Source organism: Cynocephalus volans, chromosome 1 (assembly GCF_027409185.1).
Source record: "Cynocephalus volans isolate mCynVol1 chromosome 1, mCynVol1.pri, whole genome shotgun sequence".
In the NCBI taxonomy this organism is placed as follows: domain Eukaryota; kingdom Metazoa; phylum Chordata; class Mammalia; order Dermoptera; family Cynocephalidae; genus Cynocephalus; species Cynocephalus volans.
The window spans coordinates 39773198-39897214 of record NC_084460.1 but is presented as its reverse complement, the minus strand read 5'-3'; the positions used below and the strand labels follow the sequence as shown (position 1 = coordinate 39897214).

Sequence of the window (124017 nt, the reverse complement as noted above, 5' to 3'; positions counted from 1 at the left end):
AATTAGATTCCCAATATGGCAGTCTTGGGAGGTGGGGCCTAGTGGGAGGTGTTTGGGTCAAAGGGGCAGATAGCTCATGAATAGGTTAATGCCCTCCCTGGGGAGTGAGTGAACTCTCGCAGGAATGGGTTAGTTCCTGATAGAGCAGGTGGTTACAAAGAGCCTGGAACCTTCCCTTCCTTTCTCTTCCTCCCTCACCATGTGTTCGCCTTGCATGGGCCGCTGCCCTTTTTCTTTCCATCACGAATGGAAGCAGCCTGAGGGCCCACACCAGATGCAGCTGCTCCAGAACTGTGAGCCAAGTAAACCTCTTTTCATTAGAAATTACCTGTTCTCAGTATTCTGTTATAGCTGCACAAAAACTCTAAAACAGTCCTTTTGTGAGGACTCTGCTTGATGCCTGATATATTAAGGAGTGTTTCTATTTCAACTGTTGGAATCACAAACTATTCCTGACACTGTATGATCTCTAGAAATTCTTCAGCTACTGCTTTCCAGCAGTTTCTCCCCTGGCCTTGTGTAGCTTTTTCTCACATATGTGAAGACCAGTACTCAGCTAAAGATTCAAGAGGACCCCTCGAAGATCTCTGAAGCTGAGAACTCTCAATTTCTCTCCAATACTGTTCCCTGGAAATTCTAGCCTCCTTGGCCTCCCTGGGCTCTGTTTGGGTTTCTCTTCTCTGACCTGCATTCTGAAAACTGTCTTCAGGCAGTAAGGGACAGTCGCAGGCTCATCTCATTTGTTCCCTTTCTCTTGAGAATCATAGTCCTCAATTGTATGTTGTTCAATGTATGAAAATGATTGTTTCATATAACTTTGCCTGCTTTCCTAATTGTTTAAAGGAGATAAATCCAGTCTCTATTACTCTATCATGATTTGAAGACGAAGTCTTTACCCAACACTTTTTGGGGAAAAATTACACATCTGGAAAATCTGAAAGTCTGAAAACCACTGCTGTAGACCTTTTAAGTCTTTTAATACCATTCAAGGGAAAAAAAATTATAGTGTGGGCTCTGACCAATCCAGATCAAAACTGCACAATTTCTCCTCCTTGAAATTGGAGTAAAGGGTAGGGAAAGGAGAAAGAAAAAGGAGAAAAGAGACACAAGGAAATTCTCTCCCTGCTATGGTGTGAAGGTATGTGTCCCCCTAAAATTCATATATTGTAACCTAAGACCCATCGTGATAATATTAAAAGGCAGAGCCTTTAGGAGGTGATTAAGTCATGAGGGCTCTGCTGTTGTAATGGGATTACCACCCTTATAAAAGCTCTTAAGGGAACTAGCTAGGCCCCTCTGCCCTTCCATCTCTTCTGCCATCTGAGAATGCAGTGAGTAGTGCCATCACTGGAAGCAGAGAGGAGCCCTCACCAGATACCGAATCTGCCAGTGCCTTAATCTTGAACTTCCCAGTCTCCAGAACTGTGAGAAAATAAATATATGTTCTTTATAAATTACCAGGAATTTATTCACTCCCAGGAATTTGGTTATAGAGCATGAACCAACTAAGACACTCCCCCACATGGAGAAATGCATCCTGCCTGATTTGGAGGCTGCATAGCGGCTGAGAGCCCAGGTACAGGAGCTAACTACTGGGATTCAAGTCCCAGCTCTGCCACTTACAAGCATACCTTGGGCTGATTACTTAACTATTCTGTGCCTCAGTTTCCTCATTTGTAAAGATGGGATGATGTCAATATTAGTGCCTACTTGTTAGGGTTGTTATGGGGATTAAATAAATCAATATTAGTAAAATACTAAGTACAGTGAATGGTACGTACCAAGCACAATGTAAGTGCTTGACTAGAAATATGCACAATTTTTTCTCATTAAAGAAGTAATATGTATTTAATGTAGATACAGAAGTTCACCAGTGTGGAGCGGTGAACTCCTGCTTGTCTCAAAGACACCTCATAGGTTGGACTTCTTTTATACAGAGTATTTACTTAAGCCCACCTCTCAATCTTGCAGGAGAAATAAAGTTTGCAGTTGTGGTTAGATCAGACATACCAAAGACAACCTGATCTCCATAGTACCAAGCACTGTGAGTCCCCAGCGGGACTGTATATTCAGAAATGATCTCTGCCCAGTGAAGAATTTACACATCCTTTACTGGGCAAAAATAACCACATAAAACTGGTCACTCTCTGCTTTTTACAATTTAAGTGGCCAAATAAAGTTTCCTTTAACTAACACGTTTTATAACGTAACTAGTTAAGTTGTTATGAGTCTTATGGTTTAAAGATCGTATTTACAATCTGTTTAGTCCCATGGTTGTAGCTCTCAGAAAGCCAAGTGTCTTTCCATTAAATATGATTAAACACAGGGAAAGAATCAGTAACTGTAAAAGTCAGGAAAAATTTATAAATATTTTGTTTATTACTTTTTGAAAATTGTCATAAAACACACATAACATGAAATTCACCATCTTAACCATTGCTAAGCGTACAGTTCAGCGGTATTAAGAACTTTCACAGTGCTGTGCTACCCTCACCACCATCCAGCCAAAAGCTCTTTTTTTATCTTGCAAAACTGGAGCTCTACATATTAAACAATTACCTCCCTATTCCTCCCTACCCAACCCCCTGGCAACCACCATTCTACTTTGCCTCTGTATAAATTTGACTCCTCAAGGTACCTCATGTAAGTGAAATCATGAAGTATCCGTCTTTTTGTGACTGGCTTATTTCTCTTTTCCTAAGTCAACCATGCTTCGAGATTCAACCATGTTTCATCATGCGTCAGAATTTGCTTCCTTCTTAAGGCTGAGTAGTATTCCGTTGTATGTATGTATCACACTTGGTTTATTCATTCATCTGCTGATGGACACTTGGGTAGCTTCCACCTTTGGCTATTGTGAATAATGCTGCTATGAACATTGGGGTACAAACATCTCTTTGAAACTCTGCTTTCAATTTGTTTGAGTATATACTCTCAAGTGGAATTGCTGAATTATATAGTAATTCTATTTTTAATTTTTTTTCAGGAGGCACGATTCTGTTTTCTACAATGGCTGTATCATTTTTACATTTCCAACAACAGTGCACAGGGTTCCAATTTCTCCACATCCTCTACAACACTTGTTATGTTAAGATTTTTTGATGGTGGACATCCTAATGAGTATGAGGTGATTTCTCATTGGGGTTTAATTTGAATTTTCCTAATGATTAGTCTTATGTTTCTTTAATTAAGGAATAGCTTACATGCAGGAAAGGGCCATACCTTATAAGCACAGCTGAATGAAATTATACACATGTATATACCTGTGAAACCACCACCAGATCAACATTTAGAACATCCCCAGCACCTAGGAAGGCCCCCTCATGCCCCCTCCCAGTCAGTAACCCCCAAAGGTAACCATTCTTCAGGTGCGTGTATGGTTTTAATCTAACCTGTGGCTTTTGCCCCATCTGATGAGTTTCCAGGAACACCCCTGGCCTATGGTCCTCTTGCAGTCACTGCTGTGTTAACATTCTCCTCCTCCTTATCTTGCTGAGAGGGCAACTTCAGTGCAGCCTTTAAAATTCTCTAAGTACTTATGACCTCCAGGTTACTTTCTTCTCCTTACAAATCTTATCAAATTCAATTGTGACTTACACTTCTGTAACCTAGATAGGTTTGATTCTACACACAGGCTTAGGAGCTGGTGTCTTCTCTCAAAGGTGGAATTACATTTACCAAGCTCATGGGACTGAGATGGAAAATTGGAATGTCAATGTATTCATTGATAACAAGAAATATAATTGTTAAGCTGACTGAAATATTCACATCAGCATGACCAATGCATTCGTTCCTGAAAGCAAATCTAAGTGAAAAGTCAAATTATACACAGAAGGTGGCTTGATGACCATTTGAGCATTCAACACGATTGACTAATAGACTATCATATGTCGAGCATTGTGCAGGACACTAGGAGAGAACAGTGAATAAGGGAGATGGGCTCTGTGCTTATAGCTCCTAAAGTGCAGAGAGAAGACAGGCCCTGAACAGATAATCAGACTTGTAAGTTACAAAAAAAAAAAAAAAAAAAAGACTGCACACCTTAGCATCTGCTTCCTCTCCAAACCCACTAAAATAACAGTACAGAGATTTTTAAAAGGCAATGCACTAGTACAGGGCTCAGCAAACTGTGGTCCGTGAACCAAATCCAGCCTGCTGCCTGTATAGCCTGCAAGCTAAGAATGGCTTTACATCCTTAAACGGTCAGAAAAAAATCAATAGAAGAATAATACTTTATGACATGAAAGAGGAGATGAAATTCAGATTTCAGTCTTCATAAATAAACTTTTATTAGAGTACAGCCACATGTTCCAACATGTGTTTCACATATTGTCTGTGGCTGTTTTCATGCTACAGTGACAGAGTTGAGTAGATGCAATAGAGACCATATGGTGTGAAAAGCCCAAAAGTATTTACTATCTGGCCTTTTACTGAAAAAATTTGCCAACCCCTGCTCTAGAGCAGCACTGTTCAATAGAACTTTCTGCAAGGATGGAAATGTTATGCACTGTCTGATACAGTAGCCAGCCATTAGCTACATGCGGCTATTGAACACTTGAAATGTGACTAGTGCAACCGAGGAACTGCAAGTTTATTTTATTTTAATTAAATATAAATAGGTGCATGCAGCCAGAGGCTACTGTGTTGGCTAGTACAACTGCAGAGAGTAAGAGAAAACTATCTGGATTGGGAGACAGCAATTACAGTGGAAGATAGAGGCAGTGTGTCTAAAACAGTGGGATCAAGTAAAAGTTCACATAAGGAAGGTTGAGGTTCCCTGTCCAGCCTCTTCCTCTCAGGCTTCTTTCCCAATCTAGACTCCAGGATGCTGGCCCTGAACAGGCATCCTCCCAAACCCCCCCCCCCCAAAAAAGAACAAATAATGAGGCTTCTAGGTTGAAAAAAGACTAAAAGGTATTGCTTTGCCTCCCACGGATTTGTCATCCCTTTTCCCCTGGGTGATGGAGCCACCAAAGTACTCAAAGTCCATCTATTTTGAGCAGTGAGAAGCCTCAAAAAGAGGTTAATCTCCCATCACCCTCAACAATGAGGCATTTCTTCCATTTGGGAAATTAACCACAAATTGGGGTTCTCTTCCTGCATTTATTCTTTAGCCCCAGAAGTTACAGGAAGAGACATAAGTGGGATTTTGCTAAGTACAGTTTAACAAGTTTTTACAAAAGAAGCTGGTAACATTCAGTAAAAACAAGTCAGATGACATTTTATTAGACAATTAAGTGATCCACTAACAAAGGCTTAATTTAGCAAACATTCCTTCTCCCTCCAGCAGCTTTTTAGTAACTTTACATATCAATCAGTAACCAGTCTGTCTTTGAGCCAGCAACCTGGCTATGTTATCAGTCTTTATCCAACCACAGAGACTAAATAGTCTGGGGAAAATTTCCTGTTTCTTTCACGGTTAATATTTGAAACTGCAAGGCTTTGGAAAGCCAGGCCCTGTGAAGTACATTTGCTGTATGAATCCTCCATAAAAAGGGATTATACTTTCTAAGGGATGATAATCCACTCCTAAAAAGAAGCCCAAAGTGTCTTTTCTAGAGAATTTGACCAGCACGAAAGGAAAGACCTAAAGATCCTGACACTGGGGGCTCCAGAGATGGGTGGTCACACCAAAGCCCATACCTAGTAAGCTCTCCTCACACGTACACAGCTTCCCATAAGCTCTGGTCTAAGTATCATCCTTCAGTATGAGCAGACAGCCAAGGATCATTGTACATTTGAAGGAAGCCTGTAATAAATAAGAAAAAGACTGAACAGGTAAACAGATGCAGGCAAACATCTATGGAAATATATATTTTATTAAATTAGTAGGTCCATGAACTTGGACAAGAAGTCTTTCTTTCCATAAAGTTCAACTTAAATTTAGCATTTCCTTCAATTCTGAACATAAACAACAAACCACAGTGGTATATTAGCAGTTCCTGTGACTTTATCACCAATAGAAATCAAATATTTTCCTATCACATTGCTGTTGAAGTTATTTCAAAACATCATTTATGCTCATCACAACTTTGAAAGTATTGTTATTAGACATGCTGCAAAATCTTGTAATATAGAAGTACATATGTTACTCTAAGACAGATTTTTTAAAAAGTATTTCGATAACTGTATTTCAGTATACATGGTTTCTTTTGTAACTCTATGTATGGAATTTTATTCATTTAAAACTGTTATGCTGAGAAGGCATCCATAGGCTCCACCAGACTGCAAAGGTGTCTATGGCACAAGAAGGGTTAAGAATGTCTATAATAAACTGAAAGAAAAAAAAAAGAATATCTGTAATGATGTTTTTCTTAGAGCTATATGTGGATGGGGAATGCAGATAACTATCAAGCACTATGTGGCAGATTTTAAACCTCATAATTCTAAGAAATAGGTATTATTATTATTTTGATAGCTTTCATAGAATTTTCAGATGCTTATTTTGTCATTTCAAAGGGATTATAGGAGGGAGGAGAGAATAGATGTGCTCAATCAGCCCTGTTGACCCAAAATCCAGCTTTCTTTTGTAAAGATAGTATGCACGGATCATAAATGAATTAGAGAAGTGCAAAGAGATAGCAAAAATCACCCCCAGTCTCACTACCTGTTTGGTGAACCTCATTCCAGACAGCACTCTATGCATATAAACATAAATACACATATATACCTATCAACTCACACAAATATAATTATACTATAAAGATATATAGATAAATAATTTTAAACAAAACAGTATCAAACTACATTTTTAATATTATTTTATCTTTTATTTTGTTACTAATCAATATATGTGCTTATCTTCCATATCAGTTATATGAATTGAGGCAGGTAATTATTTTCACCATAGAGGTAAGGAAAGTGAGACTCAAATAATTAAAGCTTTGTTCATGATTATATAGAGCAAGAGAAGAAGAAATCTCTTGGTCATCCCAGAACTACTTACTCTTCAAGGACACTGTCTGTAAGAGGGCAAACCCTGGAGTTTAGCCGGACTGAGCAGCCTTCACCCTCTCAGCTGCATTTACCTGAAAGCTTGTAGCCTTATATAGCTGGGAGTCTTGATGATTTCGGGGGGATTCTAGCTCAGGCACAGGTGGCCCATATGCCAAATCCCAACAGAGATATTCTACTGAAAAACTTCAATTAAACTGATACAGAGGCAAGAATCTGGTGCCTCCTGGGCTCCTTGCTTAATTTCTGTTGACTCCTTTGCAATGCAAACACAGCAACTCACCACTAGGTGTCTCCATGGGGACCGTGTGTGCAGCCATTTGAGAGGACAGAGAGCCGTTCTCAGGAAGGTTGACCACTTCATCGTGTCTGCCTCCCAGAAACTGGAGGAAGATGAGAAAATTCAAACGCAGGTCCAAAGAAAGTGGACTCCCTGAGGTCAGATCCATGGGTTAATTAATCTTCAAGCTCCCAAAGTTTGGACTGGTTACATGAGAATCACCTAAGGCGCTTATTGGAAACAGTGATGCCAAGGTTTCAATCCCAGAGCAGTGGGTATCAAAGTGGCTGCACATTAGAATCACAGGGAAGCTTTTCAAAATCTGATGCCCCCAAGGAACAAAATGGCAGAGTAGGCGCTTCAAGCTCCTCCACAGAAACACTGAAAAAAGCAAGGAGAAACTGTCAGAACCAACTTTGTCGGAGCTCTGGAAAACCATCAAAGGTTTACAGCAACCAAGTGAATACCGAATCAAGAGAAAAGCAACTCAAAAATAGCTCAGTGCAAGCAGGAACTGAAGTCTAAAGCAGAATTGTAAACAGCCTGGCTCAGTGTTGAGGGAGAGCCCCCAGCACACAGCCAATCTGCAAAGACAGAGAGGTGTGTTTTGTTGTTTATTTATTTATTTATTTGCTTCTGGGATTCAAGGAAATCTCTGTCAAAACACTAGTTGAACACAAACTAAAGGAACAGAGACCTCTATGACATGAGGCAAGGAATACGGTCTTTGCAAAATAGTTTGGAAGAGTCACTAAACCAACAAACAACTACAGCCTCCAACAACTGAAATCAGCAAACTCTGGGTAAAAGGGAGAATCTGATTTCCAGAGTTACCATATTATAATATTGAAATATCCAATTTTTAGCAATAAATAAATAAATAAATCACCAGGCATACAAAGAAATAGGAAAGCATGATCCAGTCAAAGGATCAAAATAAGTTGACAGAAACTATTGCTGAGGAAGTCCAGACTTTGTACTTACCAACCACAGACTTTAAATCAAGTATCTGAAATATGCTCAAAGAGCTAAAGGAAACTAGGGGCCAAAAACCAAAGGAAATCAGGAAAATGATGTATGATCAAAATGAGAATACAAATAAAGAGATAGGAATTATAAAATGGAACTAAATAGAAATTCTGGAACTGAAAAGTATAATAACTGAAATGAAAAATTCGATGCCCAGGCCTCATCCGTGCCCAATTATCAATCTCCAACATTAGTATTCCCCAAAGCTCTATCAAGGCCGAGAGCCTCTGTCCCACAAGTTCTCTTTTAGAAAGTCCAGGGCTGTGAATCTCAACCACACATTACAGGCACATTAACATCACCTGAAGAGCTTTAAAAAATACTCATGTCTGGACTCCTCATCAGACCAATTGAATGAGAATCTTTGAGGGTACACTCTGGGTATTGGCATTTTATTTATTTATTTTTGAGGGGATGGTTGGCTGGTAGAGGATCTGAATCCCTGACCTTGGTGTTACCAGCACCACGCTCTCCCAAGTGAGCTAACTGGCCAGCCTTAGTATTGGCATTTTAAACAAACTTCCCTCACAATTCCAATCACCAGCAGAGTCTAGAAACCATGGAGAATCCCAAATTGTCCAATATCTGTGAGGGCCTTATTTCAACCAAAATATCAAAAGCCCCAATATCTGAAGTACTTAGATAAATTAATAACATTTGATTATTCTAAAGCCCATTGATGAGGCCATTGAGATTGGATTAATTCACTATTCATTTCAGACTAAAAATATTTATTGAGGGCCTCCTATGGGCCAGGCCCTGGGAATAGAGCTGTGCACACAACAGACACAGCCCCAGCTCTCACAAAGCATTCGTTCTAGCACAGGAGCCAGAAATAAAATATTATATAATTATGACAAGTGATAAGAGAATTAAAGCGAGACAAGAAGATGTGGGGAATGAGAGCTGCTATTTTGGATAGAGTGGTCACGGTGTCCCTGGGTAGATGACATTTGAGAAGAGGCCTGAAGGAAGCGAAGGAAGGAGTCTAGTATTTAGGGATATCTGGGGGAAGAGCTGCTGGTTGAACAAAAATATTTAACATCCCGGTTTAAGCATGACAGTCTCACCCTCACATCAGCCAGTTTCTTTCTTTCTTTTGCTTTGAGTATATATCTTATCTGAGTCCGACTAAGCTGGCTCCTCTGCTTTGCACTAACTGTGTGAATTCTGACCAATCACATCATCCCTAAGAGTTGTATTAGTCTGTTTTCTGTTCATAACAGAATTCCTGAAACTGGGTAATTTATAAAGAAGTAAAATTTATTTATTTCAGTTTTGGAGTCTGGGGAGTCCAAGGTCCAGGGGCGCATCTGGTGAGGGCCTTCACCCTGGTGGAAACTCTCTGCAGAGTCACATGGCGATGCAGGGTATGACATGGTGAGACTGTCAAGAGTGAGAGTTAACGTGCTGACTTGCTCTCCTTATAAAGAAACCAGATCCAATCCCTGATAACCTGTTAAACCATCAGCCCATTAATCCTTGAATGGATTAATCCATTAGTGAAGGCACAGTCCTCATGATCAAATCACCTCTTAAAGGCCCCAGCTTTAATTACCATATTGGAAATTAAGTTTCCACATGAGCTTTGGAGGGGACAAACATTCAGACCATAGCAGTCGTAATGTGTTCAACTATAAAATGCATATAATAATCACAATGATACCTACCTCACTGTAGGGTTGGCCAGAAGGGAAAATGAGCTGTGGAAGTGTAGTGCAAAGGTTAACAGTGTGGGAGCTGGAGCCCGACTGTCTGCATTCAGAGTCAGGCCCCACCATTTTCCAACCATATAACCTTGGGCAAACTACTTAGCCTCTCTGGACCTTTGACTTGTGTGGTAGGCACAATAAAGCCCCCCACCACTCCCACCCCAATGTTCAAGACCTAATCCAAACTGTGAATATGTTTGGTTACATAGAAAAGGGGATTAAGATTGCATTGGAATTAAGATTACTAATCCCCTGATTTAAGGTAGGGAGAGTGTTTTGCATCACCCAGGTGGACCCAATGTAATCACAAGGGTCCTTAAAAGTGGAAGAGAGAGGCAGAAGAAGAGATTCAGAGGGGGGTGTGACTATGTGATGTGAGAAGGACTTGATCCTTTGTTGCTGGCTTTGTAGAAGAAGGCGGCCACTAGTCAAAGAATGAAGGTGGTCCCTGGAAAGGAATACAGGCCTGCTGACACCTTGATCTTAGCCCAGTGAGGCCTGTGTAGGACTTGTAACCTACAGGACTGTAAGATACTCAATTTGTATTGTTTAAGTCACTAAGTTGGTGGTAATTTGTTATGGCAGCAATAAGAAACTAAGGCTCCTTGTTAGGTGACAATGGACAAAATGATAGTAACTACCTCACAGGTTTGTCAGGAGGTTTATATGAATTCACAGCAGTATCAAGTACATATAGGTACTGGTGGTAATAAAATAACAGCCCCACCAAAGATGTCCGCATGCTAATCCCCAGAACCTGTGAACATGTTATCTTACATGGCAAAAGAGACTTTGCAAACCTGATTAAATTAAAGATTTTGAGATGGAGAGATTATCCTGGTGAACTCAATAATCACAAGGTCCTTGTAAGTGAAAGAGGGAGGTAGGAGGGTTAGAGTCTCAGAAAGAGATGCAACAACGGAAGCAGAGAGAGGACTGGAGAGAGGGATACATGCAGCCGGCTCTGAAGTTCGAGGAAGAGGTCATGAGCCAAGGAACGTGGGTGGCCTCTAGAAGCTGGAAAAAGCAAGGAAATGGATTCTACCCTAGAGCCTCCACAAGGACAACCCTGCTGACACCTCGATTTTAGGAATTCTGACCTCCAGAACTGTAAGAAAATTAATTTCTGTTGTTTAAAGCCACTAAGTTTGTGGTATTTTGATATAGCAGCCACAGGAATCTAGCATAATGCTCAATAAATGTTAGCCAATGCAGTTAGGTAGAGCCTACAGCAGAATCAGGCACACAGTGTGCTCAATAATTACTAATCGCAATAATAGCAACAATGACTAGATTCACCGGAAGGGGCACTCCAGGATGCCTCCACCTTTTCTGCTTAACTTTTGGCCTTCTAAGCGTCTGAAAGCATTTTATTCAGTTTTTGGTTTTGTTTTTTAAATAAAATTCTAAACCAGCTACTTTGTTCCACCATTCAGGCTCAATTTCACACTTTAGTAGAAGGTAATGATTTTGTCACAGGAAGAGGCAGTGGTGACATGAAACACACCTCAGGGTGGAAGTCAGAAAGTCTGGGCCCTGGTCCCGGCTTTGCCTCTATCGGGCTGTGTGACTTAAGTCATCTTGCTTTCCCTCTCTGGGCTTCACTTTCACCATTTAGAAAACAAGGGGCTTAAACCAATAATAACTACCATTGTTGAACGTCTACAATGTGCAGCTGTTACTGATAGTCTTGTTTGAGCCCCCCCACACCTGCGCAAGGTATGATCCCCACTTTATAGTCGAGAACTTTGAGTGGTCCAGAGAGGTTAAGCAACTTGCCTAAGGTCACAAATTTGGTATTTCATGGAGCTGGAATTTAAAACCAGGACTGTATGACTCCTTTTCGATCACCCTATCTACCTTTTACCTGTTTCTCTGAGGTCAACACCATCTTTAAAGGACATATTTATGTGGCTCCTGGTTTTCTCAGTAGGTCACAGTAAGGACGAGGGAGGGACTGTGAACAGCCCTAAGACCATCCTCCAACTCTCTTACTTTCCACAATAGGGCCCTGGAAATGGGTCAATCTTGTGTGTTCCTGAGAACCTGTAACTCATCCCCTCAGAAGATTCTCTCAACGATGACCCCATGTCACCTTCTGGGACAGACACTACTAGTTGCTTAACCAATGTCTATTCTCCCCTTCTTACTTATAATAGAATCCCAATTTTGTTTGAATAACACTGTGCCCCTTTAAAAACACCTCCCCACATTCCCCTGCAACTGGGGGCAGTCCTCTGACCCGTTCTACCAATGAGATGTGAGTGGAAATATGGGCAGGGCTTCCTGGAATCTCTTGTCTTCTTCATGCAAAGGGGAGGGAATTCATCAGGCACGTGCCTTTCCCTCTTTGTCTTTGCTTTTATTTCTGCCTGGAATGTAGGTGAGATTTCTGGAAGAGGGCAGCCATTTTGTGCCTATGAGGAAAGAGCCACCTGTTAAGGATAGCAGAGCAGGAAGACAGAAAGAGCTCTAGTCCTCAAGGATTTCATTGAGCCTCTCTACCAGCCTGGACTGCCTACCTCTGGACATTTTGTTAGGTGAGAAAAGTAAGCTTTATTTGGTCAGCTCTCTGTTATGTACAATTCAATGCAATCCTAACTGATAAGTTCACCAGGAAAAGTCTCTTCTCTGTCCTGTAGCCCTGACATGTGGCCTTAATAAGTACCTATGGTGATCCAAAAATACACCCGGGGGAGGAGGGATTGGCCATGGTTATGATTCTGAACTGGCTGAGCCATCACCTGTTCCGGCCACACTCAGGACAAGAGTACTGTTAATTACCACTCTCCCCCGCCAGCCAGAGCATGGGAGGCTGCGTCTGTGTGTTCTCAGGGAAGCTCAAATATAGCTCAGGCTCCGCCACTGCTTTTGCTGAGTGTGCAGCATCTGCAAGTCTGTCAGCCCCAGTGCAGAATGGAGAAGCTTCTCCTAGAAAGTTAGGGTCTGATGAAGGGGCTAGAAACCAGGGATGTTGGTATGACCTGGCTCAAGTAAAGGAGATCTCCTGCCTCCTGCTTCCTGTGAGGTGGGCGTTGTACCTTCTAGTTAGCAGATGGCAAAACTTGCTTGGGGGCAAACTGGGGCTCAGAGGGTGAAGTGACTATTTGCACTCAGCTGAAGTAGAATCTATATAGCTGAAGAAAAAAATCGTTTGTTGGAAGAATATGGGATGGCTTACAGAATCATAGGCGAAGTTTAAAAACCAACTTGGACACAAAAGGAGCCATAGTTCCAGGAGGTCTGAGCAGCAGAAACAAGTGTTGAATGACACAGCTTGGGTCATGAGCCCGTTTCTCAGTTGAAGGAGGGCAAGATGCCTTGACTGGCAGTCTTTCTAGATGATATTGGGAAGAGGGTTTTCTTGAAGCAACTGAGAGTTCTAGTACCTGAAGAATGGCAAGAGAATATTGGGTGGTAAAAAAAAAAAAAAAAAAAAAAAAACAATCCACTGCAGGTAGTATAGAATTGTTCATGGGTTTTGGGATCAGGCTGACCTCAATTAAAACTTAGCTCTATCCTTTACTGTCTGTCTTCAGTCAAGTCAATTAACCTCATGAAGCCTCAGTTTTCTCATCTGTGTGTGACAATAGGAGACATGTTTAAACCCACTAGAACGTAAGCTCAAGGAGGGCAGGGATTCCCCCTGCCCCCACTCCTATCCCCAGCACCTAGACTAGTGCATGGCTCATCACTGATGCTCCATTCATATTCACTGAGTGAATGAATGAACTTTACATGTGTCCCAGAACACCTCTTAGGTAGAGAGCTATTTGGTTGAAAATATAATGTGGAAGGTGCTTGGAGTGGGAGGGAGGAGGAGAGGAAAAGGAGAAGGCGACCCAGGCAGATGCTGAGACAGAGACAGATGCACGCTCTGCAGAATCTTCACCAGACACCCCCCACCAGCACGCTGACCTGCTTACTCACACGCACAGTCACCGTGCCCTCCTGCTCACAAGCAACGTCTTTTGCTGAAAACGACAGTCGGCGTTGAGTGTAGGATGGCTCCATTCCACCAATCTTCAACTTCCTGGCATGATGTTGGCATGTTAAACTCGGCTCATAGGTTTGATGTGTTGAGACGTCTGAAGTCACCACACCACTACATTTCACAGTAAACTACGACCTATAGTGGCAAATACAATAAATTACAGTCCCAGGGAATATGTGCATTGTTAAAAACAAAACAAAACAAACGAATGAACAAAAAACACACACAGCAGGAACTTCACTGGTGGAATGAATGAATGTCGACTTTCTCAGGCATGTTTTTATCCACCGGTCTTGACAAGTTGAAATTCTAAGTTGTTTCACTCCCCAGGGCCATTGTACAAATACAGAGCATAAAAGAAAAGAACAAACCTTGAGGACATAGGGATTTTGGACCCATGACCTTTGTCACCTCCAAGCAGCACCTTTGCCATATGCATCATCACCCTCACCAGCACCAGCACCACGCCACCAGTTGCCATTACCCCAGCAATCCAACCAAGCCCAATGTTGCCAGCAGCACCACCACCCACCTTTACCACTTCTAGCATCTCCAGCTCTATCACTTTCACCATAAAAAGACCATCAGCATGGTTGCCACTACATAATAAATGATACTAGGGGCCCACCAAGATGTGCTTTGCCATGCTGGTACCCCCATTCCCCAGCTGCTGCAAGGGCTGGTTGCTCACAGGTCAAAGCTGCCCCCTTCTTCTAAGAATTCCTCTCAGCTGGTGGAACTTCCTTGCCAGGAACTTTCTCCCCCTGAAATTAGCCTGCACCCATGGCTGACTATAAGCCCCCTGCCCCCTTGCCTCATGCTGGGACAAGTCTGTGGTAGTACTCAAACTCCAGAAGTTCCTGTGGGATCAGGCTGAGGCTAGACTTCAGCTGATCCCACATTTTGGCCATGCTTTCTCTCTTCCTGTTCTTCTCCCTTCATCCCCTAACAGGTTTCCCCTGAGAAGTCCCACAGTAAATCGCTTATACTAGAAATCCTACTTTAGAATTTGCTTCAAGAGAACCCAGCCTAAGACACTCCACTGCCATTATTATCACCACTCTAGTAGACACGTTGTTGAATGCTTTCCTCTCCCATATCCCCTTTGTGGGGAAATCCCACCTATACATGCAGTGGTGAGCTGGTGAGTTCCAGCTCGTGAGGGCCAACTGTGCACATTCTTCCCAACTCTGTGTTTGGTGCCTTCACATTGATAGCTTGAAATCAACCATGGTGGGAATATTTACACCATGAATATTGGCAAAAAAAAAAAAAAAAAGTTGTTGCTGTTTGTTTGTTTTGGGGATCTGGTCTTTAAATATTTACCAGCACAACAGGGGGCATAGGCCATACAATTCTAATCTTTTGACTAGATTTTTCATGTCAGGGGCTGAGATAGATTCTTACCCCTGGGGAGACTTATCCACAGGCTGCCAGTGGCATTTGAATTATAATGTCCTGGTGAGAAAAAAATGACTTAGACCAGCAGATTGTCTTATAGAATTGGGAAGTTATTAAGTTGTAATCAGTTGGCAAGGAGAGTTAGATAATGATAATAATTATAGCTATACATTGAACACTAGGCTAAATTTATGCTGTGCTAAACATTTTGCTTGCATTATCTTGTATAATTCTTGTGACACCCCTCGCAGTAACATTATTATCCCCATTTATCAGGTTGAAAAGGCTCAAGGAAGTAAAGTCCTTACCCAAGGCCACATAGCTTGTCAGTGGAGAAAATAAGATTCAATCCCCCATCTTTTTGAGTCCAGAGCCCGTGTTCATTACCACTCAGAAAGCAGATCTAGGGGCCTAGACTGGCAAAAGCCACAGGCATGGTGACATTAGGGGGGAGTGGAAACTAGAATAAATAGAAGGTGTTCATCAGAAAACTTTGGTTTCAAGTTACAGAAACCAAACTTGATCTAGCTTCAATAAAAAAGGGTTCTTTGGCCCAAATCCATCCTTAAGAGGGTGCAAAATGGGAACTGGCCTTAGGGCTAACTGGAAGACGGAATCTAAAACTAAGCATCTCTCTCTCTTTCTCTCTCCCTTTCTTCCTCTCCCTTCTCTCCCTCTCTTCTTTATTTCTCCCTGCATACCAACATCCTGCCAAGAAGGGGAGAGAGAAAGGCTGTCCCGCCTACCCCAAGCCTTTGCTGCATCTGACTGCAGAGGGCAGTTGTCCAAATCATCCAGAGGGTAGTGGGAACCTGACCGAGCAAATCATGATAGGTGACTCTGATCCATGAGGAGACAGAGAGATTATAAAGAACATGAAAAATCTTATGAATAGTGGATAGTCGCCAAAGCTCATTATCTTTCCCCGTAATTGGAATTCCTGTACCTGCTCACAGTCCTTCTTGGGAAGTAGGTGGTATGGAGTGGAAGAGAAACAGTGTAGGTTCGATGTCATAGAGATCTAGATTCAAACAGTAGCTTTCCTGTGCCTACCTGGTACATTGCCTGACAGATACCTGATGGTTAACTGGCAGTGTAACGTTGAGTAAGTCACTTCACTTTTCTTAGTCTCGATTTCCCCATAAAATGGAGATGATCGTCATACCTAGCTAGCAGAGTTGTGAAGATTAAAAGAACAAGGTGCAGCCCCTGGCACATAGATGATGCGTAGTCAACGTTAGTTCCTATGCCCACTCGCTTTCCAGCAGAATCAGCTCTACTCTGTTAGGCCGTTTCTGACTAGATGAGTGGGGTAGCCCCCACTCTCCCCCAGGACTATAGGCTAAAAGGAAATATATTATATTAGAAATATCTGTATGAGGCCCTAATTCTTTGCTCTGCTAGCAGTAACATAAATCTCAATGTCATCTCCATCTTTTCCGCTACCCTGGCTAGCCTCCAGACCAATTAAACATTGATGTTACAGCTATACATATCTTCCTTTCCTCTTCCAGCCAAGTCTTAGACATCAATTCTCTCTTTCAAATAAAATATTTAACCCTCGCATTTGCAGAGTTCTTCCATTTATGAAGAAATTTGAGATTCACTCTTTTCACATACTCATTATACGAAATTAAAGCAATATGGAAAAGTACAAAGAATGAAGTAAAACAGTCAAGTGACCAAGGTCAACATCACCAGTGATAAGTCATGTGGATATCACATGCCCCTAATATAATGGGATGAGAAGAGTACATTAGTTCTGTGGTATTCTTCCCCAAAGCCTATAACCTCAGTTGAATTATGAGAAAACATTGGATAAGCCAAAATTGAGGGACATGCTATAAACTATCTGACCACTACTCTTTGAGAGTGTCAAAGCTAAGAAAGACAAGAAAAGAATGAGAAATTGTCATAGGCCAGAGGAGACTAAGGAGACATGACATCTAAATGCAATGTGAGATCCTGGTTTGGAAACCAGAAGAGAAAAAGGACATCAGTGAAAAAAATTGGAAAATCCGAATGAAATATACAGTGCAGTTAACAGTGTCATACCAACTACCAAGTTAATTTTTTAATTTTTATAAACATAACATGAATATGTAAGATGCTAACATTAGAGCAAGTTAGGTGAAGGGTAAATGGGAAATTTCTTCCTATCTTTGCAAGTCTTCAGTAAGTCTACTATCATTTCAAAATTAAAAGTTTAAAAACAAACAAAAAAGCCTGAAATGAGCATAACTGACATGAGAAGAACAACATTCCAAACATCTTTTGATGCATGTATACAGATAGGTAATCAGAAATAATTTTATAAAAATTGTTTCATATTATAATATTCTTAATTTTTGAAGGGTATGTTATTTATTTTACTTGGAATTGATGGGGTTTATTTATTTATTTATTTTTAAATTTTATTTTACTTCTCAATATACATTGTAGTTGATTTTCATGCCCCTTGACCCATTGGAATTGACAGGATTTAAAAAATGAAAGTAAAGAAAGAGTTTGTGAACTTTAGATAGCTATTTCTCCACCCAAAGAGATATTAGCTCCTTAAAGATCCCTCTGGAAAACATGAAGAGGTTGCAGCCATCATTGTTTTTAACCACATATTTCAATTTTAGATGGTGACTACTTGCAATAAAACATTGGCATTGTTTTACTTTTTCTCATCTCTTCTCCCCACACTTCCCATTTTGGATTAGTTATATTATTATTTTTACATTGTTGGGTGAGTCAGTGAAAGATTGCTTCTAGCCATGAGTTACAGAAAGCCTGAGCAGACAGTGGCTTAAATGAACAAGTAGTGAAGAGTTAGGCAGTTGTGATCACTGGTTCAGTGTCTCAAGGATGTCAAAGTTGGGTTCTGTGCAATTCTTCCAGTGTTTTCTTCATGATTGCAAAACAGCTGCTGTAGCTCCAGCCATCACGTCCTTGTTCCACCCAGGAAAAATGAGAAAATGACTATATTGGGAATGGAAAGTTTTTCACAAATTCCCAGGTTATATCTCATTGGCCGTAACTGTGTTATATGCCATCTCTAGCTGCAACAGAGGCTAGGAAAAGTGGATTTTTTTTTTACCTAGGTACATTTGATTGCCCCAATAAAATTTGTATTTCTTAGTAAGGAAGATGGAAAGAATTGCTAATTCTCATAGGCATTTTTCCCATTTTATATTTAAATGTATTTAATATTTACCAGTAATCTTATATACCAAATTTTATTATATCTAAATTCTTTATTTTGATCCACTTCTTGGTTGGCAAAATTTTATTATCACAGGGGAGCTGAAGCTGGGATCTCAGAAAGCACCCACAGTAACCTGCTTTGCACCTCTCTGATTTCTCTACTGCCCTGGAATCAGAATGTAAATGGAAAAAATAAAAGAATCAAGGTGGCCCAATCCTGGCCTCCTTACGCAGGCAGATGCTGTCCCTTTAAAAGACAGAGGAGGCAGAGATGGCTTACTGCTGCCAAAAAGGCTTTTGATTGACAGCCAATGTGCTCCCTGAGGCCTGATATCATCACCAGTGAGCAACAAGGCATCCAACTGGCAGCTGAACAATGAGTTGTTGCTGTGACCAGGATGGCTTGTGCAGCATTCACCCAGCTGGGTTTTAAAATCAGAGGAATTTGTCTTAAGGATGTTGCTTCTAGTCCATCTAAGACTCTTGAGAGCCTCTCACTCACTTTTACCTTCCAAGCAGGGCAGGTGCTGGGCTTCTCTCCTCCATTCTCTGTAGCCTGGAACGATGGCATTCTGCCTACAAGACCAGACTCAGGTGGGCGGCCAGGACTGGAAACCTTGAACTGCTCTGTTTACCTCTAGGGTTCCAGGTCTGGATTACAGCCTGGCTTTCATGGGCTTCCCCCACACCCTGTCCCTTGATGAACTTGGCATTATTTTTTTTCTAATTATAAAGATAATACAGGCTCATTGTGAAAAACAAAATGGTAGAAGGAAAACATGGTTACATAAAGAATAAAATAAAAATTACACTAAGCAACTATCACTGCTAACATTTTTCTGTTCTTTTCCTCCAGGACTTTTTCTATGCATTTATGTATTTTCTAGTGAGACATAACTTACATAAATTTATATAAAGCATACAAATTTTAACTCTACAACTGGATTAATATTTACATATATATGCACCCAGGCAACCTGGACCCAGGTAAAGATATAGAACATTTCCAGCACCCCAGTGGGCTTCCCAATTGACAACCCTTCACCCCTTCAACCTTGATCACCACAGACCAGTCTTTCCTAATTTAGAACTTCATAAAAATAGCATATATGCATTTTTAAAATTAAAATAGGACATAACTGTTTTACATCATCTTTTTTCACTTAATGTATCATGAGTATTTCCCCATGTCATTATTCTTTCAAAACTTATTTTTAAAGACTCTGTGTCTTATCATATGATTCTACACGATTTATTTAATTATTTCTCAATTATTGCACATTTAATGCATTTCTGAATTTTGCTATTTTAAACAGTGCTATGTAGAGCACCTTTTTTACACACAGTTTTCCAGAGGATAGAATAAGAAGATGGTTCAGAGCATGAGTTTTGGAGTTAAAGAGGTCAGAGTTTGAGCCCTAGCCTCTCACTTGCCAGCTTCTTGAACTTCTTGAGCTTCTTCAAGTCTCAGATTCCCTACCTAAAAATGGACCCAACAATACACACCAAGTCGTATTTGCTGCAAGGGCTAAATGAGTTAAGTGTAAAGTGCTTAGCATATCGCTTGGCACAGAGTGAACACTCAGTAAATGTTAAGCTGCTATTATTCATCTTTGTGTTCACTTCTAATTATTTCCTTAGGAAAAATTCCTGGAAGTAGGATTCTGGATCAAAAAGAATGCTTGTTTTTAGGATTTTTTTAATACAGTCTGCCAGATTGCCCTTCACAAAAGCTGTGCCAATTCACAGAACTACCAGCTGTACTTGAAAGTGCCCTTTACCACTTTCTCAACAATGAGTGTCTATAGAAAGAAATAAGGAAAGGAAGGGAGGATGGAAAGAAGGAAAGAAAAAAGGAAACCTTGCCAATGAGACAGGGGAAAAAATCCCTTATTGTTATTTTGCTTTCTAGTGAGGTTGAACATTTTCTTTTTCATATTGGTTGTTTGTTTTTCTTCATTTGGAAATTTGCCTGGTCAGGTCTTTTGTCATTTTTTCTGTTGGGACATGGGCTGGTGTTTCAATAACTGAAATACTGCCTAATTTAAGAAACCTCTTCCATCCTGCATGGGCCACAGTTCCTGTTCCCAAGTTTCCACCTTGGTGGTCAGCCTGATTTCATGGTTCTTCTAGGTTTGAGCTTCTGCATCATTCTTGCCGGGGTTCCTCGCTATCTGACTAGGCCTTTTTCCCCACACTTTGCCAGACTGAGTGTATTAGTCCATTTATGTTGCTTATAACAAAATACCTGAAACTGGGTGATTTATAAAGAAAATGAAATGTACTGCTTTTCGTTTCTGAGGCTGGGAAGCCCAAAGTCCATCTGGTGGTGGCGACAGTGACTCAGGGATCTCACATTGCAAGATTATGGAAGCAGAGAAAGCAAAGAGAGAGAGAGAGAGAGAGAGAGAGACTCTCCTCTTCTCTTAAAACTCTCAGAAACATGCCTCTGACCACCTTTTTAATCCACGCACTACGGTGTGATCCTATAATCTAATCACCTCTTCAAGGCTCCACCTTTTAATAACCATAATAAGATTTCCCACCTTCTTAACAGTCACAGTGGGGGCTAAGTTTCTTATACATAAAACTTGGGGACACAATTCAATCTTCAGTGAGTTTTGGGGGACATAATTCAATCTGCATTTGGATCTGCATTTCTGAGATCTTTGGTGTCATCTCTGGCTGAAGAGGTGATCCAGGAGGCAGGGTCATGAAGGGAAGTATATTAAAAACCTGATTGTCCTGCAACAAATACCACTTCTACCTATTAAATTAGAGATTGAAAAACAGAAAGAAAAGTAATTACCTAGAAATTAAGTTAAGTATATCAGAGAAAACCTATTAAAGGAGATAAAAGAAGACCTGGATAAATAAATACACTATGTCTGTATATGGATAAATAAATACACTATGTCTGTATATGGTAAAAAAAAAAAAAAATTGTAATAGTGTCAACTCATGTAATTCTTACTAAATATTTGGGGGAGAGGAATTAGGTTAAAAAATTATAAAATATTTCTGAAAGAATAAGGTTACATGAGTAGCTAAGACAACTATTCTCAAAAATAAGAGCAAAATCCTACCTGCTATCTCTAAGGAAAAAAATAAATAAATAAGAGCAAAGGTAGGAGATCTCCCTACCACTTATGAAAATATATTATAAAGTCATTTGATTTTTCAACATGTGCTATTAATGCAAGAACATATGGACTAATGGAACGGAAGAGAAGAATCCAGAAACAGACCCATGTGTGGATAATTGGTATGTGATGCAGGTGGCAACAGAAATCAGTAGGCAAATGATGGCTTATTTAATGGTGTTGGAGAAAATGGCTTGCTGTATGGAAAAAAATAAAAGTAGATCCTACCTCACACCATATGAAAATAAACTTCAGATAGTTTAAGAAGCTATAAAAAAATTAAAGGCATCTTTATGATACTGGGTTAGAGAAACATTTCTCAAATAAGATACAGAAAGTCCAAACCATAAAGAAAATGATTGATGGTTTTCTGCTCAGTAAATGACATCACAAAGTAAACAAATGATTAACAGACTGGGAAAAGGTATTTTCACTATATTTTCAACAACAACAATCAAAGGATTAAAATTTAAGCTATATAAGAAACTCAGCAATATATCAGCAAGAAAAAAATCCAGCAACCCAATATGAAAAATAGGCAAACACACCCTCTGAGGAACTCAAATAGTGAATATACATATGAAGAGAAGCTCAACTTATTAGTAATTAGAGAAAAAAAAATTAAAATAACAATGACACACTGATCATCAGACTGGCAAAAAGAAAAAAAAGATAAAATCAAGTGCTGGCTAAGATATAGGGAAATGAGAACCTAATAATGCCTTGTAAATTAGTGTATCCACTCTGAACAGTAATTTCAAAGTATTTAGTGAAGCCAAATATATTTTAATCTACTGTTTTTCAAATTGTGGGCCATGATCCATTAATATGTTGTAAAAGTAGTTTAGTGAGTTGTGATTAACATTTTAAAAAGGAAGTGGAATTAGGTAGAATAAAACATATTGGAATTGTGCTTGCTTCAGCAGCACATATACTAAAATAGGAACAATACAGAGAAATTAGCACAGCTCCTGCACAAATATGACATGCAAATTCGTGAAATGTTCCATATTTTTAAAAAGGAAAACACATCAGAATGCTTTTCTAGTAATAAAGATAAGGATTATTTCATAAAACATTTGTTTTACTTGTGTATGTGGAGATTATGGTGTAAAATGTATTTCTTATTGCCAGTCACAGTCAAAAAAGTTTGAGCAACACTGCCGATGCTACTAACTAGCAATCCCACTTTTGCATGGAAACTCTAGTAAAAATAATATGGATACGAAGATGTTCATCACAGCATTGTTTATAATAGCAAAATGAGGGCAACAAGTTATGTTAGTCTGAAAATGAACGTAAAAAATGAAGAGGGCTGTACAGTTGGCTCAGCTGGTTAGAGCACAGCCTTGTAACACCAAGGTCAAGGGTGTGGTTCCCTGCACCAGCCACCCAAAACAAACAAACAAACAAAAATGAAGACAAAAATTAAACAGTATTTAAAATGAATAAATTAGAGTTATATAAATTAACACAGATCTCAAAAACAGAATTGACTGAAGAAAAGGGGCAACAGAATAAAATAAATAGCATTTACAGAGGGTTTAAACATGGCCCTTCCAAACATATTGCTTGTGGACACACATATATGTAAATAAAGATTTTGAGGTTGGATTTTCTAAGTTCACGCATTTAATACATCAGAGTAGGTGACTGTTGGCGATGGGGAATGGAAGGTGTGAAATTATGGGATTGCTGATGGCAAACAAACAAACAAAAGAATCTCAAAGAAACTACTGTAGCTAGTTTTAGAGAATGAGGTTGGGGAGTGATGTCCTATGCTCCTAGAGAGAGTGAACATTGGTACAACATTGTTAGGGGAAATTTGTCAATATTTATTAAAAGCCTTGAAAACATGCATCCTTTTGACCCAGCAGTAGCACTTCTAGCGAAGTCATCATGAATGTGTTCAGCATCTAATTGCAAGAATATGTCTTTAAACTTTAACATGAGAGCAAAAAACTGGAATAATATACATATCCAACAGTACGGGTTAGTTAAATAATATAGACTATGATTTAGTAAGGTAAAATAATGACATGGAGATATATTTATTGCTGTGGGAAAATGTTTATGACAGAAAGCAAAGTGAAAAAAACCAGAAACCAAAAAAACTCCACAGGCCATGAAACCAGTTGCAGTGTGATACCATTAAAAACGCGTTTATATGATATATGGTTAAAGAAATAAGGAAGAAAACACATCAAGTTTAAAAGTAGCTATCTCTGGGTGGTATGATTAAGGTGATATTCAATTTTTTTCTTTGTGCTTATTTTTAGTTTTTCCCTAACTTTCTTAAAATGTGCAAGAATTATTTTTGTAATAAAATTAATTGATTTTGATTTGCAAACTAGGCAGGCTGTCTAGATGATTTGTCAAATGGAAGGAACTAGGCCAAGAAGAGAGAACCAAGCACAAAACCATCAGGATGGGACTCTAGGAAATGGGCAAGAAGGTCAGAAGCAGGGAGGGTGAAAAACAAGGCGTAGAAAATAGAAGGCCTTGCAGATTTACAGGGACTCAGCAGTTTGGGGCATGGCTGGGAGGGAGCAGTTAAAGGTGCAGAGTCTTGTCTCTGCCTCGAGCCCAGTGGCCAGAGCCCTGTGTCCTGCAAGCAGCTTGCCAGTCTCTGGGCCTCCCATGGCCTGGACTCCAACATCTCCAGGCCTTATATTCCCACCGCTCTCCTGCTCATCAGGCTGGGAGTAAAGATCCCCTAACATATGGATGGATACTGAGTTCTGTCCACCAAGAGGAACCTCGGCCACTGTCTCCTTCAACTGGACGCAGCCAGTATGAATAGGGCAGGGCTCCTTGAGAGTCAGATGTGGGAAGCTGAGCAACAGCCTCAAGTCATCAGGGTCCATAAATGAGCCATGCAAATGGTTAGGACCTAGAGAAGCACTAGACAGAAAAGGTGTATTAGTTGTGAAGTGCTGAGTGTCAAATGACCACGGACTTAATTGCTTAAAAAGATACATGAATTATTTCAGTTTCTGTGGGTCAGGAGTCTGGGCACAGCTTAGCTGGGTCCTCTGCTTCAGGGTCTCTCACAAGGCTGCAATCCATATGTCAGCCAACGTGTCATCTGAAGGCTCGATGAGAGAAGAATCTGCTTCCAAGCTCACATGGTTGTTGGCAACATTCAGATCCTCAAGGGCTTTTGGACTGAGGGGCTTGATTCCCAGGTGGCTGTTGGCCAGAGATTGCCCTTGGGTTTCCCCAACATGGCTACTTCCATCATCAAAGCATGCAAGCTGAGCAGCAACGGAGAGAGTTATGTCAGCAACGTGGAGGTCACCATCCTCTGTGGAACCTAATCGTGGAAGTGACATCCTATCACTTCTGCCATATTTTATTGGTTGGAAGCAAGTCACAGGTTCTACCCATGCTTGAGGGGAGGGGATTACACAAGGGTATGAACACCAGCAGGCCAGGATCATCTTAGAGAGGGTCTACCACGGAGACAACCTAGAGAAGGGCGAGCTGAAGCCAGATGGTCTTAGGCTACAGCGTGGGCTGTGGTAGGATGACCAACTGTCCTGGTGTGTCTGGTCCCGATTATAGCACTGCAAGTTCATCCTGGGAAACCAGAACAGTTGGTCATGCTACCTAGTGGGATGCAAGATGATTCTAGGTAGTATAACACTAAATAGCATCACAGAGAAAGTCTCCATTTGGTGCTAGTATGTCTTATCACTTCTCTAAAACTGTCAATCAGACTCAAGTTTTCTGTAAGCCACAGTATCTCTCTATAACCTAATAATGTTTCAGTTTTGTTGTATTTATTTATTTGGTTATCTTCTATTTGTGGCAAGTGATATTGGTTCTTCATTTATTGTAGTGATATATAAAATTTTCATCTCAAATGTATCTAAACAAAAAGTAAGCCAATTTAAGGAGTGATACTACTTATGGCATAGGAATATTGTGCAAATCCACAAGGACTCTACTGTCTTCCCACTCCTCCCCTCATTACCTTTCCGACTCCATGTATTACCACCTCCGCTTCATTCATCTATACCCACTGCACTGGCCTCCGTTCCATTTCCCCAACACACCGGGTGTGCTCCAACCTCAGGGCCTTTGTACATGCTGTTCCCTCTGCCTGTAACACTCTTTCTCCAGATATATGCATGAGTCATTCCTTTCAGGTCTTTTTACTCCAGTGTCACCTTCTCATGATGCCTTCCCAGACCATCTGTATAACATTATAAAGCCCTCTCTAGACACTACCATTTCTCTTCCTTTTCTGCTTTATATACCCTTTCCAATAGCACTTACGTGTAAAACACTATGGTTTTTTTACTTATTTATCTTCTTTATTGTCTGTTTCTCTCCCAGTAGAACATTAGTTCCATGAGGACAGAAATTTTTGTCTGTTTGAGCATTGTCTTCTGCACTCCCTAGGACCTAGAACAGTGTCTGGCTCAAAGGAGGTGCTCCATAAATATTTACTATCCAAGTGTGACTGAATCAGCCTGGTTTAGAGACACAAGGCTGGGGAGATGCTACAATTACCTCACTCTCCCTCCACCTGTTTTCCCGTGGAGAAACATTCCTTGCTACTGCCTGATTCTTTCCTCCCTGAATCAGAAACAAATGCACCTGCCATTAAAATCTATACTTGGGGGTGACTTGGAGAAGCTCTGGCTGAGTCTGAGGTTATTTAGTTTTAAGAAACAAAACAAGGAGGGAGTTTTATTGAAGGGATGCAGGAGAATGTCAAAGAGGTCACTGGCAGGAAATATAGTCAGGTGGGTGTTTCTGTTAGGATGCTTTGGTAACAAAAACATAAAACAAAAAGCCCAAAGCACAATGTATTAAACAATAATGAAATGCGTAGACTAACAATTACACTAAGCCACTAAGTAGGGCAGATCCAAGTTTGGTTAATTCAGTGGCTCAATGACATCATTAAGGATTTGGGATCTTTCTTTACCTGCTCTGCCATCCAGTATTTCAGCTCTGTCCTCATTTAGCTTCTCTCTTTGTTGCAATGAATGTTTGCCCAGCAATGGAAAAGGTAATATTTCCCACTACGTGTCTACTTTTCAAGATGAGGGAAACTTTCCTAGCAATTCATTGTCCCTGCAAACTTCACTCACATTGCTGTGGTCAAAATTGAGTCATATTCGTAAACCAAACACCAGCAAGAGGAATGGCTATGTAGCAGAGGGGACTCATTCAAATAAAAACAGGCAAGGTGTGCTGGCCGGTTAGCTCAATTGGTTAGAGCATGGTGCTGACAACACTAAGGTCCAGGGTTCAATCCCTGTACCAGCCAGCCACAAAAAGCCAAAAACAAACAAACAAAACAGAGCAACGGCAGGAAGGTGGATTTGGGTAAGCGACCCACTACACGTGTTTCAGACGACCTCATGAAATAATAGGATTGGGAACTGAAATCTCAGGCACCAAGGTGGCCCTCTCTCTGTTTTCATAGCTGCATTTTCTCTGTCATTTCTATGGAGTTTTTCTTTACTCTCCTGCTTCTCTGGGAAGTCTGGCTTTCTTTGTCACATGGCCCAAAGCCCAGACAAGGCTCCTTTAGCCCCAACTTAATTTCTCCTCCCAGTTCAAGTGCACAGTAGTGAATGGAGTCGCCAGGGTAGGCTAACTGCTGTAAAAAATCAACTCTGAAATCACAGTGACTTAAGACAATAAAATTTTATTTCTTGCTTATATCAGCCTAATTTGGGTCTGTGTGTGTGTGTGTGTGTGTGTGTGTGTGTGTGTGTGTGTGTTTGCTGCTCTGTGTAGTCATCAGCCATCCAGTCAACTTCTGTTTTGTGGCTCTGTCCTCCTGTAGGTCTTGGAGCCTTCTCCAGGGTTTTAAGGGCCATGCCTGGAAGTGGCTGTATCATCACATCCTCCCACATTCCAGTATCCAGACCTCAGTCACATGGGCCCCTTCTAATTGCAGTCTAGCAGTGCTTATAAGAGAGTTACGGAAATCCTATGAACTCTATGATCTCTGAGAATCTCTGCCTCAATTAGTTATTCTATTTTATAAAGACAGCAACGAAAGGCAAGAGAAGAAAAAAGAAGTGTTGGGGAGATCACAGGTTGGGGGAGGATGTGTTTTTTAATTTTGCCATGAAATATTATATACTGGTGGAGGTTATAGCATTTTAGGAGAGCAATTTTAGTAAATGTCAATATGTAAAATGCACACAGCCTTTGGTCTTACTTTGCCACTTCTAGAAATAAATTCTAAGGAATTAATAGGCCAACTGTGCGATGAGATATATACGTGGATGTTCTTCACAGAGTTGTTTGTAATATTCTAAACTAGATACCACCCAACTGTCATCAACAAAGGAATTATTAAATTATTGGAACTTAGAGACATCCCATTACGGACTACTCTGCATATTTATTGATGCTATAATGAATAATTTATAAAAAGTGATGAAACCTGATCCTGTCAATTTAAAAGTGAGTGAATTTTTCTGCATGATGAAAGATCTGGAAAGAAGTACATCTAAATGTTAGTCATCTAAGTCCATAAATATATCCATGCAGTCCCCTGATTGATGACAAAGGGGTCATAATGGGGAAAGAATGGCTTTTTCAATAAATGGTTTTACATCAATTAGATATTTATGTTGACAAAAAAGAAACCTTGACTCCTTTCCTCAAACAGTACTCTAAACAATTTAAGACATATCATAGATGTTAGTATGAAAACTAAATGTGAAATCACAAAGAGAAATCACTACAACATCCACCAGAATAACTAAAACTTAAAAAGATTAACAATACAAAATGTTGGTGAGGATATGGAGCAACTGGAATTCCTCATATATTGCTGATAGGAGTAAAATCAGTATTACTACTTCTAAAACTGCTTAGAAGTACCCTCTAAAGATAAGTATATAATTACATTATAATTAGCAATTTGATATGTAGGTATATATCAAAGAGAGATGAGTGCATATATTCCCACAAAACAACAACAGCAAAACATGTATGAAAATGTTCATAGTAGTTTTTATTTATAATAACCATAAAGTGTCCATAGTATCCATCAAATAACAGAATGGGTAAATAAATTATGATATATTCATATAATTGAATAAATACCATACAGAAGTGGAAAAGAATGAATTAGAATTATATGCAATGATATGGATGAATTTCACACACATAAAGATGAGATAGAGAAACTAGAAACAAAATTAAATAGTAAATGATTTTATTAACATGAACTTCAAGAACATGTAAAACAAATCTATAATGATAGAGGCCAGACTAGTTGACCTCTGGGGGCAAGAGTGTTGATTGAGAAGGTAGCTTCTGTGGTGCAGCAAATATTGTATATCCTGATCCGGGTGATCTCCACAGGTGTATTTATAACATAGTCATTTCAGAGGAGTTGTTTGATTTTGATTGATGCTGTAAATGGAATTTTGTCCCCCTGAAATTCATATGTTGATGCACTAACCCCCAATGTGACTATATTTGGAGATAGGGCTTTTAGGAAGTAATTAAGAATAAATGAGTTCATAAGGGTGGAGTCCTAATCCAATAGGATTGGTAACTACATAAAAAAGAGGAAGAAAGAGACAGAGAAATATCTCTTTCTGTGAGCACCCACTGAGGAAAGGCTATGTGAGCACGTGAGAAGGCGGCCATCTGCAAGCCAAGAAGAGAGGCTTCACCAGGAGCTAAATTGGCCAGCAACTTGATCTTGTACTACCCAGACTCCAGAACTGTGAGGAAAAAAAAATTATGTTGTTTAAGACACCCAATCTTTGGCAGCCTGAGTGGATTAATATACTCTGTACTGCTTGATTTTTTTTTTTTTACAGCAAGTATATTACATTTTTGCATTCATTTTTAAAAATTACTTCTAAGTTGGAAACTCATCTCCACCCTAATTCTCCTATAGACTACTTCCCCTTGATTGGGCTGGGAGATCTCTCTACCACACTTTGGAGCAAAGCATCTAGGACCTCAAGGGCTGGCTGCTGTTCTTTGCTTTGGGGTAGATCTCCAGTCCCCAAAGTCTCCTGGCAACCTCCCCTGCCCTTCAGCCCCAGTGAATGGGCTTTGATAAAATATAAATGGAAAAACAATATTAAAAAAATCAATGAAATCAAAAGCTGATTCTTTGAAAAGATCAATAACCAACAAGCAAAAAGAGAGAGAGAGAGAGAAACCACAAATTATCAACATCAGGAATGAAAAAGGGGACAGCATTAAAGATCCTACAGACATTAAAAAGATAGTAAGGGAATATTTTGAACAATTTTATGCCAACAAACTCAACAACTTAGATAAAATGGACAAATTCCTGAAAAGACATGAATTACCAAAACAGACACAAAAAGAAACAGAAAATCTAAATAGTCCTAAATCTACTAAGTACATTTAATTCATAATTTAGCCTTTCTCAGAAAGAAAACAACAGATCTAGATGAAAATGCTGCTGAATTCTATTAAACATTTAAGAAATAATATCAGTCCTACACAAACTCCTTCCAAAAGTAGGGGAGGAGGTAACACTTTCCAACTCATTCTGTGAAGCCAAGATTACTCTGACCCCAAGTGAGTAGACTGTCACTCCTGCTATTTCTCCCGTACTTCTTTAATCAACAATCATTGTTTCAAAGGTGAAGTGATATCACAGATAGGTAAGCACTTTGAAAACTGTCACCTCTTCCCCAGGGTGATGGAGATGCAAAGGATTACTCAAAGCCCATTTCTTCTGAGCAGTGAGAAGCCCCAAAGTGACTGTCTTTCTGCAACTCTCCTGTTAGAAGAGAAAGCTGAATGTGACAGCCCTGATTCAAAGTTAGCTTCTCCCTTTTATTGTAAAGACAAGGAAGTTTCACAAGAAAATTCAGTTGATTTGATCATTACAAAGAACACAAGGACATGGGCAGAGTTATGGCTAAGTATACTTTTAACAATGGAAACTAGTAACATCAGTGAAATAAAGTGACATTCCATAATGCAGTTTGTAAAAGGTTAAGTCAATCCACCAACAAAAGTTTGTTCTTAGCAAACACTTTCTTTTCCTACAGCAATTTCTTCAGTATATTTACACAACAATTGAGCAACTTTCTCAACATATCAATCAGTAGGGTAACCTGCACCAAAGACATCTGCCCTTTGAGCCAGCAATTTTGCTGTGTTACAATTCTTTATCTACAGCAGAGACTTTAGCCTGGGGAAAGTTTCCTGTCTTTTGCAAGCTTAACATTTCTATGTGTAATTTTTAAAAGTTGGGCCACACCTGAAATTACAGGGTCCTGGAAGCTAGGCCCTGTGAAATACATTTGCTTTATAAATGTTACCCCCCACAGAAAACTGCCTCTGTTATACAGATAAGGAAACTGAGGTCCAAGGGTACACAAAAGCCAGGGTTAGAGAAGGTACATGGCACAGCAAGGAGAGAGAGCCCACTCATTTGGTATCAGTTTGGGATGGGTCTGTGGGGTGGAGATAGAGAAGGTGGGGGAGTATCCAGTTTCTTCTTTTGGGGACAATCCCACATGGTGGCTAAATCAGAGCCTACACAGGTAGCATAATTACGTGGCACTGAAAATTCTCTTTATGCACTCCTTCCCTAAATCTTAAGGGCTTGTCACAGTACCTGGAGGGAAGGTATCACTCCTGGAAAAGATATTGCAAATAAAACCCAGATGAATTCCAAGAGGCCCCTATCTAAAAATCCTTCCCATGCACTAAACTTTCCTGACCATCCCAGATGCTCAGTCTTTACTAATTATAATACTCATGGGTGATTTGGATGGGGTCACACATTAACCTTTGCCTCCACATGAGTTCAGTAGCAAGGATAAGGTTTTATGCTGATTGATTCCTGGATCACAGCACATGATCCTCCTGGGCTAAGAGAGCTGTTGGGTGCAGAGTGGGAGGCAGAGTGAGAAAGGTCTTTAATCAGGCCTACTTCTGAGTAGGACAGGCCAAGTGACACTCTGGTTGATGATGATAATGGCTCTTATCTATTGAGCTACTACTATGTGCCACGTACAGTTCTAATGCTTTACATACTCTATCTTCCAACTACCCTATGAGATACTGTTTTACAGGTGAGCAAACTAAAGCTCAGAGAGATGAAGTGACTTGCCCAGTGTTATACAGCTAGTGACTTTTAGAGCTAAGATTTGGACCCATGACTACCTAACTCAAGGGAGTCAGTTACAGAAGTGGAAAGAGCACCCAAACCAAATTAGACTCGATAAGATGTTACGGCTGGGAGACAATCATCCTATCCCCCTTTTTACATGTGGGGAAGCTGAGGCCCAGAAAGAGAGAATGGCTTCCACAAGGTCACAACCACAAACTTGTGGCAGAGCAGATCTTAATCCTGCTCTAGGCTTCCAGACCCCAGCTCTCTCCTTCTTTTGGTCTGAGTGCTGTCAAGGGACAGGTGGGATGTCAGTGTTGCCTGATTGGGGGTGAGGTGAGCAGGTGGGGACAATGCAGTAGGAAAAGGTTCTGATCTTGCAATGAAGGGTCCACTTTCTCTACCCAGCCGGGGCCTTCCTTGGCTCAGGAGAGGAAGTGATGGCTTGGGAAATGCCAGGTGGTTATTTTGGGCAGCCTAGCCTACTTCTCCACTCCCAGGAGATCGGCAGTGAAGCATGCTCCCACCCTGAGGGTGGTCCCAAGGGTATCTGCTTCACCTGCTTTCAGTCTGTCACCAACTCGTTATGATTCTGAGCCTAATCCATGTTACCGAAGTCATAGGTAACAGGAAGCTAGCATGTTACCTTGGCCCAAGTAACACAATTACTCCTTAGTTATTTACTTATCGTTGATTCCGACTCCTTTTTTAGGTGAAAAATGTACTTAAAATTATTTTACTCAAAGCAATGCATGCTCATGGAAAATAAATAAATAAATCACGTCATAGAGAAGAGCATAAAGCAAAAGACACTGACTTCCACCCAAAAGTTTTCAGTTTCACTTCCCTAAGGAAATCACCATTAATAGCTTCCTATGTAACACTCCTGAAATTTGTGTGCCTATTCAAAGATATATATCTAAATACGTACATCTATATCTTTTTTGGGACACAAATGGGATCATACTATACTTGCTATTCAAACACTGCTTTTTTATTTTGTTATATATCTAGGATATCAGTGCATAGAGATCTATCTTGTTCTTTTTAATGACTGTAGAATTCTCCTATGGATGTACTGTGGGCACTTAGCTTGCTTTCTGTCTCTTGCTATTATAAACAATACTACAAAAATATTCTTGTATATATTACCTTCATGCAAATGTGCAAGTATATATGTAGAGTATAGAATAAATTATTAGAAGAAAAATTGCTGTGTTAAATGTTGAATTGCTAAGTTAAATGGTGAATTGCTGGGGGAGGGAGGGGTAGGGAGAATTTGGTAAAAGGCCACAAAAAATGTTTACATCGTGTAATGATAAAATTAAAAAATTAAATTGAAATTTTAAAAAATGATGAATTGCTAAATTAAACCGTTTGTGGATTTAAATATTTTGATATATACTACCAAATTAATCTCCCAAGTTTCCATCAATTAATATATACTCCCACCAACAATGTGTGACTGTGTCTATTTCCCCACTCTCTCTCCCATACAGTTTGTTTTCAAGCAATTTCTTTTTTGTTAGACCAATGGGTAGAAAATGATGGCTCACTTTTGTTTTAATTGGTCTTCCCTTAATTGTGAGAAACACTGAATAACTTTTTGCTATTTATATGTCATTTGTATTTCTTTTTCTGTGAATTATCTGTTAATGTCCTTTGTCCATTTCCTATCGGAGCAATGGCTTTTTTATACTGTTTTGAAAGAACTCTTTATATAAAGAATTCATCTTTTTTTTAGCTTTTTAAAAAACTTACTGTAGTTTCATAATGTTTTACTGCCTGACAGGGCTCATAATCTCTCATTATTCTTCCCTACTTTACCCAACCCCATATTTTTCCTGACAACTTTTACATGTTTGTTTTTCCTTATGAACTATAAAATTAGCTTGTCTAGTTCCAAAGTTTCTTTTCCAAAATTTTCCATTATTTCTAAAACTCATTCCCATCCGTTATCCCATTTAGCCTTGAAACCACTGAATGAGGTCCGTGGACTTATTTTCCAAATGAGGAAACTGAGCTCCAAATGAGATGTGGCTTGGCATTGTCTAAGTTCACACAGGCGGTTCCTGATGGCCGGAGTCCACCCCTACCTTGAGGCCCCTGCCTCTTCCTCCACTCTGTGAGTATATGTGCATGCGAGTGTGTGTGTTTGAGCATGTGAGTGTGTGTGCATATGTATGTGAGAGTGTGTTGGTTGAGGGTGACCTGAGAAGAGACCAGTCCTTGCCACGGGGCTACTACAGCCTTGCTTTGGGGCAGCCAGAACCAGGTCTGCAGTGAAGCCTGACTTCACTCCCTCTGTCTCCCTGTCTCCAACTGTGTCATTCCCTCTCTCTTGTTTCCACCTCCACTTCTTTTGTTGTCTCTTTGTGTCTCCCTGTTATGGTGTCCTATGTCTCTTTTGTAGTCTCTGTCTCTTTTTCTGTCTCTGTCTGTCTCTTGTTCAAAGTGGTGATTATTTACTGGCGAAGAAATCATCCCTCTTAACCTGTTCTTTTTTTCTTTTTTCTTTTTCTTTTTGTTTAAAAAATATAGCTCAGGTGGTTAGAGTGTGGTGTTATAACACCAAGGTTAAGGATTCGGATCCCTGAACTGGCCAGCCACCAAAAATAATTAAAAAATAAAATTAGTAATAAGGTCCCTCACCAAATGGTGAGATATTACTGGTAGGGTAAGGGTATTCTACCCATTCTATGGGTTCAGAGAGGGCACAGGCTTTATCCGAGGCTTCCCAAGAAGGTGGTGAGGCAGGCACTCAATAACCTCACCAGCTTCTAGCTCAGGAGTGTCCCTTAGTAAAGCGTTGATGAGAATTTGCTGAAATATACTGATCACAATGACATGATAATAATAGTTAATGCAGTGAGCATTTACTATGTGCTGCGAAATGTTAAGTGTTTTATCTGCACGATCTCACTTTAATCCCCGTCCCACACCCCCAGCCTTATCAGGTAGTTTCCTTACCCATCGCCATTTTAAAGATGAGAAAGCTGAGACGCTAAGAAATTTAGTAATTTGCCTAAGAGAGATAAACTACATAGTAACTAAATGTCAGTGCAATTGAGATAGATAGGATGGATGGATAGATGGCAAAATAAATTAGTGGTTAGGTAAGTAGCTACGGGACTTGGAGTTCATGAAAGATCTTAATACCTCTATCTGCATCAGCTTTAAGTCATATATTAGCCACCTGAAGGCAGAGATTACTCCATGAAAATACAAGAGTCCCCTCTCAAGCTACCAGTCATGAATATGGACAAGTTCACACCCAGCAACATTCACACACAGTCAAGAATGTATTCATACTGAGCAGGATGCAAAGAGAGGCAGATATACACACACAGAGACAAGAACAGAAATCTTACACTCTACCCAAATATGGTCAACACAACTCAGTTACACACATACAAACACATGCACTCGGATACACTTAGAGACAAGGCAGACACAGAGGACACATCATTGATACAAGACACAACTACATAACCACTCAAGCAGATGCAGAACCACACAAAGATCAGGACACATGGATCATGTGCTCACAAAGACAGGATAAGCACTCTCTTCTGTGTGTCTCTCTCTTACTCAACACACTCACACACACACACACACATACAAGTACATAAAAAGACCAGGATGCATGTTACATTTAAAGCCAGACTGGACACACTTAACACTAGGACACACATCTTTCAAGGATACGCTCAGAGACAAGGTCATTGCCACTCAGACAAGGACATAGATATGCAGAAATGCCCTCCCATCCAGAGACATGCACACATAAGTAGAGATGTAACACACACACACACACACACACACACACACACACACACACACACACACACACACACGTCTACCCCAGCAGGCAGAACACAAAGATCAGTCCTCTCTCTGACAAAGAAGCAACAGGATCCCCTATAGGTTTAGCTACATTCCAGCCACTTCTCACCTTCTGTAGGTGAAAGCCACTCACCTGGGTCTTGCTAAATATGCAGAATTTAAGGGTCGCCTCCCTCAGGGCTTCAGCTTAGAGGAGGGTGCATGGAGAGGAGGGATTCCATCCACATGTGCTGTTTCCTCTTGGTGCTCAGAAGCTTGACAGTGCCTTTTTCCTCCTTTTCCTTCCTTACACTCACCCTGTCCAGTCTGTCACCTAATCCTGTTCAAGTGATCTCTGCAGCTTTCTCAGGCTCAGCTCTCCCCTTGGCCTCGAACTTTGTTACTTCTCACCCAAGTCTCGACCACAGTCTTCCACCTGGCCTTGGGACCTGCGGTCCCTTACCCTCCTCCACATCACCTTTCACAGGGACATTCTTTCTCAGCCATCTTCCTCTGCTGAGGAAGCAGAGAAACAATCAACGGCTTTCTTGTTCAAATCATGACTTCTGTGAGGAGAAGGGGTCAGGTAACCGTCTGAATTCACTCAAATCCATGCCCCTCAGAGCAGCCCCAAGATTATTTTTAAATGCAAATATGAGGGCAATGACTTTATTTTATTTACTGATAAACAGGGCCAAGAACAGTGCCAGGCATGTAGTAGGTGCTATATTCAGCTTAAACATCACTTCCCCATTGATCCCCTCAGGATGGATTAGATTTCTCAGCCACACACCCACCCACCCACTCGCGGGTGCACACGCTACACAGGTACTATGAAGCAGACAGACAGCTGTCTTTGATGGCACTTACCAGAGTTGTAATTAAAATTATTATTACAATTAAACTATTAAATAATATTGTACTTAAATAATTATTGGCATACTTATTTGTTTAATGTTGCCAAACTGTAAACTCCATGAAGGCAGAGCCCAGGTCTGTTGTATTTATCGCTGTATTCCTACAGCCGGATGCAATGGCTAGCACACAGTGGGCACCTGGAAGTTTGATTCAATGAATGCATCTATGAAGTACCTACTATATGTCAGGCACTCTCTATACATCTAATCTTCACTGAGACTTTGCAAAATGAGTGTTAATTATCTTCATTTTTTGATGAGAACCCTGAAGGGATTTACCCAAGGTCACACAGCTAAAATAAGGACAGGCATTTAATCCAAACTTGGCGCAATATTTCAACTTCACTCCGCTGAGCTGTCTGGCCCTTGGCATCCTCTACCTCACTGGGCTGTGAAGCCCAAACTGGAAGTTCAGCTCTCGTTTCCCTTCCCTTCCTTCTTCTGGGTGCATATCCACTACCTCCCCTATCCATAATCTCAAGCATCCTCCCACTGTCAAACTTGTTCTTAGAACACATCATTTGTACTCAGGTGCAAGTGGCTGGCCTTGCAATGGGGAAACATCACACATTTACAAAGGATCAAGGACTTACAGACTCAAACTCTATTGGTGAAATTTTAGCCATGAGCTAAGCAAGAAAGGAGAAATAACACCAGGACGTCCCCCACCTAGATTGTTGGTCAGAGTCAGACTGCTTCCTTGGCTGCCTTTCCTCCTCTACACCGCAGCCTCATCCGCACTGACCCCAGGGACCCCCTGTCACTCTTGGCAAGTAAGCACACACCTGGAGCACAGTAGGAAGAGCATTGGCCCAGGTCAGGAGGCCTCTGACTTGCCAACAGCTCTGTCCCAATGTGCTATGTGGCTTTAGGCAATCCCTCACACTTTGGGGGCCTCAGTTTCCCTCTCTCCCAGATGTGGGGTTGGATGATCTTTGTTTCCTTCCAGCTCTGATGTCCAGCTCTGACAGATGAGGCTGTCCTGTCCTATATATGTACTCCCCCACCACATGCACACATATATGGGATGTGTCAGATGATAATAAGGGCTGCAGAGAAAAATAAAGCAAGGTATGGAGGGTTTGGCATTTCAGGGAGGGGTATTTGCGACTTTACAAAAGGGGGTGAGGGAAGACTTCACCAAGAAAGTGACATTTGAGCAGACATCTGTGAGATGAGCCATACAGCTCTCTAAAAGGGCAGAGGAAACAGCACGTTCAGTGGGTCTGAGCCACAGAGGAGTGCTGGAGATGACAGAGCGTGGCAGAGCCAAAGAAGTTAGGACCTTGTAGGACTTGGACTTTGACCATAAGTTGGATGGGAGCCATAGGAGAGTTTGGGGCAGAGAAGTGGTCATTTTCTGGATACATTTTGGGTGTAGAATCAGTAGGAATTGCTGCTGGACTAAATGTGGTATGCAAGACAAAGAGAGGAGTCAAGGGTGATGCCAAGATTTATGGTCTGAACAACTGGAAAAAATGGAACTACCATTTACCAAGATGGGGTCGACTGTGCAGAAACAGGTATAACCATTGCCCAGTGTGCTTTCAAGGTTTAGGTCTGGTTCTTGGAAAGGGGCAGGACTCAGGAGCACCTACCTTGTGCCAGGCACCGTGCTAAGTGTTTTACATATTGTGGTGGGCAGAATTGTCAGAATGACCCCAGTGACCCTTACCCTTGTATACTACCCTCCTGTTTGAGTGTGGGCGGAACCTGGGACGATGATAAGATATCACTGCCGTGATCATGTTAAATTATATGTCTAAGGGAGATTATCCAGATGGACCTAATCTTATCACAAGAGCCCTTTAAAAGTGGCGAGGAGGGTTTAACATCCTGATGCTGGCCTTAAAGATGGAGAGGCCATGTGCAAGGGCCAGAGAGCCACTGAGATCAACTCCTGGTCAACAGCCAGCAAAGAACAGGGACCTCAGTCCTACAACCATGAGGAACTCCTGCAACAACCTGAATAATCTTGGAAGCAGATTCTTCTCCAAAGCCTGCAGATAAGAGCCCAGTCTTGCCAGTGTTTTATGAGGCCCTAAGCAGAGGGCCCATCTGAGGCTGCCCAGACTTCTGACCTACAGAATTATAAACCAATAAATGGGTGTTTTTCAGCCACTTAGTTTGTTACGCAGCAATAGAAAACTAATACCAATGTTACCTTTGTTAATCCTCACAACTATCCTAGATGGAGGGTTCCTGTCCCTATTGCACAGATGAGGAAATAGACCAGTGAGGTACAGGGTTTTGCCCTGGGCCACCCAGAAAGATAGTGCCACAGATGGGATTGAAACTTGGCTGTCTCTTTCTGAGACCTGAACTCTTTCCATCTCACCAGGATGCTTCACGAAGAGGGTGTGGGAACAGCTGGGAGGGTTAGAAATCTGGAACCCAACTGGGTTATTGGGGATCCTGAGGTCAAGACCAGGGAATGGAGTGCGGGCTTCTGATTGGGCTTGTCTCTGTTTATCCTAGGGGCTCTGAGTGTCTGAGCCTGTGTGTGAGTCTGAGGACTGTGGGTCACTTGGGATGTCTATGTGGGAGAGTCTGTGTGAGTGTGAGCCTGCCAGAGTGTGTTTCAGTGTCTGTGAGTCTGACCAGGTCTGTCAGAGTGTTTGATGCTCGGTGCTCAGATGGTCAAAGGGGACACCGAGTGTGTCTATGTGCGAGTCTGGGATCGCGTGTCCATCTGAATGTATGAATTCTAGAGTGTCTGTAAGTGTAGGTGCATGAGTGTGTGTGCCCGTCTGAACTTCTGTGAGTTTTTGTGTGACCTGAGGGTCTCCCTGTGTGGGAGGCTGGGTGAGAAGGGTGTCCTGCCTGTCACTCTGAGCTTATCTGCTGGTCTCTGTGTGCAAGTCTGAGGGTGTCTGTTGTCGGTGTGGGTCTCTGTGCGAGTCTGTATGTGTCCGTGGATCTGTTTGTCCAAATGTCTATGAATGAGCGAGTGTGTGGGTATATGTGTCCAGTTGTCTGTGCATGAGTCTGAAGGTGCTTGCAGTGCATCTTGCAGTGTGAACATGGAAGTGTGGGTCCCTGTTTGAGCTTCTTTGTGGGCGCCTGTGTGAATCTGAGGTTCGCCGGAGGCCGAGTGCGGGGGCCTGTGCCGGCCGCTCTGTGTCCCTTCTGAGCTTGTCTGTGTCTCTGGGTGAGGCCTGTCTGGGTCGGTGACTGGACACCTATTATGTGGGGCGAGTCTGAGGTTTGGGGCGGGGGGCGGGGAGGATACGGCCACAGGACCGGGGCGCAAGCAGCCTCGCCCGGCGCCTCCCTCCCGGCGCGCGCACCTGCCCGGGCTGGTGGCGGCGGGCAGGGCACACGGCCCGCGCCCTCCGGGCTCCCACGCCCCGCCCGCGGCGCCCCCTCCCCCGGGCGGCGCCGATTGGCTGCGGCGCGCCGCTCCGAGCCCGCCCCGCGCGGCCGGAGGGGGGCGCCGCGGGCCAGAGCGCGCTGCGCCGCTGTCGCCGCCGCCACCGCTGCCGCCTCCGCCGCCGCCGCCGCCGCCACCGCCGGGAGCACAGCGCGCCTCGGGCACCGCGCGCCGCCAGCTCCTGGCCCGCCCGCCGGCCCTGCTGCGCCCGCCAGCCCCGCCGCGGAGCCCCGGTCCGACCCCGGGCCGCCGCCACCACGCCGCGCGCCGTACTCCGCGTCAAGAATGGGGCGGCCAAGCTGCCCAAGCCGCCCGCCGCCGCCGCCGCCGCGGCCGAGGCGGGCGCCGGCGCGGGCATGGAGCGCTCGCAGAGCCGCCTCAGCCTGTCCGCCTCCTTCGAGGCGCTTGCCATCTACTTCCCGTGCATGAACTCCTTCGACGACGAGGACGCGGGTAAGCGCGCGGCCCGCCCCCAGACCCCCGGGGACTCTCCCGGGATCCAGACCCGGAGGCCCCCTCCCCGCCCCGGTACGCTCTTAGAGGTGGCCGCTATCTCCTCCCCACCCCCAACCCCACTCGGGGAGGCGCCCCCAGCGTCTCCTTCCCCACCCACGGGACCCCAGGGTCTTCAGGGTGCTCTCTCTTCTAGCCTTCTCCCGCAGGGACCCCTAGGTCCTCCGCCCTCAAGCCTTTCCCGCAGGTGGGCCCTTCGGGTCGCTTGACCCAGCTCTCTCCACTCACCTGCGCCTACTGGATGCTCCCTGCCTTCTCCCTGCTTGTGATCTGCCACCCTCCCTGAGTCTCCGGTATGTGCCCACTCTCTTCAGACCCCAGGGCTTTGGCCGCCTCACCTCTGGGGCTCCGACGCGCCTCCCGCCATTGGAGGTGGTGCGCAGACCTCACCTCTCCATCTTTGTCTTGGCTGCGTCCAGAGGCTAGACCACCACCCGGCGCCCAAGGCCTTGAGCGCCCCCATTTTTCTCTCCTCCGCTTCCCCCACAGGCTGGGGCTCTGGACTCCTGGTTCTTATCGTACTAGGGTGGGCCGCGGAGAACTGGGCAGGTGACGGCCTTTCCTCCCTGCTCTTTCCGGAGGGAAGTGTAGGGCAGCGCCAACTCTACACTTGCGTGCCCTCCGGTGTGTGCCCCCGACCTCAGGTACACTTGACCCTGGAGTAGCCCTGCTGGGTGGGCTGAACCCGGCTACCCTCCAGCGGCTCGAACCTCCTGCTCCCAGGCCTGCGTGCAATCTCAGCCAGAGCCAGAGCCGAGGAGTGGGGAGATGTAGGGAAACCAGCTCTTTAGCGCTCTGGGACCAGGCAGAGGGAACATGAGAGCCCCAAATCTGGTTCTGGGGTGAGGAAGTGAATCCACCAACAGGTGGGGTAGCAAGATAGCTTGAATGAGAATTCCCCAAAGAGTGCCAGATTAGAAGTCAGAATCAGGTTCCAGTCTCCATTCTGTCTTATTAGCTGTGACCTTGGGCAAGTCATGCCACCCCCTGCCTCGATTTCCTCATCTGAGAAGTGGAGATGACAGTGACTCAGACACAGGCTGTATATAGTGGGAGGGTGGAGTTGAGTGTTTTGCGAGCTGAAAATCTGAAAATTTGATGAGGGAACAAAACGGAGAGGAGTGTATGTGCTGGCCAGTGAATGAAGGGGGAGGTGAGGTAGACCCTGATAGATCTGTCCTGCTGCTGGACAGGGGGGTGGGCTGAGATGGTTACCACAGAGCCTTTTACAGAATCACCATTGTACAGAAAAAATAACGGAGCCTCAGAGGCTTAAATTCCCTCTCAATGTAGCTGAGAGAGGTTGTGTTATTATTATTCTGGACAAGGCAAGGTGAACTGGGATGGGGGCTCCCTAACACCGTGACCTCCACTGGATCAAAATCAGGCTAACTGGGGGAGGGAGCCGGGGCAGGGAACCCCACTAGCCTGGGTGAGCTGGCTCCTACACCTCACCTGATAGCAGGGTACCCTCCTGAAGTTCAGCAGGTCACTTAGGTCTCAAGAGCCAGGCTGGGCAGGAGCATGGGTTTATAGGAGCATTGGAAGCAGGGATGATTTGGTTTTTCTCCAAAGTCATGCTGCATATCATGGGTCAGACACTTTGGTTATTATTGCAGGATGCAGGTGACTTGCTTTGGTTTCACTTAAATCAGAACAGATAACTTCTTGTAATATTAGAGATATTTTTAAAGGTCCACCTGATATTTTTTTCCAGCAGGTTTCTGCAAATCCTTAAGTATTTCACTTAGAAGAGACCTAGAAATCATCTTGTCCAATCCTTTTTGCCCCCAAATGGATTGGGTTGTGTGTGTGTGTGTGTGTGTGTGTGAGAGAGAGAGAGAGAATGTGAGTGATTGTGTGTGTGTGTGATTGTATGTGTGTGTGTGTGTGTGTGTGTGTGTGTGTCTGACCCAAGGTCATCTGGTGAGGCAGACACAGAGCTGAGACTAAAATCAGGTTTCCAGTTCTCTTTCCAGAAAACCAGTAGCCCTCCCTCCAAAAAGGATTTTTTAAAAAGCCAGATCTCACTGTGTAGGAAATGATTCCCAGGTGAGGAGGCCTGGGGAGCAGCTGGCAGCCAAGAGTTTGGTTTGGGCATCTTTTGCTCACTGACTGCTCTACTTGAGGGATGCTTCGATTTTGGGAGGGGGAGGGAGAAAGGCGCTTTCATTTCCGGAAGAATAATGAGTGTCTGGTGAAAGTCGGAAGTAGGGAACGTTGTCTTGGTGCTTAATTTCTCGTGTTCTTCTCAAAGTCATTAATTTTCTCCTAAAAGAAGCCTTTTGGTTTTATTCTTTTGGAACAGCACTGTGCCGAACTAATTTCTAAACGCAGTTGCAGTAGTCTCTCGGATATTGGGCAGAGACTCCTTCAGTAGGAGGCTGTCAGCACTACCTGCCTCTTGGCTCTGTCTGCCACTTTCCCGTCCCTCCCCTGGCCCTCTTGATGCCTATCTGTCCCTGACAGCTGTCTCAGAGAAGTGTGTCCCTGACAGGCCTCTGGCTCATCCAGGAGCCTTCCCTTTGTTACTGCTTCCAACTCATGTCAAATGCATCTTTTTTTATCGACCACATCGAGCCAGAGCCATCTTCAGGGCTTACATGCCACCTTTCAGCTTAGTTTCCTGAGAAACGGTGTGAGAAGGAGACTCTTTTTTTCCATTAACCCTAACTGGGGCAGAGCACGTTCCTGCTTTGGGCTTGGGAACCTTGGAAATTGGGGTGGGCACAGGAAGCTGCCCCGTCCTCCTACCCCTTTCTAGCCACCCTTGGGTCCAGGATGCTGGTTACCGCAGGTTCCTGAAATTCCTTTCAAGGGACAGCTTCCCTCATGCACTCTGAACTCATTTCTTACGATGCTGTCTTTGCTCCTTTCACAAGGATGCTGGGACTGTAGACAGGTGTGCACTTGGGGGCATTTTTGTGTCTGTCGTTGTTCAGCCTTGCTGAGTTTGTAATTAAGGAGGTTTGGCGTGGGGAGAAGTTAGACTTGTGACCTCGGTTTTCTCATCTGGATGAAGAAGAAAATAATAGCATGGATCACATAGGGTTGACATTTTAAAAATGATTACTGTATGCCAGACATCTTCACAGGCACTTTAAATATATTATCTTAATTTGTTCCTCCTAGCAACCCTTTAAAATTAAAATCCTGTTAATATTCCCATTGTCAGATGAGAAAACTGAGGCACAGACATAGTAATTCATTCAAGGTCACTTAGACAGGAAGTAAAGGAGTTAGGATTTGAACTTAGGCAATCTGATTGAAGCATCTATGCTTTTAATCATTATGCTGTTCATGTTGTGCGAAGGGCCTAGTACAGTACCTGGCATGAGGTAGGCTCTTAATACATGTTAACTATTATCTGTCTTATTACCAAGTAAGAGTTGTTTCTAAGCAAGACTGTAAAAAAGAATATGTTGGTTTGAGAGGGAGAGAAGCCTGATTCTTAAAATGTTAGCTTTTATAATTTTAATAGGCTCATCTTATTGCATTGTTATAGTTATTAAGGTAGAGGTGGGCCCCCCTTCTTTGAAGTGGTTTAAAGATGGGGATTTGGGGGACTTGCATGCCAAACAAGAGGGTGGGGAGCATTCTGGCTGCCCATTGCCCTGTTCTTCCTGACCAATTCGTTTGCACCATCTCTATAGTCAGCCTTGGGCATAGCAGGGGAGCAGGGATGGGTCCAGTATCCAGCAGATACTAAGGGAGTTGTTACATCGGGGTCTGGAATTGAGGATGGGGTTCCTGAGCCTGGCCAAGTGGTTTTGGCATCCAGTTCTCCCCGGCCTGCCCAGGAGAAGGGTAGAGAAGCTGGAGCAGCCAGCTCTGATTTGCCCATAGGATGGATGCTTCGATCCAGTAAGGGAGGAAGTTGCCATGGCAACACCAGCCGGCTACCGGTCCTTTTCCTAGTGGTTCGGGCCACATCTCTAGGTTGGAAAGCCCTTCGTGGCACCGCCCTCTTCTGCTCAAACCAAGTCTGGTGGGTGGGGGGTGAGGGGGGATGGTGGATGGGACTCACAAACTAGTACCACAGCCCCCTCCTCCTCATTTTGGACAGAAGAAAAAAGGAAGGGGTGGTCTGAGTTACTTCTGGGTTGGGGGGGCAGAGATACCCATATCCTGCCAGACAGATCCTGCCAGGGGGAATCAGAGTTCCAATTCTTGCCCCCACCCCCAGGCACCTGGAATGATCACACCAGAATTTTCTTCCTCTACTGCCCCCAAGTGTACTCCATTTGGCAGAGTTTCCTTTCCCAGACCGAGTGCTAACTTTTGCCCTTGAAATTTGACCTGAGCTTTTTCTGGGAAACAAAATGTCCTGCTGTCCCACCCTTCCCCCTGCATGGTGGGAACGGAATCCATCAGCCCTAGAAGGGGCCTGGGCTGGGTAGATGAGTGAGGAGGCCTTAGAATATCCTTCATGGTCAGGACCATTTGAAGGCATGAGGCTGAGGCTTTGAAGCCTCCACTCCCACCCCAGGGCAGGCGACTATCCTTGCCCCCCAGTGTACCACCAAGTGTTGTAAACCCCTTCATGTTTTGAGAGCTGGGCAGGACTCTTCTAGATTTGAATAACTGAAGCATGGTAGAGGATTAAACCAATTATCCCATACTTCAAGTTGAGGGATGGGGTGAGAGTGTGGACCTAAACCACGTTACTTTAATCAAATTTTCCTGAAAACTATTTCAGAAAAGTCTGGTGCATGAGGATTCGCTTCTTCCCCCATTGTATAGATCATTGGCCTCAGATCTGCTCTGATGCTATTAGAGCTCTTTCCTTAAATTCTGTCTCCCTTAGGCAGCCCCCGTTCCTCATCTCCAATCTCCCAGACTCATAGCTGCTGCAGCTTCCTTGGTTTGATGCTGCCAGAGGCCCACCCGGTTCTGTTTGGTAGGAAGGGGGAAGGAAGGGTCCATCCACCTTGTTTCCCTTTGAGGATGAGGTTCTGCCTCCCACCCTGCTCACCCCCAGAGGCAGAGCCAATTCCAATTGAAGGCTGGGACAGCGGGGGCAGAGGTGTGGACAGCAAGACTATAGGAAATACTTCACCCTAAGCTGACCTTTCCTGTCTCAGAACCTTTCTTCTACTTTGCCTCCTCTATGTCTTTGCATTATGGCCTTAGTAATGATCACTTCAGCTTATCTTTTTTTTTTTTTTTTTTTTTTTGGTGGCTGGCTGGTAACAGGGATCAAACCATGGACCTTGGTGTTATCAACCCCACGCTCTAACTGAGCTAACTGGCCAGCCCTAAGCATATCTTTTATCTTTTAAAAATTGTTGGAAGGGTGCCAGTTTTGGAGAAGGTACTCAAAAGGTTACAACACCTTCTCCACTATAATCTGTCCCCTGCCCCACCACAGGGGTCCATGTCAATCCCACTCTTTTACTACAGTGGAAAGATAACTGGGTTTGGCTCTGTGGCCTCAGGCAAGTCCCTAACCTTTTTGAGCCTCATCTGGAGAAAGAAGGGTTAATTATCATTGTACCAGCACCTCAGAGTTGTAAGAATAAAACAGGGGAGGGGACTGCTTGGCCATGCTCAGTGCTTTCCATGATCTAACTGAGTCCTGCAGCAGCCTGAGGGGTAGCTACTGTTGCAGATGTACCCACTTTGCAGATGAGGACAACCAGGCAGCTTGGAGCAGATTAATAACATTCCCATGTTGCATGGTGGTGATTCAAACCCATGTGTATTTGACTTTAGGCCATCTTCTGCCTCTGGGTATGAAATGAGATCCCGGTGGGAAAGGACTGTGCAAGCTCCAGGGGCTGTGCTGGTGCCATCAAAACAGCAAGTGACAAAGGCAATGGTGCAGGGGCCTGCTCAGATTCACATGTGCCCCACAAGGGTCCACCCCACTACAGTCCACCTACCCCATCAGATGGCCTTTCTGGCCATCAGTTCCTGGATAATCCCCACCAGTCTGCCAGCAGCTATGGTGGCTGCCTGGCCTCCTTGAAGATCCAGTTGTCTGCCCTGGCCCTGGGGGCCAAGCCATCACCTGCCTCTCCAGACCGATGTAGGCCAAAGCTGGATTATATTTAACGCTGTGCTATTTCCACTTGACAGCTCCAGAGCGCCGTCCCCCCTCCCCTTTTCTTCCTCCTCCCCCCTCCCCTTCTGATTCACTAGGAAACTGACAAGGCTGATGTCAGCACCTTATTCTTAGCCCCCGTAATTGTAACTGCATTTAGCAATGCGCACTTCATTAACAGTTTCTGCAATGGGGGAGTGAGATGACTGCTTGGCTGGGCAGGGACACGGGTGGGGGTGGGGAGAGGGCAGCTGCTGCCAGGACTCTGGCTAGCTGTCTCCTCTGGATGGACCAACCAGTCAGGTTCCAGGCCTGGCTTTCCAAGACTGGCAGTCTTGGAAGGACCCTTAGGGATCATCTGATCCATTCCCCTCATTAGGCAAGGAGGGAAACTGAGGCTCAAAGAGGCAAAAGTGACTTGCCAAGGTCACATATTAAGGATCTAGATCTCTGGTCTCTGAGTCCAGGTTTTCTTTTCTGGTATTCATTCATTCAACTAATATCTAATTAGCTTCTCAATGCTAAACCAGAACATGCTAGGGATATGTCCAGAAACAAGACAGACATAGTTTCTGCTCTCATGGAGTTATGTTCTGGGGTGGAGGAGACAGACAGTAAATAGGTAACCAATCAAAACAACAAATAATTTCAGATTGTGTCAAGTGGAATGAAAGTAAAACAGTGATGGGATAGGAGATAACATTAAGTAAGTTAGTCAGGGAAGGCTTACTAAGGAGGTCATGTTCTAGTTGAAGCCTAAATGAAAATTTAGCAATGAAAATATGAGGGGGAAGAGTGTTCCAGGCAGAGGGAATAGCTGTACAAAGGCCCTGAGGTCAGTGTGAGTTTGGGTCTTAGGGAACAGAAAGCAGACCAGCATGGTTAGAGAGAGTGGGTGAGGGGAGATGAGGTCAGAGAAGTAAGTGGGGGCAGATCATCTCAGCCTTGTAGACAATGATAAGGAGTATCCTGTGGGGAAACTGAGGTTCAGAGCAGGAAAAGAAAATGCCTCCAGCTGGGAAAAGTCAGAGGGAAGCCAAGAACTCATGTCTTCTGAATCCCTATCTTTTTTGTTCCTTAGGCACAGTTGGCTGTGCCTTCAAATGTACAACGGGGCTCCCTTTCACTTGGTAGCTTGAAGGTACTGTGGAGCCGGGGCAGGGCTCTTCCTGTCCCACCCTGCCTGCCCCGTTCCCCGCTGCGCACCTCACCAGATCCAGCTTCGTAGCTTCTGTGGTGGGACAGAAAGAACATGGCTTTTGCATACGACAGACCTGAATTTGCTTCCCACCTCTGCCACTTCTCAATTGCATGACCTTGAGCAAGTTGCTTCAACTTTCTGGAGTTCAAGTTCCTCATCTGTAAAATGGGGCTAATAAAAGTAAACACTAAAAAGGGTTATTGTGAGGAATAAATGACATAATGCACAAGACGCATGTAGCCTAGGGCTGGAATTAAGGTTTCCTCAGTTATGAGGACTAATGAGATAATGTGTTTAATGCTTGACCCGTGGCAGGTGCTCGGTCAGTGGTGGCTGCTGAGTTTATTGTCTTTGTTACTGTCAGTTTTAATGGGTTAGAGCAGGGTTGCTCAAACTGGGGTGAGCCTCAGAATCATCTAGAGGACTTATTAAAACACAGGCTGCTGGACCCCACCCCAGAGTTCCTCATCAGTTTGGGGCAGGACTTGAGAATCTGATTTCTAACAAGAACTCAGGTGATGCTCTACTGATGCTGCTGACCCAGGGATCCCACCTGAGAACCACTGGGTTAGAGAAAAAGGCTGGAGAAAAATGAAGGGGTCTTTTCAATGTGGGTGTCTCCTGGCTCCCTATGTCTTAGATGCTGGGACATTGGGTACCAAATTCAGTCCTGGGTATGGTATTCAGGCCCTTCTCTTTCTGTCACATGGTCTCTGATCCAAATAAGTCTCCGCTGCTGCCTGCTTTGCACTGGATTTAATGCGTAAGATGTCATAAATCCTTTAGGAAGTCATCTGTACAAGTGATAAATGAGTCAACATGAATAACACATCAGGCCGTAATATTTTTTCGTAGGATATTGGACTCTGGGAATTCTGGGGCTTCAGGTCTAGTACCTTTTACCAGAGGGAATAGGACTCAGTCTCTTCCCTGCACTGGGAAAAGGCAGGACTACACGTTAAAACCAGGAGGTTCATTTGAGGACAAACCTCTTATCAGGAAGAAGTAAATCAAAGAAATCATCGATGTAAAGGGGCAGAATGCTGGGAAATGCTATCAAGGGAGTTTACTGAATCAGTTTATTTAGATGTTTCTAAGAAAGGGGTTGCTGGTAATTTTCTAGGGAAGGTTACAATCTAGCTCAGATTGGAGGCAGGGGACGGACCTTATTCTGTGATGAGATTCTCACCCAGTCCCATAAAATTCAGAATCTGAAGACAAAGGCACTTAAAAATAGTTTCCAGGTGGGACTTCCCCTAAACTGATGGGAAATGTTCTCTGAGAGGGTGGCTTGGGGAAGCGAAAGAGCCCAGACTTTGGAGGCCCAAAGACCTGGGTTTCCATGTGTGCCACTTACTAGCTGTGTGTCTTGACTATGGCATGTAACTGATCTAGGCCTCAGCCTCATCCTTTGCAAAACAGAGTGAGCATTAGAGATACCTTGTGAGAGGCTGACCCTGTGGCACACTCGGGAGAGTGCGGCGCTGGGAGCGCGGCAGTGCTCCCGCCGCGGGTTCGGATCCTATATAGGGATGGCCGGTTCGCTCGCTGGCTGAGCGCGGTGCGGCCGGTCACAAAAAGACAAAAAAAAAAAAAAAAAAAAAAAAAAAGAGATACCTTGTGAGAATTTGAGATAATGTATGTACAATACATAGAAAGCATTCAGGAAATGGAAGCTGCAGCTTTTCTTGTTACTGTAGACTTCCTGACAACGATGTGATGTGCATACCTGGGTGGAGGAAGGATGGGTTGGTGGGAGGCACGTTGCTGGGATCAGGACTCCTGGTTCTGGTCTGGATATGTGGTGTGTACTGTATAGACAGTGGAGCCCGAGAGACCGCACTGAGAGTGCATTGAGAGTGTATTAGTTTGTTTTCTGTTGCTTAGAACAGAGTACCTGAAATCGGATAATTTATGAAGGAATGAAATTTTTCATACAGTTTCAGAGGCTGGTTCCCAAAGTCCAGGGAACACATCTGGGGAGGGTCTTCTTCTCGGTGGTGACTCTCTATAGCAATTCAGGGTATCACATGGCAAGAGAAATGACATGAGCTAGAGAGCTAACCTTCTCACTTGCTCTCCTCATAAAGCCATCAGAACCACGCCCACAGTATAACTGATTACTCCGTGAATGGATTGATCCATTCACGAGGGCACAGTCTGAACCAATCAGCTCTCAAAGGCCCCACCTTTCAAATACCATAATTGGATTTCCCATCCTCTTAACACTGTTACAATAGGGTCAAGTTTCCAATACATGAACTTTTGGTGGACACACTTAGCCCATAGCGGGGAGTCAAGAGAGGAGGACTTCATTCAACCACTAAATCTCAGTGTCTCCTGTGGCCACTTCTCTTTGTCTCTTTGGGCCTTAGTATCCTTATCTGCAAAGTGAGAGTCTAGTTGGCTTGGTTTAGATACACCAGCATCTCCCAGAGAAGGGAGAACACTTGTCCGGCCCCCCATCTCCTTCTTTAGATTCCCCCATTCCTCTATAGTCCCTTTATGGTCATTTTTCATCCCAAGAGCATCCCTTCCAGCCAGAGTTTCTCTCTAGCTGATCTTTGGTTGATTGGCCATTGAATAATGTTTAAAGTAAGTGTTTTTTTTTGGATTGGGTAATATTTGCAGATGTTACAACATTTTAAACACATGAAAAATATCCAGTGAGAAGTGTCCTGGGCACCCTTGTCTCCTGATGCTCCTGTGCTCTCCCGGGTACAAGCACTGTTATCAGCTCTCACTATCCTTTATGCCGATCCTGCTATTACTGATGACAACAAATGTACGTGGTAAAAAAAAGCTGAACAGCAGCAAAGGACATCCAAGAAAATGTTAGTCTCTCTCCCACCTCAGCTACCTCGTCCCACTTGCACAGACCACCATCACAGTCTTGTAGGCTACCAGTTTTTTCTTATTTTCCCATTACCAAATTCTTATTAAGCACTTATTATGGTGCCCAGTACTGTGCCAGGCACTGCCAGGGTTCCAGAGAAGTTAGATTGTACTAGGCAGTAGAGCATGGTAGGGGTAACAATATGGACTCCACAGCCAGATGGCCTGGGTTTGAATCCTGGCTTTGCCACTTATTGGCTGTGTGACCTCAAGCAAGTTACTTAGCCTCTTTGAGCCTGTTTCCTCACCTGTAAAATGTGCTTATAATAGCCCCTTCCTACAGCAAATGTGTCATGAGGATTAAATGATTAAATGAGTAAATATTTGTAAAGTGCTTTGTAGAGAGCCTGGTATACAATAAAAGTGTGCTTAGTGTTAGCTGTTATTATTTTAGAGCCTTCAGCCTGGAGGTCTCTCCGAGGTCTTCTACTCTGGCTATCTGAGTTGAGGCCCTGAGTGGGATCTTTATTTGCCCAAAGCCTCACAACAGGTCTGTGGCAAAGCCAGGAACAGCACTGATATTTCTGGACTTCTGGATCTGGGCCTTCCCCCTCCCCCACCGTGTCCCACATGGTCATCATGGATCCTGCCGGCGGGCACCTGAGGCTTCAAGTCTGCGCCCTGCATCTCCGGCACTTGGTGTCCCTGGTAAATGCCACCTGGAGTTGCCCCGAGAGTGGGTGGGAGGATATGTCACTAATTGGGGCCTGTAAAGGAAATTAATTAGTTCCTCCGCAAATGTCTTGAGCAAGCCTCTTTCATCTGCCTGGGCCCAACACCAAGACTGGACCAGGTCCCGCTGGGGCCCACCCAGGCCTGGGCCAAGCCACCCCCAAGCCATCTGGCCTCAGGGATCTGCCAGTTCTGCCCACTTCTGCTGGGCATGCTGAGTCCCAGCAGAGGGACCCCCAAACTGGGCAGCCTAGTCCTGAGGGGAACCAGGTGGGTGCCTCTAGCAAGGGAGGATTTAACATGTATATTATTCTCTCGACTCCTCCCAGCAGCTGTTTCAAATTGAAAAGAATACAGAAGACAGGAGAACTCTTCCCTCCTATTCCCATGGTCTTAGCCTGAGCCATGGGTTTTTGTGCAGGTGAGAGACTGTGGGAGGGCTCCCAGGTAAAACCTGCGAGAGAGGGAGAAAGACGAAGCAGCCAGACATGGGCACTCAGCGGAGTCTGGCCTCAGCCTGATCCCTGGAGAGCTGTAGAGTGATCCGCTTTCTGTACTTCTGTATCAGATAGTTCCCCAGTGTGCAAAAAGGCTTAACTCATGGGGCAGCACAGCTCCCATCAGCTAAGGGCAGTTCTCCAAAGAGAGGGCAGCTGTGAGCCAGTACCAGCAGATACCCACAGTAGCTGGGTGACCTGCCTGGTAAAGGGGATCTGGCCATGGCACCAGCCGGGTCCACCCAGCCACTGTCTGGGAGCCTCTGGCTGCAGAGTGGGGAGAGCAGGTGCGCCCAGCTCTGTGCTGAGCAGTGTCCAGCCCTTATTGTCCAGTTCTGTGCTGAGCAATGTCCAGTTCAGTTCACTTTCTCCACAGTCCCACAAGGTGGTCATGACCATCACTTAGGGCAGGATAGAGTATCTAGATGGACTCCTGATTTGGCCAAATTTCACATGGCTGGGCTTCAAACCCAGGCCTAACTCCAACACTTGTGGTCTTTTCAACATTCTGTTCTGCATTTAATGTTTCTCATGAATGTATATGTACATTTGGTAGCTTAGTGGGCTTCTTTCCAAGTACCTCTTTGAAGAGTGTCTATCCTGACTTTTTACTTTGCACCTTGCAAACATAAAGTCCTTTGTGTCTGACAAGGCATTTTCATCTACTTGATTTCACCTATCTTCATGGAAAATTAGCCCTATATTTAGAGAGGTGGGCAGGAGCCCCAACAGGCTGCCTGAGGTGAAAGCTTAAGGGGTAGCTGATTTGTCATAAGAAAGCCTGGATTTGAGATCCTATTTCTGCCAATTTGCCAGCTGGGTGGCTGTGGGCAAGTCATTCTCCTCCTTCAACCTTGGTCTCCTCATGGGATGAAGAAGTCCTTGGCTGTAAGCAGCAGGTAACCTGTGGGTGTTTTAATGACAGTGCATATATCAAGTGCTTGGCAAGGCTCTGATCGGGGGCTGGGTTAAGGGTCCAAAACCAAAGCTGACCTCTGCCTTTGCCAAGGAGGCAATGTGTGTGCAGGAAAGAGTCTCAAATGAGGGCTCATCTGTAAAATGTGTGCAGTGACACTGCCCTGCTGTCCTAGTTTGTGTTCCCCCAGAAGCAGACCCTGAAACAAGGACCCAAGTACAAGTATTAGGTTGAACCATATGAAACTGCCATTTTTATAAGTCACGAGAGTCAAATAGCAATTTTACATGATTCCTGTGGTTCACGAAGATGACTGGTAAAACCCCACCAGGAGGCCGTGCATTACAGGCAGATTACCCCTGAGTGAGGGCATCTGGAGTTTGGTCTTGTTGGGGATTTCTGGGAGACGGTGTACAACAGGGCTCAACAAACTTGTGTAAAGGGACAGGCAGTAGATATTTTAGTCTTTGTAGGCCATATGGTCTCTATTGCAACTGCTCAATCGTGCAGTTGTCATGAGAACATAGTCATAGGCAATACGTATGGGCGAGACTGTATTCTGATAAAACTTTATTTACAAAAACAGGCAGCAAGATGGACTTAACCTAGGAGCCATAGTTTGTGGACCCCTGGGATAGAACATGCACCTTAGTAATCACACCCAGGAATGAGAGAGCTCGGGTATTTATACACCAGCTCCTATCTGTCATTGGTTGAGGGCTGCTAGGGTAGGGTCAGAGAGTTGGTTATTGCTGTCATTTCCAGCCTGCCCTGGGTGGTAGCCTTCAGGCAGATGAACGCAGGTGCTAGCAATAGGCGGGTGGGCCAGGATGGAATGGGGGCGGGGGGCCACAGCACTGCTCACTCCAGCTCAGGGTGTGGCTTGTGTGACTGTTTAGAGAGTGTACTGGAGAGAAGACAGCAGGATAAACAGGTGAAACAAGTTTTGGATAGGTCTAGATTCTTTACCTTCATATTTGCCTTTCCAACCGTTTGTTATTTTCAAGGAAAAATCAGCTTCTCCATAGTTGGCAGTCTTGTTCAAGTTTTCTACCTCCATGCCTCTGCTCTGGCCACTTCCCTACCTGAGATACCCTACCCCTTCTCCTCCAGGGCTCCAGTGCCACCTCCTCTGGGAAGCATTCCTGTCTTCTCCAGGGTGGAGTTGGTCATTCCACTTGTGTGTTCCCAAGGTGATTTGTTTTTCCCTCTCTCTTCACTGCTGGCCAGTCTGGCTTCTGTCATTTTTCCACTGCCACACCGTGATCCCCTCTAGGTCAGGTACTGTGTGATTTCTGTCTGCATCCCACCTAAGGGACACTGATTTGTGGAAGGCAGAGCTGAGTCCCAAACGCCTCCTGCCTCCCCTCCTCCCCACTCCATTTCTGCCTTCCTCCTGATGGCCAGGCCCTGTTCTGGTGACAGAAGACAAGCCCAGTCTTTGTCTTCATGGGGTTTACAAACTGGGGGTGGGGGGGGCAGGGGATTAGACATTAGACAACCCTAAGGAACAACTTCTAATTTGATCACTGCTGTGATAGGTGCCATATACGACAAATGTAGGATGCCAGGAAAAGCCATGGCAGTGAGAACTGACTGTGTGGGGGGCAAGGAAAGGGGACAGCTAAGTTGAGACCTGAGGGATGGGTGGAGTTGGCCAAGTGAAGGCAAGGGAGGGGAGGAGAGTGAGACAGGATGCCCTAATGCTGAGAGCACAGACCTGGGAGTCATTATGGGAGTGGGGCATTGAATCCTGGATTCTTACAGTCTGCGTGGCTCTCTCCCCCTCTCTTCTCCTTCCCATTCACCCCCCCCATACGGATGGAAATATTGACTATAATTGCTTCTGGGGAGAGCCACTAAAACTAGAGGGAGCCCATCTCTGGGCCTCTTGGCTCCATTCTTCCAGCCTGTAGCCAGAGAGGTCTTTAAAGATTTGCAAGCCCCAAATCTGAGACTGTCACGTCCAACAGGGGCTCCAACTGTCCTTAAGCTCAAGTCCAAGATCCTTGACTTTAAAGACCTAGTATGATCCAGAATTATGGGTAGTTTTTGCTTTCTAGTTTGTGCTTTTTTACTGTTTTCCAAATTTTCTACAATGGGCATGTCATGGTAAAAATTGAGGGCTTCAGAATCTAGCTAAGATGGCGGTGGCTGCGACGGTTGGCAGTGAGTAGCTGAGGTGGAAAAGGCGGCCATTGGGCCTTAGGCAGCCGGGAAACTTGTGGACCTTCCTCTTGCCGTCTCTTAAGGGAGGACCGCTGCTGGTGGCCAGTCGTGGGGGCTGACTGCCACTTTGCCCTTGACAGGAGAGGCTGCCTCGTTTACAGGCAACAGCTTTGAAGTGCGGAGCAGGAAAAGAACTGTTTCTTAGCTGCAAAAGCGAGTTTCTAAACAGGGAACATGGCGCCGGGGCCGCTGTTGATGCTGCCAGGATCCCGGAGGCCGGGGCAGCGCTGAAGGCAGCCAGCTGCCCTATTCAGGATTCGAGGTTTCAGGCCGGCATAAAAGAAGATTCCTGGGAGCACCCAAGCGGCGCCAGGGGACCGAGTGAGCAGCCCGAGGCGGCAGTGGCCGAAGACAGGGACAGCGATGATGCGGAGGCAGAGAGGGAGCCGCCTGGCCTGGCCCAGCCCTGTTAGTGACCCCCGGCCCAGCCCTGCTCATGGGGCAGACGCCCGCCCGGCTTCCGCCTGCCCCACCAGGCCACTCACTGGCCCCGGGGCTGCCTCCATTTTCTCGGGTGGTGGTGGCTCTGGCCTGGCTTGGCCAGGCCTGTCCCCCTCGCCCGGCTCGGCTCCTCACTGAGCCTTTCCACTTGCTTGCCCCGACACGGGGCTTCCCCGGGCCTGCAGGCCAGCCTCCCCTCCCACTCCCTCTGCAGTTCTCTGGCAGGGCTGGTGGCGTGGGGCGTCCCCAGCCAGTGACGGGAGGGCAGGGAAGTGCGGGCCGGGCCGACTGTCACTCCACCGCACCCTGGGCTCTGGCCCCCGGCAAACTTCCTGTTACCGGGAGGCAGATACCATCTCTGTGGCCATCAGTTTGGAAAAACGCCTAACCGATTTCTGGTTAGGAATAGTGTGGTTGGAGTGTTCCCGAGTTCGCTTGAACCTGCCAGAGAGCTAACTGTGGACGGGTACCGGAGTTGGTCTGCGCCGGGGGGATTCAAAGGTGAACCGTGTGCTGTGGGCTCCTCCCCCGAGGAGCTCACACTCTGGTGTAGGAGATAAGACAAGTACACAAATAACCACGATACCAGGAGGAAGGTGATAATTCCCGAGAAAGATCTACACAGTGCTACAAAGGCACCCAGAGCAAACGGTTGTCTGCACCTAGCAGAAACCTGGTAGACTTCCTGGGCGAGGTGGTGCCGAGCAGGGTCTTGCAGGCCCAGCTGATAGAAGAGGGTTGCAGAAGACACGTCCCAGCCCAGCCCAGTGCACACAGAGCAGGGAGATGTCAGGCTAGGGAGGCGGAGACTCGGCAGAAAACACACACCCTGCGGGTCTGCCACTGCAAGATCCAGCAGCCCAGCCTAGTGCGCACAGAGTGGGGAGACATCCGGCTAGGGAGGTGGAGACTCAACAGAAACCACACACCCTGTGGGGCCGCCACTGCGTGATCCAGCAGCCCAGGCCAGAGTGCACAGAACAGGGAGAAGTCCTGCACGGGAAGAGGAAGCTGAGCAGAGACCACACACCCTGCGGTACCGCCCCATGATCCAGCAGCCCAGCAGAGTCCAAGCTAACCAGAGAGGAGGCTCCCCAGAGAGGCCCAAGACCCGAGGCAACCACACACACAAGGCACTAGAGGCCAACTGAGCACTCATGCAGGTAGCCATACCAAATTGGCAACCACAGCAACATCTTAGTTAGTCAATGGTCTCAAACCGGTGGACTGTGAAACCCCCTGCCACAATGAATAAACATCAAAAAAAAGGATACCAGAAATACAAAAAATCAAGAAAGTACACCACCAAAAGTTAATAAATCTCAAACTCTAGATCCTATAGAACAAGAAGCCCTTGAAATGACTGACAAGGAATTTCGAGTGATAATTCTAAGGAAACTGAATGAGATACAAGAAAAATCAGCCAGACATCATGATGAAATGAGGAAAAGTATACAGGACCTGAAAGAGGAAATATACAAGGAAATCAATGTCCTGAAAAAAAATGTAGCAGAACTTGCCAAACTGAAGAAGTTATTCAGCGAAATAAAAAACACAACGGAGAGTTTAACCAACAGGCTTGTCGAAGTTGAAGAAAGAACCTCTGAACTTGAAGATGGGCTGTTTGAAATAACACAAGCAGACAAAAAAAAAGAAAAAAGAATCAAAGACATTGAAGAAAATCTGAGAGAGATATCAGACAACCTTAAGCGCTCAAATATCTGAGTCATGGGTATTCCAGAAGGGGAGGAAAATGGAGATTGCATTGAAAACTTATTCAACAAAATAGTGGCAGAAAACTTCCCAGGTATAGGAAAAATCACAGATCTTCAGATCCAGGAAGCTCAACGATCTCCAAACGTATTCAACCCAAAAAGGCCTTCTCCAAGACATGTCATAGTCAAATTGGCAAAACTCAGAGACAAAGAGAGAATCTTAAAAGCTGCAAGAGAGAAGCGTCAAATCACCTATAAGGGAGCCCCAATCAGGCTAACATCAGACTTTTCATCACAAACCCTAAAAGCTAGAAAGGAATGGGATGATATATTCAAAATACTAAAAGACAAAGATTGCCAGCCAAGAATACTCTACTCTGCAAGGCTATCCTTCCAAAATGAAGGGCAAATAGTATATTTCTCAGACAAACAAAAACTGTGGGAGTTCACTACCACACGACCACCCTTACAAGAAATTTTCAAGGGAGTACTGGGTTTGGTTCCTGAAAAATAACTACCACTGCCATAAAAACCCAAGAAAAATCTAAACCCTCTAGTATAATAAAAATGGCATTCATGAAGAGAAAACAGACAAACAAAAATGCTATCTACAACCTAAGGAACCAACAAACACAGAAAACAAACAGTAAATCAGAAAGCAAGGAACGAAAGACACCTAAGACAACCAAACAACCAATAAAATGCTAGGAATAAATCACCTTTCAATAACAACTCTTAATGTAAAAGGCTTAAATTCCCCAATCAAAAGACACAGACTGGCTGACTGGATTAAAAAGGAGGACCCAACTATATGCTGCCTACAAGAGACCCACCTCACCCATAAAGATTCACATAGACTAAAAGTGAAAGGATGGAAAAAGATTTACCATGCAAACAGAAAAGAAAAACGAGCTGGAGTAGCTATTCTTATATCTGACAAAATAGACTTTAAACTAAAAACCATAAAAAGAGACAATGAGGGACACTACTTAATGATAAAAGGACTGATGCATCAAGAAGACATAACAATCATAAATATGTATGCACCCAGTTTTGGAGCAGCCAGATTTATAAAACAAACTCTATTAGACCTAAAGAAGGAAATAGACACTAATACCATAATAGCAGGGGACCTGAACACCCCACTGTCAATATTAGACAGATCATCTAGGCAAAGAATCAGCAGAGAAACACAAGATCTAAACAAGACTCTAGACCAATTGGAATTTGCAGATATCTACAGAACATTCCATCCAACAACCTCAGAATATTCATTCTTGTCATCAGCCCATGGATCATTCTCCAGGAAAGATCACATATTAGGTCACCAGTCAAGTCTCAACAAATTCAAAAAAATTGGAATTATCCCATGTATTTTCTCAGACCACAATGGATTAAAACTAGAAATTAATAACAAACGAAACTCTGGAAACCATACAAACACATGGAAATTAAACAGCATTCTACTTAATGACATATGGGTCCAAGAAGAAATCAAGCAGGAAATAAAAAAATTTATTGAAACTAATGAAAATAATGATACATCATACCAAAACCTGTGGGATACTGCAAAAGCAGTATTGAGGGGGAAATTTATTGCATTAAATGCTCACCTCAGAAGAATGGAAAGATGGCAAGTTAACAACCTAACACTTCACCTTAAAGAACTAGAAAAACAGGAACAATCCAAACCTAAAGTTAGCAGACGGAAAGAAATCATTAAGATCAGAGCAGAACTGAATGAAATTGAAACCAAAAAAACAATTCAAAAGATCAATGAATCAAAAAGTTGGTTTTTTGAAAAGATAAATAAAATTGACAAACCATTAGCATGGCTAACAAAAAAAAGAAGAGAGAAGATTCAAATAACAAAAATTAGAAATGAAAAAGGCGATATTACAACTGATTCATCTGAAATACAAGGAATCATTCGAGACTACTATAAACAACTATACGCCAACAGATTTGAAAATCTGGAGGAAATGGATAAATTTCTGGACACACACAAGCTCCCAAAACTGAACCATGAAGACTTAGAACATTTGAACAGACCAATAACAATAAAGGAGATTGAAGCTGTTATCAGAAGGCTCCCAACAAAGAAAAGCCCAGGACCAGATGGATTCACAGCAGAATTTTACCAAACATTCAAAGAGGAATTGACACCGATTCTTTACAAACTATTCCAAAAGATTGAAACGGATGCAAATCTCCCAAACTCATTCTATGAAGCAAACATCATCCTGATACCAAAACCAGTTAAAGATATAACCAAAAAAGAAAACTACAGGCCAATATCCTTGATGAATATAGATGCAAAAATCCTCACTAAAATACTAGCAAACAGAATACAGCAACACATACGTAAAATTATTCACCACGATCAAGTGGGATTCATCCCAGGGATGCAAGGTTGGTTCAACATACGCAAATCAATAAATGTGATACACCATATTAATAAACTCAAACACAAGGACCATATGATCATCTCTATAGATGCTGAAAAAGCATTTGATAAAATTCAGCACTCATTCATGACAAAGACCCTCTATAAGTTAGGTATAGAGGGAAAGTATCTCAACATAATTAAGGCCATATATGACAAACCCACTGCCAATATCATCCATATATGACAAACCCACTGCCAATATCATCCTGAATGGGGAAAAGCTGAAAGCTTTTCCTTTAAGAACAGGAACTAGACAAGGATGCCCACTCTCACCACTCCTATTCAACATAGTGTTGGAAGTACTAGCCAGAGCAATCGGAGAAGAGAAGGAAATAAACGGCATCCAGATTGGAAAAGATGAAGTCAGACTGTCCCTGTTTGCAGATGACATGATCCTATATATCGAACAGCCTAAAACCTCTACAAAAAAACTTTTGGAATTGATAAATGATTTCAGCACAGTAGCAGGATACAAAATCAACACACAAAAATCAGTAGCATTTCTTTTCTCCAATAGTGAACATGCAGAACGAGAAATCAAGAAAGCCTGCCCATTTACAATAGCCACTAAAAAAATAAAATACTTAGGAATTGAGGTAACCAAGGATGTGAAACTTCTCTATGATGAGAACTACAAACCACTGTTGAGAGAAATTAGAGAGGATACAAGAAGATGGAAAGATATCTCATGCTCTTGGATTGGAAGAATCAACATAGTGAAAATGTCCATACTACCCAAAGTGATATACAAATTCAATGCAATCCCCATCAAAATTCCAAAGACATTTTTCTCAGAAATGGAAAGAACTATCCAGACATTTATATGGAATAATAAAAGACCTCACATAGCCAAAGCAATGCTGAGCAAAAAAAATAAAGCTGGAGGCATAACACTACCTGACTTTAAGCTATACTACAAAGCTATAATAACCAAAACAGTATGGTACTGGCATAAAAAGAGACACACTGACCAATGGAATAGAATAGAGAATCCAGAAATCAACCCACACATTTACTGCCATCTGATCTTTGACAAAGGCACCAAGCCTATTCACTGGGGAAGGGACTGCCTCTTCAGCAAATGGTGCTGAGATAACTGGATGTCCATATGCAGGAGAATGAAACTAGACCCATACCTCTCACCATATACTAAAATCAACTCAGAATGGATTAAGGATTTAAATATACACCCTGAAACAATAAAAGTTCTTAAAGAAAACATAGGAGAAATACTTCAGGAAATAGGACTGGACACAGACTTCATGAATATGACCCCAAAAGCACGGGCAGCCAACGGAAAAATAAACAAGTGGGATTATATCAAACTAAAGAGCTTCTGCACAGCAAAAGAAACAACAGAGTTAAAAGACAACCAACAGAGTGGGAGAAAATATTTGCAAAATATACATCTGACAAAGGATTAATATCCAGAATATATAAGGAACTCAAACAACTTTACAAGAAAAAAACAAGCAACCCAATTAAAAAATGGGCAAAAGAGCTAAGTAGGCATTTCTCTAAGGAAGATATACAAATGGCCAACAGACATATGAAAAAATGCTCAACATCACTCAACATCCGGGAAATGCAAATCAAAACCACATTGAGATACCATCTAACCCCAGTTAGGATGGCTAAAATCCAAAAGACTATGAACGATAAATGCTGGCGAGGTTGTGGAGAAAAAGGAACTCTCATACATTGTTGGTGGGACTGCAAAATGGTGCAGCCTCTATGGAAAATGGTATGGAGGTTCCTCAAGCAATTGCAGATAGATCTACCATATGACCCAGCTATCCCACTGTTGGGAATATACCCAGAGGAATGGAAATCATCAAGTCGAAGGTATACCTGTTCCCCAATGTTCATCGCAGCACTCTTTACAATAGCCAAGAGTTGGAACCAGCCCAAATGTCCATCATCAGATGAGTGGATACGGAAAATGTGGTACATCTACACAATGGAATACTACTCAGCTATAAAAACGAATGAAATACTGCCATTTGCAACAACATGGATGGACCTTGAGAGAATTATATTAAGTGAAACGAGTCAGGCACAGAAAGAGAAATACCACATGTTCTCACTTATTGGTGGGAGCTAAAAATTAATAAATAAATTCACACACACACACACACACACACACACTCACAAAAAAAAAACCGGGGTGGGGAGGGAAGAAGATATAACAACTACAATTACTTGAAGTTGATACGACAAGCAAACAGAAAGGACATTCTTGGGTGGGAGGGAGGAGAGGGAGGAGGGAGGGAGGTTTTGGTAAGGGGCAACAATAATCCACCAAAGTGTATATCGACAAAATAAAATTTTTAAATAAATAAATAAATAAATAAATAAATTCATTGCCTTCCCATTCAAAAAAAAAAAAAAAAAATTGAGGGCTTCTGATCTGCAGACCACTCCCACTGGTAGTTGTTACCTTAACCATGTTATTCACCACTCGACAGGGCTTCTTTTTCTCTCTCTATAAATGCGGATAATCGTAGTTCATACTGCTTACATGCTACCCGTCACGTTCTTTTTTTAAAGATGACCAGTAAGGGGATCTTAACCCTTGACTTGGTGTTGTCAGCACCACGCTCTCCCAAGTGAGCTAACCAGCCATCCCTATATAGGGATCCGAACCCATGGCCTTGGTGTTATCAGCACCGCACTCTCCCAAGTGAGCCACGGGCTGGCCCTTCCGTCACGTTCTGATGCTTCACCTCCATTCACTCATCTGAGCCCCACAATTGCTCTGTGAGATAGGCACTCTCACTATCCCTATTTTATAGATGAGAAAACTGAGACACAGAAAGGTTAAGTAAGTTGCCTAAGATCATACAGTAAGGGTCAGAGGCAGGATTCAAACCCAGCTGTCTGTCTGTGGAGTCTAAACGTAACCGTTTGGCTCTATGCCCAAGGGAAGGGGTGAGAGGATGCCTGTGAATCCCTTAACACAGTGTCTGACACATTATTAGTGCTCAGTAAGTATTAGCTTTGTTATAATTAGCAGCTTTGCAAAGGCCCTGTGGTGGAAAAGGGACAGGGTCTTTGAAAGCCCAGGGAAATGAGCATGGTTGGTGAGGTAGCAGAACCAGATCATACTAGGTCTTTAAAGTCAAGGATCTTGGACTTGAGCTTAAGGACAGTTGGAGCCCCTGTTGGACATGACAGTCTCAGATTTGGGGTGTGCAAATCTTTAAAGACCTCTCTGGCTACAGACAAGAAGAATGAAGCCAAGAGGCTCAGAGATGGGCTCCCTCTGGTTTTAGTGGCTCTCCTCAGACAGATCTGACCATTCCAGTATCGAGTCCCTAGACCATGGGGATGGTGATCTTCTGGCCTCTCGGCTGGCTTTGTGGGCCAGAGTGCAAGAGACAAGAAAGTCAGGAGTGTGTCACCAGGCTGGTCTTGTGATGCTGGGAAGCTGGGAAGTGCCAGTTTGAAGGCAAGAACAAATTACTCTCCTGGAGACGAGGCTGGGCCAATTCCTGCCGCGTTACATTATTAAATTTGTAATCTTCATTCTAATACTTTCCAGCAGTGAATAAGAACCAATTTAAAATGCTGGCTTTATATTTCTGGAATCAAGCTCTTTGTCAAGAACTCCTGAAACCCATAATTTCTCTCCAGAGGTGAATGTCTAGGTCTTAAAATAAATTAAAATAAAAATTAAAGGAAAACCACTCTTTAGTTAAAGGTTGGGTTTGCATCCCTGGCCAGGAATTGGGAGTAGGGTCTGTATGTCTCCAGCCCCAGAAAGGGCTCAGAATAGGACTGGGCCCACAGATGCCCTGGCCAGCCCAGGAAACTTAAACTCCTAAATCTGGGACTTGCCAGGGAAGAAAGTAAGAAAAGCCTCATACCCACCTCACCCCCACGTGGTTGGCAAATCTGTTGACTTGTGAAAGGGTTTGGTAAAAATTGGACCACAGTCCCCAGAAGAATCTACCCGTGTCGGGCTCTTGTGAGTTTTTTCATAACCTGTTTGGTGAATGGTCGGCCTGGCTGCAGGTACAATGGCATGCTGCCTGGCTCCTGCCTTTAGACCTGGGCAAGAAGCATCCTGACCTGGGGTTGCCAGTGTTACTGGGCTGCTCTCCCGCCCTCCTCCAGCCAGGCCCCTCCTCCTGGGGTGAGGAACTGTGGGGTGAAGGGGATGTACCCACCTGGACTTTTCTTTCTAATCAATGTTGCAGGTATAAGGACCCTGGAATTCCCTGCCCACATGGCCCTGCATCAGCTTTGGGGTCTGTCCAGACCTCTTCCCTGGGGCCATCCTCCCAAGGGTGACTCCATCCATTGCTGGTGTCTTGATGGGTGGCACTGAAGGTGCTGTTTATGGAGGTGAGAACAAACACAGATGTGCAGAGTGGGCCCCCTTGATGTGGGGGTGGGGGCAAAGAGAAAGAGTGGGCTCGGCTGAGGGCTGGCTCCTCTTTCACCCCACATTCGGCCATGGAACTCTGAGGATTCTAAATTTGATCCCGTCCTGGACTTCAAGGTCATTACGAAGACGTATTTGTCAGAATAGAAGGATAGGACATATTTTATTTAATAGACTGATCTATGACTTTTAAATATTTAGAGTAAGTATGAGTATCTCCATTTGTTCTCTTGCCCTGGGCCCCACAATAGCAGGGGGACCTTTGTGTCATCCTTGACTGAGAGTGAGAACAGTCCAGGACAGCCCTTACTCTCATGGTCCCATATCCTGGGCCCTGGTACAGACACATGGTATATTAGTCCGTTTCTGTTGCTTATAACAGAATACCTAAAACTGGGTAATATATGAAGAAAATGAAATTCGTTTCTTACAGTTTTGGAGGCTGGGAAGTCCAAACTCCAGGGGACATATCTGGTGAGAGCCTTCTTCTGGGTGGGAACTCTCTACAGGGTCCCACGGCAACCAGGGTGTCATAGACATGGTGAGAATGGGCTGAGCAAAAGAGAGACTAACTTTCTCACTCACTGTCCTACGAAGCCATCAGAACCACATCCATGATCAACCATTAAACCATCAATGGATTGATCCATTCACGAGGGCACTGTCCTCATGACCCAATCACCTCTCAAAGGCTCCACCTTTCAAATGCCATCATTGGATTTCCCACCTTTTTAACACTATTACAATGGGGGTCAAGTTTCCAATACATGAACTTTTGGGGGACACATGTAACCCATAGCACATGGCTTATACGGCACCTTTGTGCAAATTAGAGGAAGGCACTTCTGTGCCACTCATGGTGGTTGAATTAAAATACCTCCTCTATTATAACTCCAAGGTCCAGGATTTGGATCCCCTTACTGGCCAGCCATCAAAAAAAAAAAAAAAAAAAAAAAAACCCTCTGGGAGCATGAATTAGAAAAAGACTCCTGCTTCTCCAGTACCAGTGGGACACATGACCTGGCAAGTGAAAACAGGCTATTTTTCTGCCTGTGCCCACCCTGACTGGGCACTTTTGTGCCAGTGGGAGGAGAGTTCACATGAGCCCACACACCTGAACCAAACAGGAGCTGTGGGCAAGGCCTGAAGGGAAAGTTCTGACACTCTGGGGTCCCAAGATAGTCATTAAGCCATTCTACAGTTTTATAACCATCCTCATGATGTTGGTAATATTGTTTTGTATATGCCAAGTACTCTAAGCACTTTACCTGGATTATGCTATTGAAATATCAAACTGTGAGGTGATACAATTGTCATACCCATTGTACAGATGAAGAAACTGAGGCTCAGAGAGGACAGGCCCATCTTTGGCCCAGGGCCATAGCAGTAAGTTCAAACACAGACCTGCCTGGAGCTTGAGTCTGCTAACCTAACCACTGTTCTGCACAGCCCTTCATCATTTTAAAAAGCGTTCTTTATGCAGTCAACAAATATTTACCCGTGCCTGCTCCCATGTGCCAAGGCCTCCCTCAGCCTAGGAGGACAGACAAGCAGAGCAGGTAAGGGGTGACTCCCCTGAGCAGCGAGTGTGAGTACCTCCTTGAAGGGAGAGAAGCTGCTTATCAGGCTGGATGAGGAGAGGTGCCCCAGGCCACTGGGGGTTCTATGTGATCAGGGAGGAGCTTCTTGTGGTTTATTTGTGTCCCATGGAGGCAAAGTAGGTGCATTAGGAAGTGGCTGCAGGGAGGAAGTGGAGCCAGGAAGGCACTAGATGACATAACTGCTCTTCAAGAAGGGCCTGGTCCTTGGCAAGGCAAAGTTGTAGTGCCTTGCCCAGGACCAGGCCCTTCTTGAAGGTTGGGAAAGTTCTAGTGCCTTGCTCAGAACCAGGCCCTTCTTGAAGAGTAGTTATGTCATCATCTTCAGGCCTCTTGGGCCTCTGCTGAGAGGGGTGGGACCTAATATCCACCCCCTACCACACTCCTTTTCAAAGTCAGAAATCTGAGTTCCGGAGGGGAGGGAGGAGTCATTTGTGTATCTGCGGACAAGTTGAGTTGGAACTCAGGCCTCTGCACCTTCCCAGACCATGATCCAGTCCCTTCGCAGGGCCCCTTCCACCCCCCGGCAGTGGGAGAGTTGCTGTGTATCATTTTAATTTTTAAAAACAATAGTGTGTTTTCATAAGTTGCAAACACTTGTACATGTATGCTAGCTGGCATATCCTCAGCACATGCCATGTTCTGAAGCTGTGCTAGGATTTCACGCACGTTACCTTGTACAGTTCTCAGAGCAAACCTCTGAGAGAGAGCCCGCTGCTATTCCCATTTTACAGATGAGGAAAGTAAGTAGTTTCCCCAAGGTGAACAGCTATCAAATGGCAGAGCTGGCTTCCTTGAGTCTAACACTCTCAGTCTATGCTATGCGTACTCATGGTGGGAATTTTGGGAGAATGCAGAGAAGGCACACAAAAGGGAAATAAAAACAACTCTATTTCTGTAATCCAAGAGTAGAATGTTTAACCACTGGGGCTGTCTCTCTCTAGGTGGGTGTGTGTGTGCACACGTGCGCTTGTACACGCAAGAACACATGTTTAAACCAAAGCAGGGTCATGCTGGGATACTATTTCGTAAACCGAAGCCACCATTTAAAAATCACCTTAAAAAGACCTTCCTAGGCTGATCTCCACAGAGACTCTCTGATTTCTAGGATTAGGTCTAGAACTGCACGTGATTCATCCGTAGTCCACAGACTTGGCAAGGCAGGCTTGGGGACAGCACAGGGCAGCTCACCCTAATGCCACGCTTCATTTTTGTCCCTGCTTTTTGCTCCTGTGCTTATAAAAAATAAATAAAATTTAAAATGGACAGACCTCCCCAGGATTTTATTTCATGGCTGGCCCTACATTTAAATGCAAGAAGCAGAAGGCTTATGAGCTATAAATAGCCCAGCCTCTTCTGAACAGTGGCAGGGAGAATTTGTAGGTTCTGTCTCCTCCCAACCTGGTGACCTGGATTACTTCCTTTCTGCAGCGGTTGCTTTCCTTGCCCTCCTCTGTCTATTCTTCATAGAGCAGAGCAAGTCCCTCTCTGCAAGTGTTCAGTGGGCATCTATACTGGGCCACGCCCTAGGAACTGGGCACAGATTTGAGTGAAACCCTAGCCCTGTCACAGCCTGGGGTGGCGGGGGGTAGACATAGACATAGATGCCCACAAGTGAAAATCTTATCTGCTATGGAAGTCCAAAGAGGGTCCCTAGCTCTGCAAATTAGGGAAGGCTTCCTGGAGGAGGGGATGCTGGCACTAAAAAAGGGAGGGAAGAGAAAGGAGCCTGGAGAAGAGGTGGCCTGGGAGAAGCGGTCTATAGAACCATGGGTGTCATGCTTGGCACAGTGCCTGGCCAGAGCAAGCTTTCATTGTTATTAAGCAGATTGCATGTTTCTTGAGAGCATGTCCTGGGTTCCTCTAGTGGCTCCTGTGGCTTCTTGAATCCAGTGACCTTGGGTACAGAGCCTAATCCGTGATTCTCAACCTGCTCTGCACATGCTTTTCCTTCTGAAAGCAGGATCCTGAGCCCCAAACCTGACCACTCAATTAAGAATCTTGAGCGGAGCCCTGAAATCTATTTCTTCACAAGCTCCCCAGGTGATTCTGGTGTTCAGCGACATTCGGGATTCACTGTACTGATTCAGTCTCCCATCTGGGGACCACACCTTGGTCCCCATTCCAGTCTCCCTGCTGAGTGGGAGCCTAGTCTCCCCTGGACCCCCCCTCCACCTTGTGTCAGGGAAGAGAGATCACAGCCTCTCAGGGTCTTCTTCCATCTCAGGCAGCTCAGCTGCAGAAAGTCCTTCTTCCGCCTGTGCTCAGAGTCACCTTCACCACAAATCCTAACACAGTGATGATACTGATAAGCAGCATTTGTACAAACCTTTGTTGTCCACAAAATACTTATTTAATTTGGGAGGCAGAAAATACATAGGTTTTAAATTCAGACAGACCTGGGTTTAAATGCCCCTCTTTTTTACATCCTACCCCATTAGCTGTCCTTAAACACGTGACTGAAACTGTCTGTGTATCAGTGACTTTGTCTGTTAAATGGAGATAATAACAGCACTTACCTGCAGGTCATTGGAAGGGTTGAGTGACATGTATCACACTTACGACATTAAGTGTGACATGGGCCCGGTACAATAGTAAGGCACTCACTTCATCGTACTTTATTGTTATTGTTGTTATTACTAGTATGTAAGACACTTGCATGGTAAATTCAACATTCAGGAGATTTTTATTGAGTGCCTAATGTATGCCCAGCCCTCTCCAGATGATGGGGTACATCATGAAAAAGTTCTTACTAAATGACAGCCATCATTATCAGTATTATTAGTGTTATTTGATCTTTACACTGCTGGTGGGGTAGGTAGTAGAATCACCCACATTTTACTGATAGGAAGATAAAGGTCAGAAGGGTTAGGGGATTTCTAAAGCCTACTCAGCTGATAAAAGATGGGAAGAGAATTTAATCCACGTCTTCCATATTCACACTTCTTTTCTCCCACCTTCAGTCGACTTTTTCAACAGTTTATATGGGAAGGAAGAGAGGGAGGGTCAGACCCCTATGCACATGGTTAAGGGGCTCCCCCAGCCTTAGCCTCCACTGTGCCAGGCAGTTTAGGGACAATTGTGTGGACCTCTCTTCTCTTTCTTCACAGTATTCTACTACAGAAATCTAGTTATGATGCCTTTGAGCATCTTGCAGGTCAAAAGCAGTCCTCAGGGAGCACGGTGTGACCTGTCTATTCAGCCAGCTCTTCTAGGCTTGAGCTTGCAGCCTGAGAGTGTGGTCTGAGTCCTCAGATCTGCTGTGGCAGCTGCAGGTGCAGCCAATACGTTGTCCACTGTCCACAGCCCCTGCTCTATCCTGAGTCACGGCATAGTGCCCACAGTGTGGTTTCCCAAGTCCAGGCCTCACTGGAATTATTGGGTCCAAGGCTGGCCCTGGCTGGCTGTGGAATGTCCCCTGCTCTTCGCTACCTTCCATTCTAGAAAACTGAGCAGGAATTTCAGCCACTACGTTCTCTCTGTGTGAGGAACTGACCTGATCTCTCTCCACTGGACTTAAGGCCTTGTCCCATGGCACAGAAACCTCAGACATCAGGAAGGAAAAGAGAGAAATGTTGTAGCTAAAGAGGGTCCCTATGATCAGATATATACACATGTTCATTGCTGGTGACGTGGGTCCCAAGCCAATGGCTCTTGTGTCTTTTATCCTGTATAAGAAGTTGACTTAAGCTTTCCTCCTATGAGCCTTTCTCTGAGCTCTCTCAGCTGTCCTAATTCTCTTTTTCACGGTCCACTCCATTTATCGGACAAATTTAGTTTCTAGTAGCCCCGACAGTGGAAAAACCCTAGGATGGGAGTCAAGAGACCAAGATGTAAACCAGTGCTGTCCGATAGAAATTTTTGTGTTGATGAAAATGTTCTGCATCTGCACCATCCAGAACAGGGGCCATGAGCACATGTGGCAAGTCAGCACTTGAAATGTGGTTAATGTGACTGAGGACTGAATTCCTAACTTTTGAAAAGCTTAATTAATTTAAGTGGTCACATATGGCTAGTGGCTACTGAATCAGGCAACATGGCTCTAGACCCAGCTCTGTGTGTGCTGAGTTGAGAAAACTTGAGCGAGTTTCTTCCCCTCCCTGGTAAGATGAAGGGATGAGAGCAGAAAACCAGAAGGGAGGCTGTCTGGAGTAGAGACTGAGCTCGAGGATCAGCGGGACCCAGGGTAGATTCCAGCTCTGCCAAATACCAGTTCTGTGACCTTGGGCAAGTCACTTAACCTCTCTGTGCTTCAGTTTCCTCTTTGTAAGGGGAGCATAATAACAGTCACCTCACAGGGTTAAAATGAGGTTTAAATGAGACATGATTCTACAAGTGCCTCATTTCTAGTAGGCTCTTGACAAATTGTAGAAGCAGTTTTAGCTGGTGTTATAGATTCCCATGTCCCCTGCTTGCCTCCTTGTGAAACTGTGATGGTTCTTATTTTTGCTACAGATGTCTATAAAATGCTTACTTTCAGGGCCAGAATTCATAACCTTGAACCTCACTCTGTACAAGTTGTGTCATTGTGCATCTGTAATTTTTTTCTTGGGAAAACCAGAATTTTTCTCTGGGATAAAACAGCTTTCAATAGATTTTCAAAGGAGTCCAAAAGGTTTAGGAACTCTGCGAGGTAAAGAAACCAGTAATCAAGATGTGTGTGCAGCAGGACTGGATGTGATCAGGAAGACAGTGGACTCGGCCTGGACTGCCAGCATCCCTGCCCCAGCCCTGCCTCCTCCAGGCTGCATAAACCTTGCTGAACTTCAGCTTCCCCATCTGTAAGATGGGGATAAAGTAGGACCTCTTTCATGGGTTTTGGGGATTAAGTAAACAAATTCATGTTAGTTGTGTAGCATAGCAGCTGGCACCCGTGCCCAGTGAGTGCTAGCTGCTTTTATCAGCATCAGCGTCATCGTCACCGTTGTTTCCATCCACTGTATGCTGGGCTTGGTGCTAGGTGTGTCTGTCTCCCAAAGTCTGCCCTCTGCACCTGCCACATCATCTTGAGCTCATCTCATACTGCTCCCCCTGCTCATTCTGCTCTAGCCATTCTGGCCTCCTTGTTGTTCATGGGACATACCAGACATGCACCTGACACAGAGCCTGTACATTTCTGGTCCCTGTGTTGGGAATGCTTTTTCCTGAGACATACACATGGCTCGCTCCATTGCCTCCTGCAGGTCTTTACCCACATATCTTAGTGAGGCCTCCCTGATCACTCTATTTAAAAAAGAAACACCCAACCCTACACTCATCACCTTCTAACATCTTCTCTATCTTTATGTATTAGTCTGATTTAATATTTCCTTGTCTGTCCTAGAATGGAGCTTCAGCAGGGCAGTTTATTTATCCTTATTTTGTTTATTGCTCTAGGTCCAGTGCCTCAAACAGTGCTTGACATATAGAAGGTAAAAAAAAAACCTTATGAGTGAGTGAATGAGTGAATGAATGAATAAATGAACATATCTCATCTAGTCTGAGACAGCTCCTATAGAGTTCTTAAACTCCACAATGTCATATTTTTATGACAACTTCTTAATCTCCTATGTCATATTTTCAGTCAACAAATAATCCCTGACCTTTCCTCTGTGCCAGGTTCCAGGGATAGAAAGGTCTTAGGTTCCAGGCATAGAAAGGTGAATAAGAACATACTTGTTCTTGAGGAACTCACAGGCATGTGGGTGACCATAGGACAATCCTCTTCCAGGCACTTACCATGGTTGTAACTGCAGACTAGTGCTGTCATCCTGTTTGCTATCTGTCTACCACCCTAGACTGGAAGGGCTCAATGGGTAAAGACCCCCATCTGTCTTGCATAGTGCTGTGTCCTCAGCAAAAGTATAAGGGCCGGCACATATATGTGGACTGGGCACATGCGTGAATAAATACAGGATGTAGCAGAACAGGAACTAGCAGAGGGGTCTGTGGATACCATGGAGGGGTGACTAAACCTTCCTGGAGAAGGGCGGGATGGAATCATGGGAGATCACACGGGATGTGAGGAACCTTCTGTCCCTTGGCAGCTTGCCTTAACTCTCACTCAGCCAACCATGAAGCAACTTGGGAACGATGGCAGGGTGGTAACTTCCGCTCCCTCAGGAGGCTGGGCGGCTCTTCTGTATTTCAGCTTCTGCCTAAGTCTCTGTCCTTGGAGTTAAAAATAGCCAAGGATGGGAGCACAAGGACATGTTGTCCTTCTTTGCCACTGAGCGGGGATTCTGCTACCTCTTCTCGAAGGGGGCTGTGGGTGGCAGGTTTGAGAAGCCAGAAGCTTAAAGAATTATGCCTTCCTGCCCCTTTGAGGACAAGCACAGACTTCTCTTTCCCCATTCTGGCATGACTCTAAATGAACTATGGAATGTCACAGCTGGAAGGGCTCTCTGGGGTAGGCAGGCATCTGGCAGGAAGCCCATCAACCCTCCAGGCCTGGGACCTTGGCAGACATCACCAATCAATTAAAGCCCCCTTTCCTGGGACGATGGCAGGCATCACCAATCAATCATGGTACCCTTTTCTGCCAAGTCCAGGCTCAGTCTAAGAATCGTTAACACAGGGTATTTCAGGCAGCAGTTACGAGAGTTGGCAAAAAAAAAAAAAGAAAATCTTTTTATCCTTTCCAATCTAGTCCAGTTCCCTCATGGTGGGAAAACAGAAGCTCAGAGAGGGGCAGAAACTTGTCTGATGTCATGCAGGAAGTCAGTAGTAGAGTTGGGACAAGACCAAGGAGTCCTGATTCCCTGCTGAGGCTTTTTTTCCTCTGTCCCATATTGTATCCTCTTTTCCACCAGAACTGTGGTTTGTATGTGCAGAAGAATGGCTTTTAACCCATGGACTGTAGGCACCAACATTTTATGCAACATATTATGTGTATGTGCTGGCAGGTTCTTTTCTAAAGAAGAGAGAATAGCTTTCAACAGCTCTCAGGAGGCTCCCTGCATGACCAAGAAAGCAGAGAAATCAGAAAATAGAGTGAGTGTAATGGACTGAAGTCTTGCTACTCAATACATGGGCCACAGACCTCACCTAGGAGTTGTTTGAAATGCAGAATCTCAGGCCCCACCCTTCAGAGTCTTCGTTTTAACAAGATCCCCAGGTGATTCATTTGCATATTAAAGTTTGAGAAGTACGGGGGCTGAAATTCATTCAGCCTTTGGTGTTTGCGTGGAGCACCTGCTAGATAGGCTGGTCCCTGCCCTCGTTTGAGAGAGTGGAAAGAAACTGAGGCACCTTAGCCAAGATGAGGCCCAGCTGCTCCGCAACTCTGCTAAGGCCAAACCAAGGGAGGCATTTGTTTAAACTATTTGAAGATAAAGGGTAGCACTTCCTATCCAAGGAGCATGAAACCCCAGCATGCATTACGCAGGTATGTGGGAGGCTCTTGTTGGGGGGACTTAGTGGGCACCTGATTAGCTGCCAGCCTGTAGAGTGGTATGGAGAAGGACTGGATTTTCACCAGTTGTCAGATATGGATGAGCTCAGTGGGAAAACGGGATGTGTTGCTTGAGGCCAATATTACTAGCAGCCTCCAGTACTGAGAATAGTTCACTTAAGGCGTGTTTGCTTTTGTGAATGCTGGTGCCAGCTAGTTCCAGCTGGTTCCAACTGGTCTTAACTGATCCTGGCTAGTTCTCCTGGGTCTGGTAGGCTCTGAAGGAAGCTAGCCATGGCCAGATTGAGGAAGGTGGTGGTGGGGAACCTGAGGCTTGCCCTGGTGGGGTTGGGAAGAAGGAATTCTATCACCCCTAACCCCACACCCCCACTCCCCTTGTGCCTCTGCATGTTTTCATCCATGGGCCTTTGTGTGGGTACAAGTGCACATATGTGTTCTGAAGATGACATGCCTACTGTATTAGTCTGTTTCTGTTGCTTATTACAAAATACCTGGAACTGGGTAATTTGTAAGAAAACAAAATTTATTGCTTTCAATTTCAGAGACTGGGAAGTCCAAAGTGCAGGGAGCATATCTGGTGAAGGCCTTGTTGGTGGAGGCAGTGATCTATGTGTCTCACATGGCAGAATGGTGGAGAAGAGAGAAACTAACCTCATTCACTCTCCTTTTATTTATTTGTTTATTTTTAAATTCACATAACATACAATGAACCATTTTTTTAAAATCTATTTTTCATTGGTGGCTGGCCAGTCTGTGGACCTGAACCAGTGACCTTGGTATTACAAGGCTGTGCCCTAACCAACTGAGCTAACTGGCCAGCCCCTTCACTCTCCTTTCAAAGCCACCAGAATCACTCCCATTATTCCAAGAATGGATCAATCCATTCATGATGGTACAGTCCTCACAATCTAATCACCTCTTTAAAGCCCCACCTTTCTTTTTTTTTTAAAAGATGACCAGTAAGGGGATCTTAACCCTTGACTTGGTGTTGTCAGCACCACACTCTCCCAAGTGAGCCTCAGGCCAGCCCTTAAAGCCTCACCTTTCAAACCATAATAGGATTTCCCACTTTTTTAAACACTGTCACAGTGGGGGCCAAGTGTCTAATACCTGGAACTTTGGAGGACACAATTTAAGTGTCAGTGAGTTTGGAGGGACATTCAATCCACAACACCTATTGTCCAGACTGTACAGCTCAGGCCTCATCTAACCTTTGCAGCAGGCTTTACATGCTGGCCTCCTGCTCAGCTGGAGTCTTCTGCTGCCCTTGGCAGAAGCCTTCCCCATCCCCACATTGCAGGCTCCCTGACCCTCTGGGGGTCAGTGTGGAACTTGGGTTAAGAAATAAGATGAGATGGAAATATATATAAGTATTTATTTTATTTACTGAGATCTAATTCAAATACCATACAGTTCACCTGTTTAAAGTGTACAATTCAGTGGGTTTTAGCATATTCACAGAGTTGTGCAACCATCACCACAATCAATTGTAGAACATTCTCATTATCCCAAAAAAGAAACCCTGTACTAGCATTCACTTCCCATTCCCCCTCACTCTGGCCCCTGGCAACCGCAAATCTGCTTTCTGTCTCTGTGGGTTTGCCTATTCTGGATATTTCATATAAATAGAGTCAGAGAATATGTGGTTTTTGGTGCCTAGCTTCTTTCACTTAGCATAATGTCATTAAAGTTCATCTGCGCTGAAGCATGTGTCAGTACTTCATTTCTTTTTATGGCTGAATAATATCCCTTTGTGTGTATATACCACAATTTGCTTATCCATTCATTCCCTGATGGATATTTGAGCTGTTTCCACTTTTTAGGTATTACGATTAACGCTGCTGTGAACATTGGTGTTCACCTGTTTGTGTGGATGGAACAGATTTATTTTGCATCCCACTAGTCTATCACTTACTTGCTGCAGGACCTTGAGCAAACTGCTTCAGTTCTCAGAGCCTCAGTTTTCTGAGAGGTTCTGGGAATCGGAGACACTACTATTTAATCTCACAGTATTACTGGTAATAGTGGCTATAATTTAGTAAGTGCCTTTATCTTATAGTGACAGTCACTGTACTTGTGTTATATCATTGAATTCAGCCGCACAAGGGGCATGAGAAAATTTATTTAACAATTAATATGGATCTGTGTTATAATGGGCTAACATACTGCCTTGATATAACAAATCATTTGGTGATTTGATGAGTTGTTTCCAGTATGGAGGGGGGGTAATTCCCCCACTTCCCCTACACTTTTGGCATTTTTGAATTATTAGAGGCCATATTTCTTTTCTTTCATTTTCGTTTGTACATTTTGTAATACACATAAAGTACAGCAGCTGGAAGAGCTCTCTTATGATTCCCTCGTTTCTATTTTTCCTCTGTCATGAGAACAGCATGTCCCAGATAGGGTTTGCTCCTTTACCCTGGATCCTAGAAGAATCCATGGGATAGAGCCATGCTAACTCATAAAGGTTGTTTAATATGAGTGAGAACTAAACCTTTGTTCTGTAAGCCACTGAGACTTGGGAGTCATTTGTTATTGTAGCATAACCTAGTGAGCACTGGCTAATACATTTCATCCTTACAACAATATGTGAGGTGTGTTACTACTGTGTTTCTGTTTTACAATATGTGTAGTGACTTATTACTGTGTTTCTATTTTACGAGGGAACTGAAGCTCAGATTGATTCAGTAACTTTCTTTAGTTTACTCAGAAAATGGCAGAGGAATGCTTTAAGTTCCAAACCCAGTTATTCTGGCTCCAGAGTCTGTGCTCTTAAGAAGACGGAAGTACGTGGGCTGTGTTTGGTGAATGATGAGTAATCAGTTTGGATGAACACCTGGTATGGGCATGATGTCAGACGTGTAGTATAGGTTCGGGGCAAATCCTGGAAGTACTGAATGCTGTGCGGATGGTGAAGCTTCCCAGTGCCAGATGGAACCACAGACTCTACCTTTTGCCCACAACCCAGCTTCTTCCACAGCTTGTTGAGCTTGTCCCAAGTGCTGGTGGGAGTGGCTTCCTGGGGAAAGGCAGCCACTTGTGGGGATTGTAAATTGTCTTCCTTCTAATGATTGTTGAAATGCCCTTTCTCTGGAGGAGAGCGAATGACTTTTCCCTGACCACCCTGCTTAGTATGGGACCTCCCTCTACCCCAAATGCATTTACTCTGCATCCAGAGCTTTTCGTCCTGTTTACATTTGGTTCCACATTTTTGTCTTCTCCCTACAAGTTTTCCATTTGTCAACATAACCTTCAGCAGTACCAGAAGATAGCACTTTCATGTACAATGAAATCTTATGATTTTCTTTGCATTCAAGGATGATTCAGCATTGAAACAATTCTACTTACAGCCCAGACCCTGCCTTTACCTCCAGTGCTCAACTAATTACCCTTCTCCTCAGCTTGTGTAATATTCTGTGTATATCTCTGCCCTTATACTATCCTATGTTGTAACTGTAACACCTTGTATTATAATTGCCCCCTTACTTGTCTGTCTCTTCTGGTAGACTGGGAGTTTCAGCAAGGTCTGGGTTTACTTCATCTGTGTTATGCATCTTCACCACAGGCACTGGAACTGAATAAACAATTAGTAAAGGGTCTGTTGAATGAATGATAATTACTTATTTGTTTCATCTCCCCTACCCCTTCCTCTACGTGTGAGCTCCTTAAGGACAAAGACTGTGTCTTATTCAAATCCCCAGCACCAAGAAAAACATGGCATAGGAAATGAGCTCAGTAAGTGTATATTTTGTTGGATAAGTGAAAATAACATTTCCTTCTGGGGGCAGAACCCATTACAGTTACAAAGCATTCGTATATATCACTGAGTTGATCCTCTCAAAATCTTCCTTCTCCCTGGCTCATGTTCTCAAATCTTTATCATGTGCCCTTTCCCTCCCTTCCTTCCACCCTTTTTATCTCTGTGTCTTTATGATCTCTGTAAAATGGTCTGAGGCATTTACCCTTCCCCCCGGTGTAAACAGCCTAAAGGGCAAAAATTACACTGGTCTGTGGTGAACCAAGATCGGGCTCCCACTTAACAGCTTTGCCATCTTGGACAGGCTCAGTAACCGCTGGGCTTCAGCTTTCTCTTATGAAGGTGGAGACAGTACTCACCTTCACAGGTAATTGTGGGGATTAAATGAAGTGATGAGTGTCAGGAACCTCTCCTAGTCTATGGTTGAACTCAGGAAGCAGGAGTTCCTGTCTTTATGTGGAAGGGTGATTTTTTTGAGGGTAGAATTTCAGTTATCAACAAACAGTGAGAAGGGATTGTGGTTTACAAATAAACATGGGATGGGGATGCTTTCTTGTAAAATCTCTCCTCCTTGTGAGTCCCACCTCTGTCCCAGGCAGGCCCAGTCCTCTGCACCAGTTCAGCACCACGGACGGTTCCCGTGACCTCTGGCTCTATGGCTACTGTACTTAATAGTATCAAGGAGGCCTTCAACTGCAAGTAAAAACTTTATTTTATGTACCACCGAGAGAGCTAAAACGTGTCAGAATTTAACTCTTGACAGGCTGTTGGTTGTCATTCACATCTTAATTTTAGAGATGTTGAAAAACGCTCATCTTAGAATATGTGAAGTAATGACAGTGTATTGGTGGTGACATTAGTGAGCAATTAACCCTTAAAGAGGTTAACAGTAATAATCATTGACCCTTAAAGAGGTTGACAATAATAGCTAGCATTTATTCCTTAAAGAGGTTAACAATAATAGCCAGCATTTATTCCAGCTGTGTTCCAGGCCTTTTTCATTTCTTTCTCTCCTGTCCTGGGTGCTGTTTGCCCTTTATACATTCTCTTAACAAATATTACATTTGGGGGATATAAATGTGCATCATATAGACAGTAAATCAACAGTCCTTCCCATTCTTCCTCCAAAAATATTCCAATCCTAAGCCTAACTTCTTCAGAACATTGCTTCCTGCTGAAAGATAATCTAATGTATTAAGCTTTCCAGTACTCATCATGCTTAACCCATTTAAAAAAGCATTTCAAATGCATTTACTATGACCCAGCAGTTTCACTCCTATGTATGTGCCCAGAATAACTGTGCACAAATGGTCAGCAAAAGACACATACAGGAATGTTTTGGGTAGAGCTATTTGTAATATCGCCATACTGGAGACTACCCAAATACTTGTCAACAGTAGAATGGATGAAAATACTTTGATATAGTTACACGGTGTACTTCGATAAAGCCATGAGAATGAATGAATGCAGATGAACTTCATAAACACAACGGTGAGTAGAAGAAGCCTGACACTAAAGAATATACTCTATGAAGGAGGCGGCTCTTATGTATATAAAAGTACAAAACAGGCAAAAAAAGTCTGTGCTTTTAGAAGTCAGGACGGTGTTCCTCTCAGAGGAGAAGTAACTGAAAGGGGGCACGCAGGGCTTCTGGGTCACTGGCAGTACTCTGTTTCTTGGTCTGGTTGCTGGATCCATGTATGAGTTCACTTTGTAATATTCATCAAGCTGTACACATACAACTGTGCACTACATAATTGTACACTGTTTTGTATGCATCATACTGCAACAGTTGTTTTAAAAGCACCTTTCTCCAGAAGAGAAGAGAATGCTGAGGCTTTCGTGATGATGAATAAGAAATTGAGGGGTAGCTGGTCACATAGAATATTTGGAATTATTCAGTAGAATGTAGAACACACTGGAGAAAAAGGAAAAATGAGACTGGAAATGTAAATTGGGACTAGTTCTGAAAGGCAGTGTGTGTTAAGGCCTTTGGAATTTAGTCTGCAAACAGTGGGGTGCTATCGAAGGTTTTTAGTCAAAGAGATGCTGTGTTCAGGATTGAGGTTTAGAAAGCTCTTGCAGGCCACAGGATGGAAAATGGGTAGAAGAGTACATTGCTGGTGGAGACACCAGTTAGTATAGAAGAAGAAACTAAGTCAGAGAGAGGTTAAGTAACTTGCTCAAGATCATACAACTAATAAAGTGAGTGGGGCCAGGTTTACAACCCACGAAGTCAGGCTTCATTGTCCGTGCCCTTGACCATTGGACTGTGCTGCCCCCTGAAGATACTCCAGCTATTAGTGAATGGCTGTTGACTGTGAAAGGAGCAGAGAGGTGGGCAATTAGGAGACTTGAATTCCAGTACCAATGTGGTCATTGACTCATGCCCTTCCTTGGGCCTCAGTTGCCATCTCCACAGTGAAGGTGTTGGCCAGGACAATCCCTAAGTTCTCTTCAAATGGAATCTTCTCTGATTTTAGGGGGAAGAGGGGGAAGGTAAGGGCCCTCACAGAAGCAATCAGGGTTTGTACTTTCTCAGCCTGTCCTTAGAGACACAGCCAAAGGCAACATCAGGGCCCTGGAGGCCTCAGTGCCTGAAGATGGTCTTGACCCTTGATTTTCAGATGAATTTCAAGATCTGGGCAAGGGAGGCATGAGAGGCTGAAGTCACTGGGAATAACTAAGCCAGAGAGAGGTTGACTGTGGAGGAAGAAGAGACAGCAGCCTCCAGGGTATTTATCACAGAGTGACAAGGGCAGTCGCTCTGGGAAGGGGAAGCAGTGAGCAGGGGGCCTTGGGGCTTCTCTCATCCTGGTTTAAAGTAACCCAGAGCTCTTGTGTCTGGGGAAACTAAACAGGCTGCTGTGTGGACCTGCAGTGGGCACTCACGGTGACAGCATTAGACATTGGTCAGGGACCTGGTTAGGGATTTTAGAGCCTGGGAACCTGGAGCAAGTCATGTAACCTCTGTCAGCCTTGGGCTCGTCATCTGGAAAACAAAGCTGATAATGCCCCTCTTCAATAAAACATCGAGGTGGGGAATGATTCTCTCCTTCTCTGCTGGTGGAGTGTAGGATCTGTTTTCACACAGATCTGGGTTTCAAAACTAGCTCTGTCTTGTCTGGTGTAACCTCGGACAAGTTGCTGAATGGCTCTGAACGTGTTTCCTTATTGTAAAATTAGGATAACAATACTTGCCTTTCAGAGTTATGGTGGGGTTAAATTATATATACATAATAGTTATTATCCTCTTCCTTATTGAACAGTTGCTTCTGGGAGAAGTTATATTAAACACGTTCATGGTCAAGTATAAGCAACTGAGTAGGATTTACTTGTTTTCTTTAACAGAGGATTTGTTTTTTTCTTGGGGACCCATCCTGAAGCCAATTCGGTTAAACACACTTTAATTGTGCATGAGATGGGCAGTGTGGGTGCTGTCCTAGGTGCTGAATGGAAGTAAACGAGGGATGAGCTCGCACTGTAAACACAGACATGAACTAGGTTGAGAACTGTGGTTCAAGGTGCAGTGGAGTAGTTACCCCCAATAGAGGTGAAGATTAAGTGCTGCTGGGACTCAGGGTGTCAGATCAGTTGACCAGTTGAGGGTGTATATGGAGCAGTGAGGTGCCTGGCCAGGCTGGGGTATGGAGACTGTGAGGGAGACCAGTAGCAGATGGGGAGAGAATCAGAGAACGAAGAGTCTTGAATGCCGGGGCACAAAGATTGAACTTAATTTGGCAGGTGATGAGGAACTATACTAAGGTTTTAAATAAGATCACGGCATGATTGAAACCGCGATTTATTTATAAATTTGTTTGTATTTTACTTTCATTGACATTATATAATTAGTACATTAGTTGTAAAAAATTCAAATGACATAGAATCATACAAAAGAGAAACAAAATATCCTTCCCAAAGTTCTGGTTGGAGTATAAATTTCTAAAGGAGTTGGAGCAACTACTTCGGTAACTCACTTGGCAGTGTCTGCCAAAGTTGGACAAATGCCTACCCTGTGACCCAGTAATTCCACTCCTAGGTGTATTTCTAAGAGACACATGTACAGAGGTTCACCAAAAACCATGCAATAAAATAATTATAGCAGCATTATTCCTAATAATCCCAAACGGGGGTGGGGGAAGCTTATCAGCAGAACAATAGATAAATAGATCGTGGTGGATTCATAGAGTGGAATATCATATAGCCGTGATGATAAGCAATCTACAGCTACAAACAACAATATATATGGATCTCAAATAACGTAATATGGAGCAGAAGAAGCCAGCCCCCTCCCCCAAAGGCTATGCTCTGTATATAAAGTTCAAAAACAGGCAAAACTAATAGCTGGTATTAGAGATCAGGATAATGGTTACCTTTCTGAGAAAGACAGTGACTGGAAGACCAGGCACAAGGGCCCCTTAGGGATCCTAGGAATGCTCTGTTTCTTCATCTGGCTGCTGGTTAAATGGATGTGTTGAGCTTGTAAAAATTCATCAACCTATACACTTAAGGTTTGCACACTCTTCTGTTTATCTCTTATATTTAGATTAAAAAGATACCAAAAAAAAAAAAAAAAAGACCTCCCACACACCTCCTCTAACAATCTTTCTCCCTACAGTTATTCATCATTAACAATTTGGTCCACATCCCAGATTTTTTTGTGCACATGCATAAATATAAAGATAAGTTTGTGTATATGTATACAGATATCTGTAGCATTCCAAAAATGGTATCTTGTCTTATGTACTGTCCTGCAACATGCTCTTTTAACTTAACTGTATGTTGAAGGTCTTTCCATGTCACTATATTTGTAAATGTGGATGATTCTTTTTAATAGTTGTGGTGCTGTGTCATTTAATTAACCAGTCCTGTATTGATGGACAGTTAATTCCAACATTTCACTGGTGTAAACAGTACTGTGGGGAATCCCTTTGTGTCTTTCTTTGTGTACTTTTGTGACTATTTGTGTAGAATGAATTAGTAAGAGTGGAATATCTTGGTCTAAAGTGGTAATTTAATCTGTTAATGGCTTCTGGGGTGGGTAGATTGGAAGTAGGGAGACCAGTTAGAAGGCTGTTAAAATAATTTAAGCTTGAGGTAGTTAGAGTGGTTGGCTGTGAAAATGGACAAAAAGGGAGAGATGTAAGATATAAGAGATATTAAGTGCAAGGACTTTATAAGACCTGGCATCTGATGAGAGAGGAAAAAGTCATTGAGCTCCTGTGAAGTTGGGAGTCTAGGTGTCTGGGAAGATGGGAAACATAAATCAGAGGGAGATTATTGGGGGAAGTAGGGATCAGTGATGGGTTATTTTGGACCAGGTTGAGTTCAAGGACCCTGCTCCTCACCCAGGCAGCGATTTCCAGAATGAAGTTGAAGTATTGCTCTGGTCAGAGCTAAGGGCTGCAGACTGGGAATGGAATTCATTTGCATAGGATGGCCCTGAGGTTATGGGAGAGGGATGAAATCACCAAGGGGGAGCATCTATAGAGAGAGAATCCAGAGACTGAATGGTGAGGGCCTCATGTGTGGGGATGGGGTACAGCCTGGGAGGTCAAAGGCAATGGTGAGAGAGACGGGAGGAGATCTCATAGAATTCACTATCAAGGATGTCAGAGAAGGAGGGAGTCTGAAGTTACTTTATAGGATGAAATAATCAGGAGACTGAGTTAGGCTCCCTCCCCACTGGCCCCCAATAGGCACTATCTTCACATCTTGCACGTGCTTTTCTGAGCATTTAACACACTTGTGGTTGGTCAGTGTGATCATCTGTTTAATGTCAGCCTCCCCCTCTGAACTGTGAGACCACGGAGGCAGGGACCATGCCACTGTTGCTATGTCTTCTATCCCCAGCCTCAGGCATGGTGTTCGGCACAGGACAATGTTGGTACCCCCAAATCATTGCTGCCTCCTGGCATATACCCTCCCTCTCCCCTCCCCTCACACATGTTCTGCACAAGTTGGGAGAGGAGGGACTTAGGACCCTGCGGGAGAAGATACAAGCTGTACAATTTGAGTTTGAGGTGCAGCAAATTTGAGTGGGTAGCCAAAAAAAATGGGTCATCCAGACTCAATTTATTGTACATCCTGGTGGCCGGCCTTGAGGGCAGTCTCCATGTTGATGGCCAGAGCTGACAGGACTCAGACTCCAGGCCTCTACAGTGCAGTGCTGCAATAGCCATGGAAAAGCTGGTCTCTCCTCTGCTCCCCTGCGCCCTCCCTTTGCGAAGCCTGCCCTTCTCGGTGCCACACTCCATACATGGCAGTTGTTTTCATTGCCACGTTTCATGGGAATGGTGTTCCGTGGTGAGGCTGGAGCCCACCTGTGCAAAGATTTTGAACTTTCACTTTCTTAGGGTGCCAGCCTGTCTATGTCAGGTTTCCCCAAAGCAGACCATGAGATAAGATTCGTGAGCACGTAGTGAATGAAGGAAGTGCATCCAGAGGAGACAGGAAAGGGAGAAGCAAGACAAGGATAGAGAGGCAGAGGGCAAGCGTGTACTCTCAAGCCATGCAGAGAGGGTGGTAGGGTTGCTATGCTAGCACTGAGTTGTTCTGGCCCAGGCAAAAGAGAGGAGGAGCTCCTTCTCTTCCATTTAGTCTTTGATTAAGGGTCAGGGCAGGAGCAGGTTAGAGATCAGGAATTCCCAGACCCTCGTAGCCCTGCCTGTGTGGGGGCAAAGTGGGCTCAGGAGCCCAAGAGAAGACCCCATCTCTCAAGAAAAAGTGTCAGGTACTGGCTGTTGGAAGCCAAAGCATGCTAAAGTGGGGAGGGGGGCCACAAAAGTGGTAGAAAGGGGGATCTGGTGGCGCATCACGTTGTTCACTACAGCAGAGGGCTGATTGAGGTCGAGGGAGGGTCTGTTACTGGCCCGATGGACCAGAAGCAGAGGCTGTTAATTCTTCTGTGTCTCCCACCAGTGTGTGTTTTATCAGCAGAACCCAGCACTCAGAGGTGCACCTCCCGTGTTCATGAGGGCTTCACCTCACATCAGGTGCTCAGTAAACATTGAGAGAATGCACGCGCCACACTTCAGGCCTTGGGGGCTGAGGTAAGGCCTCGAACCTGGTCATGAGCAGTCACTGGAGAATGGCTTAGTAAGCCATGTGCAGGGAGCCACGGGCTGGGGGCCACGTCATAAGAGACCGCAGAGTGTGTGCTCAGTGCGATGAGGTTGTTCCCTGAAGGGAAGCCCTGAGTCAGCCTGAGGAGGTGTGGAAAGAGCTAGAAGTCAGAGAGGCAGCAGATTCAAGGCCCAAAGAGGACACGAGGTGGGAGGAGGTCGGGGTGAGGGTGGGAGGAGGTGGGATGGTAGGACAGACGGTGGACCAGCCCCAGCCAGGGTAAGGCTGACCCTTCCTTTCAGAAAGGAGGGGAGGCGAGGGGCAGGCTGAAAGGTCTGAGCGTGGTGAAATTTGGAAGTGAGGAGGAGCAGAACAAAGGAAACGCATTTTCTCTGCCGAGTGGGACAAAGATCTTCTGTTGGGATGGAAGGGTTGTGGGGTGGGGGAGTTGGGAGCATTGGAACAGTTACTTTGGGGACTGTGACTGAGTCAGCAGGAGATGACCTGTGGGGTCAGGTGACTGAGGTTAGATGGTGGATGTTGTTGGTGTGGTTGGGTACAGTCGTGGTCCCCAGATTGTGGAGGTGACACGTCAAGGGGAAAATTCATCTGTGAGGGTGTCCCTAAGATGGTTGGTGAGGGCAAATTTGGGGAGCGTCGAGCTTCTCTCTCCGTAGTGACTGTGGCTACTTTTGCTTAGCACCTCCATGTGCCAGGCACCATGGCAAACATTCTGTCCCTCTCAACTGCTGCGGGAGGTGGGTGCCGTCCGACCTGCTTGGGGTCTTGTAGCTCATGGTCTCTGTACCTGGGCCGTCTGATTGCCAAGCCAGCCTCACCTGTGTGGTGGCCAGGGCTGTTGCAAGGCTCAAGTAGGGGACTGGGTGGGAAATGCTTTGAGGGCTCTGGAATGCCACATAGATGTGAACACCACCCCCGGCCACACACACACACCTCCTCCCCAGACCATGTGGGGATTGAGCTGTTTGCTGTTTTTTGCTCCTCCCTGTTCCGGGAGAAATGTGTCATACCCTGGTGGGTGGAGATGGAGCTAGTGTGTGGCTCCAGAACAGTGCTCAGTGAGGAGGTAAGAAGCCCAGGCAGGTGTCTGCAGCCTGCCCAGTCGTGAGACTGTGTCCCAGTGAGGGGTGTTTGTCCCTGTACATATGACTGTGCTTGTGTGTGGGGGTGGGTGTGTGGAGGGACGTCTCTCTGTGAGTCTGTGTTTCCGAATGTGCATGTTTCTGTGTCTTTCTCTGTGTTTCTGCACCTGCTATACATAGAGAATCACAGAATCATGGGGTTTAAGTCGGGGGAAGAACAGATGGTAGAGTGGAGTGGGGACACAGACATAGGGGCACACAGGCTCCTCCAGGTGTTCACAAACACCCAGGGTGACACACATAGGGATGCACAGGGTGGCAGTTTCTCAGTGTGCTTTCTCTAGTATGTTGGCACGTCCTTCTTATGACGTGCATCATATGTGTGTCTGGCACACACACAGGCACACATACCCAGTTAGCCTCAGAAACACACAATAGCACGTATATTGAGACCCCCGAAAACACTCAGACATGCAACACACTCTGTCTTTGCATGTGTATTCCCATGTGTGTGTTGCTGTGTGTTTTTCTGAGTATGTGGGCATCTGTGTGTCTGAATAACACAAACACATGTAGGAGACAGAAACATGCAGGCACACACTCTGAGAAGCACACACAGTGTCTATCTGTGCGTGCATGTCTGTGTGCACGTGTGTGCATGACTCCTAAAGTCAGGGAGGAAGGAGGCACCATCACTGAGCTGGGAGGAGGGAGGCCAGGAGAAAGCCAGTGGGAGATGTCCTTGCTCTGTCTCTGGCACATGGACCCAGCTCTCTTATCCTCTTGCCAGAGCCCCACCTGGCAGGAGCAGGATGAGGGGCATGAGTGGGGCCGCTGTTCCCCGGTGGGTCAGTCAGCAAGCACTGATGAAGCCCCTGAGGTGTACCAGCCCCTCTGTGGACTTTGTGGGGCAATGGGAAAGATCCCACTAAACATCTACCCTTGCCTCTAGCAAGCCCACTGTCCCTATGGAGTGGAGGGGATAAGTAAAGCCTACCTTGAATCACCAGGCCATGGCACACAGAGGAGAGACCCTCCTGGGGTCAGATCCTGGCTTGCTGCCCACCTTACTGGCTCCACAGGTGTGGACAGGTCCTTGACCTGTCTCTGCCTCTCATCCTCAGCACATAAGTGGGGAGAACAGTAGTGTCTGCCTCCTGAGTGGTGGTGAGGACTAAGACCATGCTCAAGGCAGACACTGAGTCATCAGCAGTTGTGAATTGAGACCTGCAATGGGCCAGCCCTGTTCTTGACACTGAGGCTTCAACAGTGGACTGAGTTCCATGTCCTCATGGAGTTTACCTTCTACTCCAAGGAGGAGGAAGCTGGTCAGTAAGCCAATAGCGTATAACATGTTGGGTGGTGAGTGTCAGAAAGAAAACCAAAGCAGGGTGTTAGTGCAGAGAGTAGTAAAGGTGGGGCAGAGCTGCTGTTTTGGAGGCACCAGGAGTGGTCCAGAAAGGTGCAAAGGAATGAGCTGCTGATGGTGGAAGGATGTCGTCAGGGAGGGAACAGCAAGGGCAGAGGGCCACTTATCCTCATGGTAACTCTGTGTTCTACCACTTTACAGCTGGGGAAATGGAGGCACATTGAGGCTGAGTAATTTGCCCAGAGGCTCATATCCAGTGAGATTGAGGCTCAGGATTTGAACCCAGGTCATCTGGTTTTAGAGCCAGTGGTCTAAATCACCAGTCCTCAATCAAGGGTGATGTTTGCCCCCAAGGGATATTCAGCAACATTTGGAGACATTTCTGATTGCCACAACTGGACTTGGAGGTGCTACTAGTCTCTAGTGGGTTGAGGCCAGTGTTGCTATTAGACATTCCACAATGCCCAGGACAGTCCCTGGGCAAAAAAGCAACATGCCATCCAAAGCACCTGTCATGCTGAGGCTGAGACACCCTGTTCTTAATGCATGCAAGGGACTTGACAGAGAGTAGGACATATAGTAGATGCTCAATAAAGAGTAGCTGAAGAGGAGGAGGAGAAATGACTTGGAGAAGGTTTCAGGGGAGAAATGAATTCAAGAGGGGAGAAAAAGTACGTGGGAATGAATCCATGAATTGACAAAAGTCATGTAATGCTGCTTGTTGGTAGCTGGGAGGGGCGGGGCTGTCCAGGGAGTTGGGTGCAGTGAGGCCAGTGGTGTGAGGAGGTTGGTGGGCTCAGGGTGGGGGCTGAAGCTGGGCAGCCACCATCTGCCAGAACACTAACCAGATGACTTGTCTCTCTGTCCCCTCCCACCCCGTGTCTCTCTCCCCATCTCTTTTGGCCTCTTTGCCCAGAAGGAGACAGCCGGAGGCTGAAGGGGGCGATCCAGAGGAGCACAGAGACAGGCCTGGCCGTGGAAATGCCCAGCCGGACACTACGCCAGGCCAGCCACGAGTCCATCGAGGACAGCATGCACAGCTACGGCTCGGAGGGCAAGTGAGTGAGGGCCCACGCCCACCCCCAGCCCTCCTGGCTCTTGCAGCTCCTATGGCAGGGGTGGGAGAACTGAGCAGCTCCTCCTGGAGCCCTGGGCCAGCCTCTGGCTGGCAGAGCATTGGCTGAGGGTCCCTGGGTCACGGCCATCTTCAGAATGCAGGCAGCGAAGCAGCAAAGCCAAGGGGGAGTGAGCCGGACACCGACTCTGGTACCCAGCTACCTGGATTTGAATCCTGGCTCCACCCCCTCCCCGGCAGTGTGACCTTGGACATACCACATCTTTGTGCCACAGTTTCCTCATCTGTAAAATGAGGATAGTAGTACCAACCTCAAAGGGGTGTTATGAGGATAAATGTTTATAATTCTCATAATCCAGGATTGATATTTATCTTAGTCCGTTTTCTGTTGCCTGTAACAGAATACCTGACACTGGGTAATTTTAAAAGAAATAGAATTTGCTTCTTACAGTTTTGAAGGCCGAGAAGTCCAACATCAAGGAGGTACATCTGGGGGAGACTCTTCAGAGTCTTGACGCTGCCTAAGGAATCACGTGGCGAGAGGGCTGAGGGTGTTCATGTGCTCTCTTCTTCTCCTTATAAAGCTGCCAGTCTGCTCCCATGATAACCCATTCGTCCATTAACCCGTTACTCCATGAATTGGGTTAATCCATTCATGAGGGCAGAGACTTCATGATTGAATCACCTCTTAAAGGCCTCACCTTTCAAATACCATAGTCGGATTTCCCACCCTCTTAATACCGTTAGAGTGGGGATTGGGTTTCAACATGAGCTTGGAGGGGACAAACATTCAAATCATAACAATATTTATAAAGAGCATAGAACAGTGTTTGGCACATAAATGGTATGTATCAGTGTTGGTGGATAAATAAAGAAGAGGGAATCTTCGGAAGGAGCAATCTAATGAAAATAAGGGAGTCAAGAGGGGTTTTATTATCATTATTGTTTCCTCTTTACTTTTTTAGTTTCTTAAATCCCAATTAGGTTTTAAAAATGCATACTGCTGCTTGATAAAGGCATTTCATGAACATCAAATCATAAACCATTAGCGCTGGCTGGCTGCTTGCCGACGTTTCTGTCCCTAGCCGCACATCAGCATCGCTGGAGACTGGTGGCAAATGCAGATCACGGGGCCCTGCTACCGGGCTGCTGATGAGGGCCTCTGGGAGTAGAGCTCTGGAACTTCACCTTTAAAAAGCTCTCTGGAGGGCCGGCCCGTGGCTCACTCAGGAGAGTGCGGTGCTGATAACACCAAGGCCATGGGTCTGGATCCTATATAGGGTTGGCCTGTTTGCTCACTGGGTGAGCGTGGTGCTGACAACACCAAGTCAAGGGTTAAGATCCCCTTACCAGTCATCTTTTTTTTTAAAAAAAAAAAAAAGCTTCTTCTCTGGAAGAAGATCAACCTACACTAGGGGTTTCTTATCTTTATGAGAATTTTGGGAAAGTTTTGGGACTGCTTTCCCCTATTAAATACACATGCACACCCTACACACTCATTCTCACACACACAGTCATATGAACACACTCTTCTCAGAACTGTAGGGGGTTCCCATATTCCCCTAAAACCCATCTATGGATCTCTGGCAAAGAAACTCTGATCCAAAGAGACTTCCTTACTGTACAGATGACCAGGGCAGTCAGAGAGGTTAAGGAGCTTGCCTGGGATCACACAGCGTGCTAATAGGTCTAGAACCCAGGATTCCTGACTCCCAGCTGGGGCTTATTCCACAAACTACATCGCTTCATGGTCCCAGCCATCCTCTGAGGTTAAGGTTGAGGTTATCATGATCTTCGTTGTGCATATGAAGAGACTGAGACGCTTGGAAAAGTTATGTTTCATGCTTTCTAGTACAGCAGCCACTAGAAACACGTGGCTATTTAAATGTAAATTAATTAAAATTAAATAAGGTTAAATGTTCTGTTCCTCTGTTGCACTAGCCATATTTCAAGGGTTCAACAGCAACATGTGGCTAGTAGCAGCCAGAAATAGAATATTTCCACCATCACAGAAGGTTCTACTGGACAGCACAGGCAAAGTGGCTTGTCCAGGGCAGACACCCTGCCAGCACGGGGCTGGCCGGGGGCTCGGCCTCCACCTTCTGCTCCCCTTCATTTCTGGCCCTGCTTCTCAGCTGGGGGCTCCTGCTGGCTGAAAGCCTTCCCCACCCCCAGCGCCTCCTAAACTGGGCGTCTCCGGCCCGTGAATGGCCTTGCCTTGGCAGATACTGCTGGTCCACCCACCTCCTAGCGAGACTTTCCGGTGGGCGAGAAGAGGAGGAAGACAGGTGGAAGGGAGAGGAGGAGGAGGAAGAGAGCCAGTGCCTTCTAACCTGAAACCTGGAGGAAGATATTCCAGACATCTGGGGAGCAGTGGGTCCCTGCTGACATACATGAGGCTCAGGGATCAGGAGGTCCAGGTCCTGATCTGGCTCTGCCACTGTCCCCCCGGATGTCTTGGGCATAGCTGTGGGCCTCTCTAAGCTTTGGGGAGGCCAGTAGGCATCTTCTTGGCCTCACAGGCAGGTCAGGAGGACAAGATCACAGGAAGGGCAGCGTAGTTCAGTGAGCAGTGGTGAGGGACCCAAACTCTCATTCCTATTTTGCAGAAGAGGAGGTGAAGGCTCAGAGAGGTCATGTGACTTGTCCAAAGGGCACATCAGAGGAGGGTGTTGTGAGGAGGGAATGAGGTGATGCCACACATGACAGGTGCTTGGAAGGTGGCTCTTGTTGTCGTTTGCCATAACGTACTTTAAGGGACAAGAGTCTAATTACATCACAGACAGGTTCAAAGCTGGGACTTGGGAGTCAGACAAGCCTGGTCTGTGGCTCATTTCTGCTTCTTAGTAGCCCTGTGGCTTTGGGGAAGTTGCTTCACCTCTCTGAGCCCAGTTTCTTGATCTATAGAAAGGGGACGGTAATAGTACAGACCACTAGTAGAGTTATTGTGAGGAATTAATGAGTTCATTCATGTAAAAGCACTTAGAACAGTGACTGGCACATAGTGAGCACCATAATTATTAGCTATTATTATTGTTAGTTGTTAAGTGGGCCACCATTAGGTGAGTATTTTGCTGCTTGTGGTCATTGCATTCTAACAGATACAGTGAGCCACCCCAAATGCAGTTGTCTTAGCACAGAGTCAGCACTGAATAAATGTTGTTTGTAATGATTATGGTTATTAAAAGGTTTGGGGTGCATATTTTGAGCCCAATTGAGGAAGGAGCAGGTGGGTTGGAGGGTGCCAGCAGCGGGGACACTCTTGCCCTCCTGAGAGGTGCCAAGTCTTGGTGGAGCTCAGCCAGGTGCTGCCACCTGCCCAACACCTGAGTGAGGAAGGGACGTGGAAGGTGGGAACATCGAGCTGCGGTCAGCCTCCTCCTTGTTCTGTAAGTATTTTAGGCACTGGTTGGACACAGATGCCAGGCTCTTAAATGGGAAGGGGTGTGACTGTCCTCCCCCTCTCCCCACCCCCTGGGCTTCTGCCAGCCCAGCTGAGGTACACATGGAACCAGCCATGCTTGAGCAGCCCCCGCAAGGCTGCAGCCCCTGGTGCTGCCGGGTTTGAGTGTGCACTGGATCACCGGATATGTGTGTTCCTGCAAGCGGGCACAGGGGTGCTCGCACATGGATGTGGATTTCAGCAAATGTGCCAGGCAATTTGGCTGGGCACCTTGGAGACCCTGTCCTCCACAGACTTCCATTGTAGGGCACGGAGCAAGCAACTAACGATGTGGTAAGAGCTGCAAAGGACAGTGTAAAGTACGGCAAATCATAACTAAAGCCAAAATGTTTCATTATTTCAGTTATTATTTTAGTTATACTAAGTTTCCATTTTTATTGTCAGATCTAGGGCTCAGACCCTTCAAACCCATTGTACAGACTGGGTCCCCAGACCCCTCACACGCAGGTCCATGCTAGGTAATTGGGAAAGATTCTGGGAGCTGTTGGCAGACGACACTAGCTTAGTCCTCAGCTTCCTCAGCAGCAGCAGCTTACAGGTCCAGCGGTGGCCTTGCAGAGGGTCCCGGGGGCACTAGCAGCAGCAGCAGCCTGTAGCAGCAGTAGTGGCCTCCCCATTCCCCCTCCCTCACCGCGGGGCATCCCGAGGGTGGGAGGCACCGTGGATCAGAGCCACTCATCCTTATACTTAAGTCCATAACCCAGGACACCTGGGTGCGCATGCGCAGTTACAGTAGACGATAACCAAGGAACACCTGAGCACATATGCCTGTTTACATCAAATGCTCGGCAAGGTTCTGAACGTCTTAGGGGCCCTGACCATTTTCCTATATTTCCCCAGCAGACAGGTATAGAAAATTTTGGAACTGCTGTGTTCCCACAGAGGTGTCAGGGATGGGGAAGGAGTGTATATGGGTAGGGCCACTCTGTCAGTGAAGATGGCTTGGGCTCCAGGTTGCATAATACCAGTGAGCCGTTGCCATTCAAAGTGTGGTCCACAGTCCAGCAGCATGGGCATCCCGTGGGAGCTTGTTAGACATGCGGAATCTCAGGCCGCACCCTAGACCCACTGAATCAGGATCTATAGTTTAACAAGATCCCCAGGTGGTTTGTATGCATGTTAAGGTCGAGAAGCCCTGGCTTAATGGTGTCACAGCTAACCCTCGTAAAGACTTAGGCACTGCACTAAGTGTATTGATTCATTTAATTTTCACGACAACCTGATGATGATGGGGCTGTTAATATCCTCATTTTACAGATGAGGAAATGGAAGCCCAGAGAGGGAAAGTAACTTGCCCGAGGTTACACAGCCAGTAAGTGGCCGAGCTGGGATTCAGATCCAGGCATTTGGAGTCTGCCCTTAATGATTGCACTCAACTCTTTCTCTCATTTCATGGTTAAATCTATCAGGATTTCCAGATGTAGAGGCTTCCAGGATAGTTTAGAGGTTTGATGATACCATCAGTGTCCCAAAATTCCTCCATCTTTCCCCTCCACAGGCCTCAGCATGTTGGACCAGTGATGGTTTATCACCTGGTGCTAGGAAAGGGCTTTCTTTTCCTGAGCCTCTTTCTACCTGATCAAAAATTGGGGTTCCATATGTTAAGGAGGGAGGGGCAACCAGCCACGCTCCCACCACCGCCAGAGTAGGCCTACCTCAGCCAGGCAAAGGGCAGGGTATAGAATTCAAGTCCATTCAGAAAGGGCCATGAAAACAGTACCTCCTCAGACATACCTAGCCCCCAGTCCTGAGACACACCCTGCTGTCTGCCTTAGTTTGGGTTTTCCCAGAACCAAACCTGAGACATGGATTCGAGTGCAAGTGGCTTACTTGGGGTGATTCTAGAAAGTAATGGCAGAGGAGCACGTGAGAGAGACAGGGGAGGCGTTCAATAAAGCATGCTTTAAGAAGCCAGCTATGGCTGCTCCTGTGGGCAACCAGAGCTTGATGCTGACGGGGAACTGCGGCAGCTGGCATGGAACATGTGCCTGAGGGTTGCCCCCACAAGGCGAGGGAGCTGAGGTGTTTATACTCCAGCTCGTATGAGTTACTAACTGATGGCTGCTCCCCGTTGACTCTCTGGCTCTTCGTGTGGCTAAATGGGCTCTGGAGGACAGAGAGGTTCTTCCGAGGCCAGAGAAACTTATGCAGGAATGCAGATGCTGGCAGTTAGAAGTCTGCTTGCAGGAGCACCCATGTCATAAGGGGCAGGGAGATGGGCCAGCAGAGGCTGCTACACTGAGTGTATAGCACTGTCTCCCAGCTGCCCAAACCAGAAACCTGGGGAGCTCCTGGAACAGCTCCCCTTCTCACACTCCATATCCAATCTGTAATTGGCTCTACCCTCTCACTCTTAATTCTCTGCCCTCTTGCTCTTGATTATCTCTTGATAGTCTCTCCCCATGTCATCCCCTGGTCAAAGCCACTCATCACTCTTGCCTGGACACCTGCAGGTCTCCTTTTTGGTCTGAACTCTGTCATAGTCTGTCACTCAGCACTTATTACCTCTGACCTCTCCCAGCCTCTCCTGATCCCCAGCCATGCCCCCCGCCCACCCTGAACCTTGCATACATCTCCCTCTTTCTCACCTCCAGGTCTTTGCATCCATTGCTTCGTCTAACTGGCACTCCCTTTTCTACCCCTGCTCCTTCTTCACCCTCTGACTCAGTCCTCCTCCAGATCTCGGCTAAGAACTGGCACATATGCTTTATCTCATGTGCCAACTCCAGTTAGTTGATAGTGGCTCCCTGGAGTGCTGTGTTGAGCAGGATCCTGGAGCCAAGTCCAGGCTTGGCAGGAGTGCTGAGGTTGATTAGCAATGTCTGCCCTGGGCGTGGGCAGCAGAAGTGGAAGGATGCGGGTCATTCCTCTGGCTGCATGCCTCCCCCACCACAGCACCCTCCATTGTCCTAATTGTCCTATGTTTGTCTGTCTGTCCCACTAGACACTGAGTTCAGTGCCTGCTCAGCTTGCCCACATTTGGTGCAGAAGCAGGCACATGTTCTATTCCTTCTCACACAAAATCCAGGGCCTTAGTATCCTCTCTGTCAACTCGGAAGCTCTCACAGCTGGTTCCCAGCACCCCACCTGCTCTTTCCCTCTGCCTTTCATTGTGCTGAGGTGTCTGGGTCATGAGCAGCTAGGTCTCTGGGTGTCTGGGTCACTGTGCCCACAGCCAGGGAAAGCAGAGCGTAAGCCAGTGGTGGGGCCACTGCATCCCAGGCCCAGGGTCACATTCCTGCCAGAGCAGTTTCCTTAATCACCAAAGGCTCAAGAGGCCGGGGTGGGTGGTCAGAACCCTCTTCCCACCTCTGCTATTTAGCAGAGTCATCGTGCCTAAAGGACAAAGTGGGATTGGATGTGGCCATGGCTAGGAGACAGGGATTTGTTTTGTTTTGTCTTGTAAGTGCTAGTATTTGTTGAGCATTTGACTGTGCCAGACTCTGTTCTAAGGAGTTTACCATATTTAATACTTACAACAACACTGAGGATTATCCTATTATTTATTCCTGTTTTACCGAAAAGGATACCAAGGTTCTGAGGGGTGAAGAATGTGTCTCCATGACTAATGAGTGGTAGAGTGAAGATTCAAGTCCAGGCCTGCCTGACCGCAAAGCTTGGACTGCAAATCCCTCTGCTCTGCTCTGGGCAAGGCCAAGGTTCTCCCAGGGCACATGGAGTCAGTATTGTGTAGTGGTTAGGAGGCTAACTCTGCAGCCAGACTCTCAGTGTTCAAATCCCAGGCCTGCCACTTCTTAGCAGAGTGAACTTGTTTGGGTTACTGAACAGTCCTGTGTCTCAATTTCCCCTTCTGTACAACGGATATTAATTATAAGCACCTAGCTTCTATAGAGTGGTTAAGAGGGTTGAGTTAACATTGATAATTTAGTACTGTCAGTGCTTGGCTCATGACAAGTTTTTTTTTTTTTTTTTAAAGATGACTGGTAAGGGGATCTCAACCCTTGACTTGGTGTTGTCAGCACCACGCTCTCCCAAGTGAGCTAACCGGCCATCCCTATATGGGGATCCGAACCCGTGGCCTTGGTGTTATCAGCACCACACTCTTCCGAGTGAGCCACGGGCCATGACAAGTTTTTGGTAAATAAAAAATAAATCCCTGGCTTCATGCCCATGAGCCACACTCTCATGGAGGGGGATGGGTTTGGAAATGTCTTAGAAGCTGGAGTCAGGATGTGTGATACCTTGTATCCTGGCATACGGGCAATTCTGTTTTGAAAACAAGAATTTGCTCCAGTATTATTCAAGTATTAGGGAACAATCTGAGCATAACATGGATTTCGCATTTGCTCAGTCAGGCACAATTTCATCCACGAGAAATACTAGGCAAATGCAGAAAACTGCACCCGCTTAGAAAAAACACGGAGTGCACACACCCCGCACACCTACTGTGCCCTCGGCTCACTGCTTGTCATGAGCCACCCCATCCCACTGGGTGGCACAGCTTCCCATCTGATTTCAGACAAACCCCCTCCCACCCTTACCACTTCCCAGACCTCACAAGCTAGAGCCCTCTGACACCCTTCCACAGGCAACTTCAGGTGGTTTTCAAGGTAAAGTGCTGTTTTTATAAAGATGCTACTGTTTTTACTATATTCCCATCTTTCTTTTTCCTTTTGATGTGACACTGACCACATTTTCCCCATAAGCTCTGTGATTTTTCTTGCAGGGTTTTGCACTGCACAGTAATTTTTAGAACTGCGTATTTTGTGTTACAGCAGAAGTGACTGTCGTAGGCTCGGCAAGTCTGTAGGGAGGTGCAAGATCGGCAGCTGGATGAACGTTGGGAGCGGGTGGTGAATGGATGGACAGGGAGCCCATAAACTACTAAAACCTTTCAGAACCACATAACCTGTGGTTACCACGAAGGCTGTGCAACCTTTTAGCTTCTGACGCTGCTGAGACGGGTGATCCATCTGGAAAAGAGAATGGAGTTAAACCCCTGAATAACCCAATTACTTCTTTAACCACCAAGAACACAGAAAATCCAGGGGCCAAGGCAAGCTCAAAGGTTAATAATAAAGGACAAATGGGTTTCAGCTCCACAAACAAAACTAACAGGATTTGAAACGCAGGAAATCACATTTTGCCATTAACTCAAAATAAAAAACCAGCGGAACATGGGCTGTAATCCTGTTTCAGGCGTCTGCCTCTTGCCCACCTGGCACATGTCCTGGGGGGGAACTGGCTGCTGCAGTCCCCCCTCCTACCCTCCAGATGGCCTGGGCTTGGTCTCAGGCATCCAGGTGCTGCGCTTCCTGACAGATCTGGAATCAGAAACACCATGAAAACGAGGAGAGGGCGGGGAGGCTCTCCCAGGCTAGGCAGCAGGACCAGCAGGCCACAGTATCCCATTCCTTTATTTATCCAGCAGGTACTCCATGCTAAGCATCCTGCCTGCGTCATCTCACTGACTCTCCACAGCAACTCGGAAGGGAATACTGGGTATTCGCTTTTTATACACAAGGAAACTATGGCTCAGAGAGGTTAAAAAACTTGCCACAGGTTGCATAGCAGTGGAATCCAAGGTCTATATTATGCCAAGGGTCAGTCTTACCAACTGTCTCTTATTTTTCCAGTTTAAGACCAAGCTGTAGGGTTTGGCAGTGAACATTTATTGAGTTCCTGTTGCATATAAGAACTGGTCTACGTAGTAGCAAATATGATATTTAGTAATTCAACAAGCTCTTTCATACCTCTTTGCTAATGGATCCTGTGAACTGAGATTTTTGAAACATTTAAAAATGTTTCTAAATTAAAGGTCTGAGCTACCTCTGGGAGGGTCACCCTGTGGGTAAGACAGACACACCTCCTGACCATATTGCACAGGTTTGTTTACACCAGCATCACCCAAACATGTGAGTGATGTGTTGTATTATGACATTCTGTCACTAGGCAACAGGAATTTTCAGCTCCATTATAATCTTATGGGACTACCATCGCATACACAGTCCATTGTCGACCAATGGTACAGGGGCTGGCCAGTTAGCTCACTTAGTTAGAGCATAGTGCTGATAACACCACAGCCAAGGATTCAGATCCCCTTACCAGCCAGCTGTCAATAATAATAATAATAATAATAATAATAATATAATTAAATAAAACTAGCACAGCACAGGCACCAGCTAACTAAACGGCCACATGCTGTCCATGCAGTAGTGTGATCTGGCTTGCCAATAAGAACGTGGACTGAAGTGCAGAGACAATAACAACTTGTTAGAGATTGCACAGCAGGCGGTCGGCTGGTGAGGAATAGAACCGGGTCTGATTTTGTAGCCTCTGCCTTCTTTCCTACTCCAGGGAAGACCCATAGGTGGAGTGGGGTCTCTGATGCAGCTGCACCTCTGGCCAGCAGGAACCTGTCACCACTTTATGCCTCCTTCCTCTAGGCCATGGAGGATGTGATAATCCATTTGGGTTTCTGGGGCGTCAGCCTGGCTCCTTGGCAGCCAGCGAAGCACCCTGGGATGGGAAATCGGGCAGCCGCCCAGATATTATAAACAATTACCGCTAATTACCAGGCCTGCCAGTTCCCTATTGTCTGCTCACAATCCCACCAGGAACTGAGGAGCAGACAATGACGATGCTGGAGGAAACTTTCAATTCAGGCTGCAGAAGGCCTCGCTCTGCCTGGGAGGCCAGGCTCCTTCCCTGCCTTGGGACCCATGAGGCCACCGTTTCACAGGCTTTTGGAGCCCCCACTCTCCTTATAAAATGAAACCTGGACCCCCAGATGGCCGGGAGGGTGGGATGGAAAAGAGACCCAGGGACGTGGAGGAAAGTCCATGCTTCCGGCTGTGAGTGTGTCTAGGTTTTAGCCTCAGTGCTATTAATTAAGGATCTTTGATTTTGTGAGAATAGTGTGAACATTTCAATCCCCAGACATTTAAGGGACTATTTTTTCCATACTTTCTCTATTAAAAAAAACACTGTTGCTTAAGATAATAGACTCCAAAGCCCGACTGCCTGTCTGCCTCTGTCTTGGTTTGACTTCTTCCAGAAGCAGACCCTGACTCAGAGATTCAAATGGACATGGGTGATTTGGCAGCTGATCCCAGGAATCACCAATGTGGGAGCAGCAAGGAATGAGACAGGAAGGGGTAGTTTGTAAAGGATCTGTTATCAAGCCTGTTACCACTGTGGGCAGTGGGAGCTCTGGGGGACCATGCTGGACATATGGCCAAGTTATCCCAACTGCAGACCACTCCCAGTTTGTTACTGGCTGGGGGCTGCTTCAGGGGTGTTGACCCTCAGGCATGTCCAGACTGTTCTGCACATAGGCTGAATGTGCTCTCACAGCCAGAAAATCAGCCCTCAGACAGAGTGGCAGGTGTGAGAGTATGCAGCCTCATTTGAGAGGGTGGGGCAGGGCCACACACTACCTGTATGACTCTCTAGCTCATCTGTAAAATGGGCCTGATAATAGTATTGACCTCAGAGGGTTGTAACACTAAAGTGAATTAACAAGTGTAGAACACTTAGACCATTGCCTGGCACACAGTAAGCACCATAGGTAGTGCTGGGTTAGAGAACATCCTCCTGTAACTATTCATTGAGTGAATGGGCGAATCTTTTGCCAACTGTGAGCTTTTGTGAATTAACAATCAGGCATGATGGCAATCAGAAAGATTTGGTTCAACCAGCAGGGAGCATGTCTAGACTGTGAAGGGCTGGGAGGGGCTGGAGCTCGAAGGGAGGAGAATTATTGAACTGTTACCTCTGAAGAACTTAGGAAAAGGTAGATTAGCAGAGTGGAAGTGGAAAGGGACACCTGTGCAGGTGGGGGAGGGGGATAGGGACCAGAAAGCCCACCTCCTGCACCTGTAAGGCTGAGGTTCCAGCATACTCTCTAAGCAGAGAGCTTTGGGGGCAGAGGGAGGGGGCTCAGGGCAGTGAACAAAACAGCGCAGTGCCCTCAAGACCAGCGCAGGTTCCCCCTCCTGCTCAAAGACCTCCCTGGCTGCTTCTGTGAAACCTGGCACACAGTAAGTGCTTATTTAAAGTTAACTATTGTTCTTAGACCATGCTCTGATGGAAAGTCACATGGGATTGATTTTGGAAGTATTGTGTTAGATATAGTCAGTCATGCACCGCATAATGACGTTTTGGTCGACAATGGACTGTGTATGCGATGGTAGTCCCATAAGATTATAATGGAGCTGAAAATTCCTGTTGCTTAGTGACGTAATGTCATAGTACAACACATCACTCACATGTTTGGGTGATGCTGGTGTAAACAAACCTGTGCAATATGGTCAGGAGGTGTGTCTGTCTTACCCACAGGGTGACCCTCCCAGAGGTAGCTCAGACCTTTAATTTAGAAAGCCAAGCATTTGACAGAGTAAGTCTGACCCCAAGTGAAAGGGTTCTTGTCTACTTTAGAATTCTTACATGTTTAGGGTCCCATATTGAACTTGAGTTGGAAGAGGCGAGTCCGGTCTCAAAATGGAGGGCCATGATCCAAAGGAACCAGAGCAGTTGAGAAAACTGTTTATTGGTGGACTGAGCTTTGAAACTACAGATGATAGTTTAAGAGCACATTTTGAGAAATGGGGCACACTCACAGACTGTGTGGTAATGAGAGACCCTCAGACAAAGCGTTCCAGGGGCTTTGGTTTTGTGACTTATTCTTGTGTTGAAGAGGTGGATGCAGCAATGTGTGCTCGACCTCACAAGGTTGATAGGCGTGTAGTGGAACCAAAGAGAGCTGTTTCTAGAGAGGATTCGGTAAAGCCTGGTGCCCATCTAACAGTGAAGAAAATTTTTGTTGGTGGTATTAGAGAAGATACAGAAGAACATAATTTGAGAGACTACTTTGAAAAATATGGCAAGATTGAAACCATAGAAGTTATGGAAGACAGGCAGAGTGGAAAAAAGAAGGGATTTGCTTTTGTAACTTTTGATGATCATGATACAGTTGATAAAATTGTTGTTCAGAAATACCACACTATTAATGGGCATAATTGTGAAGTGAAAAAAGCTCTTTCTAAACAAGAGATGCAGTCTGCTGGATCACAGAGAGGTCGTGGAGGTGGAGCTGGCAACTTTATGGGTCGTGGAGGAAATTTTGGAGGTGGTGGAAGTAATTTTGGCCGTGGTGGAAACTTTGGTGGAAGAGGAGGCTATGGTGGTGGAGGTGGTGGCAGCTGAGGTAGTTATGGAGGAGGTGATGGTGGATATAATGGATTTGGAGGTGAGGGTGGCAACTATGGAGGTGGTCCTGGTTATAGTAGTAGGGGGGCTATGGTGGTGGTGGACCAGGATATGGAAACCAAGGTGGTGGATATGGTGGCGGTGGTGGAGGATATGACGGTTACAATGAAGGAGGAAATTTTGGCGGTGGTAACTATGGTGGTGGTGGGAACTATAATGATTTTGGAAATTATAGTGGACAACAGCAATCAAATTATGGACCCATGAAAGGGGGTAGTTTTGGTGGAAGAAGCTCGGGCAGTCCCTATGGTGGTGGTTATGGATCTGGTGGTGGAAGTGGTGGATATGGTAGCAGAAGGTTCTAAAAACAGCAGAAAAGGGCTACAGTTCTTAGCAGGAGAGAGAGCAAGGAGTTGTCAGGAAAGCTGCAGGTTACTTTGAGACAGTTGTCCCAAATGCATTAGAGGAACTGTAAAAATCTGCCACAGAAGGAACGATGATCCATAGTCAGAAAAGTTACTGCAGCTTAAACAGGAAACCCTTCTTGTTCAGGACTGTCATAGCCACAGTTTGCAAAAAGTGCAGCTATTGATTAATGCAATGTAGTGTCAATTAGATGTACATTCCTGAGGTCTTTTATCTGTTGTAGCTTTGTCTTTTTCTTTTTCTTTTCATTACATCAGGTATATTGCCCTGTAAATTGTGGTAGTGGTACCAGGAATAAAAAATTAAGGAATTTTTAACTTTAAAAAAAAAAAAAAAAAAAGAATTCTTACATGTTTACATGATTCCTACCCATCCCCATAGCAAGATAATATTTAATAACAGTTAGCTAACACTCACTGAGTGCTTGCTGAGTGCCAGGCACAATCCCTACCTGTGATTTAATTTTCATAACTTTGTGGAGTGGTATTAGTCTAATCCCCATTTAGAATATGAGGAAAGTGAGGCACAGAGAAACTCAGTAACATGATTAGAGAGCCCACGCTCATGCAACCAGTGGCTGGTGTAGGTAATAGGAAAATTCATTGCTGTTCCCTTTCATGACACACTTCCACATAGTGACAAAATCACCTAGCTGCATTTCTCAGGATGTGTCCCAGTTATTAAGTGATGCATGACTGTACTGGCTCTGCCATTGTGAGCCTGTGGCTTTAGGTCAAGGATGGACCTCAGCTTCCTCATCTGAATAATGGTGATAAAGGTAAAAACCAGCCTCCTGTGGTTGTGGTGAGGATCAGATGCGAGAATGGGTTGTAAGTGCCTTGTTCCCTAGGGGTGCCATCAGCCACGGTACTTGGCGCCTCATCTCACTTAATGTTCACAACCGACCTAGCAGGTGGGTGCATGTTACTCCCACTTTAGGGACAGGAGAGGAATGCTTAGAGAGGTGAAGGGAGAGGGAAAACTAACTTAATCTGGTGTAAGCAAAATAATAATAATTATCGTTGTTATTGACTTCTGTAATCAAAAGAAGATGAAATAACTTGCTTCAGGCAGAGCTTGATCCAGGAGCTCAGGCAGTGCCACCAGTTTGATGGCTTCATTCTCGGGCTGCAGTCCCCAGGCCCAAGTCTGCTGGAAAAAGACAGCTTCTCACTCCCCACTGTTCAAACAAAGTGTCCAGACTGGATTCTCGTTGGCTGAGTTGGGCCACGTGCCTGTCAGTATCTTAGCCAATCACTGGCTGAGGGGAAGCAATGCCCTGATTGGCCAGGCTGAGCTGCATGCCTGGCCTCTGAAGTTGGCTCTGCCCCACCCCACAGGGATCATGTACCATGGGGAGGGGGCTCCCCAAAGGAAATTTGAGGTCTCCTCAACAGAGGGAGGGGAAGTGGACATTGGGTAGCCAAGCAACAGCAGCAAGTGCATACCTCAGAGTCCAAAGCTGCTGGCGCAGTGCATCTCAGACTTTCCCGTGCAAGTGGACCATCTGGGGCTCATGCTCATGGTAAGATGCAGATTCTGACTCAGCAGCCAGAGGGTGGAGTGGAGTGCAGTTGTGTTTCCAGTTAGCTCCCAAGTTATGCTGCTGTTGCTGGTCTCTGGACTGCCCTTTGAGTATCAAAGCACTAAAGCCACATGAACCAGGCACTTGATGAACTACATACTGTGATTCTTACAACCACCCCAAGGTGTAAGTATCAACATATCCATTTCACGTAGGCGAAACGTAAGGCCTAGCAAGGCTGCTGTGGAATGAGGGATGTTCTGGAGCTTGACTGCCTGAGTCATCAGAATACTCAGTCCGCCCTGGGAATTTTTTTTTGTCTCTTTTCTTCTTGCAGCCTTAACTACGGGGGAGTTTGCCTGGCATCAGATGCCCAGTTCAGTGACTTCCTGGGCAGCATGGGACCAGCGCAGTTTGTGGGCCGCCAGACCCTGGCCACCACACCCATGGGTAAGTGCCCCAAGGCCTGTTCCCAATGGACAGGGGCGGGGGTCCCACTGGAAGCCCTGCGTCTCTCCCTCCTTCCCCTCTGCCTGTTGACTATGTTCTTTATGCACCCATCCTGGAGCCTGGTCCACATTGTCCAGCCCTCAGCAGAGCCCAGGCACTTGGTATGGAAGTTGGTTCTGGTCTTGTTTTGGGCTGGGAGCAGGGGAAGGGAGTTTCATTCCTAAGCAGAGAGAGTTGAGTCCTTGCTTGAGCTTCTGAGTCGTTTCCCAGTCTCATCGCTTGGGGCCTCTTGCAGGGGATGTGGAGATTGGCTTGCAGGAGCGGAATGGTCAGCTGGAAGTGGACATCATCCAGGCTCGAGGACTGACAGCCAAGCCAGGTTCCAAGACACTGCCAGGTGTGGGGCCTGCCTCCCCTCTGCAAGGTGGGGGAGGAAGTCAGAATCTAGGGGTATCTGCAGTTTAGAAGAGAGAAAATTGGGCTAACTCGGTGGGGGGGACCCACTGTCCCAACTCTATTGTCTGACATGGAAGTGGTAGCTTAGGGTTTATTTTGGAGACCCCATTGAGATTGTTGACATTGTTGGTCTCCCCCGGTAGACTGAGCTCCTGGAGGGCAGGGAGCATCCTTCCTATTTCGCATTATACCCAGTACCCAGGAGGGTACTTGCACACACGGGGTGCTCAGCGAGCACTTGCTGAGGGAGTGGGTCAGCGAGTGAATGTATAAGCCAGGGAAGGGGTGGGCGAGTCATGGGCTAAGAGAGGACAGGTGAGTACAGAGTGAGCCAAAGAGGGGGAAGTGGCTGGGACCACCAGGGAGGTAGAGTAGGCCCCACTACCCACCTTGCCCATGCTTCCTCCTCCACAGACCCTTGGGGGTCCCCCATCCCCAGCCGTGGGTGGACAGCTCCCCTCTGTTGTACATTTTGCCCACCGTTTGAGGGGCCAGACTAGAATTAACCTCTGCTGGCCTCTGTCCCCAGCGGCCTACATCAAGGCCTACCTGCTAGAGAATGGTGTCTGCATTGCCAAGAAAAAGACCAAAGTTGCTCGCAAGTCACTGGACCCGCTGTATAACCAGGTGCTGCTGTTTCCCGAGAGCCCCCAGGGCAAAGTCCTGCAGGTGAGGGGCACTGGGGCACATGTGTGTGGTGGTCAGACTTGAGCAATTTTAAGGAGCTGGAAACCACAGGACTCAGATAAATTGGGCATGGGGGTGATTCCACGTACTGGTTGTGGGCCTCTGAGTGACACTGGCAGGATTTGAACCACTGTGTCTCTTGCCCTACAGGTGATCGTGTGGGGGAACTACGGGCGGATGGAGCGGAAGCAGTTCATGGGTGTGGCCCGCGTGCTGCTGGAGGAGCTGGACTTGACCACCCTGGCTGTGGGCTGGTACAAGCTCTTCCCCACCTCCTCCATGGTGGACCCAGCCACAGGCCCCCTGCTCCGGCAGGCATCCCAGTTGTCCCTCGAGAGCACCGTGGGGCCCTGTGGCGAGCGATCTTAGTGCTGGGGATGAGGAGGGGCTCCCCAAGATGGCCTGGAGACTGCCCAGCCCTGACCTGGGACCCCTGGCCCAGGGGCACATTGAACAGAGGAGGATGGGGCTCTCCCCCCATAGTGGGGTAGCAGAATGGGGAGACCTGCCCCCCTTGGGCCCCTCCTCACCCCTTCTTTGCCTCTTACCCCCAAGACCTTCCCTCTCCCAATGGGATTGGCTGCACTTTTGACTTGGCCGGTTCTTGACCTGGTGGATGTGGCTACAGTCCGGAGAAAGGAAAGACTGGGGTGGCAGAGCAACCACTCTCCTGCCCCAAACACTGTCCACCCTCTCCCCCTTTTTGCCTCCTCGGAAGCTTGCTGCCCGGAGCCAAATCCAGAACCCAGCGGCCATCTCCATGGTGCCAATTACCAGCAAGTGTCTTTCCTGCGGCACCGGGTTCAGGCAGCTACTCCTGCCCCAGAGCTGACGGGGCAGTTTGCAAGGATCCGGAGCCAGCTCCCAGGGGCCCAGAGCCCCCCACTTGAAGAGGAGCTCAGGCCTCCCTCTGCCTGCCCGTGGAAGGAGCTTTGCCGCAGCCTGTCTGAGTCCATCTGTCTGTCCCCTCCTGCCTGCCCTTCTGATGGCTCTAGGAATTGGGGTCCAATAGAGACCAAAGGAAAGAAGGAGGTACCCAGGGCCTGATACAGACCCCCAGGGTGCCTCATTCCAAGGGATTGCAACAGGCTAATTTGAGAACTGTTGGTAGACTGAAAAGAATGTTGTCATCTATGTTTTGGCAGAGGAGTTGTGGGACCCTGAGTTTTCAGAACCCCAAGCTGAGAGAGCTCACTGTCTCTGCATTTGGGGGATGTTGGATTGGAGGGGGAGGCTAAGGAAAGCTGAAATTAGAATTGGTAGTGCCAAGGTAAGGGTTTCCCATATAGGTGAACCCCTCCTTGTTGGATGAGGTCAAAAGTCATCTTGTCTACCCCTCTGCCTCCAGGCCAGGGGTCTGGGGAGGCAATAGAGCCCCCCAATTTTAGTCTTTTTGAACAAATTATCCTGTACTAAGGGCAGAACCCACTGCCCTGGCCTCAGTTACCTTGGCTCAAGGAAAGATGGTGGCAGGAGAGAAACAGAAGAGGTACGAGTATAAGACTTGGGAGATTCCTTCTTAAGCAGGCCTGGGTAGCTGCCTTCCCAGCCCGGCCTTCCCTGGGGCCTGTGGTAGCCCTTTTGCATGCGAGGCTGGCCCCTCTTTCTAGAAGCACATTTCTGCCACCTCCCCTGGAAGGCACCCAGCAGCCTACCACTCCTCTTTACCTAGTCCCTGCTGTGTAGGGCGTAGTCCAGGTTAGCTGGGTAGAGTTAGTGTTCCAAGCCCTGGGGCCTGTTCTTAGCTCATACATAGTCCTTACAGAGTCCCAGGATGGGGGTGCAGAGGAGACTCAAGTACATTCCAGGAGACCACTGTCTCCTTGCTGGCCCAGGCCTGGATCGGGCAGACTTGCTCACCAGGGGCCAGCTCCTCCTCCTGCTCCCCCCACTTCCCCTCTCCCCTGTAGGGTTGTAGCTGGAGCTGCCCATTATACTCAAATGTTCCAATTTATTATCCTTGGTACTGATTTTCCTTACGAGGCACTCTTGAGGATTGCTGGGCCTTGGCGGAGGGGGCCTAGTCTCCATTAGAGGGTGTTGTTTTCCACTGAGGATACCCAGGCTGTGTTCGGTCCCATCCTGTTCTCGGTCTCATCAGGCAATTCCTCCCAACCTGGAAATTCTCCCCTTCCCTCAGCTTGTTTTAAGCCCTGGGTATCCTTTAACATTCTGATCGAGTTATACCACCTCCATGGAGCTTACACTGCACTGGGAAGGGGAGATGGAGATTCCCCTTTTATCCAGGAGGTCTTCAGAGCTTCTGGAACTGTGGGGGTTCCGATCCCAAGGCTGGAGGCAGGAGGGAGCAGGGCTCAGGATGGACTCACATCTAAGGCCCAGAATCAGCCCCTCCCCCGCTTGTTTTTTTTAACCAGTGTGATTTCTTCACTCTTTATTACTCACCATTTGGAATATTTTGAGCCAGGAGAGCACCTTCTCTCTCCAGCTGTCACTTGTTGTTCGGGGGTAGCTATTCAAAGACGGGGCAGAGCCTGACTGTCCCAACCAGAGAGAAAGGGGGCTTGGCGCTGGCTTGGGGGCCCCCTCCCCAACCCCCAGCTTAGCCCTCCCCCGAGTGTCTGCACAGCCTTTATAAAAAGAGAGAGAGCAAGCTCTGAAGCAATAACAACACCCTGGGGGTGGTCAGCCAGGGCCCCCTCAGTGATTTTCTTGTTTGTTCTGTGAAATCTTGCTCACCTCCTGGAGGGGTGGGGTGGGGACTGGAGCCCTGTTTCTTTGTGTCATCCTTGTGAGCACGAGCCCCCTTTGAAGGGGCTGTGACATTGGGTGTGGGAACCATGTCTGTCCTCACCAAGGGATGGGGTTGGGGGAGGGGGAGTGACTTATTTTCATCATTAGCTTTGGGAAACCTTCAAGGTCAGCCTGTCCCCTCTGCTGTCTGATCCCCTGCCCACCAACACCACCATTTGGAGAGAAGCAGAGAGGGTGGAGTTGGGGGGCTGGGGAGACTTCAGGAGGCTGGGATTTCTAGAGGGTGGTTTTTTTTCAATATCTGGGCTAAGATCACCTGCAGGAGGGCCATGGGAGGGAGCCATCTCCACTTTCCTGCTCCAGAATCCTCTTTTCATATAAAAGGGAAAGGGCCTTTGGGACCATTAGTCCATTTCCATTTTACAGATGAGGAGACCAAGGCCCTGCGCAGGGGAAGAGCCCCCCCCTGGTGTCACCTGTGTGGTCAGTGGCACCCCCAGCCTGAGTCTCCTCCTCCCTTTGCTCTTTGGAGCCTCCCAGTGGCCCTGGAAAGATGGGCAGGATGAGTTGTAGCCCATCTGAGAGGTTAGGAAACTGAGGCCCAGGAAAAGGACCTGCTTCACCCAAGACCCCTCAGCAAGTGAACAATGGGGACAGAGCTGGGGACCATCGTGCTGCTTCCTTCAGGTGACAGGAGACCATTGCCCCAGGGCACATCTGCCATGGTACATAGTTCTGGCCTTGAATAAGCCCCAGGCTGTGTAGCCCTGTGGGTCTGTCTCTGTGGGCCACTAGCTCTTCCTGGGCCTGGGTTTGGGGGAGAAGGTTGCCAGGGAGACTTCCCTGTCTTGGGAATCTGGCCCTGCAGACAGGGTGTGCAGGACTTGTTCCAGGCTGTGACGTTTGGGTGAGGGCTCCTGCTGAGGGGCCAGAACCAACTGGAGGGAGAGCTGAGAAAAACCAGCTCCTGCCTAGGGCTGTGAGAGGGTGAGGCTGTGGTTCACCTCACCTTAGGGAAATGCTCCTAAAACTCAGATGCAAGGAGAGTTGGCCTTCCTTGTAGTGCTTTTCAAACTTTCTGTTTTCAGAGTGTTTTTACCTCAAGTGTACCCTTTGACCCTCACAAGAGCCCCTGGGTAGTAGGTGGGGGCCTGTGTTGTCATCCCCGTTTTAAAGAGAGGGGAGCTGAGGTCCTGGGAGGGGAAGGCACCTGCCTAAGGTTCTACTGTGAGTTAGTGGCTGGGCCAGGACTAGAACTCAGCTCTTCAATAGTTCAGAGCTCTATCTTCTACTCCTGGAGGTGAAGCAGATAGTTAAGGGGGTGGTTATGCACTTTCTGAGCTGATTCACCATCCAGTTCCTTAAACCAGGAGCTCCTGGGTACATTTCAGTGTTTGGAAACAGCGCTGAGTCCCACCCCCTTTGGAGGCACAGCTGTTGCATTAGGCGAGGTCACCTGCATTTATTTATTGAGCAGCAGCGCTATGCCAGGCCCACTACCATTCCCTTGTAGTGACTCCTGAGGCCTTCTAGGAGGGCCCCCTGTCCGTAGAGCAGCACCTTAAGAGTGGACGAAGAACATTCACATCCATGAGCTCGCCTGACTCAAACCCTGAGGCGGGCTGAGGGTGTCCATTGTACCTAGAGCTTCTGTGAGGGCAGTGGAAACTTGAACCCAGGGCTGTCGGCATCACCTCTGGAGCCCTTTCACTGTTTGACAGCCTCCCGAGGGGTGGCAGGAAGACAGGGCCCCAGGTCCTCAGGCTGGGGGCCTCTCTCCATCCACCCACCTTTCCATTATTCCCTCTCCAGGAGCAGGAGCTTCCCGGGCCTTTGGGGAGGGAGGGTTCCTGGCCCCTGGGTTGGAATGGGTCACGTTGCATTGTGTTTATGACCATGTAGCTCATGTTGAAAATTAAAAGTTTTTGGCTTTTCTAACCTGGCTTGCTGTTGCTTTGTATTGAAACAGTTCTGTCTGGGAAGTTAAGGGAAGGTGGTGTTTTAAGGGGCTGAGGGAGGGATGCTAGGATCACCACAATGGGCTTTGTGTACCGCGTTATGGGACAGAGGCCTGTTCCAGAAAGCCCTGCCACAGATGCACAGGAGGGGATCAGGGTTCTGGATGAACCCAGTCATTTTACAGATGTGGAAACTGAGGCCCAGGGAGGGGATGAGATTCCCCAAGGTCACATTGCTGGTGATTGGCGGGACCTAGAAGAGAGCTTATCCCGCAGCGTCCGGCTGCATCCAGGTGGCCCCAGCGACGTAGTGGGTAACAGCAAAGCCCTTCTCATTCTGAAGTGGGGCTGGCCAGGGACAGCATCAGCTTTGCTAGGAGGGTGGGGCAATTATTCGGACATGGGCCAGTTCCCACTCTACCTGCTGGGCAAAGAGAATAAATAGTGCGGAGACTGGCCCTGTGACCCACACTGGACCCTTCGGCCCATTTCATCCATCTCTGTTCCCCGTGCTTTTCATAATACGAGCATCTGGCCTCGCTGATCGGATTCCAGGACTGAAAATTGTATGTTTCCCCACAACACGGAAAACCAGCCTCTTCACAACAGAAAAAATAGCCGCCTGCCTCCGCTCTGAAGGGCCAGCTGGTGACGTGGACCCGATGCTGATGCGGCCACGCCTTCCACAACAATGTGGACTGCGAGGGATTCGCACCGTATGTCTACGTCTACGGGACGGCTGTAGAGTCTGGCTTGTGCTTATGATACGACTTCAATATATTTTTGGAGAGGACCGAGGGAACTTGCCGCAGGAGGTAATGAGAAACTGCTTGTGGCAGAAGCCAGAATGCAGGCTCCTCACCCCTGTCCAAGCCCTGGGGAGGGTGCGCCGATGGATGAAGCCAGACCCTCCCATTGCTCTTCCCCCCCACCCCCGCCCCGCGGGGAGGGCTGTCAGATGGAATTCCGCCGGACCGGGGGCCTGTCTGCCCTGCCGCCGCGCACGGCCCCGGGGCTCGAGGGCGGAGAGAAGCCCAGATTGTCGCGGGCGCACATCTCCAGCTGGTGGATGCTATGGGAGATAGAGCGGGAGCCCCCGGGGCGGGCTGGGCGGCGGGTCCTGGAGGGGCCGCGGCTCTCGAGCGCCCCCAGGCGGAGCGGGCTGGTGGCGCTTTCGGGCGCGTCGGCGGTGGCCGCGAGGAAGCGCAGGACCACGAGGTTGAGGAAGGCGCCGATGACCGTGAGACCCAGCAGGATGTAAAGGAAGCTGAAGGCCACGTAGGGCGGCTTCGTCTGCAGCGCCTCGTCGCTCTGCAGCGCCACGAAGTCGCCGAAGCCGATGGTGGTGAGGGTGATGAAACAGTAGTAGTAGGCGTGGAAGAAGGTCCAGCCCTCGAAGTGCGCGAAGGCGGCGGCCCCGAGGCCGAGGGTGGCGGCGCACAGCAGCAGCCCGGCCACCACCATGTTCTCGGTGGACACGCGCGGCCGCCGCAGGCCCAGGCAGCGCTTGGCCGCCAGCAGCAGGCCCCGCACCAGCGCGTTCAGCCGCTCGCCCAGGCTCTGGAAGGTGACCAGCGTCAGCGGGATACCCAGGAACGCATAGAACATGCAGAAGACCTTGCCCGAGTCCGTGCCCGGCGTGGCGTGGCCGTACCCTGTGCAGGGACAGTGAAGGGTTGGGTCGGTGAGTGCCCAGCTGCATGGAACACCGCCCCCCCCGCAGCCCTCCTGCTGGTGTCCCCCGCGCATCGCAGAGCCCCGCAGACCATCTTCAAACACTAGCTCGACTAGGTCACTCCCCAGCTTTAAAACCGTGCGTGGCTATTCATAAACGTCCCAGAGTGTAAACACCCAAATGTTCCTCAGTTGGGGAATGGACGGACCACCTGCGGTACCCCAAACAGTGGAACTCTTTTCAGCAACAGGAAGGCATGAACTACTGTCACCAAGGAGTGGATCTCAGATACATCGGGCTATTATGGAAGAACAAGCTCCAAAGGCTACCTACTGCATATTTCATTTAAATGACATTCTGGAAATGGCAAAACTATAGGGATGGAGAACACACCTGGGATTGCCAGTCACTGGAGGGGGAGTTAACTGTAAGGGGGCATGACAGAATTTTGTGGGGTGATGGAATTTCGGGGGTTTCATGTCTTGATCATGGCTGCAGTTATCAAGTATTCATTTGAATTACGATGCCCAAGCTCTTTCTTGATCCGAATCTCACCCCCCTCCAGCCTCACTCCCTTCTCTTCACATCCCCGCTCTCCAGCTACACCCCATGTTGTGTCCCCAACCAGCCTGTCCCACTCCACATGCCTTTCCTTGGATTTTCCCTCTCCTGGATTGCTCCTTTCTCCCCTCCGCCAGTCTCTGCCTCCCTTGACCATTCAGTCAGCCCTCACTAAACACCTGTTGGTTCTGGTTCAGTCTGGTGTAGCGATATTCTTCACTGGGTCCCCTCAGTCCTTGTAGGGGATCTAAACATGACCAGGATTCCTTGAGTCTTGGAACATGTGTCATTGCTGTGGAATGAATGCACATGTATATTTTCCTGGAGAGCAGCACCAGCTTTCATGGTATTCTCAAAGGGGCCCTTAACCCAGGAAGAGTGGATCAACAGAACATGTATGTCTCCTCTAGTAGATTGGCCCATCTGCCAAAATGTAAAATATACAAACCTTTTTTTTTTTAAAAAAAAAAAAAAAGATGACTGGTAAGGGGATCTCAACCCTTGATGTGATGTTGTCAGCACCACACTCTCCCAAGTGAGCTAACCGGCCACCCCTACATAGGGATCCGAACCCGTGGCCTTGGTGTTACCAGCACCACACTCTCCCAAGTGAGCCATGGGCCGGCCCTAAAATATACAAACCTTTTGACCTCAGCAGTTCGAGTTAGAAAGTTAGCCATCCAATTTACACACATGTGCAACATGATCTATGCATGTGGGTCACCTCTGCAGCATTGATGGTCATAACAAAAATTAGAAACAACCTAAGTTCCATCAGTAGGGGCCTGGTTAAATAAATCATGTTGCCATCTAAATGATGGAACACTACACAGTAGGAGTTCTAACCCTGGAGTGGTTTTGACCCTGAGGGGACATTCGGCAATATCTGGAGAAATTTTTGGTTGTCACAAGCAGAGGAGGGGGTGGCTGTGTGCTACTGTCATCCAGAGGATAGAGACCAGGAATACTGCTGAACATCTTGCGATGCACAGGACAGTCCCACCCCACCACTGCAAAGAATTATCCAGTCCAAAATAATTCCGAAACTGAGAAACGCTCCTGTACAGCCATGAAAAAGAAGATACAGGGATTGATATAAAAACATCACCAAAATATGTTAAGTGAAAGAAACAGGGACAAAACAGTATGTGTAATATAATGTCTATATAACATGTGTGTGTGTTTTAAAGGAATATATAGGCAGAGAAAATATCTGGAAGTATACACAAGAAACTGGTAACTGTATTTGATCCAGGGAGTGGAATTTATGGGTGGAAAGACAGGGCAGGAAGGAGACTTTCTTTTTGTTCTATACCCTTTTTTACACTGTGAAGTGTGTGCTGTGTGCTTATGTAACTTATTCACAATATCAACACAACAGGCATATTTCAAGACTTACTGTTCCACATCCACATTTCTACTGCATGGCCCTATCAGTTTGCATTTCTGTTATTTAGGGGAAGGGGGCTCCACCCATCACTAGACTATGAGCTCCTTGAGGGCAGGGACATGGCAGTCACTTCTCTATGTCACCCAGACACCAGTGCTCTGCACAGAGCCTGACACAGACTACAGGCTCAGTGAAAGTTTTTTGAATCAAGCCAATTTGAAGGGGGTGCTAGTGCAAGACAGAGGAGCCTCTTCAGGAACAAGAAGCTGGGAAGTGCTGTTTCCAGCTGTTTGGGGGCTATGCCGGGTTTTAGCTGAGAGTGAAATGAATAATGGTAATAACTAAACATGCTAGGTACTCCACATGGGTTATCTACCTTATTAACCCTCCCAATGACTATAGGAGATGATATTATTATCCCCATTTTACAGATAAAGAAACTGGGCACAGAGGGCGAAAGCGGCCCAAAGGTCACAGGAACTGAGCTATTAACCACCATTCTCCATTGCCTCTCAGTGCTTCTTCTATCCAAGGAGAACTTGAGCTCCTGGGCCCTGGCTCCTGGCTCTCTGCAAGAATGGCTGAAGAAGACAGGACCACACAGCAGGTGGTGGCACTGCCAGGTGGCCAGAAAAGGCAAAACTCCTCCTGTTTCCACTTTTATTCTGAGTCTCTTTCCCCAGGCTTCCAGATGCATGTCAGAGGGGAACAGCCAGGAGAGGAGGCCAGTGCCATCTGGGAGCCTCCAAAGAATGTGGGGAAGGGCAGAAGAGGTGGATGGGGTCCCACACCAGTGGGCACAGCGACAGGGAGGGTCTCAGGCTGAGCCGAGATAGGGAAGCAGGAGTGCCCGTGGAGACAAGAGCAGGGCAAAAGGGCCGAATAGGAGCTGGGGCCTTGGTCAGCAAATAATGATTATTATCACTAATTAATGGTGCTGACTTAGCCTCAGGCACTGTGCAAGCATTTTACATGCTTGACCTCATTTAAACCTGGCAAGCACCCAGTGAGGTAGGAACCATTGCATTTTGGCTTTGAGAAAACCAGAGGTCAGAGAAGTACAGTCAATTGCGGGAGAAGGCAGGTGGCAAGACACCAGAGCAGAACTCCACTCTCGGTACAGAACTCCTGCCTTTAACTCCACCGCTAAACCCAGAGCTCACATTCACTTGCAAGAGCATTACAGAGAAACTTTCTCCACAGCACCGGCTTCCAGGTTGGTGGCCCGAGCCCAAGGGGGCCTGGACAGCTACAGCTGGAAGCCGGGGAGTGGCTGACACCAAGCTGGGAGCCCTGCAGAGCCTACCTCTTTCCTTCTCGATTCCCCAGCCAGCTGGTAGTCATGGCAACAGCTGGCGGTCCAGATGCTGCAGAGGTACTGCTCTGATCCCTGAGGGTGAGGCCCAAAGCTTGTGGTAATCAGTAATTCCTTCAACAAATATTTATTTATTGAGCATCTAGTACATGATAGGCACTGGCCATACAGTAGTGAGTAAGACAGACTAAGTCCCTGTGCTCACGGAGTAACAAAATAATTGTTATCATATAAAATCAATCTTCTATGTGTCAGGCCCTGTGCTAAACTTTCTGCATATATTATCTCCTTGATAATAATGATCTCATCAGAACCCTGAGATAGGGCCTATTAGCACCCCTATTTTACAGAGAAGAAAACTGTGGCTCAGAGAGGTTAAGCAACTTGGCTAAGGTTACACAGCTAGTGTGATAGATACAGCCAGGCAAAGAAGCAACTCCAGCCCCTGGGTCGCCCAGCCCCTGGGGCGTTCATCAGGCTCTGCGCAAACAGCTCCCGGACGGCAGAGGGAGGCTGGGGGGCTCGGCGGGCCGAACCGACCTGCCGGGAGTCACTCCGCCGGGCAGGGGCAGAGGAGGACCGCAGCCCGGAGGCGCGGGGCGGCTCACCGATGGTGGTGATGACGGTGATGGCGAAGTAGAAGGAGCCGGCGAACTTCCACTGGCGGCCGGCGCGGTGCGGCTCGGCCTGCCTGGCCAGGCGCTCCAGCTCGCGGTAGTCCTCGGCCGAGAAGCCGTACTTGCTGCAGAACTCGCCGCGCTTCTGGGCCAGCCGCCGCTGGCGGCCGCTCTCCGCCTCGGACTCGAGCGCGTCGAAGACGAAGGCGCCCACCAGCAGGTAGGACAGGATGCACAGGACCAGCGCGGCCGCGCGCACGCCCTGCTGCCTCATGGCCGCGCCCCCGACCCCGGCCGCGGCCCCGACCCCGTCCCCGTCCGTCCGGGCGCCCCGACGGCGGCCCGCGCCCGCCCGCGCTGCGCCCCCGCCCGGCCCGCGGGCCAGCCCCGCGCCGCCTACAGGGCGCCCAGAGGCGGGGCCTCGGCGCGGGGGAGGCCCGGGGAGCGGAGGGCTCCTCCGGCCGCTGCTGCCCCGCCCCCTCCCACGCACCTGCCTTAGTTTACCCGCTGGTGCCCCAGGGCTAACGTGTCTGCAAACGGTGACATCCGAAGCGAAGGCCCAAAGCCCAGGTCTGCAGAAGCCCCCTCTCCACCACTAACTCGTCCTGTGACCTTCCTTCCTTCCCTCCTCTCTCCATTCCCTGTGACCTTCCCTCCTTCCCTCATCCCTTCCCTCCTCTCCTCCTCCGTTCCTCCCTTCTCTCCTCCCCTGCCTCCTTCCCAATGACCGTGAACAAAGGAGCAGTAGCAGATAGAAGAACGGGGACTCTGCCTGGGTTCATATCCCACTTCCATTGCTTACCAGCTGTGTGAACTTGAGATGACGCAGTTTCCTCATCAGTTAATTGGGGTCCTATCTTATAAGGAGCTGTAGTGGGCAGAAGAATGGGCGCCCCCAAAGATGCCCGCACCCTATCCCTGGGACTCGTGAATATATTAGGTTACATGGCAAAGGGGAATTAAGGTTGCGGATGGAATTGAGGCTGCTAATAAACTGGCTTTGGAATGAGAGATTATCGAGGATTATCTCAGTGGGCTCAGTGGAATCACAAGGGTCCTTATCATTGGAAGAGGGAGGCAGAAGAGAGAACCAGAGAGACAGCAGCGGCAGAAGGACTCAGCCTGACGTTGCTGGCGTTGAAGATGGAGGAAGAGGGTCACAGCAAAACGGAAGTGTGCTGATTCTGGAACCTGGAAAAGGCAAAGCCTCCCTAGAGCCTCTGGAAAGGAATGCAGTCCCGCCAACACCTTGGTTTTAGCACAGGGAAACCTGCGTAGACCTCCGTCCTACAGAACTAGAAGATAAGAACTTTGTTAAGCAGCTACGTTTGTGATCGTCTGTGACAGCAACAACGGGGAACCAAGACAGTGGTTGTGAGGATTAAATGAGCCCATAGATGTGAAGCCCTGAGAGCAGTGCTGGGCCCTGAGGACTCGTCTAGAAGTGTTAGTCACTATTACACATATCACAGGTGAGTGGATGCCCAGGCCTGTAGGGATGTCAGACCCTGCACCTGCCCCAATTAGGTTCCCAGGGAGATGGGGTCCTAGGCCCTGGTACAGGGGGCCCTGGACCCCTTCCTCTGAGAAGCAAGATGGCAGCTTGGTGGCCTAGAAGCAGGGTGCTGGTGGCAACAGTGCTGGTGCTGCTGCCTTGGCCTTATTTTTAGCTACAGCATCAGCAAGTTAGATTTTCTGGTTTTTGCTGGACTCCAGAGGAGCAGAAACCTGGGCTAAAGTCTCAGAGTGGAAATAGGTGGGACACCAAGGACCTGCAACCCCAAAAGGACCTGAGAAAAGCTTGTGATGGGAGCTGGCAGCTTGTTCTTAGGGGAAGGGCAGAGCTCACCCAAGGGAGAGTTAATAAGGTTCTGGTCGTGCACACAGGTGTAGTCAACGAGACCAGGGTTCAAATTCCACTCCTGAACATTCTAGCTGGGTGTTTGTGGACAAAACTCTTCCACGTCTCTGTGCCTTGGTTGTCCCATCTGAGAAATGGGACAATAATAATGCTCACCTCATAGGACCACGTTGGGGATTACAAAAGCTATTGTGTGTCACTTTCCAGATGCTCCTTAACTAGTAGCTGTTTCTCCTCCCTTTTCATAACTATCTGCCTGCAAATGTCAAGAATTCTTTTTCCAGAAGCAGAGGCAAAGCTAAAACTGTGGAGCATCTGTCTGTGCCAGGCATATTCACAGACATTGTTCGTGGAGCCCTCACTTTACAGTCCAGGAAGCAGAGGCACAGAGAAGATACTTGACCTGCCAAGTCCTCATAGCCAGGTTGTGGCTGAGCCAGGACTTGAACTCAGGGCTGTCTGGTTCCTGAAGCAATGATCCTGGTCAGGCAAGATGCTGCTGGCTTTATCAGCTCCCATCACCTCTCTGGACCTCACTTTCTTCACCTCTGAGCTGGGGCTAAGGACCCCTGTCTGGCTGAACTCCCCCACCCTATGAGGATCCTGTGACATGCAGCTGAGAGATGCTTTGTCAAATGTGCCTGCTAGGGGTGGGTATTAATGGGGCCATGGGGGAGTTGTTTGGCCCTACCAGGCAGGTGACCGTGCCCTGTGCTTAGCATTTTTGGTTCAGTGGCTCTATTTTTAGCCAGAGGAGGTTAGAATTTGTGTATGTGTGTTTCTCAGCTTGGAAAAAAGTCAGCTGAGCAGTCACCAGAAACAGCAACACCCCAAGGCACCCCTTCAACTCCCCTCCCTCTGCCTCCTCCCTTCCTTCCTCCTTTGGGGACCTGAAGGGGCCTAGTGATTTTTCTCTGTACCATCATGCCAGAGTCACACCTGTGACCCCTCAAGAAGGCCTTGGATTTTCTTCTTCCAGAGTTCCAGGGTTGTCAGCTTTGAGGACAACAGAATAGGCAATGCCAGTCCCCGGCTGGGTTCTGGGTACCCTTCAAAGCATTTCCTACCCCTTAGGAGTCTAGATCCTTTTGAAAGCTTTGCGAGCCAGGCAGCCTTGCCATTCCCATGTCAGGGAGAGGAAACTGAGGCTCAGAGTGAGAAAGAGAGGACTCATCTAAGGCCACACAGGGTAGGGCAGTGGTTAAGAAAGAACCTGGGTTTCTGAGTGAGCCAGACCTTGGTTCTATCCTGGGTGAGTGACTTCACCTCCCTGAGCCTCAGTTTCCTTATCTGTGACTTGGGGTAGGAGTAACTGCCTAACAGTTTTCCCGTGAGGATTAAACAGAAGTGTGTAAAGAAGCGCTTAGCACAGAGCAGAGCCCAGCAAATGGTAGCACCCCCCGCCACCCAGTTAATTTGTTCTCTCCCCATTTCCGCTCTGCTTATTCCCTGGGCCTACTGTGATCTTAAGGGATTGGTTTTTATAGTTAGAATGTGGTTCAGTAATTTTCCAGAAGGCCAGAAGGCCCAGGTGTTTTTCCTGATAACATCTCTTTCCTGTCTGTCTCTAAAAGAATGGATTATTTAAATCTCATGGGACATTAGGTACCAGCTCCTTAGTGATGGCAGCTGTGGCCTTTCTGCAGCTGATTATCATGTAGGGATCTGGGTTGCAAAAAATTAAAAATTGCCTCTTTCTAATTTAAAGAATGTTACTGGTAGGATATTGGGATCTCCCAGAATTTTCTGGGCACTGAAAGACAAACCATATGGTTTGGGGGACCCAGAGAGATGGAACCATGAGTCTTACCAGGGAAACACTATAGCCACACCCAGTGGGGGGTCACCACTGTTCCCAGGTGGATGAGGATATTATTTGTGGGACAAATGAGAACTGTCTGAACCATACCTTGTCTCTGTTGGGTCCCAGGCAGGGCTGCTCAGAGGAGTCCTAACACATGTTTGTGACCCTTTAGTTGGAGCCATTGAGAGTTTGCCCTTTAGTCTCCTAAGGATCTTTGGATCAATGGAGATATTAAAACTTTTACTCTGGTTAATAATTTAAAAATCTAAATGATAGGAGTGTGGAGGTTTATTAAACCATTCTCTCTACTTTCATGTATGTTTGAGAATTTTCACATTAAAACGTTTTTTAACGAGCCTGTTCTCTCTCTCCATCCCCACTGCTATTTTTTCCTGCAGTTCCTCTGGTCTGAGCGGGAGGGTTACTCCAAGGGTTAGAATAAATGACAATGTTTATTGAGTAGTTACTATGATTCACGCACGAAGCAGGCATCACTTCTTTTAATCCTCACAATAGTGCAATGGAGTAGGTACTTTTAATTACACCTGGCAGAGGAGGAAACCCAGGCTCAGAAAGAGGCAGTGATTTGTTTGAGGACACGCTGCCAAGGAGGGGAGCCACCTGCTGAACTCTTGCTCTCAGTGGTGGCCTCACTTCCCTGCTGATGAGTAGCTTAGCGAGGAGCTAGCACAGATGGCAGGTACAGCCATATGGTGACTCGGGCTCAGCTGCGCTAACAGAGGCTGAGCTCGAATCCCCTTTTCCTCCCTCCAAGGCCCACCCCTTCCATTCCCCAGCCAGCATAATATATTGGAATCAAGACGTGTCTGAATAAAAGGAGGCAGGACTTCCATTTCAGAAGACATCATGGGCTGGAAAGGGCCAAGGCAAAGAAAAATCCTGAGACATGAAGACAATCATGTGCTATAGTCATTACAACACAGAGCTGTGCTGTCCAGTATGGTAGCCACTAGCCCTAGGGGGCTGTATATAGCTAAATTAATTAAAATTAAGCTACATTAAAAAATTCAGTTCCTTTGTTGCACTAGACACATTCCAAGTGCTTAATAATGTGGGTGGCTTTAGCTATTACGTTGAGTAACACAGATATGGAACATCTTGTCACCACAGAAATTTCCACTGGACGGCACTGACGTAGGGGGTAAGAGCATAGACTTTGCAGCCAGACTGACTGGCTTTGAATCTGGGCTCCATTCCTGTGTTATCCTGGATCTCAATTTATTCACCTACAAAGTGTGGATAATAGTCCCATAGAAGCCCTCATATCCAGTTCAATTGGGACCAGTGGTTAGTCAATTAATCAAAGAAGCAGGGAATACTTTTAAATGATACATACCTTGAGCATTTTAGTCTGTTGAAAGCATAAACATGTGCTCATTTACCAGTCTATTCTTTGAGTCTGGACCTATTAGTTTTGCACACTGTCATCCTTACGTTAACTGCACACAGAATCAATCTTCTGATTTCCAATTTGGGTTTGTTTGTTTTTTTTAAAGTGGAGCAAGGACCTGCAGACACTTGTGTAGCAACTTGAGTGCAGGATGCCCCTAGATTCTCACAGTTATTTTTTTCTACATCTTCTGTAGCTGTTTCTTCCACACCTAATTTGACAGTGTTTTCTTTTAGCAACTAGTCCTTATTGAGTTTTCATAAAAACAAATCTCTTCCTTTTGCACTCATATTTCATCAGCTTCTGGACTATCTAATTCAATCACATCTTTACAATAACAAGTGTGGCTGCTGCAAACTGGTTTAGGAACAAACCTAGCAGACTCTTGGCAAGCCTGCTGTTCTGTGGGAGAGAGATGATGGGGACAAGTCCTCGGGAGAATGGCCTACTAGCTTTGAGTATTCCGTATTCCTGGGACACGAGTGTTGCATTCAGACAGAATAGAGAGCACTGGTTAGCCTTGCAAACTGGAAAAAAGATTGGTAAGGAGGGCTTCTTTGTCACACTCACTCTGGAAATGACTCAGTAGTGTGGAGTTGTCTCTGCAAGACACCCACCCAACCAGACTACATTTCCCAGCCTCCCCTGCACCCGGGTATGACCATGTGACTAGTCTTCACCAATGGAATGTGAGCGAGAGTGGTGAGTATCACTTCCAGGTACAGCCTCTAAGAAGCAGTTGAGCTTCTCCATCCCTGTCTGAAATCTGGATGCAGAAGCCCTGGGTGATGGTGGAGCCACAACATGTAAGTCACCCAGATCCCCACATGAAGGAAAGCACCTTCCAACCAGGAACACCTGCCTTGGAATATGTGAGTAAGGGATAACCTGCTATTGTTTTAAGCCCTTGAGTCCTGGGGGCTGTTATAGCAGCTAGCACTAACCCGCTTAATATACTTACCATATAGGGCTGTCATGAAGATTAAATTAGATGACACACATGTAACAGACTCTTAAATGGGACTTTTCCTATTGTCTCAGATTTCCAGCTAAAGCCCCAAAGCTGAGGATGGACGTGAGATGCTAAACACCGACATATTCCAGAAGGCCACAAGACACATGCCTGCAGGACTTTCTTAGGGACATTATCTCAACCTTCCTTCCCCCATCCCAATCCCTCAGCATACAGAGGCAGAGAACTAGGAATAGAGGTTAAGGGTAAGTTTCAGGAGCCAGACAGCCTGGCTTTGAATCCTGGGTCCAAAACTTACTAGCTCTGTGACCTTAGGAAAGTCACCTGTCCTCTCTATAAAATGCCAATACTATCTATAAAATGGGCCTTATTATCTATAAAATGCCATTAATAATAGTACCTACCTTGTAATGTGCACATATTTAGGCTACTTAACTGTTTGTTAAATTAAATAATAATACATTCTTGACATGAAGGGTCAAGCTTGATTCAGGGAATGCGTTAAGTATGATATGATTAGATGTTCAAACTGGATCAAAAGGCATGAGCAAAAAGGAGAGATTTGATTGGGTGTGTTCGGAGGTAGTGGTTAAAGAAAAAATAAACTTATTTATATGTGTCCCTTACCACATAAACTCAGGTTATTTAATTAAACCAGTTATACACATGAAATATTTAGATCAGTTTGGGCATACTGAGACCCTTAATACATGTTAACTCTCATTACTGTTCAAACTTGTGCCAGGTCAGGAATCAAATTTTCACTAAACTTTATTACATTTGAGTGCTAATAGGAATGAATATTTTTGTGGTGGTAGAAAGTACTGATTCTCATACTTTTAGGTTTTCATAAAACAACAAAACTTCTTAAAATATTTATGAATCCAAATAACATCGCCAACTCCATTTGCAAAGTAAGAACAATGGAAAAAAATTCACAAATGCTATTTACAATCACCCTCATTTTATAAGAGAACAGATTTCATAACCTCTCAAATTAGGAAGGTCATAATCTCAGAGTAAAAGGTCAGTCCTTCAGATGGATTCCATTTAAGCTGATGAGATTTCACCTTATTTTTAGTACCAGTTCACTGGCCAGTGTTTGGAGACTCTGACTATAAATTGGCCTAAAGTTTATGAGCATTCAAAGCTATCATTCCCTTTAATCTTCATGACAGTCCTACAAGACGTGGATTGTCTTAGTTTATTCAGGCTGCTATAACAAAAATACCGTAGATTTGGAAATTTATAAACAACAGAAATTTATTGCTCACAGTTCCAGAGGCTGGAAAGTCCAAGATCAAGGTGCCAGTGGATTTGGTGTCTGATGAGGGCCCATTCCTCACAGATGGCCCTTCTATATGTCCTCACATGGCAGTAGGGCAAAAGGGCAAACAAGCTCCTTCAGGTCTCTTTTATGAGGGCGCTAGTCCCATTCATGAGGGTGGAGGCTTCATGACCCAATCACCTCCCCAAAGCCCCACCTCTTAATACCATCACCTTGGGGATTACGTTTCAATGTATGAATTGGGTGGGGAGACACAAACATTCAGACCACAGCAGGGATCCTAGTCTACATTTTCTTTATTAGGATATTGAGGTTCAAAGAAGCTAAATGACTTGCAAGAACTCAGACCTGGCCCTAAAGTTTCAATGCTCCAGGAAAAAAAATAGTCTTTTCCTGTGGGTTGAATACATACTGGAGGGACCTCTGTTCCATGTTGTCATTCAGGGACCCAGGCTCCTTCTTTCTTGTGGCTCTGCCATGCTGTAAAGCCAAGATTCCTATCCTGGAGACAACAGACCCCCAAGGGATCTGTGAATGGAATTCAGGAATTCACGAACTTGAAAGTAAAATAATTGCATTTTTATTTACACTAACTTCTAACATTTAACATTTCCTTCCGTTATGAAAGTAGACAACAAAGTAGTATTAGCTGTACCTATTTGTTGCCAATAGAAATCACAGATATTTTCATATCACATTGAGGTTATTGCAGATATCTCAAAGTACTGTTCATAATATCACCACATTGAAATTACAGTAATTAGACTAGATCTTGTTTCATGTGTTAATAAAGATCACAATAAATAAAAAATAAATAAATAAATAAATAAACACTATATCACACACTTTTTAAATTTTGGTTACTGTATTTCAGTAACTTGTTTCCTTTGTAATCCCACATGTTTTATTTTATACAATTAAAATTAGTAGTCTGAGAAAGATGCCATAGACTTTATCAGATGCTCAAGGGTCCTAGGTTCATAAGGAAAAGTTAAGAACCATGTTCTAGAACCTTGAAGTCCTCCACCTGGTCCTCTGCATGTGACCAGAGGATGAGGGCAGAGAGCGCGTGTGGAAGATTGTGAGAGAGGTTTATGGTCCCAAATCTGGAGTCACACACATCCCGTGGCCCAACCTCAGTCACCTGGCTTGGAGACGTGGTCTCTCTCTGGCTGCCCAGGAGGAAAAGGGAGACAATGTGGAGAAAAACCAACCAGACTCTTCCCCATTATCGTGTCATTTGCAATGCCTCCAATTTAAGAAGACACTGGGACCCCTTGTCAGCATCCTCTGATTTCTGGATGGAGGGGGAGAGGGGCAGGTGCTGGGTGCCAGGGGCTCATCTTCCTTATCTAATCTGCAGGTGCAACAAGTCTGTGTCCATGGAGGCAGCTCTGGGGCAGTCGGGGCTGAGCTTCTCGGATCTTCCTCTTGCTCTTTCAAATTCTGGCAGCTTTGTGCCCCAAGAACTCATAGTCTATTGGGGGCTGCTTAAATTAGGACAAAATGTACATCTTTGAAAATATCATTATAACTTGCATGTATACAGAGCTTTAGAGTTTTCCAAGCACTTCAGTAAGCCTGGGCTTATCTGGTCCTCAACCCAGCCCTCAAGTAAGGCAGGGCAAGGAGGATCATTTCCATGTGCAGGGTTGGAAACTGAGCTCAGAAGGGAGAAATAGATGGTCAAGGTCACAAACTAGAGAAAAAATCAGAGCTAGCACCCAGGTCTCAATCACCATTCAACAGACATGTATTAAATACCTGCTATGTCCCAGCTCCTGTTCTGGGTCTAGGGACGCAGAGATGAATCAAAAATCCACTCAGTTCTAGGGAACAAAGCCCAAAAGAAAACCAAGAACAGACAGGTAAGTTATACTGCCACATCTAATTATATTTGTCAAGACTCTTAGTTCAAGAAGCAGGAACACAACTCAAACTATTTACATAACAAAAGGAATTTATTGACTCACACAACTAAAAGTTTAGGGATGTATGGCTTCAGGCATGGCTGAATCCAGCAACTCAAACCATGTTCCCTGACATTTGTTTCTCTTATTCCCTTAGTTCGTGTGGCTTCATTTTCAACAGGGTCTCTTCTCACAGTGGCAAACATAGCCTCCAGCAATTCCAGGCTTAGCTTCTACTAGTTTGGCAACTTGAATCAAAAGATGGTACCTCTTTCCCAGTTGTTCCAGAAACAGTCTTGATGTTGACTCTCACTGAATAGGATCACATGATTATCCCTGAGCCAATCACTAGAACTGTAATTGACCAGGACTGGTTACATATTGGCATCTGCATCTGGGGTGTTTTAATCAGCCTCCTTTTAACCATATGGACTGAGGCAGAAGATCTCCCAAAGGAAAACTGGGGAAATGTCCTCAAAAGAAAAGGCAAGATATTCTGGGAAGGCAAAACCAACACCTGCCCTTATGGCAATGGTGGCAATAGCACTGGATGCTATGGGAGCAGAAGAGGGGATACCTAATCCAGGCTGGAGGTTGGAAAAGTCAAGGGAGGAGAGAGGCAGAGGGAACAGCATGTACAAAGACCCAACAATGAAGAGACCAGAGCAAACTTGGGAAACTGCGTGCAGATGGCAAGTGGAACCAAAGGAACTATGCTGGGATGGCCAGGTGCCTTTAAGTAAGTCTGCTCTCCCACCTAGTCTTACTTTGCCATTTATGATAGTAGCAAGGAGCAGATAAGAAGCTCTGTGAAGTCCTTCTGCACCTATGAGGGTAGGATGTGTGTCTGTGCCTTGTTCTTCAGACTCAGATGGTAGAGGCTGGGTCCATATTTATGACTGGTAAACACATGACCAGCTACCTGTATCTGGTCAGCTGCAAGCAGCAGGATGGCAGACTAATCCAGCCAGGGGGCTGGATCCTCTCAGAAGTGGTTGGCCCTGCCACAGGGCCACTTGTCAAATGAGGCCAGGCATGGTTTATAGTGTAGCAAAGTTAAGACTCTTAACCCTGGAAAAACAATGGCATAAAGTCCCCAGAAGTCACAA

General features: G+C 46.0%; 2 protein-coding genes, 1 non-coding gene and 1 pseudogene across 5 annotated transcripts; 3 read left to right on the top strand and 1 right to left on the bottom strand.

Moving 5' to 3' along the window:
- The first annotated feature begins 22615 nt into the window (after positions 1-22615).
- Positions 22616-22721, top strand: LOC134365230 (U6 spliceosomal RNA). The gene has a single exon (XR_010021968.1). It is a non-coding gene; the product is annotated as a U6 spliceosomal RNA (small nuclear RNA).
- Positions 22722-40281: 17560 nt separating this feature from the next.
- Positions 40282-103799, top strand: RIMS4 (regulating synaptic membrane exocytosis 4). 3 transcript variants are annotated; one of them, XM_063098197.1, is made up of 6 exons: positions 40282-40378; positions 87100-87235; positions 102175-102287; positions 102583-102684; positions 103273-103412; positions 103581-103799. In XM_063098197.1, the coding sequence occupies exons 1-6, from the start codon at positions 40282-40284 to the stop codon at positions 103797-103799; spliced, it is 807 nt and encodes a 268-aa protein (XP_062954267.1). The 3 variants fall into 3 exon arrangements, with proteins under 3 accessions (XP_062954267.1, XP_062954261.1, XP_062954258.1); XM_063098191.1 differs by having other exon boundaries at positions 87097-87235; XM_063098188.1 differs by having other exon boundaries at positions 87094-87235.
- On the top strand, positions 99165-100617 carry LOC134378855 (heterogeneous nuclear ribonucleoprotein A3-like; annotated as a pseudogene).
- A 5258-nt stretch (positions 103800-109057) lies between the features above and the next one.
- KCNK15 (potassium two pore domain channel subfamily K member 15) lies at positions 109058-113935 on the bottom strand. The gene is made up of 2 exons (XM_063076829.1): positions 113653-113935; positions 109058-109758 (listed from the first exon to the last, which is right to left on the bottom strand). The coding sequence occupies exons 1-2, from the start codon at positions 113933-113935 to the stop codon at positions 109058-109060; spliced, it is 984 nt and encodes a 327-aa protein (XP_062932899.1).
- Positions 113936-124017: the final 10082 nt, after the last annotated feature.

Coding starts and splice junctions, on each gene's coding strand:
- RIMS4 (XM_063098188.1), top strand. CDS start 40,282: ATGGAGCGCTCGCAGAGCCGCCTCAGCCTGTCCGCCTCCTTCGAGGCG. Junction 40,379..87,093: donor CTTCGACGACGAGGACGCGG/GTAAGCGCGCGG, acceptor CTCTTTGCCCAG/AAGGAGACAGCCGGAGGCTG. Junction 102,685..103,272: donor AGGTTCCAAGACACTGCCAG/GTGTGGGGCCTG, acceptor CTCTGTCCCCAG/CGGCCTACATCAAGGCCTAC.
- KCNK15 (XM_063076829.1), bottom strand. CDS start 113,935: ATGAGGCAGCAGGGCGTGCGCGCGGCCGCGCTGGTCCTGTGCATCCTG. Junction 109,759..113,652: donor CACCGTCATCACCACCATCG/GTGAGCCGCCCC, acceptor GTCCCTGCACAG/GGTACGGCCACGCCACGCCG.